This window comes from Drosophila novamexicana, unplaced genomic scaffold, assembly GCF_003285875.2.
Source record: "Drosophila novamexicana strain 15010-1031.04,08,12 unplaced genomic scaffold, DnovRS2.1 tig00000858-arrow-arrow-pilon, whole genome shotgun sequence".
NCBI classification, from domain to species: Eukaryota; Metazoa; Arthropoda; class Insecta; order Diptera; family Drosophilidae; genus Drosophila; species Drosophila novamexicana.
This window is the reverse complement of record NW_020824829.1, coordinates 119,121-259,307: the sequence shown is the minus strand read 5'-3', so window position 1 is coordinate 259,307 and position 140,187 is coordinate 119,121. Positions and strand designations below refer to the sequence as shown.

Sequence of the window (140,187 nt, the reverse complement as noted above, 5' to 3'; positions counted from 1 at the left end):
GGGTATAAGAAGTAGACATCATGAGGGTGTTTGTCTGCATACGACGATATTTAATTCGACTCTCGCCTTTGTCATTGTCAAATGGAATGGGGTTTGAGTGAGTGGAGCGAATATCAATACAAAGCGGATGTCGGGAGCCATCCAACTGGCCGGCAACAATGTGTGTGTAGCCCCACAAAACGACAATTTGGGTGTGTCCTGCAGCAAAAACAAAAAATGTTGATTGCGATTAAGCAAACGCGATAATATTTATATTTGAATACGACTACGACTACGAGCTCGAGTACTTGCAGCACAAACTCTGTTTAAACAATGCATTTGGCCCGAGGACATGCCGCACACGGCAGAGTGGTGGTCGCAAGTGCGCTAAGCAGGCGCAGCCAATGAGCATCCACTTAGTTTGGGGCCAGTCGTTATAGCGCCTGCTGCATGCGGCCTGCTGCAGACACGCACCCACCCAAAACGCCAAATGCGACGAGCAGGAGCGCGCTGTAATGGCTAGAAAATGCATGCCCATTATGGCACCTGGTCAGAGGCCGAGGCGCAATCATGGTCAGAACCAGAATCGGTCCCGTACAGACGATGCGCAGTGCTCATTCACTTACTGGCTTACTTACAGACAGGACAGCTTTCCACTCTAACAAGCACACACTCACACACACAGAGCTACACACAGGCTAAAGCCAATCGAGCGACTAGACATCAATGGCGACGGCGTATGATCATGACTAGAACGTCTGTCTACCCAGTTTAAGCCAGGCTCTGGCTGCAGCGCATACACTCAGAGAAAAACCGATTTAAATTTAGGAATAGCTGGATGGAGTTCGTGCTGTTTGTGCTTTAATAAAGTTATATTTTGAAATATTCTATAACAAAAATCAAGCCTTTGTGCGATGAAAAACAGGACTCGTATTAAGCATAAAAAATCAAATGAATCTTGTTTTTATGAACTTGGAGAGTTAACAAATTTTTCACGTCTGCGCTTGATTGGAAATAGAAAATTCTTGTTGATTTTTCTGTAAGTGTACGCAAAACGCTTGGAGCTGCCAATAAAAATCCTTTACCATATAATTTGAGTGGCCATGCGTGCGCTCGCCGCAGCGACTGACGTTGATGGGAAGCTGACTAGTCAGCATGGACACCGACGCGTCCGACGCTCCGCTGGATTCCTGCTGCCGCACCGGGTCGGCCAGATGCCGATGCCGATGCCGATGTCGATGCCGATGCCGATTGCTGCGCGTTGATTGCGCCACGAACGTGATTTGTTTGTAAACACGCATTATTAAGGTGTAATAAACATAAAATTTGTAGCGCTTCAGAGCGTCCTCGCTAGACTCGCCATATATATATATATATAAACGAAGGAGTGTGTCTATGTATATTTCTATATACATTTATGTTTAGGTATATACATACATCATTCAATTAAACAAAGCTGGCGAATGCAATTTGAATCACATTTTGCGTATTGTGTAGCTAATTTTATACAAATTATTTAAAATTGTACAATTATACGTATGACTGCGGCCTTTGCACTGCCCGTAAAATGTCTTGGAAATGGGGCTCTTAAAGCGCAAACAAACAGACGCCCGACAGCTAAAGAAGAAGAAGAAGAAGAACAATAATGATTCTGAACTTGAACTTTGACACTGCGAATGAGGCAGAAAACGCAATCAGCAAACATAATGATGGCAACTGCCCAACCCAGCCTAGGCTCTATACACACGCCCACCCCCCGCAGTGCCTGCCCCAGCTACCACGGAACGATCGTGTCAAGTGAAACCAAAAGTGCGGCAACATCAGCGAAGTGGCGGACAGAGGCAGAAGCACGGGCAGAGGCAGGGGCAGGGGCTGCGGCAAACAAACAACGCGTTCGCCCACTTTGCGTGTGTTCTCAGCGCCAGCGCTGACCTCTGGGGGGTTCAGGTTCAGGTTCAACACCAGCAGGGAAATACGTACAGCGATTGAGTCTGTCTAAGCCATGTCGAAGCACAGCTCGGCCTTTGCCTGAAATGAAAATGAAGGTGTAGTCCAATTTGTAAGTATGGCCAAGCCCCGGGCGCACAGCAGCAACAGCAGCCGACGTCAAAGTTATGCAAAGCTTGGAGCAGAGAGTTGCAGTCTGAGCTAGAGCCAGAGCCAGAGCCAGAGCCAGAGCCAGAACCTCAGAGCCTGTGCTCCCGCTGGAGTTGAGCTAAAGCAACGTTTGGGCTGCATTTTTCCATGCGTGCCGCCTTTTGCTTTTGCTTTGTTGGTGGCGCTCGCAGCGGCGACGACGACGGCGGCTCTGCTGCTGCGTCGTCCATTTGCCGACTTGGCAAATACTTAATTGCATTTCGATATCTATGCTCAGGCATCTGTGAGTAGATGCCGCGCTAGGCTCAATACCTCAGACAGGGACAGCGGCATTTGGACACGCAGACAGCCGACGAGCGAGCTGGTCGTCTCGGCAAAGATGCGAGGCGGCTGCTCCGTTTGCTCTTGCTTGTTGCCTGTTGCTTGTTGCCTGTGTTGCATGTTGCCTCTTTGCTGACCAACTGCAGAGCTAGTCCACATTTTCGATTTTTACAACTAAATTCCGTTGATTCAGGCGCTTTACAAAAGAAATTAGTAATTGCTACGCCCATTTAGAGCCATATTGCATATCTACGCGCGCATCTGAGACGACAATGACGATGACAAGAGATTTCTACGCTGGCGCACTATTCTAATGCTGTGCACATACACCATACCCAGCGCCCACACACACACACACACACACATACACACACACACGCACGCACATACATACCAATGCCAGCTCAACTAAGTTCGTCTCGTATCCGCTCGCATATTGTTTGTCATCGTTTTGTTTGCTGCCGCTGATGGCCGGCCGTCAATCTTGCCGTCAGTCGCAGTCGCCCCAACGTTCCCCCCACTACACCGACCACCCCCCCCCCCCCCACCCCCTCCCTTGATCGCATTGTGCCTGAGCACGCTGTCATTTTCACGCTTTGTTAGCTCACCAAACTGTATCTTCAAGTCCGGCGTCTACTAGGAAGCGCCGAGTTTTTTTTTGTATTTATGACTACATATTTAGTTTATGTTTATTATGTATGTTAGAAGGTTAATCTCTGCGGCATTACATTGCAACTTTTTGCGGCTTTGTGGCAATTTCTTTGCCTTGTATAATATGTACACTTGATAACAGTAGAATACGGCAGCAGGAGAAAAGATTTGCAGGCAATGTGAAAGAAATGTGAAACTTTATCTATGCAAGTGACCTGAAGTGTACGTTCGCAACATCAAGTTTTCTGTTAGATGCGGTAATTGTAGCCGGTATTTTGATGAGAAATGTAAATCAATTTCTTGTTTAATGGCAACTGCTATGATTAATGTGGCCCTTAACTATGAGCTGCTCCCAGCGGGCAGTTTAGACTACACAAATTTCACTTTTCGTATTCATAATACAATAATTAACCCACAGAGCATCTATGCTCATCTGCATGAGCAAAAAAAAAACAACACAGAAACAACAGTTATATTTGGAATGTCGAAGCTTAGATACACTTGCAGACATGGGCTTAAAAAACGTCATTTCCGACCGAGAAGACCGATTTCTAATGGGCTTACTGATATTTTGAGCACGCAATCGCCAAGAAAAACCTAAAAGTTTTTCATATATAAATTTAATTACTTCACTTACAGATATATGATTTACTGGTCTGCTACGTAATTGCACAGTTTGATCAACATATCTTGAGGAACAAACCTTTTTTCCAATAACAACGACCATCATATAGTGCTATGATCCAGCCGACTCCGAGTATTTATATATACTGTCTACAAATTAGAGACGGGCTTATGCAAAGCTGCATTAAGATAGCTTTTTAAACTAAGAGACTATAATTTAAATATGCTTTGCAAGAGTATTAAAAAAAAACTACTGCTTTCGACTGGTGTGCCATTTTTCCATGTCACAGTTGCCGGCTGTGCGACTTTTAACCTGTGCAGAAATCAATTAGGCACCATATCGAAAAGATACACACACACACGCATGCAAAGACAAGCGATTTAGGTTTGCCAAAAAGCGATCGATCATCAGCGCCAAACAATCGCTGTGAAGCTGAAACTTGAAATATGAACGTCATAAAGCGATTGCTGAGTTGGCCCTTGATTGTTGGTTCAGTGAGTTTCAAAATGTATTTTATTTATCAATTAAATGAATCGAAAATTGTGCGCAATTACTGAGCAAATAGTTGCGAGCCAAGTTTGTTGCCTAAGTCTTTCTAGTTATGAGCCAAGTTTGTTGCCTAAGTCTTTCTAGTTATGAGCCACGTTCGCTGCCTTTATTTTCTTTCGCCGCGGCAATTCTCACTGAGTGGCCGCACGAAATCGGCGACTCTCTGCCTGCCCCTTGGCTGGTGTCAGTTTCATTTTCGGTTGCATCTCCCAGTCAGTCCACATTTCCGGCAGCTTCGATGCAGCGCCACGTTGACGGTGTCAAAGGTCACAACAGCGAAAACGAATCGGCACTTGGCACTTGGGCCCATGCAATCAGGCTGCATGCAGCATGCTGCATGCAACGTTCAGTGGGAAAAAGGGCGACTGGCATGCGATGCCTTCTTTGGGTCTGTGGTACAAGTCATAATCAATGTTGCATGCGACTCTGGGCCATCTTCCGTCTTGCATAAGCCACAAGAGTTTCACTTTTTTCATGTCGTTTTTTTTTCTTTCATGCCAAATCTGTCGCTGCCGGGTAATTAAAGGCAATGGGCTAGCGGTAGCTGATAGTTGAGCTTTAATTTATGCAAATTTGTGCTGAAATCTCAGTCTAATTATTAGCTGCCAGGCAATGCGATATTTGTATTCACATTGATTGATAGAGAGGCAAAGTCTGCTCGGAAATATTTATTTACATATAGGTATGCACGTGAGTATCTCGTATAATAATATTATTGGGAGCAGCGTCTTCAGCTGATCGAGGGGTTCATTGATATGCGGTTCAAAGCATATCGTCAAATGTTGTTGACCGCAAAGTTGCGCGGCATACAAAGCAGGTTGCGCCAGGGGGGGAGCGGATGGATGTATCGTTTGGGTGACTCAATTTCAACATTATTTTTATTGCTTGATACTTTTTTTTGGGGGCGCATTGAGTAATGCGCATAATGGCAGCCCGTCCCAAATGGTGGCCCAATTGCATTATGAAAGCGTTACCAATTTTCTTTATGAGTCCTCTTTAACAATTGGCAAGCCAGGCAATTCCGCTTGATAAGACGCCCATTATAGTTAATGGCAAATGAACTGGGAACAAGGTAACAATACATGGCCGTAATCGGCCCAGTTTCCATTTGTCTCATTTGTATGCATGAATCTCTTTTTGAGTGCAGTCAATGTCACCATCGGCCATCAAATTAAACAAACCTGACGACTCCGGTTGCCCAATGACATCACATAGGATCGGCCCACGCTGACCACGACAATTAATAACCTCTAGCAGACGCTAGGCAAGAGAAATTTGCTGGAATCCAGAAAGTCGCAGCCAGACGCAGTTCTTGGAAATTCGTAATTGGCTCGAGATGAAAGCTAAGCAGGCCCAGCGGCCAATATAGCAGTCAATACATCAATTTAATGACTTCATTGAAAGCATTTTCGGCTAACCTCATGCACGCCCCAAATATTAATATCGGTTCGATCCATTCGGCTGTCCAGCGACACAGATTGGCTCTGGGCTTAAGTAAATAAAAACGTAAGAATCAATTTAGAATGTTTGAACTGAAAGATACCCAGTAACAAGTTTGTTTTAGCCGACTAACTGGCTAAACATTAAAAACCTGAAATCTTTATTTTGCACACTAGTTACCTTATATGGCATAAGTGAGAGGGATTCACAGCATCGAGTTCATTTTCAAGTCTCAATTTTAAGGAAAAATTTGCTGTGTTCACCTCAACTTTATAGGGTAGATCACTGCAAAGCTTTGGTCAAATAAATCTGCAAGCATCGTTCCCAGGGCGTCGTATTGCAGCTGAAGTCTGCAGCTGCCAATGCCAACGGCGACACTTGACACCTCGAAAGCTCGAACGGGCCAACACAAGCTCAGCTGTGAAGTGATCGATATACAATTTGTCGGCCTAATTGGTGCTTTTATCAAGCATATTTACTTCCGCACAAGCTTTGTGCAGTGTCAAATGCTGTTTACCGTTCAAGTGACCGCTCAACTTCCGCTCGCAATGCGCGATCTCAGTGCCAGCCTGCTGTGGCTGACAAATCGAACGCGATCAGGTTAACCAATTTGTTAAATAGCAGCCGTACCCTGCCCACCGCGACCCCATTAAATCAACAGCTAGTCAGCGCTTGCTTTCAGGCCGCCTCAACAATCAAGCACACACGCACACACACACACACGCACACATTGCGATTACGCCATTTGGAAGACATTGTGTGCTTAAGTCGTGTCTCAGACATTTCGAATTTGGTTTTGATTTTTGTACCCTGTACACATTGAAAGTGGGCTTAGGCGGTGTATCGATTGGTATGAAGGTTCTCGTAAAGTATACACAGATCAAGTATATGGTTTTTTTTGATTCCTCCCAAACAAAGCGTTTCAAGACCTTGCATACAATTGTTGAATTGGCTGCAGGGTATCTTTTGGACTGGCAGCCTCGGTTAGACCACACTTGTTTTGATTTTGATTTGTGTGGCCCGTGGGCAATTAAAGGTGCACGATGCGAAAGTGAATGTTGCTGCCGCTTTGTTGACCCGATGCGCAGCCCCTTCGTTTTGATTAGGTAAGGTCACTCGGGACGAGGCGCATTCATTAGCAGCATTATTCAGTTTGGCAAACAGTCGGCAAACAGCAATACAAAAGCCAAAAGCCACTAAAAGCCAGTCAGCAATGCCAATTTGTTTATTTTTGTCTTTTAGATAGGTTTACACAGACCGAAAAGGTGTATCCACAATTGCAAGTGAAGACTACATATTTATTTCGAACAGCGTTAATCACCCTGCGGCACACTTGTGATGTTTGTGTTTGACCAAAAAGTATTTTGTAGGTGCTAAACGGCATACAGCGAATCGGACAATGAGTCAGGAAAGGGAAGCGGGAAGCGTCCAGAGTTGGGGGCTAAGCAAAATGAAATTCCAACATATTGCTGACTCCAATGGCTTTGCATTAAAACAAATCATCCTTGACGCATGCACACCAAAAACGGCAGCCTGATAAATGAATAACAACAACAACGGCAACAAAAATTAAATGAGAAAAAAACAGCTCCCAAAAAACGAAACAAGCCGTAGGACTGCTGCGTACAAGGCAAGGCTGTACACCATTTTTGGCCACATCAACGAACAAAAAAAATGAAGCTGCCGCTTTTTGAGAATTTTCAATTTGTAGTGTGTGCTTGCGTGTGTGTGTGCGTGTGTGCTTGTGTGGCTGTGTGTGTGCATGCACAACTCCCCTTAGTCCGCTGCTGCACAGGTTCCTTTGACGTTTATTGCCAGACACAAAAGACGACGGCCCCAAAAAGTCGCAACTTTCGAAAGTTTTAATGAGCGCAAAATGTGTGCGTCGATTTAATTTGGCGAAGCGTTTGAAAACAGGAACAGACCCAGACTTGGATACGTGCTTCTGCTGCCGCTGCTGCTGCTGCGGAGCAAAGCGAGGTGTTTAGCCGTTCGAAAGACACCTACACACACATACACACTCTACTTACATGCAGTCCACACGCAGACACAGACACACACACACACAAACACCAACATGACGTCATTCTGGCATTGGCATTGAACTGAAGGTGAAGATCGTTAAACAAGTTCGAAATGCTCCCACGTAGAGAACGTATATAAAAATATATATAAAAGTGCATAAGATTTTGTCTCCCTATGTGTTATGTCGATCATATTTCACATAGTTGTCATCCTTCCACAGATCCTTAGTATTTCCATATTAGAAATGGTCGCGCTATATACATTGAGTGCGAGGGATAGAGACTCGAAAGTGCAAGCAAATCGCCCAGCACAACCACAGAGACCTGGGCATATTGCACAGCTGGCAAACTGAAGAACCACACCAGAGAATCGCGCAGCCCACGAATTCTGTTTGACCTCGGAGCAGCTTCGGTGACCTCAACAAGCTCCATGTCCTCTTTAAAATTAGATATATATATTTTGTGCTTCGGAGAGGATTTTCTATTTATGTTTTTTTTACTTGAACTTTCTCGAACAACACACAAATGAAGTATGGAGAAATTCAAGAATTTTACGTTTTGAGACTCGAAAGAGTTCTAGATCGAAGTTAAACTCATAGGGTTTTTGATTCTAGCAAATAAGTATATCTTATGTATTTGGGCACAAATACATAAATAACAAATTCCTAATCGATTTAAACACAAAAATTTATGTGCATTTTTAGGCTAAATTGTACGAATTTTTAATTTCGTTCAATCAAATTAGCAATGCTAATTTCGTCTCTTAGAACTGAAATCGATACGATAACTCGAAGCCAGGCTGATTTTTTTTTTACGATGTCGTTGCATTAAGGTGAAAATGTATCAAAATAACGCCCATTCCCTACAAATTTCCAAAACTTTCACTAAAAAAGCTTTAAGCCAATAGTTTACATTGTAAGTAAGACCTTCTGAATTCTATTTCCGTTTCGAGGCACAAACAGAAAAAATTAAGAGGGGCATCCATAACGTGTTGTCGAGCTCTCAGCTCTCCACGATGTTCATGATTATCGTCATAATGACAGTGGAGCTTTTATTAACATTATAATTGGTTATTAATTTGCATCCCAATTCAAAGCACTCGCCGATCGCTAAACACGCTAAAACTTGTAGCTTCGACAAGGCTGTGAACGTAGCTGGAGCTTATAGAGGTAGCATATTTATCAGATTTATTTTGCAAATGGTTTAAAGCAGAAAGAAAGTCTTCAATCTATTCGCGCACTCTTTGAACCCCGAATTACTTCAATTGACTGGGTTTCAAATCAATTTATTGACTCTATTTAGAGCAAATGCGCAAAAGTCAAGAACCACCAAATGTCATATGACTCACAAGACGTGTGTCTACTTTCAATAGCCTCTCAAAACTCAGAGAGATTGTAATATAATTCAGGTCGATTTTAGGAATTCTGGTACATTTTGAGTTTTGCATTAAGGAAACTTAAAATTAAGAAACCAGTTCTTGAAATATGAATTTCCTTCTCAGACCAAACATTTGTTCGTTAGCTTGAGTGCAAAATGCTTTGTTTTTTCTCTGAGTGTAAGTACGCCCACACGCACACGTATGCGTGTCTGTGTAACTGGAACAGCTTTAATAATATTCTAGCTCCATAAAAGCAGCATTCACCCCGAGATCAAAAAGATTAGAATTTGGCTGACACATTTGCCTCCGCAGGTTTGAATTATTCAAAGCGCGAAGAAAAATCCATAATCCCTCGTGTTTATTAAGTTTTTTAATTTTTAGTACAGCTACGATTTAGTTTTTGTTTTAATAAATTTATATGGGTTACAGAGGGAAAAGCGTTATAGAGCCAGAAAAATGGTCAAGTTTTGCTGCATTAGAAGTCTGGTTTAGCGTAGCTCTACTGTAGCTCATACGGATGCCTCTAAGCCCACGTTAAATATTTGTGACAATTGTATTTACAATTCTGTTCAGCTCACATCTGCTCGGCGACTCACCTCATAAACTGGCAGTTCAAAGCAATTTGCGCAGTTCTAATTACAATACTTGTGCCCCTTCTTGTTGTTGTTGTTGTTGTTGTTGTTGTTGTTGTTGTAGCAGTTAATGTTGTTGCTGCAGTTGTTGTTGTTGAATAAACAACTTGTTATGCACTTAAAGAATGTTACACTTGCCAAGCTGAGTGTAGTTCGATCTTTTTGAAATCGTTCGACGTTTCGCGAATGCACAACAAATTTTAATAAGTTACACACACATACACCTGCACTCACTCACACACACCAGCAGTCGTTGTTAAATGTTTTTTGTTAGAAAACAAAAAAAGAAGCAGCTCGGAAATCACCAAAATCGTTTGCACAATTTAAGCGAAAATTTATCACGATTTGTGCCGTATTTTTATTTAGCTTTTTGCACTGCGCACAAAGTCGTTTGTTTTTTTTTTTCTATTTTTTTCTATTTTTTTTTTCTGTGTGGGTTGAGTGCAGTTGAATGGACGTGCCGATGGTCGTTGGCGATTGATCGCAAATACTCGTTAGTACAGGAAAGCACAGAGAAACACAGAGACGCAATGCGCTTCTATTGGTTTCCTAATTGCAATTCAGAGTTTGGTTAGAGGGGTGGGGGGGTGGTGGTTTAGCAACAGGGCTCGGCGCTGACCAGTTCGAATTGTATATATATATATATATATATATACGTGTGTGTATATAATATATAAATATTTTAATCGTTGTAAATTGTGAATATTAAAGCAAACATCTCACGCGAACACACACACACACACGAGTACGCACGGCGCGTCTTCAGTTCAGCCAGGTGAACACCGTCACGTCTGAAAGTCGACTGAAGCCAAATGTCCACACGATCTGCGGCTCGAGCTCTGTTCGTGAGCGTTAAAGCTCGGCGCCGCCGCCGCAGAAGAGCGTAAGCCAATCAGAGCCAGAAGGGAGAGCGAAGCAACAGGTAGCCGGCATTTCTTTCGCCCTCTTAACGGGCTCTCACTCTCTCTCTCTCTCGCTCTCTCGCTCTCTTTGGCTTGAATTAAAAATTAGACGTCATATTGCTGCTCTGTTAATGCCGTCGGTGCGGCTGATGATGGCGATGTAAACAAGTGAAACCAGCTCGCCCAAGCATTCTTCAGATAGTTGTCCAGTTGCATCTTCGTTAAGATTGCATTTTGAGGATGGGGCTGGAAAAATATGGAAATTCTGCCAGCCAGAGCTGACAGACACGCTCAACACAACCAGCTGCTGTTGTTGGCTGCGTAAGACAAACAAACAGTAACCCAACCTCCCAGACAGCCCAGCACCACACCCTAGTTCATCAATCACGATATCGGCTAGCTATAATCACTGCACTGAGAGAAATATATGGCCTTTAATTCTAGTACGAAAGCTAGAAACCTTAAAACATCAGGAGAGCATGGGTCCATTTTGAATATTCTAATATTAGGTACAAAAAGCCTTGAATTAAGCACATTATGACTTATCGCTAATTATAGAAATTTTAATTTTGGATATTTGTTCTCATAATAGGGAATTTTGATTTCTTCAATTTTTCCCTGAGTGTGTTTAAATTCTAGTATAAAAGGTAGAAACTTTAAAACATCAGGAGCATGGGTCTTTTGAATTTTGGACTTTTCTGTAAATATGGAAATTTAGATTTTTGAGAGAAGAAATTTTCATTTATGAGATTTTTCTCTGAATGAGTGTTAAATTCTAGTATGAAAGGTAAAAACCTTAAAACAACATTCTTGAATATTTTAAAATTAGGTAAAAACAGCCTTAAATTAAGCACGTTAGGACTTATCGGTAATTACAGAAATGTCGACATTGACATCTCATTTTAAGAAATTTCGATTTCTACGTTTTTTTCTGAGTGTACCTGCGCTCTATCACAAGTCATTAATGTGCTGGGCGCTTCACTAATTAATTCGTCTTGTAGATACGTTAGTTATGAAAGAGCGCTAATCCTCAAGGGAACTGAAACTATTCTGGCAAGTGTCATAAACAAAGCAATTCATATAGGCAGTTTCAGCAGGTAGCTGCTGAAGTCCAACTGGGCCCAAAACGAAACAGTCGAAACAGTGAAATAATTCACGCAAATATTTCCACACACACTTGAATATTTGAATATCACAGTAATTAATCAAAAACTGAGAAATACGCAGAATATACAAATAAATCATCGATCGTCATCGTCGTCGTCCGCGTCAACCGGTCAAGAAACTATAAAGCACCAAGCTGTTGTCGTCCCACGTCCACTCCAACTGGGCACCCCCCGCTCTCCCTCCCGCCACTCCGCAAGGAGCCCATTTAACTTTTAATAAAGTTGTCAACGCACGAGAAACTGTCGTGTGAAGCATTCGTATCTTTTTCAAGGCGCCAACGTTTTTCGACGGCCGCAATGACAGAACCAAGTGGACGTCTCACGTTTGCATTCCTGTTGGTGTTCAATCTAACGGTAACTTCGATCAGGTGAAAGCCCTTAACCCATCATGCATCAACAAGTTTTCATAGGTATTCTACGACAACTTGCGATTGGGATTTGTAAGCTTTGGTAAATCCCTTGAGCTTTTAATATTATTTCAAGCATAATGAAAGCTCTCATTGGTGAAGCCTGTCAAGTGAAAAGCTCAGCTTTTGTAGGCAAATATTTTCTGTACAAACTTTTCTCGTTCAGTACTTTTGCTGAGGCTAACAGCAAAGTTTGCGCCGTGTCTTCTTCAAGGACGTGTAAAAGTGAACGCATCCTAATTAACTTAATTGCAAGATTTTGTCAAAAATGTGAATTAAATTACGCTAAAAGAAACAGTGATACTAATGTAAAATGATTAACAAGATAACATTATGTTAATTTTGTTAATGTTAATGTCAAATGTTGCTTTCCCACTTGCTGCCTTATGTAAATGCCAGAGTGTCATCTTCTTCCCAAACCAAGCCACAGATAAATCATATAACGGCGCACGTGCATAACCTCTGTATACATCTACATGCATATAAATATACGTACCTTAAATAGCAATAAAGCTTAGAGCACTGAAAACGGGTGCCTTCTGCCCGTTACGTGTCAACAGCTGATTTTGGCTAAAAAGGTACCACACTCACACGTACATCATCTTTATGGATTAAAACACACACACACACAATTGTCTTCGTCGGCTTTGAGCGGGATTCTTGACGATTTCAAATGGCTTTAATACGCTGCTGCTTTGAACCACCTGAACTGCCTGAGTTCTTCGATAGCTTTGTACAGAAATGCACCGATCCTGGTTGTAAGTATATCAATAATATTGCACAAATAAAATAAAAACAAGAAACAAATCGAGCTATATCGAGCCACGCACTTAAACCAAAGTAACAGTTAATAGTGAGGAGCAACGCTGTTAAGTGCGCAGCGTAACAGCGCAGCCAACTTCATGTTTGAAAAGCGCTGCCAGACCGCCGCATATGACTGTGTGGCAGCTCCATGGAAATAAGGAAAGAGAAAAACAATATTCGAGCACACAAATTTACAACAGCAGCATAGTTTTATCGCAGCGTTTATTACCCAACGCCGCGATAAAAACAAAAGTAACGACTGTTGAACAAACATGTCTGGTGAGTAATTGGACCCAACAAACAATTTAATGGCATAGCAGAGCGGCGCGATGTGACGTGACATGACCCCGAAATTAATGACACCAGCAATCGATGACGAACACAGGGATTTTGCGAAGATGTGAAGCAAAAGAGAATGAATAAAAATAGTATTCGCTCATATCACGCGATGCAGGTCAATTCGCATATAGCATGGCAACGATTATGGCGATAAGATAAACGACAAAATGGCCGACGCACCCAGTCCAACGGTGCGACCCCTACGGTGCCTAGAGCCACAGTTGGGGTTGGTTCTAATTAGTCACATTTTACCGATTGCCTAACGCACAACCGCAGCGGCGATTGTCTCCACGACGTAACAGACGCAGCGTCGTCGTCGTCGTCGACGTCATGTTTACCTATCGCTGCATACACGTTTGCCTACCTAATCCCTCTAACAGCTGTGCCTTCCCATGCGCTGTTCTAGGTTGCTGCGGCTGCTGCTCCGCTTTGCGTCCGCGCTACAAGCGGCTTGTGGACAACATATTCCCCGTCAATCCCGAAGATGGTCTGGTCAAGTCCAATATGGAGAAGCTGACGTTCTATTCGCTAAGCTCGCCGGATAAGCTGGATCGCATTGGCGAATATCTCTACCAGAAGGCAACCAAGGACATCAATCGCAAACGTTACAAGTGAGTACCAACTGCTGCCTGTGAGCTGATATCATTAACTGAATGCATTTACAGGTTGGCCGAGATTGCCATGGAGGCTATGGACCTGCTGCTGCAGGCTTGCCACGCCCAGACAACCCTCAATCTGTTTGTGGAATCGTTTTTGCGCATGGTGCAAAAACTGCTCGAGGACTCGAATCCGAATTTAAAAATAATGGCTACAAATTCGGTAAGAGGCTCCTAATCAAAGTCTTGTCATATATTTAACTGGTCTTCCCCCCCTTAGTTTGTTAAGTTTGCGAATATAAACGAGGACACGCCCTCCTATCATCGGCGCTACGACTTCTTCATCTCAAAGTTCTCGTCCATGTGCCACAGTGACAGTCAGGATTTGCGTGACAGCCTGCGACTGGCCGGCATTAAGGGGCTGCAGGGCGTCATACGCAAAACAGTGTCCGACGACCTGGTCGAAAATATTTGGGAGGCCCAACACATGGAGAAGATTGTGCCCTCGCTTCTGTTCAACATGCAGGTGGGTCCAGGTCCAGGTCAGTCGATTGGCTGCCAATAGGGTCAATTAACTTAACGTATTCCTAGCAAATTGGCAACTTCAACAATCTTAAACTAATTTTGTTGTTTTCGTATATTCTGTTAATGCAAACGAAACGAAACCTAACACAAACACACAATTACGAACCCATACATAACCGACACAAACAAAGTTCTGTGTAAACGTTATGTTTCTGAAGAAAAATTTTCTGGCGGTAATTTCTGAATATTTAAATTGCATTTGTAACGAATTCCATAATTTAATTGTCTAGCTAAGCTTTATACACTGAGCGCTGTTTAGAACGGACCAATTGAAGAAAATACAAAGCTCGTTAGAGACAAGCAGTAAAAGAGCGTCCGCCGAATTCAAGATTGGGATTGGCAGTTTTGCCACGCTAGATGTTCGTTGGCAGCGTTTTCACTGTATATATGTTTAAGAAATACCCTACTAGTTATTACATTTCCCCGACTCGGCAGGTAAAAAATTGTAGCACTGACAACTTTTTTTTATTCACCAGTCCGGCGACCTCACGCCCATTGAAGATGCCGTCAATGTGACACCGCCTGTGCTGGCCGAGGAGGTGCTGCGCGAACTGGTGGGACGTGCCTCATTTGGACACATACGCAGCGTGCTAAAGCCGCTTTTGACGTGAGTTTAATCAGCCAAGTCATGCTGTATCTCCGATTAATCCTTGCCTTTGAATCTTCTACAGGCATTTGGATCGTCACGAGCTGTGGGTGCCCAACAACTTCGCCATACACACATTCCGCATTGTGATGATATCAATACAGCCGCAGTACTCGTACACCGTGGTGGAGACGCTCATGCAGCATTTGGACTGCAACTTCAAGTCGTCGCCGAAGACACGCACCTCGCTGGCGGTGGTGCTGTCGAAGATAATTGCGATTGCGGCGGGCGAGAGCGTAGGTCCATCAGCTTTGGATATTATCAACAATCTGCTGACCCATCTGCGCACAAGCGTCAGCACAACGACCGAGATAACGCCTGAAGAGTCGCAGTACCAAGAGGCGCTTATCAATGCGCTCGGCGAGTTCGCCAACCATCATCCGGACTATCAGAAGATAGAAATCATGTTGTTTATCATGAACACGGTGCCCGATCTGTCCAAGAAGAGCAAGAGCGATCAGATGCTGCAGAACATATTGCTCAAGTCACTGCTCAAAGTGGGAAACCAGTACAGCACAGTATCCTTCGAGAAAGCCTTTCCCGCCTCGTTTTTGCAACCGCTGTTACGAATGGCGCGCGCTCCACACGATCCCACGCGCATGATTGTCATGCAGATCTTCCAGGCGCTGCTTGATCGCCACCAAAACGAGAAGGTGCTCAGCACCGTAAGCGTAAAGCCGTATCCGGCTCTGTCCCAGGAGCCGCCATCGCGCTCTGATATAATTTTCACGCACAAATATGGCGCAAACATCATGCAGGCGCTCATCGATAGCATGGCGCTGTCGGATCGCGTCGATGCCTTGACAGCTAGTTACAATACAGCTGCTCTGCTCATTGTGGAGATGTCGTGCAGCGAAACAGTGCAGGAGTTCTTGCTGTTCATATTGGGGTAAGAGGTTACATGACCAAATCCAGTGCACTCCAAACTAAACCCGGCTTCTATTAATCCCTGCAGCATACAGCAAGTGGCCAGCACTGTCGAGACCTTGGGCGCTGTGCACAGATGCAATCTACACGCCATATCCATTGGGCTGCTGGTGCTCATTTCACGCGTCAGCGGCATCAATAATTTGCTGGAATACGCGCAAAAGATTGTTGAGGCGCGCCGCGAAGAAGCAGCCTACTATTTGCCGCCTTTGATGGAACCCAAAAAGGTGTCCACGAAGAATCTAAACCTGTCTTTACCACATCTGGCTATCGATAAGTTGGCGCTGGGCGAATGCATGCAGAATGCGGGCATGGATGCGCAACGACTCAATACCGGTGCACCTTATTCGCTCAACCAGGCCGACAATCCGGGCCATCGTCACTCCTGGGTGGAGTCGGCTAGCACGCACATGACGCAGCGCAATAGCTCCGCCGATCTGACCCTATATAATGGTGATGTGGACAGCGTTAACAGCTCACCGGGCGTATGCAAAAAAATCTTAGCACCAGAGTTTAACTTTGATGCAATGAAACGCGCCCTGGCCGAACCGACGGAGGCGGCAAAACGGGAGCAGCGCGAACGACAAATGCAAATTGTGCGCACCTTCCGCGAGGGCGAGTTCGACGATTTGGTGCGCCGCACCGAACCGAAGGTATATCCATTCCTCATTGTCTTTCAAGGCTCCTAACTAATTGAGTTATCTATTTCCAGCATGATCTCATTCAAAACCGTCTGAATGAACTCTTCAACTCGCTGGCCGTGGAACGTCAGATTACGCTGAGCGACAATAAGACAGCCCCACTGCAGGCCAACAATGAGAAACCCGTCTACGAGACGAAATTCCCAGAGCTGTTCTACTACTAAAACATATATTATTTGCAGTAACCTGGTCACGGAAACCGTACGTAGTATCTATAGTATATAATAGCGAAATTGTTTGTATATTACGGGCAGGGTATAGATATTTTGACCTGGTCAATTTAAACTTAAATTTTTGTTATTACAATCTAATACTTGTTTAAGATAAATATAAACGGTATGCTTATATTTGAATATATATGCTTATATCTACTCGGACTCTTATTTAATGGCAGCAGACCATATTAGGGCCTTGCTTTGGGGGCAGCACAAGCTCAATTAAATAGAAAAATCCCGTTGAGTATATTTCACACATTTAATAATTTAGTGAGGTTGATTAAAATGCAATGAGTTTTAAGTGAGAGAGTTAATAGATTTAATGTTGTAAGCAGTTGTGATTCGAATACGTATTCTTCGACTTCGATTGTTGCTTAACTTTAGCGCTTAGAATCTGAGCTTTACATAGATAAATAAAAAATATATATATATATATTTAACAGCAATGTGCCGAGCGCACAAAAAGTGTGCAAAAAAACATAACCGGATCTGTTAGAAAATAATTTTACAATAGTTTCTAGGATAATGTAAACGATTATACAAAAATATAGAAGGGCGCATAAAGCACACTAAGGGATAATATACAATTATATGGCGTACCGTTAGTAGACTGATTAACTATATGTATATATAGTTTATATATATACATATACATATATATGTGTATGTATAGCACGCTAGTCGTAGCCAACGGGAAACGAATGTACAACTATATAAAACGAGGCTCGTGTGGCGAGTCCTTGAACAGAACGAGGTGGTTGTGCCTAATGGGGGGAGGACTTGGGGAGGGGACGGTGTGCAACGCGCTCAACACGCCACGTCACGACATAAGGACTCGCCGTCGCTAGTCCTGGCCGCATTACCGCGCGGCCAACTGAAGCGTCCAGCTGGTCGAAGTCCCATGGACGGCGAGGAGGGTGTCGATGCCTCCGAATCGCCGCTAACACAAACAGCTGAATCATCGGCGCTGGCTGGCGTCAAGGAGCGCTCGCAGCTGGCCCCAATCTCTGAGATAGGTATGGCGGTTGCCGACAGCGACGAGTCCTCGCTCTGCGGCACAATCTCCTTGAAGCTCTGGTTGGGCGGCGTCACGACCAGCATGTTAATGGATATGAGCAGCGGATGCACCAGCTTTGGGTCAAGCACCATCAGCGACACCTCCTCGTTCTTTTCCAGGCTGAGCGTTGTGATCTCCGACGTCTGGGTAAACACCGGCTGGCGCTGCGCATTAATCGATGTGACCGTGGTGCGTATCATAAACTTTCGTTTCGTCTGCAAGCTGAGCACCCGCTCGTGCTCGTGCCGATGGTGGCGTCGTATGTTCAGTCGCCGAGAGTCCATAATGAGTATGAGATCCATTCCATAGTTGAAGCCCGTCCAGCGCCACTTCTGATACCCAGGCTCGAGCAGCAAACGACCGCAGCGCATGCAGTTCTCGAAGAACTGCTCCTTGTCCAGCTGCTGCGGACTCCTGTTTTATTGTGAACACATAATTGGACTTAAATTTCGCAATAAAAATTGTCAACTGTCACTTACCCATCCTCCTGGCCGTGATCGATGCGCAGCAGGGCATCCCAGTGGCTGTGTATGTGCCTGTAGAGCCACTCCTTGGGAATGATGTTGTCGTTGAATATAATCTTCAGATCCATATAGTGATTGGTCAGGTACTGAGTGCGCAGTTTCTGGAATACGGGCACATATGCCTGTCCCTCGGGCGTGGCCAGAAAGGAGCGCTCCTCCATGCGGCTAGCAAAGTACGTCCATTGAACAACATCCACGCTGGGCGTGTGCGTCTCCACGCCGGCATTGACCAGTCGTTCCTGGGTCTTTTGCGCCTCAGCGCGTTGCACAGGATCCTCTGGATCATACTGAGGATGCAGCTGTAGAAACATCCAGGTGCGCAGGAGTGTGTACAGCGAGAACTCTGTTTGCATCACGTACAGATCGTGGCTGGCAGTTAGCAAAGTCATTAGATCAATGGATATGTGCCGCAGCAGATTAGGATTCTTATTGTAAATGCTAAGTAGATTGATCTGGAACCACTGGAAGGTGGACTTCTTCACGCTCAACACACCGTACTGGCAGGCAGCCTCATAGTACTGAATGGCAGTCTCTGCATTGATGCTGTCCACCATCACTTCGGCGCACTTGTCGATGATGCCATCCAGATGGAAGAGTGTGGCTGTAGCCAGAACGGGTATCACATCTTTGACTTCAATCTCTATTTCATCCGAGTACATGGAGCCAAACACTGCGTCCAGGCTATCCGCATTGATTCGATCGTCGAGTATTTTAATGTGAACAAAATTTTGTTGCGCCTCCTTCCACGAACCATTGAACATGCTGTAAAAGTAGGGACTCTGGCTAAGATAGACCTTGTGCAGATGCCACACCTTGTCCAATGCCATCACAGCCACATCCGAGTTCTTCTGCTCCTTGAACAGAGCATTGTATATATACTGTGTGGTCGTCAGCAGCTTCTTTCTGCACACGAAACGCCGTGGATTAGTGGATTATGTCTGGAATCATTTGGAGCAACTTACTTTTTCGGCGATTTGGCGTCCAGTTGCGCCCGCTCGCGCTCCTCCTGGGACGCAGTCGTGTCTGTGCTACGTCTGCGCTTCCGTCGGCCGCCGAACACCTCCGCCACATTGCTTTGCATGGATCCAACAATTTGGCCCATGGTTGTGCGTCTCTCTCCAAACAGGAGCACGTCCCAAAATTCTACAAACAGACACAAATATCATGGATATACAAAGAGATCAATTCTTTCGTGACACGAACAATCACGACCCGAACTTAAAAACAAAAGTACAAATTTTAAATTTATGTAGATTTAACGAAATTCTTCACTGAATTGAAAACAAAAATGTTCGAAATGCGGTTCGCCCAACACTAATTTCTTTAATTTAAAGGGTGGACATTTAATGGTTCGGTCGCGTGGCTACATATTTTGTTTATGTACACAAAGTTGACCCACTTTTTGCCTCTCCCCGCAACGCCCACAACGGATCACGACCTTTTATGGTGGGCGTGCGTCGAGTGGATTTTTGGGGGAAAGTCAACCGCAGTGGAGTTCAGTGCATTTAGCGCTCAGATCTAACCCCTCCTACAGCTGCTCCGCTTGACAGATGATGTCACCTGTGGGCAACCTTCAAAGTGGAGGCCCGTTTAAAAATAGAACGAATTTGAATTTCGAAAGCGACCAAAAGTCCATCGAGTAGCAGATGTTGCGCCGCGAACCCGTTTATATGCTAAATACAACATGCATTTGCATTTGTTTATGTTTTTCTTGCTGCTTCTGCTGTTACTGGATGTTGTAACCGTGTCAAGGCCGTTGCCATAATAATAACAATACTTAAGCTTTGATTTTGCTTTGTTTACAACATGTTTCTACGGGCTTGTTACTCCATATCGGAAATTACGCACTCAGTCTCGGTTGCGAATGCTCAGGAGCAAATACACAAATACATTTGCACACACATACTTAGATACACATACACACATACCTAGATACCTAGTTTGTTTTGGTGCGGCGCAGTTGAAGCTCTCAAAACCAGTTTGGGCACACTTTTCTTATAAGACCAAAACAAGAAATTCGAATGCAGTGCCTGCAAATTACGTCACTACAAACAAACAACGAGAGCGGGGAGATATCAAGAGAGAGAGAGCAAGAGAGGCAGAGAGCAAGCGCTTTTGTCGTTACTTTCAAACGCTGATGATATCAGATAGCTTACAGCCTCTCCCACTCTGCTGCACACGCTCCATTCATTGGACTGCATACAATTGAAAAAACTAATAATAATAATGACAAAAAAAAGAATAAATAGGTTGACTATTATTTAAACTTTATATAAAAGATTTCCCTTTACAATGTTAACTATAAAAAAAGTTACTGTAGCCCGAGTAGTTACGGCCAAGTAACGTGAGTTGTCGTCAAAGAAGCCAACAAGCTCGGGCGGAGCGAGATTCGAACTCGCACTAAACGCACGTAGCGCTAAAGAGAGTCAAAACGTTTAAACGGCTGCGCCATCCTCAACTCTTAAACGCCGTCTGCTAAACATCAACAAATGTAGATGCTTATGTGTATTGGAGTAAATAAAAAAATGTGCACGCATATATGTATGCGTTAAACATACTATGAAATATGTTCATATGTGTTTGTTTAAAGCGTTTGGCTTTGATATAGTTCGATTTGATATGAACATACATACAAATATACATAGAGGTTCAGCGAACTTGTGAGACAACACGACGAGGCACGATATTCCCAGCTGTTCGGCTGTGGATCGGAAAGACGGACCAGATTGGTAAATGCGCTGCTGCTGCTGTCGCTTTAAGTCTCCCAAATTTACTGTTGTGCGGCACTGATAGCGGGGCTTTATATAGGTACAGGCCATATGCATGTACACACTCTAAGACTTTTTAAAATAGAGTCGAAAATAAAATGTGCCAACGCTTGTCAACATGTGTGCCACCCTCACCCTCAGTCAATTCGCGCACTCTCTCTCTCTCTCTCTCTCTCTCTCTTTGTTGCTTACACACCGATTTCCTGATGATACTGGCTGCAGTGATGCTGTTATTGCCATTGTAACAGTAAATCGTTAATATAAATAGCAAACGAAAGTAAATTTGGGAATAGGAGTGGGAGAAGCAACAGCAACGACGCAGTAATATACTAAGGTAGAGAGGCACACAATTGTCTGTATTGGTGAGTGCGTGGTGCAGAGAGAGAACTGTGCTTACTCTAGCGCACCAAACAATACGAGAGCGAAAGACGCAAAATGCAACGACGGACCAAGGTACACATACACATACAAAACTAGCTAGCGAACTGATAAAACAAACGAAATACAATGCAATAATGCAAAACTTACTGTAAATGTGAAGTTACAGTTTTGCTTTTATTTTTTTATGTAACTGAAGTATCACTAGACTTTACGTCAATTTACTAACAATTGTAGCACTTCTGTTCAATCACAACAGACTGTTTAAAATAATTTATTAAAAATTCATTCCTATAAGTTGTATTTCAATTTATGTATTCTTTTTCATGCACAATGGCTTTGCGCACTCCACAAGCAACAACCGTTCCGTCCCGTGAATCTTAAGCAACTCTCAATCAATCGTGCTTTTCTTGGAGAGCAGAAAACAACAAAATTAAAAACAAAAAAAAAACACTGTGTTGAAAATGTTAAAATTTACAGTGCTGTTATTGCTAACAGCACAACACTGGACAGCTTCCGTTACTCTGTGTCAGCTATTAATGTATTTATGCATTTAATATAGAAATATACAAAATAATTGCACTACAGAAATTTAGATAGCCGCTTACATGCTTGATAGAAGATTAACCCGAATACGGTCTTAAGCATGAATAACAGCAGCCTAACAGCCCACAACTGTTAAATTCAGAACCGATTAAAATTTCGATAAGTGGACTTTTCCATGTGACCATCACTAACGCTTTTGACATTCACTGCGTTTACATTTGAAAATTCGAAAGAATCATAAAAAATAATTAAGGAAGCATCAGCATGAAAGTGACGCCAAAGAAATTACGCGGCACTGCTGGGGAGTCATCACTGCGGCCGCGGGAATCCCGTAAAGAAGCGTCAAAGGATGAATCAGAAGCTCCACTACCGATGCTGCAAATCGACGACGACATTGAATCCGAGTTGCCCATACGGGGACGTCCCTCAAAGAAGCTACTCTTGCAAAAGCAGCAACAGCGCGCCCAGCTGAATGCTAAACAGCAACCAGAATTAAAAACCACGTCGACATCGGCAACGGCAACGGCAACTGCTGCGCTACCAACTGGTTCAGGGCGTTCCAAAGCAAAGCGCTCGCTCTACAAAAAAAACGGCAATAATGCAGCACAGAAATCCCACAGCGAATCGTACGTGATGCGTTTGTTTGAGCGCAGCTTAGACCTGTCCAAGTATAAGGACAAGACGCCGCTGTACCCGATATGCCGCGCCTGGATGGCCAACCAGCCGCGCAATCCAGCCGTGGCCATTTATAACACAGATGGCACAAATCCAACAGTCAAACGGGAGGACGACGCGGAGGAGATTCTGGCGAAACTGCTGAGCGGCGAACTGAAGGTCCTAAAGGAGATGCCACAGGCACGCAAAACAGATTTGCCGATAATTCCGCCCCGCCTGCAGCAAACCCAGGACGCGAAGCTGCAAGGCGCCAGCAAGGACGAGCTGCTGGCGGACAATGTGAGCCACTGGAAGCGGGTGCGCAGCCACTGGCTGAAGCATGCGCAGAAGTACGAGCATGAGCGCTATGAAATAATTGACCAGATAATGGATGCTGTTTGCAAGCGAGAATAAAACTGAATTTCACTTGAATAAATCTTTATTTGTATGCGTTTGCCATTTTCATTTATCTGTGTTGGTAATTAAGTCTAATTTCATGGACCACAGCGGCCACCTTTATATTTTGAATAGAATTAAAATGCTGTTGGATTGTTCTTGTTTGGTTCTGTTGCCACTGCCGGAGCGCGCCAGGTTGTAGGTGTGTATATGCGTGCGTGCGCCTGTGTCGGTGTGTGTGTGTAGCAGGTGTTCACACACACACACACACGGTCTTCGGCTGTTTGCTGCACCCGACCACTTATTCGACCTTGAGCAATTCGACATCGAAAGTCAAGGTAGCGTTAGGGGGAATGACACCTGGATGGCCTCGGCTGCCGTAGGCGTAGTCAGGTGAGCAGATCAGCTTGGCCCGTTGGCCAACGCTCAGCTGAGCAACGCCCTCATCCCAGCCGCGAATAACTTCGCCCTTGCCAATGGTAAACTTGAACGGCTTGTTGCGGTCCCGAGACGAATCAAACTAAGATTTTGAAAGAGAATATAATTTACCAATTTATTGCTTGAGCTATTCAATTACGCACCTTGGTTCCATCGTCCAAAGTGCCAGTGTAATGCACCGAAACTTTTTGGCCATTCTTGGGGAAGGTACTGCCTGCAATACGAAGGCGTGTGAGAGTGAGATGCATATATGTATGTATGTACATGTATATAGAGAGCGGAAAAATACTTCGTTTTTTTATCAGAGCCGCAAAAATAGGGTTAGGAAAGCATAAATCAAATAGAATAAATATTTATTTGCTTACCATCGCCGGCTGAAATTGGAACAACTTGTACACCCATTTTTACGTTTTTTCGTTTGTTTTATTTTATAAATCGGGCTGCTGAAAAACTAGCACGTTTTCTCGTCGCGTCGAACAGAAAAACCAGAGATGTCACCAAGTATTAAAAATCCCGATAACATGTGGCCTATTCTGATAGCTATCGAAATCGTCTTCCAGTGCGTCGCTGCATACACGAAAATTATCGGTATTGCTCCCAGCACTAACGCCGAAATGAAAAGACGCGCAATTTTTAAAAATGCTTTTATTAATCCACAACCTGAATACCGCTCTCGTTGATGACAATTCTTTTGTTGTTCAGCGCTCGTTTGCCCTTAAAGCAGTTTAATTGCAATTTGTGATCTATGTTTATCGCTCTGGAAGGCACGTGTGAAGTTTTTATATAGCTGCTGTCCACTGTGTACATACAGCAAACATAAAATCTCTTTGAGATCCTGTGTATTCGCTCCAGATAATTCATATAGTATGTATATTTGCGCATGGGCACATTTGGCGGCAAGTCAAACCAATAGAATTCGCAAAGTCCGTCTATGGCAACTAGGCTAACCCTCTCGTTATCAAGCAGAATATGATGATCTAGAGCTTTTATGGCCATGCGAACATCCAGGGATGAAAAGCAATTAATAACTTCCAATGAGTCCATACACTTCTCACAGATCTCTTGCAATTCGACGGATGTTGCTTGTGGGTTGGCATTTTTGACCGCGTCCTGCAAAAGTTTACCAAGTAACTGAAGATCGATTTTATGGTTAATATTAATTAGTATGACATCACAGCGTGTTAAACAGTTTGCCATCAGCTGCATTAGCAGAAGAGTTTTGCCGCTCCTACGCTTGCCAGAAATTTCAACAAGTGATCTGGGCTCTGGTCCGCCTGTTGTGAAAATGCTGGGCTTCAGATCCGAGATGCTTGGCCGCTGCTCGCCTATCTGACGTAGGTAAAGATTAGCTGCAGACATAATATCCATTTTTCAAGAATTTCAAATTAAATGAATTGAAATTGTTTACACTTTGCATAGATATGCGAAACAGGGCTGTTATGCGTCTATCGAACATGTTCAGTGTTAGAAAGTGCGAAAAAGCACATAATATTACCAATTCACTTAATACTGACAAAAAATTGGAGAACAAAAGTGTTTAACTAAAGAAGAACCAATGAAATTATAATAATAGTAATAAACATAGCAAATAAACAAGTTTGTTGGCTGTTTGGCAATCCTGCTGCTATAGCATGACTTTGTAAAACGGCGCACATGTAGTTTATGTCTAAGGAAATCAGTTTTACGACTTCAAAGTGCGTCGAATGCCAGTTGCAACATGCAGGCTGCTCAGGAGCCCGAGTCAAGCAGCAACAGCAACGGCAAGCTGGCAAACGCAACGCAACTGGATGCCTTGGAGGGCAACGCCAAAGTGTGCACCATTTGCGGCAGTAGCAAGTCCTCGTCATCCGCCCTGCTGGACCTGACGGCCAACAGTGTGATGCAGCGACGTCTAAGCCGCGATTGGAAGCTGTCGGTAAGTGGCATCAGCCAGAGATACCTAGCGTCCATTTCGCTTCATAGGTGCACAATTGCAGGCAGACATAGTCAAGACAACACTGCGAGCCATATGCGTCGAGTGCGTCTGCAAGCTGAACATGCACTCGGAGGTAACACGCACGCTGATGCAGCGGCTGCAGCGCCTGACCGTCACGGCGAAATCACAGGCTGAAACGCCGGTGGAGCGTAGGCAATGTGACAGTCCGCCCATTGCCGATGCTGAGGTATCTACGACAGGGGTGCCCTTGGCACAGGAGGAGGATGGCACCGGGACAGTTAGATCCGTTTCGCCCACGTCCACTGCATCGTCGTGCTCAGTGCTGCAGGCGTACTCAGCCCAACCACCAGAATCTCCCTCCGCCACAGAGTCCGGTGGCCTGCGCAACAACAGCGGCAACGCTTTGGACGGCTGGAAGTGGCGCACACGGCGGGTGTGCCAGTATTGTGAGCGCGTCTACTCTCGCAAGGATCACTATACGCTGCACGTGCGCCGTTGTTGGCGCCGCCAGACGCAGCGTCGTCCCAAGTGTCGAGTGCTCAATGAAGCCGGCAACGATGAGGAGGATGACGAGAACGATAATGGGGATCAGGCTCTGTCGCAAACGCCACGACACTCGCATACTTTTCAATGCCAGAGCTGTGAGAAGGAGTTCGCTGGCAGCGTGGCCCTGCGGCAACACCAGCGTATCAGCCACCAGCATCGCTGCAGCCTGTGCGAGGCGGAATTCGGCACGAAATACGAGTGGGAGCTGCACCATACCATATGCAGTGCCAAGCAAGAGGCAAGTACTCTAAAACAGGATGTTCTAGATGGTATAATCAATCAATCAAAACGCTCTATCGTAGGCTTTGCAAATGCAAGAATCCCCCACACAGCCTCGATCTACACGATCGCGGTCGCGTGCCTGCTCGGTGGCCTGGTATAATGGTGAACTGGGCGATGAGGAGACGGATGAGGATCAGCAGGACGACGAAGATGCCACCTCCATAGCGGACACGATGTACACAAGGCGCATGAACTTCACCGGCGATTGGATAGTTAACCACAGTCGCAGCAACAGCAACAGCGCCCTAAATCTGACCATGCTGTACGATGATTATGTGCTGGAGGAGTCGCATATAACCACAGATAAGGAGTATGATCTCTACTTGCTGGATCTGCTTAAAATGCAGGTGCAGCTGAAGGCCTTCTCGTGCTTTGTGCCCACCTGCTGCTATCAAACGGACACGCTAGTTAATCTAATGAAGCACGACTACATGCAGCACTGGAAGATGAGCTGGTTTTATTGCCACAAATGCGGCGACGTTTTCACCAGCAAGTGAGTGGACTGAAACGTGTATTTTACTATTATCATTGAGACATTAACTTTCTGAGACACCTGGCAGGGTCTTCCTCGACTATCATCTGCATCGGCAAAACCGCGGCGTTTACATATGCCACAAGTGTCACGATGAGTTTGAGTTCCAGCATCAATTGGATCGCCATCAGGTGCTGCACAGCAAGGGCATCAATTATTACTGCAACTATTGCCGCTTGGAGTTTCTTAGCGAGGCCAAGCTGTTGGCCCACTGCGAGCACGAGCGGCACAGCCCCAACGATGAACCACCCCTCATACGCATCGAGCACGAGCTGTCCATTATCAATCCCGTACACAAAGAACCAGACCGGGCACAGCAGTACACGGTGCGCGTGCTGAACATACCGCACATGCCGTGGATATCCAATCGGCCCAGGCATTTGCCAAATCATAAACCCTTCCGTTTTGCCATTGGCATTTGCGAGTTCGACAATCGCAATCCGCCCAATTGTGTGGGCTGCCTGTAGAGTGCTGGTTCTAGGGTATCTGCTCGTTGAGCAAAGTCATCTTATAGTCTCATGTGTATAAAACTAGTATGATTCAATTTATTTCTGTGCTAAGCAACCACTGCTAGCTAAAGTCTGATGCATATCTCCTGGATGTAAGACATATAAATGTGTATATATATTTTTATATTCGAATTGTAAATGTTGTAATAAATATGAGCTCACCATTGTTAAACCCTTAACGTGCGGAATTCAGATCTCATTTGTATAGAAACAAAGCATATGTGTTCTTTTATTCATATATGTGTAGATATATCTTCAGTCATTTTTATTTTGCATTCATACCGAAAATGTTGCCTTAATTATGATTTGCACATTGCAATTGTAGTTACAAATATTTAAGAAATTTTCAATTAACACTAACTTTTATATAACGGCAAAATACTTGGTTTGCATCCAATTATTTATGCATATTATGTACACAGGGATTGTTGTTTCTCATATCGATACGCTTACTCTAGAATTGTATAACAAATGAATTAACGCTATAGCTATATATATGTATATATGTATATATATATATCTTTATCGTATGTGTAAGAATAAGTTTTTGCATATACTTATGTGTACTTATATAGAGCCTATTGCATTGCCCCCAGCGCATGTTTGTTTGATTTTTGCATTATTTTTGCACTATAAACTAAAATTCTAATTACAATTCAATTAAGCTTACAATTAATTAATTCGCTTAGTCAATTTTGTACGCATTCGATTGGGTTTAAATGTTGTGCCTGCTTGCATGTGTGTGTGTGCGCGTATGTGTGTGTATGTGTGAGTCGGTGTCAGTCTTATAAAATTCAACCCAGGACAATTTTTTGATTAGATTTAAATGTAACAAAAAAAAGCAATATATATGTATATATAGGAGTTAACTAGTAAAATATACCAATCGATTTTTGAGCCTTTTGAGGTAGTTCGGTTCTAGGTAAATGGAGCTCGAAATACATTCTGTATTCAGTATGGTATTTAAACAAAACATAAACTAAAGAGCTGTTTGCTTTTATCTAGCGTTAAAGAAGTTTTAAAACAAATCACTGGCATTTTAAGATAGTTGTACAAAGTATTGCTAACTTGTTGTTGATCTAACCAAGATCCATTCTCAAATGCTATGCCTAACGAAACGATTCTATATATATATATACTCTATATACTGAGCCTCTTTTGCTCTGCCACGCCCACTTTTGATCAGTCTTATGCGACATAAGCCTTACCATGGCCTAACACTGCCTAGCCTATGCGTGTGTGTGTGTGTATCTGTGTGTGTGTCTGTGTGGGTGCTCGTAAGTCTAGCCTAAGCCTAAACTAGCCGATAAACATATATATCTAAATCTATTTATTTTAATGTGAATAATTCTATTTCTTTTAGGCACAAAGTGATGCTGACAACAAGTTTTTCTTTTATATTTATGTTTGATTTTTTTTTTTTTTGTCTCTTGCCCTGCTTGCGGGTCGGTGCCGGGGTGGGTATTCCGGGATAGAATGGGTCATTAAAGCTTCACTACCGCTAAATCGTTGCCGAGGCATGTCGATGATGAGAACACAACAAATAAGTTTGCACGTTGTACGCCGAACCAGAGAAACGAATGGATGGGGATATACACAGAGTGTGGTAAGTAAAATGGGTGGGTTGGTGGGTTGGTGGGTTGGTTTGGTTGCGTCAAGGATTGGCCTAGAATATGGAATCGTGGCTATCGGCCGCATACTGCCAGGCCATCGTTAGCATCAATCAGTCGGTGCGCGCCTGTGCCTCGTCGCTGCCGAGGAGCTCGCGCTTCAGGCCCACGCCCATGCTCAGGGGCTGCGATGCTGGCGATGCCGCCTCGCTGTAGTCCTCCAGCTCGTGGTCCTGCTCCTGCTCTGGCTCCAGCTCGTGCGCCTCTTTGCCATTCGTTGAGACCGACGCCGAGTTGGAGTGCATGATTACGCTGGCGCTCTCCATGGGCGAGGCAGCGCGCGGCGGGGGCGGCGAGTAGGGTGACTCGGGACGCTCTTTGCGTGCCAGCGACAGATCCTCCACCTGGTCGTGATCATCCTCGTCGTCGGCGTCACGCTCTTCCTCAATGGCCTCGCGCTTGATATGACGATGCTCGTGCTTGTCCAGCGCCTCCTGCTCGGCATAGTGGCTGGGCGAACGGGCCGCATGGCCATTGGAGCCCGGCGGACTGCTGGACATGCGATTGGCTGCCGCGTGTGCGGCTGCCGCCAGGGCCATGGCGTGCAGCGCCTCCCGACCTGCAATATCGCCGCCACGATTCTCTAGCGCCTGCTGCAGGAAGGCGTGATCCAGCAGCGCAGCAGCCGAATGCGGAATGGTGGGCGGCATACCATGATGCCCGGCATGGGCATGGGCGTGCCCAGCGCTCTGGCCATGTCCGTGCTCCTTCGGCTCGCGCTCCAGCTCCGTCTGGCCGTAGTTGTGAGCAGCCGCCGCAGCTGCGGCCGCAGCCGAATAGGGGAATGCGGCCGACGACTCGACGCCTCCGACGCCAGGTGGGCTGCGCTTGGGCGTGCGATGGGTGCCACGGCCGGTGGTGATGTTCAGCTTGCGCACCTTATCGTACAACGTGCGGCTGGGCAGACCAAACTTGCGGCTGGCCTGAAGGGCGCTCATGCCCTCGCGCACACACTGGATGGCGCACATCATGTCCGCCCGGGTGTATTGCTTGTAGCGCTTCCATTCCGGCTTCTTGCCGCCCTGACCGCCTGTCTCCTCGTCGAAGGAGCGATCCGTGTGCGGCGACAACGGCTCCTTGTCGCCGCCATAGTCGGACCCATTGAAGCTGTGGCTGCCAGCGCCCGCAGCGCTGCCGCTGCCCAGCTGATGCGAATGCTGATGCTGATGCTGATGTGTAGGTGTCTTCTCGGCGGCTGGCTTGACGCCGGGCAGCAGCAGCTGCTGGGGATTGGGCTGCGAGGAGTCCGGCGGATTAGCCTGGGCGAGCACATTGCGCAGAATGGGCGTGTCCCGTGTGGTGTTCAACAGCATGCTCGAAATGGCCGACAGCTTCTTGCGCTTGAGCGGATTCATGTCCGCCGCCGACTCATACACGGAATTGAGCATTGCCGCCGCCGCGGCCGAGGGCGACAGCGGCCATTGGCCAGCCTCGCCGGCAGCTGGATGGGGCGTTGAGTGTGTGGGCGTCAGCGGTGCCTCGCCGGCGGATATGTGAGCGTTGATGTTGATGGGCACCCCGCTGGAGGCCGGAAAGCTCGTGTAGGGCGTTTGATACGAGCCAAACGGCGGGGGTGGCGGCGAGCAGCTGCTCGAGATGGCCGCACTGGGTGATATATGCGTGGACGTTGAGATCACGGAGGAGGAATTGTGATGGCCATGATGGTGCGTGCCATAGGAGCCATCAGTGCCGGCGCCATTGAGCGGCTTGCTGCTGGAACAGCTGGAGGTAGGGGCAGAATGCGGATGCGAATGCGAATGCGGATGCGGATGTGCACCGGATGTGCTGCCCTGGAACTGATGATTGTGTGGGCGCTCCTCGACCGGACTGCCGGATGCCTTGTGATTGTGATTGAACTTCATGAGATTGTCGTAGAGGCCCTTCACCTGCAGCTCCTTGGCGGTGCGCAATATCTCTGGCTCCTGACTCTTGGTCACAGTCGTCTCGCCCGTGTACATGTACTGCAGCAGGGCGGCAATTTCGAAGCCCTTCACACCCGGCAGTATGATGCTGCACTGATCCTGCGGCACCTCCTGCAGTATGGCCTGAAAGTAGGGCGAATTGGCCGCGAGCACAACGCGATGCGCCTTGAACTGTTCATCGTCGACGACCAGGGTGCAGTCCACATAGCTGCCCACCTCGTGCAGGGCGTGCAGTATCTGCACCAGGTTCGTCTGATGATTGTTCCAGCGCAGGCAATATGTCTGACCCTCGTTGCCGGCCACTGGCGTCGGCCCGCCCATGTCGCCGCTGTGTCGATCCCTCTGGCTGTGGCTGTGGCTGTTCTGACGCTGTCGCTGGCGTTGGCGGTGCGCTGGGCTGAGGCTGGGCTCCGGCTCCTCGTCCGGTGCGGTGTCACTGCTGCTGTGATAGGCGCTGTTCAGGCTGGTGAACGCGGCGCTCAGCAGTGTGGGCGAGTATGAGGCGAGGTGCTTTCTGACCTTGAGCGCCAGCTTAAGGCTTACGGTTCACCAGTTGCCTGTTGTTGTTCGGAGAAAGAAAGAGAGTGGGAGAGAAAGAGAAGGAGAATGTGAAGCGTTTTCGTTACAATTAAAATGCTGCTGCTGCTGCTGCTGCCAAGTCAGGAACTGATTTGCCTAATGCCCCTAAGGATTTGCACAGATATTTGGGAAATGCCAAAAAAAACCTGAAGCGAATTTCGCATGGGTTACTATAATCAAAATGAAAATTGGCAATGGAACTGGATATGGAAATGGGAATGGAATATGCTGCTCAAGACCTCTCTGCCTAATCTTCTCACCTAACTCACCCCCCCCCCCCCTCACAACCCACCCCCACCCCCTCCTCATCCCACTGACAAAACAGGCAGGTGTGCGAAAATGTTGTGTGTATTTGGGCATGGTTACGCATCCTCCAAGCTCAGCATCCTCCCAGTCGGCCCTAAATTTCCTGAGCCATTTTCATTGCAAAAGTTTTTTTCGTTGGTTTTTGGCGGAAAATCTACGTTATTTTTTTCTCTTTATTTTTTAAATTTATGCCCAAAATGCCACCCTGCCAAGTTTTATGCGCCATAAAAAGTGAAAGCGCCTTTTGCCAATGGAGAACGGGACGAAATATTAAGAGAGCGGGGGAAGTGGAAACCGGGGCGGTGCGGTAGGTGGGTGGGTGACAGAAATACGCGGATAAAAAATGGGGGAAAATATGCAAACATCCCTCGGAAAACGTGTGCGCGTATTTTTCCGGCTGCTTTTCGCGCGTTTTACTTTACATATTTTTTTTTATATGCGAACTGGAAAATGGAAAGCGTCACACACACACACACACACACACACAGACACACGGACACGTTCACGCATATAAAAACAAAAAAAAACGAAACTGAAAAACTTGCAATAATTTGCTTTGCTGAGTTTTCATTCATTTTTGTTGTTGTATTTATTCTTGGCTCGTTTTTCCTGTTTTTCCTTGGTAAGGGCGAGGGTGTGCGTGCGTGTGTGTGTGTGTGTGCGTTTGCCTGTCCTAAGCGCGTTGCAGCCGCGAAGTGGTTGTAGCTCTAACTGGAACCGCGTCCCAATGCTCGTATTTCAGCTCGAAACTCGTTAAAAAAAATTTGGTTTTTGGCATGGGCCACCGCTCGAGTGGTCACCATATGTTGGCCCTATGACCATGTGCAGCATATGTTGGACATGCGACCGCCGACGCCATGTGTCGCGTGCGCTGCACTGCGGCCAATAAGCCAAGACGACCTTCTGATGGAGTTCGTGGAACGAATGCTCCTCAGGTAGCCAACAGGTAAATGTGCGCATATTTGCCCCAATTTTGCCCGATCGCAGTGCGTCGCAGAAAAATTGCCAGGATAATGGCAAACGAACAACAGGGGAAATGTCAAACAGACAATAGGCGGAAAAATAAACGACCTGCATTGTCTGCAGCTTGAAGTGCGGAAAATGCGCAAGACGCTCGCCTTTGTGCTCGCTCCATTGTCCGTCCAAAGCGGATAATGGGCAAGAACGCGCAACCTGCCGAGTCTCAAACGATCCCTAAACAACAACAACAGCAACAACAACAACAACAGCAATTGATATGGTGTGCAGGTAGCTGGCATAATGGGATCAGAATGGGATCGCATGAACGCCTCGCTTGGGATATTGCGGCCGCAAGCTCTTATACTGTGGCTGTGGCGTTGCGCATACGACGCGATCGCCAAATGGCTGCAAAGCTTTTGCGAGCTTTTGGTTAACAGCGCTTTAACAGCGGTCGCCATTTTGTTTGCTTACAATTTCAAATATGATAAGCCGAACGTCATTGAAACGAATGCACTTGGAAACCGGTTTCGGATTTTCCAGTTTATTTTTTGTGCCCTTTTGCTGTTTATATACCAGACATATATTTATTGCTGCTGTTTGTTAATTTTTTACACGTAGCCCAGGTTTTAGTTGCGGCATTTAAGGCCTAAACTTTTTGTTATAAAAACAATATAACAGAAATACAAAATAATATTTGCAGCAATAAAATCGAAGTGCATAAATTAAAATTCTTTTCAACTATATATCTTACCACAAAATTGTACAAATAATTCGCAGCTGCAGCTCAATTGCAAATGGCACTAAATTGTTTTAAGATTTCCACAATTTTATAAACTTAAAAGTTGCTTGCGTTTTTTCAAAAATTAAACTTTTCGTTGAACTCCGTTGGTTATTTTCATTCGGTTTTAAGCTCTTAGAAACTGTCACCAGTCAATAAGAAAATTTGCAGTATTTTTGTTGCTAATAAGTTTCTAATTAACAATATTGCGATAATTACACGCACAAAGACACGAAAACCATCCGAAGTGCAGTTTATCCAAGTAGTGTGTGTGTTATGTTTTTAATTTTTTTTTTTTGACTAATTTTTGCTGTGTTTTTTTTGGAGTGCCCAAAATAACTGCGACACGTACGAAATTGCGTTTTGAATTTTTGCGTGGCACGTTGTTGCAGATTCGAGCGCTCAAACTTGAATAAAACTGCCACGGCGCTCGTATGCAGCAAGTCATTGAAAACAAAATTTCCCGAGCGAGACAGCGCGCACATTTTCACGCACACACAGGCAGCAACAAAACAACAACAACAACAAAACAAAAAAAAAACAGAAGACCTCTCACACGCACAACGGCTGGCGCACGCAGGGGAAGTGCTCGGCACATATAACGCTAAGGAAAAGCCGCAAAACTGTGCTACGGCTCTGGCAACCCTCTTGCTGTCTCGCTCTATGCGCTCTGACGCCGCAGTCGACGTCGCCGTCGCTGTCATTATTGCAGTCTGCAACTGTGTGCGTTTTTGCGCTGCGCTGTGTGTCAGTGTGTGTCTGTCTCTGTGTGGGTGAGTCTTGCATATGGCGGCTGCTGCTGCTGCTGCCATTGGCACCCAAGAGAGTAACCTGTCCATGTGTGTGAGTGTATGTGTGCGTGTGTGCATGTGTGCATTTGAGTTTGTGCTCTTTTTGGCGTATGTTGGAGAAATAAAAAAAGTGTGGCGGCTGCATTTTTTCAACTGCCTAAAGTTGCCCAACTGGCTGCAGGTTGTCAGCGTGTGTGTGAGTGTTGTTTTTTTTGTGTGCGTACAGCGCTGGACAGCAAAAAAAAGAACTGGTTAGTCCGTAAACGAATGAGAAACCCTTTTGCCTTTGGCTCAGCTTCAGTTATTTTTTGGAAATTTAAAATTTATTCAGATCCCAATGTTAATTATAGAAGCCATAAATACCAATCTGCTAAGAGCATAAAACGTTTAGTAGGTAAAAAAAAAAAAAGACGCGGAGCGATGCAATTGGAAATTGTACAATTTATTTGGCATTTCGCTCAAGTTATGCAAATGCGATTGTGCCTTAAGACGAGCAGCGTAACCTTCAGCAATCAATATGCATTGAATGCACTTTTCCTCTTTTAAGGGTCGCTTGCAATTTGCATACGGGTTGGCCCTATTTCTATGCCCAATTTTTTTCCTATTATATATATGCAAATTGCTTGGCCTTGGCAGTGTTGTAACGGTTAAAAAGTGTTTTTTTTTGGCGCCTTATGTTGATGACGTCACAAATGGTCACTTAAAGTGAGCTTAAATAAAGCTGCCTTTAATTAATGAATGCACATGTGTGCATGTGTGTGATTACGCATGGAATTGCAGCAGTTATAACGCGCTGCGATTCGCTGACACACACACAAGCACGCACACACACATACAGCATCCGCAACAGTCGCCGAGCTGCGGCGCATGTGCAACTGTTGTGCTCTCGCTTGCACCCACATGGCCTGAATGGCATCAGTTGCTTTTTGCGGCATTTGCAGCACATTTAGTTCAACAACATTTAATTACATAATTATGCTTATTTTAACAATATGTGGTTAGAATTGGCTGTACCTGCAACTGTTGCCGCTGTTGATTTCAATTGTGCATCATTAACTTCTCCGGCCGTTGTGGCACAGTGGACGCCTCCTCCACTCTGGCGCTGCTTTTTTGTTTCTCGATTCATTAATCATGGCAAGAAGGGAAATTAAGGTCAACCACATACACGAGACTATTCGAACTGCACTTTTGGCATTCCCTTGGCGTCTAACGATTTGTATTTTATGCATATTAGCAGCTATTTCTTATATATTTTTTATAAGTAGCTATTTTTTGTGAACTCTTCCACTAAAAGTGAGTTGCAGCCAAATTTCGTGTCTAACAAAACTAGTTCGCAAGTGCATTCAACTTGCCCTGCCCTGCGGCCTGCTGATAAAACAACAATTAAATAAAACGAAAGACAAGCAAGCACAACGAAATACCGAACTTGAAATACCCTTTACTAGCTAGCTTGATTAAATAGAGTATAGCTTGAAGCGACTCAGATAGTAAAGAGAGATTTACATGCTTTAACATAAATGTAGACTGAAGACTTCATGACAATTTTGTAGGGTATGCTGCCAAGTCGAACTGTGCTGACTTGCACCATATGATCTATGGCATAATGCCTTTGAGCTAGTTGAGCTCGTGTGCCGGGTCTCTCTCTCTCTCTCTCTCTCTCTCTAATCTTATCAGCGTTTTTCTTGGCTGTCAGCCGCAGTCGCAGAGAAAGTTTCGGCTTTTCTTGCAGTTGCATTTTGCGTTTTCATGTTTTATTTAGTTTTTTTTTTTTCCATTTCGAGATAAGAACTGGCGATTCGGCTATGTCCGGAAACTGTACAGATTTGCGGCCACATGGTTCGTGCGACTTGTAGAAATCCCTAAAGGGATTATCCTCTTTGGCCGTCAGTGTTGACTCTGCTGACTTTTTGACTCTGTTTTCGCTAGTGAATGAAGCTATCCTATGACCGCTCATTATGTGAGATTAGCCCATGGGAATCCACACATAATCCAACCGCAGCAGCATCCAATAAAGCTGTGTGCCGCCCTAATGAGCGGCAGGTACAGGCCACACTCGAGTGCAGTGAAAGCAATTGAATTGCATTCCGTATGGACAATTGATGCTTGACGTGGTCCGGCCTGGCCTTGGCGGTGTCTTTGACCTTGCCACAGACAAAGGAACGTGTCTCCAACTCAAAATCGCACTGTTGCCTCGGCAATTTGCGATTATCGCTGGGCAAAACGCACAAACAGTTGCTTATCTCGTTGATTTTGTAAATGTTAAATGGAAATGGAGAAAACAAATGGAAATGAGTGCATTTCTTATTTCGCGATAAGTTTTTACCAGCTTTCGGGTTTCTTTGTGGCGAAAAATGTTCATGGAACCAGAAATGGGACTGCGTTTTATGGTCCTAAAGGGTTTTCGGTTTATGTCTTTATTGGGCCCAGACTTTTGCGAAATAGTGCGAAAATTGTTCACCAGAAACTGTGTGCGATTTATGGCCATGTGTAACCCTTTTGCCAGGCAAAACTGTGTATCCTAACCATTGAGCAAACTGTTTGGTTATATGACGAAAGGATTCAATATTCCTGGAACTTCGCTAAAAACTTGGCCTGCATCGTCTTCATTATCATCAACATCATCATAAGGGCCTGACGTGAGCTCAATCAATGTCTGCAGACACAAAATAAATAATTCCCATTTGTCACAAGCATATGCAAAAAGAAGAAAACTCCGTCGCCTCATTGCCCGACCGATAACCCTTTCGCCGGGACGCTTTACCTGGGCCGACTGGCCGACTGGCCGACTCAAGTGTCCCCTTTGTGGCCGAAAGTAGCCGCCGATCTTTGAAGTTGCGAGCGGCATGTTGAAGATTTCCCTAAATATATCCAACGCAATTGTCAATTAGCGCTCAGTTCCGACAAATGGACCAGGACCCGGCCAGGACTGTTTACTCAGCAGCAGCAGACGATAGCCGAGGCTGCGGCTCGGGCCAAAAAACAGAAGCTGCCGCTCGACAATCGACCCACGACCATCGACAATGGGCGACCTGCAGCGCACAGGTTAGCGCTCAGTCTCCGTTCCGGCTTGAACCCGAACTCGAACCCAACCCCGAGCACGGGCTGGCCATAAAACGCATTTGCAACACGTTGCTAATGGATGCGAAAATTAGAAACCACGCGGACAGGACGTCGGACTAACAGATTTTCAAAAACTTATATAATATCTTCATAATATATACATATATTCATATAATTTTTTTTGTAATTTATCTTGAATGAACGCCAAATCGCAAACTGTCTCAAATTGCAAGCAAGCTGCAAATTTATTTTGAAATTCAATTTTTGAATATTTTCTTTTATTTTGAAATTTAATTTTTGAATATTTTCTATTATTCTGAAATTGAATTTTTGAATATTTTCTAATATTCTGAAATTGAATTTTTGAAAATTTTTTGTTACAAATTGGTTTATTCGCGCTGCAAACAGTTTTTGCAGAGAACAAAGTTTTTAAATATTTCTCGAAAAAAGACAAAAATTGGAACCTAAAAAATGATGAAAATGTGTGTCCGTTGATATAGCTTTCACTGTACTTACAGTGAATGCAGTTTATATAGTATAAACTGCAAATAATCAAATGATTTATTGTTTAGAAAAACGTGAAGTTAGCTTAGGCTATAAAAATGTAGCAAATAGATTTTATATTCATTTGATTAGGTGCAGCGAACGATGCAGACATCGAGATATTATACTAGATTCCCCCCCCCCTGCCTCTCCCTCCACTTGGTTGACTGACAAATGTTTATTCCAAATTCGACTGGCGGAAGGGCAAAAATACGAAATATCTACCAAATATTTATTTTTATGTGTATGTATATAAACATGTTTATGTATGTGTGCCTGTAATTGTGTGCATGTGTGTGCATGTGTGTGCATGTGTGTGTGTGTGTGTGTGTGGGTAAAGCAACAGTCAGAAAACAAACAAAACTGCAGCAATGAACAAAATTAATAAAAATGCAACAAAACTAGAAAAACGAAAAATGTGTGTCTTTCTCTGTGTGTGTGTGTGTGTGTGTGTGTGTTTGTGTGTGTGTGTGTGTGTGTGTGTAACAACATCACGAAAAGTAGAGGTATTGAAAACTCTGGAAATTTATCGCGCGCGTCATTTTGCTGCAACTTCAAGCGCGCGCGTGTGTGTGTGTATGTGTGTGTGCACGTTGCGTGTGTGTTTATGCGTGTGTGCCTATGCGTGTGTGTGTGTGTGTGAGTATGGAAAGCAGCACGTAGGCATAGAACCGGAGCTGCGTCGACGGCAGCGACGTCGTGTTGGCGTCGAGGGCAGGGCCGGTGGAATAGCTGGAAGGGCGGTTGGGGGCGCTCATTCGCGCTACGCATGGGTCATTGCACTTTTGCAATGCGGCAACGGCAGCGCGGACGAAGACACAAATACACACACACATGCATACTGGCAGATAGTACACACAGATGCAGATACATGCGGAGATAGCAAAAGGCAACATTTGACGGGGAATTGAATAAAAAACGTACGAAAAATTAGGCGAAAGCAAGCAGAGACAATGATAGAAAGAGAGAGAGAGGGATACGGAGGGGGGGGGGGGGGGAAGAGCGAGAAGCGGGCATAAATATTTGAAGCGCAGGCATACAAACTGAAGCATACACAGTTACGTATACAAATACACTGGAAGAAAAAAATGAACAAGAATTGTGTACTCAAATCAAGTGTTAATCAAAATCAAACATTTCTTAAGCTAAGAAGGTAATTCTTAGTTAAAAAACATTTCTTAAATAGTCGAACGATGAAATATATTACTTCTTTTAAAATCGTTTTACGCTTATTTCAAGAGTGCATATTCTTTTATAACTCTGTTACATTTGATTGAAAACATTTTTAGTTGAAATTTTCCATATACGTGTTTTTCACTTTATTCAAGTCGTTTTTCTGCTGAGCTACACTTGAACTTCACTTTTGTGAATTGCTAAGAACAAATTTCACTAAAGAGCCCCATTTTTTCGCTGAGTGTGTGCATGTGGCCGTTGTTCGTGAGCGCTGGCACTGGCATTGTTGCATTGCGGCTGCGCCGGCAACTTTGACTTTGCATTGGCGGCCATTTTGTTTGGGTCGCGTTAATTTCGCCTGCATTCACACACATGCACTTTCTAAAAATAGGGCCCACGCAGGCGACGGGCTGCTTGTACATATGCACATACACACATATATCAGCTAGTCTGCCCCGGCCCCTGGCCCTGCCCCTGCCCCTGGCCCTAGTCGCTGGCAATGCCATTTGTGCCGCCAACGCCACTCGAGTGTTGCAGTTTGCTGCACATGTGGAAAACGAAAAAAAAAACACACACACACAAAATTGAAGTACAGCAAACAGAGCGGCGCATGGGGTGCGTTTTCCATGTTTTTACCAAAAAGAAAAAAAAATTACACACACGCACATTTCCCAGCGACTATTTTTAGCAATTTGAATGTGAACGAAATTTTCAAGTCCAGCACAATGAGAATTTTTAAGGCTTGAGCACAGAGAGGAGGGGGGAGGGGGAGGGGTGGCATGCGACGTATACGTTGTTAAATTGAATTGCCGCGAGTTCTTTTGTAGCAGAATCATAACATACCTTCTTCCGTTGCAGGGTATTTGCAGCTGATAGAATTGGTTCAGATCGGAAAGAGTTAACAGTAGATAGTATACATCTGTATGTACATATATCGCGCGAGGTTATAGTTGATCTCTGGACAAGTTTTCACTTGCACATTTTTGCAAACTTTTTTGCCACGTGTCACACTTTCTCACTGTCATTTCGCACATTTCGCCAATACTCGATACTCGATTCTTAAACTGGTTCTTCTCACCAACTCGCGACGTTTCGGCCACTCTGCGAAATGGCCAGAAAATCAGAAATTCAGTCCGAGTTGCGGTTACAAGTTGCGCGAGTTGCTTACAAGCTAGCTTTTCTTCTTTTCAGTTTATTTGTGGATCCACGCAAGTTGATGCTAAACCATGTAAGACCAGGCGGCGGCGTTTCGGTTAGATTGGACGTGGTTGTGGACGACTTGAGCTGACCTTGAGCCAAGTTACGACAAAATTGGCCAAGGGTCTGGGTATGGGGTCGGACTGTTTGTCTGCCTGCCGGCCGACTAATTTTGTTTCTGTCTCTGGATTGCGTTTCTGAAACTAATTCTGAGTAAAGCGCCAGAGAGGCGGTAAAAGCTCCCAAATACATAAGTCCATGTATGTATGTGTGTGTGTGTGTGTGTGTGTGTATATATGCACACATATGCCATGCTATATACCAAACTGTTATATACAAGCCACACATACACATACACATACATACACGCGGACACAAACTGACTCATGGAATTGAGCAAAAAAACAAAACGAATAAAGTTTACATTACAACAACTAGTTACGTATACAGAGGAGGAGAGGGCGTGGGGACAGGAGGGCTGCAAAAGCTCTCGAGCAGCATAAAATTATCAAGCAAAGGGCCGGAGAACGTTTAGATTGACGCTCTCCGATTCTACGAAACCAAAAAAAGCATTTTGCAAATGGGGAAAAAACAAATTTGAACAAAACAAAAAAATATTAAAATGGAAAAACAAGAACCGCCATTTGGGCTCTCGGGTATCTGTAGAACTTTTCAGGGTCAGTTAATTATTACACAATTTTTGTTTACAGCGAAAAATATAACAGCGAAGAAGAAGAAGCACTGTTAGATTTTCTCTTGTTGCTGGCAAAAAAAAAACAAAATGTAAGCATGTGTGTGTGTCTGTGTGCGTGTGTTTTGTGACAACGATTCTGTTGTTTACAACGAAAACAAATTTAATTAATTTTGTTGTTTTCGTCGTTGTAGCTGTGCCAGGGCCATCAAAACGATTGCAAGTTTTCGTGTGTGTGTGTATGTGTGTGTGTTGGATATATTTATGCGTATGTAAATACGGAAGATCTTTTTCAATGCTGGAAATGACGAGCTCATGTAAATGTGTAACTGATTGGTTGGCCATTTATTGAGCTATGTACATATGCATGTAGTTCAAGGCGTTGTTTTGTTTTTAATCGCAATATTCTGCGCAATTTCTCCCGCCCACAACAACAACAACAGACGCAACAAGTTACGTCAACAGCAAAACCCGGGCGTGTTATGTACTATAATAGACGGAAAGCACGTTAAAAAGCTAAAAAAAACACTCAACAACAAGAACAACAACATAAGCGGAAAGCAGACGCACGCCTCGCGGCGCCGTCCCTAAACTTGAACTTGAAATACTGCGAAAACAAAATTCAAGAGCAAAATGCCGGCAAAAAACGCAAAAAACACACGCCAATAACAATAACAAACGTGCTAAATTTCAGAGTCAATGACTTTTCCATACCCTGTAACAACTAAACACCGGCATCTTAAAGCTTTATAAGAACTGCACACATCAAATTTTACATACCTTTGGATTCTTGCACCAAAAATTTTCACAAATTAACAATTAAATTATAATACGCGAGCTGCCTGTCACTGGCGATTGCATCATTTGGTGTGTATTGCTTAACCCTTTAGCGTTTTTGGTAGCACAGGGTATAGCATATAAGAGCTCTCTATCTTTCACTCGGTTTTGCGTTTCGGCAGAGCCGAAAGCTCCCGACGCTACCCGAAGTTTGCAAATGCGAAATTGCGATTCGGCTCTCCACTCGCGAATTTGACGGCCGACCAATCAGCTCGGCTGGGAGCCGAAAGCTGCCGCTATGTTCGCACACTATGTGCAAATGTATTTCGCTCGCTTTGCTTATTTTTGGCACAGATAAGTCGCCATTTTCGCGCAAAAGTCTACTCAAAGCTGGCACCAAACAACAACTGCTCTGGAGAGAATTCGTTGTCTCCGGCGTCGTTCTATTTATTTACTATTTATTGTTTGGCTTGTGTGTTGATTAGGTAAATTGAAGAACCAGAAGAAGACACGTGGTTAGCTGGCGGGCATATACTTTGTTTGAGCAAAGCTTTCTGGAGAGCGTTTGGCGCTTATCTACAAATAAGTCCAGCTCACTTTGCTCATATGAAGGTACTTGAGGTGCTACTAGGCGAGGCTCGATGCTAATATTCTAAAAATAATATATACATATATTATATATACAAACTGATTATGATTAATTCATTTCAGCTCATATAATGTATGCTTTATATACAGTTTTATGTACAGCAGATATGTTAATCTGGACAAGCAAATATTTTGGCGAATCGCTTGGCAGATTTTTCTGCCGATTAAGCTTTTTGCGTGCTTTCGTTTACAGTGGGGTTCTTGTCTTAGCTTAGGACACTTATACGCCTAAGCTTACAGATCGTGTTTAGCATATAAGAAGATTGAATGTTGGCTTTTGTGCATGTCGCATTGTGAGAAACCGCAATAATTGATCGTATACTGATTATTCGAATATGCCCAATTCTGTGCACCTTTCATCTACACATTATCCTCTTTCCCAAGCCAGGGGCTATTGATGCAACCTGCCGCATTTCAGCTGCTGCTGCTGCTGCTCGCCCCCTCCTCTCCGATTCTCGACTGACTTGCAACATGTTTCCATCCGCAACAGTCTGTCCTTCTGGAACGCAATCGTGTGACTTTTCATGTGATTCTTTTGCTTCAAATCAAAAAGTTAACTTTTCCCAGGGTTTCTGCCGAGCTGCGTCCCGCATGTGTGTGTGTGTCTGCCTGTGTATCCTGTTGCTCGCGTCCTGCACGCACAGGGAAAACAACCATAAGACTCCTCCGCCGTCGCCGCCGTCGCCCCTGCAACAGAAGCAGCAATCAATTTGTGCATTCGTTTTGGTTTTTGCCTGCTCAGCGATCTCCGTGTGTGCCTCGTTTATCCTTTTTGTGTGTGCCATAATTTTCCGTCATTCTCTTGGTTTCCTATTGTTGCTACTTCTATTGATGGGTTATTGAACTATTGATTCCACTGAATTTATTGTTCGACCCGGCACAGGTGATCATTTTTCAGTTCGAGATTTTTGTAGCGACAAGTGTTGGAAAGTGCATTGCGCAGATATAATCGCATTAATACACACCTTTGGCAAGCTTCCAGCTTTGGTAGCCAGATCTGTGTTATTGGTTTTACCTGTTTTGGGCTCCCTCAACTGTTTGCTGCACTGCACACAATCGGTTTGTTTAAAGCATTTTCACACATTTTTCATTCTCAACTGCCAACAACTAAGTCAACAATTGCACGGCAGGTAGTGCCAGCAGCAGCTCACTGTTTGGCCAAGAGACGTGAATATTCTCTTGGCCAAGTCTACTCGACGGGCGCAAATTATTTTGACAAGTGGCCGAAAAATTGTCTTGCATTGTTTAAGACGTGTTGTATGCACAGCAGAAAGAAAATTACATATATATAAAATGACAACAACAATCCTTGGTTTGGCAGGGCATCCGAGCCGGGATGACGTTCTTTTGAGTGGCAGCGGCTATTAAGCCAGGCCCAATCTTGAGTGGTCTGAGCACAGAGTATCTTTGCTATTGAATAAATATTACGACCCATTAATTACAATCCAAGTGCCACACACACACACACACACATCGCACATTAGAGAAGATATTTTACCACTGACATTTAATCAATGTCATCTGTGAGTCGAATAAAACTGCATTGACAGCAAAGGCAATTGCAATAACAGCGCAAATGCAATTTATTTGCACTCTCTCGTGTTCTCTCTCACTCTGTTATTTAGGGAAAATGTTATTGCAAAGCAGCGCAAAAGTCACTTACTCGCTGCTATAACAATGTAAAGCCAATTTCCTTGCATTTCTTCAACTTTGCGCTCTCTCACCGAAAATGAACAGCAAAAATGTAGCGAACGCAATGTATTCGTAAATTTATCTTTGCATTTGCAAAAACAAAGCATTTCCCCTCCCTCACTAATGCAAAACAAGATAACGAAGCAATTAAATATTGCCAACACAAAAGAAACGCATTCAATTGTATTCGCTCTTTTACGATTTTCGCTCTCTTTAATTGCAAAGCGTAGTCGCCGCCCAAAAAGCAAAGGATCTTAGTTTGCACTTTTCTTCGCTTGCTCTTTCGCTTGTTCTTTTCGCCACAGTCCGCTTATTAAACGAGCTGCGTTTGCGCGTCACGTGTGCTTAAATTATTGAAAATTGCTTAAACTTGATGAGAAAAGTAAAATGTTGAATTATTTAGTATAGTTATACATTTGTAAGAGGAATACCAACGAGAATGTAAATTGCCTGTGGCTGGAGTTGTTTTTGTCGTGCATATTGGTAAGAAATGTGTTTATTTTGCATTTATGATCGTAACTTATAAATACGCTTAAGGAATCTGTGTGTATGCATGTATGTATGTAGGTGTATTATTGTGGTACAGTCCCTCTCTAAGTGCTATCTGTTGCGCTGTTGCAGCCGGAAATCGCCAGCAATTGCACGTTTCGGTCTCTTGTGCGTGTCTTCCCAATTGTATTTGTCTGTTTATTTTTATTTACTTTTTCTTGTTTTTTTTTTTTTTGGGAATACGGCAACAGAAACAGCGCTGCGACTGTAGAATAACAAATAATTAGCATTAACCACGCAATTGACTACAGCAGCGGCAGCGTATGCTGACGGCGAAAACGGCGATTCGAGTGCAATGTGCACTGGCCTGCATACATACACAATTTTACACAGGCACACACACGCATACGCATACGCATACGCACACGCACACTGGTGCAAGCGACGACGAAGACGAAGAAACCAGACAGGGCCGCCAATCAAGCAAACAACAAAAACAACAGCAACGGCAGCAGCAAAAGCAAAAGCAACAAAGATAGTACATTTTTGGGTATGTCAACAAAACGAAGAACGAAAACAAATTGTGTAAAAGCAAAAGAAAATGCCAATGTTGAGAGCGAGCGCTACTGAGAGCGAGCAGAGAGAGAGAGAGAGAGAGAGAGAGAGAGAGAGCAGCTATTGCGCCAGCTTGGGACGTGGGCGCAGCGCTGCCCGTTTGACTTGATCAGCGACGCCATTTTTGAGTTGGAGCTGCGCATGCCAAAGGGCAATTGGAAAAAAGGCAAGCAAAATAGAGTCGGGAATTCAAGTTCAATTCGTTCCTTTTTAGTCGTGAACTAGTTCAGCTATTGATGATGCATTCTATTCAGTTGTTTTTAGCTGCTTATTATTTTTGATGTTAATTACCGTAACAAAATATGACTTATTTCTTGAACTAAACAAAGTGGAGTTAGGAAATATGGTTCAATTGGTTATTTTTTGGTCGTGAACTAGTTCAGCATGATGCATGATTCAGTTGGTTTTTAGCTGTTAATTATTTTTATGTTTTTATCTAACAGCATATGACTTATTTCTTCATCTAAATAAACAAAGTAGAGTTTGGAAATATGATTCAATTCGTTCTTTTTCGGCCGTCAACTAGTTCAGCTGTTTATGATGCATTCTATTTGGTTGTCTTTTAGCTACTAAATATTTGTTATGTTAATAATTGTATTAAGTTTATATGTTGAACGTAATCTGCGCAACTCAACAAAATATCATATATTCATGTGTGTGTGTGTGTGTGTGTGTGTGATTATGTGTTGTATGCGTTGCGGCTGCTTTTGCTCCATGCCTCTGCCTCATGTGACGCGATGGCGGCCCTACGTCAACATAAACTGAAGTTTGTGCTGCTGCTAATGCTTGTGTGGCACGTCGCCAAGATGTGTGAGGGGCATTCAAATGAAATAACGATTGCATAATTGCCAGTACTCATAATGCCTTATTGGCTGCGCCTAATATACCCACAAAGGTCAACAAGTCACAACAATGCCCACGGAGCTGCAGGGAACTGCAGACTGCCACACGTCCAGCATAAAGCAATCCTGCAAATAAAGGATGTCCAAACGAAAGTGAAACGCGCTCGTCAATCGTCTGAAGACGCAAGGACATAAAAGCCGAGTCACAAAACAATAGAGAAGAGCGCAAACGTCTGACACACGTACACGCTCCACGCCAAGACAAAGGATCTATGCGGCTGAGGGAGAGTGAGAATGAGACTCGGAATGGGAATGGGGATGGAAATGGGAAAGAATAGCACACAGAAATGCGACAATTCAAACATATTTCAAGTCAAAACTGCCAGCTATCTATTGTAATTGGATACTTTTCGAGATCCTTGCGCGTGTGAAGCATGACGAGTGCGCGTTTTCCTTCTTTTTCTTTTTTGTCGCTTAAAAAACCCAAACCGTAACCTATCCCTCGTCGTCGCCCCCGTCAGCTCTCCGTCGCCCTTATTTGAGATGGCTGGTGCATACGGGTGTACGGGTCGCCAACTATGGCGTTTAATTTATGCCAAATATGACACTCGTTTTCTTTTTTAACATCGAATGTTTGTCCTTTAGGTTTTCACGCGAGTTCTTGTCCAATATTTTGTGTACCCTTGCACAAGACTTGTAAGGTATCTATATAGATCAGTCATACTCGAATTTCTATGCCAACCAGTTTCTCAGGCTTAAAGCTTTCGTGATGAAACTTGACGTCTATTATAAGTTTTCAAGCATACCTAATATTCGGCACCCTGAAGATACTTATTTTAATACGCTTGCAGAGGGTATTATAATTTTGTCTTGCAATGCGTAACGCATGAAAGGAGACAGCTTCGACCCTATAAAATATATATATTTTTGATCAGTCGATAGAGCCCTGTCCGTCTATCCATATGTCTGTTTCCTGCGAACGAGTCTCTCAGGTTTAAAGCTATTGTCATGAAACTTTGCATACGTCCCTCTTTCTGTGGCACACAGTACATATGTACATATGTTGGCGCAGGCTGGATCGGACCACTATATCATATAGATCGATCGAAAATGAGTTTCTTGTGTGAAAAGCGTCTTGTTTTTCTCTGTGCTTCTTAGGTTCGGTCTGCAGAGTATTACATCTTCGACATGCCGGAGATAGCCCTTCTCTGTCGCTTTTTATAAAAATACTTGTGTATGACTATATTTTCCTGAAGTTGTGGCAGTGATAAGGAGCATGATAACCAAAATAAACCCTAAGAACTTTCGATTCTTAAGCAAAAACAGCGCAAAAAAAAAAAACAACAAGAGCAATCGCAGTCTATGCCACAAAAAAAGGCGCGGAATGCAGACCCGGGGGTGGTGGCAGTTGCTACGACTTCTACTTCTAAGGCCTCTGTTGCAGCTAAGCTTTGGCTTCAACCCCTGGACAGGGCGGGCAGAGGGCAGGGGTAGAATGAAAAAAATTTGCATGTTGTCGCTGCAAAATAAGCAGATACAGAGAAACGTCTGCGGGTGTGTCTGTGTGTGCGTGTGTGTGTGCATGCCACACGCAACGCACTCCACATTTATGCGTAATAATGTGTGTTGGCAGAGTGCGTAGAGCTAGGCAGGAGAGAGAGTGTGCTTGGGGTGTTTCGATAAGTACTTTACGAGACACAACCCTCGTTTTGCGGATTTTTTTATGGTTTTGCCCAAACAGAGGCAACATCAAAGTTCATACTTTCAATTCGCCCGGGTGGTAGCTGGGCTGGGTTCTAGTTCAACGGTGGTTGCTCACCTCAGCCAAGTGCCAAGTCTGTTCCTATTCCTGTTCCTGTTCCTGTTTGTGTTAGTGTTTCTGTTTGCGACGCGCATTGGCTGGCATTTGCAATTTTATTGCAATGATGACGGTTCGATCGCATTTTGGCAAACGGCATTGGCGATTTTGCAACTTTCCGACTGGGTCTTGCTTGGGGTTGCAACAGACACCCCAGAAACCTGGTGGTGGTGGCAAGCAATGATGGGAGGAGCCGTGCAAAGCCGTGCAAAGCGAATGTGAATTGCTTTTTGCAATTTTTAAACGGCAAATGGCGAAAAATTGCACGAGACCAGCTCAAAAAGAGCATCAATTGGGGCTTTTCTTGATCAAAATGAAAAGTAGATCGAATCAAATAGTAGATTCATTTTCTTATGTCAAACAAACATCTACGTTACTTTCGCAGACATCAAAAACACACAGCCGAATGCCCAGATAATTTGCATACTTTTCGCCTTTGCTTAGCTCAAAGAAGGTACAAAATATGCAAATTGAGCAAATCAATCGAGAGCTAAATGAATATCGATCAAAATTGATTTGTTGCCCGGTGCGCCTTAACCCAAACAGAAGAGTGAACGCTGCAACCCGCAAAATTTGGAAAACACAAAGTGAGCAAGACCCAGCCAAGGCTAAGGAGTTGAGCGTGAGAAAGTTTTCTCAATGTTTTTGCACGCATAATTTACATAATTTTGCCTGGCCAAATAACAAGGAAATAGATTGCAGGCACAGTCAGTCCTGTTTCTATTTCTATTTCTATTTCCAATTCCTTTACGATGTTATGCAAATTAGCGCTGTTGTTGTCCCTGTTCAACCCCCTGCCAGGAGCTGGGTGTGCGAGCGTGCCGGCATGCTGTGAGATCCGGTCTGGCGCCGTCCACTGTGCGCATAATTAACCCCTGTTGGGCGATTGTCTAGTGTCTAAGCCTTGAGCGTTGAGCCTGTCTCTGACCTGGCCTGGCCTGGCTCGTTTCCTTTTCACATTTTCCTATTTTCACTTTCGTTTTGCGTTTAGCGCACTATTTGCCCATTTCGCAAGCCCAGGCACCTTATGCAAATTAGGATCTTCGCTTGCCAACCCTTTTCGCCAAGTGAAAAACTGTGCTGTTTACCAAAAATTATGCAAATTTTCAATGGAAAACCAACGACAGAGATCGAAATGATCTTTGTCGCTCCAATTTCCTAGGCAAGTCTACGGTGTCAGGTAGAGTCTCGGCATCGTTTTGCCGATCGTGAGAAACTCTCAGGCATTTGCATAATTTTTCGTGAAAATTCGCCCGACTACGTGATCGCTGTATAGACAGCAGAGATGCGCAGATTTCAGATTCCAGATTCGAGATTCTCAGGCAGTTTATTTTAATTCGAATGCAAATGTGTACATTTTTCTTATGATGAGCCTCTTTTTTTGGCCTCCTCGCCGCTGTCGCTGGAGGAGTCGCTGCTGTCGCTGGAGTCGCTATTGCTGCTGGAATCGCTGTTGCTGCTAGAATCGCTTTCGCTACTGCTATCCTGCGATTGCAATTGCCTGCCCAGTCCAGATTTGGAGGAGCCAACACCTGACTGCAGCTGTCGCTGCTGCTGCTGCTGCTGTAAGCTGGAGGCGCCGCTGGAATTCTTCTTCGACGTGCTCGGGGCCGAGAAGCGCGGCCTCTTCTTGGCCGGCATGGCGGTGCGAATACGCATTCTATGCGTGTACTTGCGACGGTTGCCGTTGAGCGCTTGGTTTATATTCTGCAGTCGCATTTCGAGGCTGCGCTGCAGGTCCTCCTTCTCGTCGGGCTTCATGTTGCGCAAATTGAGCTTGGTGTGCGGATGCATGGCCTTTTTCATGAGATTTAAAGTCTCGGCGCCAAAGTTTTTGATGTCGAACCACTGCAGGTCACAGTTGTCCGTGGATATGTCCTCGGTTTGCGCAATAATGTGCATTATCTCGATTTTTGAGTTCAGCGGCAACATTACGAACTGTTGCTGAATGGCCCGACGTTCCACCTCGCTGACGCAGTCCATCGGCTCGTTTGTGTCCTTGGCGTTAGGTAAATTGGCTCCACATCCGTTCATATACGAGCTAAGCTTATGGCCCTGACTGTTGCTGGTGCGTTCCTCTTCCCCTTCTGCAGTTATCAGTTGTTCCTCCTTCATATATTCTTGCTCCTCATCCTCATCCGCCTCCTCCTCCTCATCGTCCAGGCGACACGAGTCCAGCTTACTGCCAAGTCTATCGACAGTAGCATCTAGCTCGTCCATTAGATTATCCTCCCACCTAGACTGCTTGCCTTGCTGTTGGCCTCTCCTCAAACCGTTTTGGTCCTTCTGTAGGGCATAGAACAGCTGGCTCAGCTCCTTGTTCTGCATGTGATGGGATATGCTATCGAGAGTCTCGTGATATGCATTCTCGAAAATTTTCTTTGCCTGATTTCGCGATTGCAGAAAGGTTACGTCCAAATGCGAGTGGAAGTCTTCGAGTGTCTTAAAATGATGTTTGCTCAGCTTCTTTGAAACCGCACTCAGCTTCTCCTTATAGAAGTCGCGAGCATCCGCATCGGCCTGCTCTGCGTTGGAACCTTGCAGCTTCTTCAGCTGCTCGCGGCACTTGCGCTCCGTGAATGCGGAGGCTTTTTCGCTGCTGCGCGGACTGCACACTGCTCGGGGATCCCTGTTGCAGGCCACCTCAAGGCCCTCTGGCAGTTTCTTCAGCACCTTAAGGAAAAATTTCTCCAGCTTCTGGCCATTGCGATAGACCATATCCTCGGGCCGATTAAATGTATAACAATTGCTTATCACCAGCCTAAAGTCGGCTATCAGCTCATCCACGCTGTGATAGTATCGATTCTGCACGCGCTTGATGATGGTGCCCACGTCCATGGGACGCTGGATGATTGTGTAGTATGTGGGTACCTGTAGAGCCTCCGAGTCCACCGGCTGCATAAAATCGAGAGCGAACATTTTCGTGCTCAGCTCATCGAGCAGATGCTTCTTCATGTAGTGCATCTTGTTTGAGTAAATGCCAATTGAGTCGGGCGGCGGTATCACATCCGGCTGCACCCGATTCGGAATCTTCAGTTTGATTAAAAGTGCCTTAGAGAAAGACTGCGATTATGATGGGAAAATGGCATAGAATACGTACCTTATTTACAACTTACCATATCGAATGGTATGATAATCCTGGAAAGTTTGTGGACAAGATAAGAACGAAGGGCCTACAGGTCGCAATAATCCTTCCAGATTCTATGACATCCGATTGGCTTATGCCCATTTGATAATTTGCTCGAATATCTCATACAGCTTCTCGTTATAATTTGACAGCAACGGCCATACTTGCTGTGTAGTGTTGCGCAACTTTAGCCGCTTTGCTGGTAGTGTTGTGTAGCATGCACGCGTTAAATATTCGCTGCTCTTCACTGACAGCATCAATTTGGCACAGGGCAGAAACATCGATGCGTTATAAATAGAACCAAAACTACGCCCAACATTGCCGACACTTCAAAGCGGCAACGACCCACAATCCACCCACTCAACATTCAGCCAAAGCCTCAGCCTTCGCATCAGCCTCATCCAATCTGGCGAGGAGCATTCAGCTCCAACCGCCCTTGTCTAATATATTGCACCACTTCACACGCAGCCGCCTGCCCGTCTCGTTCTTCTCCTCCCCTCCAAAATGCGGCAATGGGACATAAAAACTGTTTTTTGCAATTTACATGAACATTTTTATCACCCTCAGCCTTGGCATGGGACACGGCGCTTCCATCCTGTTAGCCGACCATGGCGCACAACAACATGCTTTTCCTATTTACATACACACAGACGCACACACCCGCGCGCACACACTTAGACCCCATCGGACTCTGATTACCTTCACATGTTAGCGCCCAGTACATTTCCTATCTGCGTCTTTTTGCGACACTTAATTACACACGCATACGCTTCACTCCACTTTAATCCCGCCCCGCCCCTGTCAAGAGCCCTTCCCCTCCGGGACATTGGATACCTTTCGCTTAAAATAGGCCAAAAATATGAACGAAAGACACCAAGGATTTAGGCATCTTTTCGATGACAAGTGCATCGCTGAGTAATGTACAGTCCTGCCTAGAAGACTGCCAATTTGTTGCTATTTAGCTGGCATACACACACTCGCACACACACACATACACACACAGGCACAATACAGATCACGTCTGAGGAGCGTCTGGCCCTGTACAATTAGATAGTCGCTGGCACTGTCCGCAATGCCAACAGCGTATCGGCAGGTAGAATCGTGCCCATTTGAGTTCCAGCTGAAGGTGTCAATGTTGCCTTATCATGCCGACCCCTGGCTAGAAGTGTCCCGTCCCTCGTCCTGTCCCTGACCCTGACCCTGGCCATGTCTATTCTTTCGTTAATTTTATCTTTGACGGCGATTAATGCGAATAAATTTTATAGTCGAAAATGAAAATGTGCACTAGTGTGTGTATGAGTTTGCGTGTGTGTGTGTATACGTTGTTTTCTTTAAGTCCCTTTCTTCTTTGACTTTGTGCCTCTTATTGTTGCTAGCGTTGAGCTAGAATGTGACTTCTTATACCCTGCAAACATGGAGAATGATTAAAAAGGAGGGATGTTACAGACATATGAACATGTCTGTCTTGTAGAATAATATGAATAATATTTACTTATGCTTGAAATATTTGATTTAATTTTGTATGTCATCCTTCAATTTTCCGATTTCGATATTTATCGATTTTGCCTGTGTAGCACATTAGTGAAACTTTGACAACTGGAGATACGACATTGTGTAACATGTCAAGAATATTCCCATTTGTTGTATGTTCTATCTGCTCGGATCTGGGTACAGGGTATCGCCCTGTCGGTGACTGTTTGTGCTTGTGATCGGCACCTGCACACGTCCATTTCCATTGCGCGATCTTGCAGCGCACTTTGATGAAAATTGAGAGAATTGCCACTCGGTCGCTGACTCAGCATCTCGAGGAGGCAGCGTGTATCAGACATCAGCAGTGTTTACCCCTACCTCCAAATTAGGCAGGGCACGAAGCAGCAGCAGCAGCATTGCAACAGGCGGCCGTCAGGTCGACAGGTACAGGCTGCCCAGCGGCATTCGTATTCGAAACTGGTTTGCAACTACCCTCGTTGCGTCCGCGACACTTGCCCCTCTGCTGCCTCCTGCCCCATAGCACTATACGCTATATATGGCTAGTCCATTTGCGCGGCCATTGTTTGCGATGTGTTAACCTTAAGCGATTCCTAGCTGGTTCTTGTTGTTGGCCATGGCCAAGCTGGCAATCGGTTGCGGGCCATTGTTGTTCGCATGTGACTTTTGGGTTTGGCTTGCCACATTCAGCGTCGATCTTTGATTTTGATATAAAAAATAGATGTGTGCGTAGACAATGGAGTCCTGTGTGTTGCCTGCAACTGTGGGAACGCCGCGAATCCCGTGTAGTACAATGAGAATTTGTGTGGATTTTGATAGCGATCAACGGGCACAGCTTGACAGCGAAATGCAGCGTAAAGATGCAGGTTCCACAGGCTGTCCTCGGATCCTGCTAACTGCCAGACTGAGCTACGCCAGAGCCTGAATCTTGGTAAACTCCTAGCGCACCCACACACAGCTTCTGGCTGTGCTTCCGGCAATGCAAATCAGTAATTATTCGCGGTTGTAGAGAATATACGACCCCGATGTTGCATTTCTAACATACATATTTGTAAGCGCGAAGAGTGTTCTCAAACAGAGTCAATGACCCGCTTGGATGGCGATAAAGCTGCCATCATGAGCAGCTCGAAAAATGTTGCAATTGCAATTCAAATACGACGAGTAGATACATAACATAGAAATGTAGCCGAAAAAAGCAATGAGATGGGCGCCCGCATCTTGGTCAATAAAGGAAAATTTATTGAGAAATTGTGAAAATGTATTTGAAAAGGGCCGCGCACTGGAGGGCGCGGGGCACGCGGCCTCAGAGCGCAACTGGGCACTGGAAGTGGTGAAAAGCGCCACAATTAAATAGCAAACAAATTTCTGCCAATTATTTGACATTAATTATCAAGCAACGGCGATGAGGGCCGAACTGGACCGTAGCCGAGATAATCGCACCTCTGTTCCCACTCGAGAGGGTTCACTTCAAAGGCGTTCCGTCAACAAGATATTGAAGAAGAAAAGATGCTGGTGATATCGGATTGCTCTCGAGTACCAAATCAAGTTTCAGTTTTGCATTTCGTTTCCAAACTAATTAACAATGCTCTAGACCTGGTGCATATGCATTTATGTAAAAGTCTGTCAACCGTTCTTAAGCCAGGCGCTAAAACCCCAAACAACATGCCTCACAAGTCATTGACTCCGAAAGGTATCTGCATCTCGACGCTGCCCATGCGGTGCAATGGCCGGTGACGTTGGCGACCGGACCCAGAAAATGGCCGGCCCAAAACGCCAATCGACCAAGACGTTGTTCTGCTCCCACCCCCTCGCACGGCACTCCTCCCCGCACTACTCCCGCAGCTCGGAGCAAGTTTTGCGCCGCGGCCTAGACAATTAAGCCATGACAGCGACTGAAGCTAGATTTGGGGCTGTGTCCGAGATTGAGGCGCGGCTGGCACACAGCACTGCAATCAGAGAAGGTTCGAGGAAAGCAAAAACCTCAAAATGAAACATTTTTCAAAAAGAAAAACGCATTTAAACGAACCGAAAATTCGGGTTTAATGCGCAAAGCGCTTCAAAATGTGCGGCTACCTGTCCCAGCAAGATCCCCAAGCCAAGAGGCTGCAGCAGCCGCAAAAAAACAAAAAGAAGAAACAAAAACAAAAATAATAAAAAACTATCATCAGAGGTTCGGCCGAGTCGTGAAAATGTTTTTCTAAAGTCAAACTCTGACGACGACGACGTCTCGCTCAGATTTCATATCTGGGATTACACATTTAATGCATTTGCTTTGACCTGACCTCGACGTCAAACCCTTCGATTAGTGCTGCGCCAAAAGCCGATTTGATACAAATATATACTTATATATATATATATATATATATGTGTGTGTGTGTGTGTTTCTGATTGTCAACTAGTAGGCGGGCTAAATAGAAGAGTTCTTTGCTCGCCTCGCTTCTAGACGCGATCTGCAGCGCGAGATAAGTTTGTGGCCCGAACCTGTTTTATGGCCAAAATGCGAACGAACGAACAAAACAATGAAATTGAAATGCATAAACGTAAATCTCACAGCAGGTAGTCCACGAAAAATTACCTGAATATTGCTTAGATATAATATCTAGAAGATGGCGACACGCAACCTTATGACTTTGCCTTTGGCCAAAAAGCGTCGACTGCGATCAACAATTTCTCAATTCGGTTCTCAAATTACGTTGATCTGCTGTTGTTGATTCCGGCTGCTGCGCCATTCCATATTCGATTTTCCATTGCAATTGAAGTTCTGATTATGCACATGATAATGAGGAGAAGGGTTCCTCCATACGCTTGGCTGCCAGCGTGGGCGATCCGCTTTCAATTTCCCGAAAACCTTTGTGTAAAGGGTTCAACAGATCGCTTCGCTGACTGATGGATCGATTATCTTGGGGTTTGCACTTGCGTGGAAATGCAAACATTTGCATGATCCGTGTGCCCCTTTAAGGTGTGCCATGGACTGCTCAGAGTGTGTGAAAATTGTTTTCCTTCTTTTATTTATATTTTGTTTTCGTTTTTCGCAGCATTGCACGGCAAACCAGCAGAATGCGTGTCTGGCAATTTTCCCAATTGAATTTTCCGCTTTTTTTAGCTGACTCTAAATTGACCCAGCTGCGGGTCAAAGGTCTCAGTTTAGATAGGAATTAACGATTGGCAAGCCGCGGGCTATCTTCCTGTCATACCCTCTCACATTTTTGCATTGTTGCGGATCTGTTTATTTATCGTCGATTAATTGGCCGATAAGCGCAAAAAATCTATACGAATAGAAAGCTGGCCATGAGTTTTCGTTTTTCATGCATTCCGCAATCCAAAACCCAAACCCAAACCCAAACCCAAACTGCACTCAACCTAACTCGTTGCTGAAACGGAACAGCATTTGTGAAGCTTCGAAATTTGTAATTTACTTCATTTGTTATTTATTTTTTATTCATTTTTTGTTTTTGTGTCCGTCATTGCAGCATGCTCAATACACCAATACCAATGCCGACCTGGGCACTTATCGCAAAACAACAACAATAAAAACATCTGAAACGCATAGACAACACCGAAAAAGTTCATTGACTTTCGCATACGAATAAAGAAAACACAACACAACTTTAGTGCGTTTGCTTTTGCTCTGCTGCCGCTGCCGCTGCGGGGACCAGCAACAAAAAATAAAAAAACACAAAAAAAAATATAAATATGGCTGCCCAGCAGCGCAGCGTGCACAAAAGAGCAAACTCCAAAGAAAGCAACAGCAACAAAAACTCATATTAAAGTGAAAATGAGCGATAACAACGCAAACACACATACATACACACACACACTGAAGTCAGCCTCCCCCCTGCTCCGGCTCCAACCGATCCACCAGCTGAGAAAAAAATGCAAGCAAACGCGGCCATAATGCGCTTTTGACTTTGCCTTCGCCATTGTTGCGATCGGCCACATGAGTGCGAAGAGAGCGGCCAGATGGAGCTCACACGCATACACACACATGCAGACAAGCTTGTGGCGCTTTTTCGTTTGTATTGCAATGGGTCAGTATATTGCATGCCATCGAATAAGCTCCCAAGTGGAGGCTTATGTGTTGATTAATGTTTTAGTATTACAATAGTTTTAAATAATATTTTATAATTACAATAATTTGTTGTAATTATTTTATATTTTTTAATTGTATCATGCAGTTTTGTATGACTCCCATTTCGCAACCACTCTCCCTCTCTTACTCGCTCTCTCTCTCTCTCTCTCTCTGGCTGCTGCATTGAGGGAATTTATTTTAAAATTTCCCCTGCAGCTTAACAGCTGTTGCATACTTTAAAGCGCATTCATATTAAAAATGCCTAGCATACTTTTAGGGTGTTATTAATAATAATTGCCTTATGTAGGCAGTCTGCAGAAGATCAATTATGCTAGTTGAATATTCTAATAAAATCCAAATCAAATTTCTTACGCTCCCTTCCACTCTGTGTTATGCCTACGTCCTTTTTTACCCAAGCACTTAGCTGGAGTCGTTGTTGCCATGGCAAACGAATAAACATAACAAACAATTTTTTGGTAACATTTAGGTTTTAATGAACAATTGTGGGCCTATTTATTTATGGTTTAAAAGTATGAAATTTGGTTGGCTTTACAGAATAATTGTCTAGTTGAACTCTTTTGGCTCAAAGCTCCGCTTTGGCTTTCTCCGGACGCGTCTTGGTCAGCTTGTGCACACGAAATGCTTCGAGAATGTTAAGCTTGTGCTGCAGCTCCACCTTTTTAGTGGCCGTCACTTTGCCGGCCTTGAGGCGCAGTAGGCGCTTGGTCTCCTCCTCGACAAACCCATAGCCATGCTCATTGATTTTTTGCATATACAGCAGATACACCTTGGCATGCTGCTGGTCATCGGGCTTGCTCAGCTGCTGTAGCTGGGGCTGCATCTCTTGAATCAATGCCAGCTGTTCGGCATCTTCCTTGTTGGCATAGTTCTTGAGCGCATCGTTGAACTGCTTCAGGCAGCCGTCGCGACCAATGTAGAGCGCCGTGTTGCTGCTCACAAACGACTTTAGGTTGTCTAGCGTTACATCGAGATGGGCAGGAAATTGGATATAGTCGTCCAGGTTGCCTTTAAAGAGAAATATGCCGGGAAACTGTTTTTCGTCCACTTTGTAGCGTTCGCCCAGCGCCTTGTTTTCCAGCTCGCCATAGTCTTTGATGCCAACGGTGGCCACCAGCAACTCGTCCGTTACCTTATGCGCCGCCTTGGAGAACTCCGCAAAAGCCTCGTGCTTCTCGCCATACGGAAAAGCAATATCGAGTTTCACCAGTGCATAGGGAAAGCGCACGATGGTCTTGTCAAAGTTCATTTCATCCAAATCCACGCAGCCGCCGCACGATATGGCCCGTGTGTGCCGCGCCAGCAAAGCTGCCAGCAGCATTGTTAGCAACAACTTAATCATTGTTGCTTTTTACACAATTCTTTTTTGCACAACGATGACAACAAAACCTTGACCCTTCTCTGTCGTTGCTCGCTATCGACTGGCACCAAAGAAAAGAGCAAGAGCAAACTCGCGACTTTTCGCTGAAGTCAACAGAAGTGTTTGGTTGCTATAGCCACGCGGCCTGCTCCGACTCTAACTCTGATGACTCTCGAGTGCTCACCTGGGCTCGTGGCGCTCTGCAGCCACTGCTTGAGAGTGCTCTCTCTTTCTCTCTCTCGCTCTCTCTCGATCGAGTTGAACGACTTGTGAACACGTCAGTTGAAGCCGCCGGCAAGTTGTTCTCTTTCTCCCCTTTTTCTTTTTGGCCTGCCTATAACCTGCTTCTGTTTGGTTCTTGCAGCTGGTATTATGTAATGCCAGGCTATAAGAACGTTTCGATTCCGAATACCACGTCAATTGAAATGTTAAAAAAATACAACAGCTTACTAAGTATATTTATTTGCTAGCGATGGAAAAATCATTTGGCAAATTCGTTTTAGTTCTGGTTCAGTTGCAATATCAGCTAATGCCCTCTCTGATTAGCCATCAGAGTTTGGCCAATGGAGCGTTCCACAAATTGTGGTGCGTAATTTGCTGTCATTGCCGAATGTCATTAGAGCTACATATGTGTGTCTACTCTGCGTGCGTGTGTGTGTGTGTGTGTTGGCCAGTGGCTGGGGCAGGGGCAGGGGCAGGACAGAGTGCTGTCGAGCGGAAGTTGTAATTTGCAATTGGCCGAAACAGAAACACCTGCATAGAGGAAAAACTTTTGGGCTCGGGGAAAAACCAACTAACCCCATTCTGACGATTGTCTCACAAAAAAAAAGGGGAAAGGGGAGGAGAGGTTGGCCCGGAAAACAAGCATTTGCCACAATTTTCATTAGACTGAAATTGAAATTTTCCTACCACAGCAGTGTGACCTCGTTCCCTTTCCCCGTCCCCGTCCCCATTCCCATCCCCATCCCCATCGCGGTTGCCCGCCTCCTTCGGCCGCCTTCTTCCACCTGATAATGGACATTTTCGGCAATTGTCAATTAATAATTCATGTGCGTAGTACACACATGCCATGGACACGCCCCCGCCTCCTGCCCACCTGCCGCCCAGTTCAAATAGTTAGTTTGGTTTTTCATTTGCGGTTTCGTTTGTTCATTTGCGGCAACTCGGAAAATTGACCATCGGACATGGCACGCAATTCGGAAAAGCATTTCGAGCTTCACACGATCGATATGTGCGGCTATTAAATTATCTTTTGGTGGGTGGGCGTGCCCAAAAGTGGGCGGCGAGCATTGGTCAACTGCAAAGGCATATATATAGAGGTGATATCACGAACGTGTACCGTGTGTGGGCTGATGCAGATCCGGATCAAAATCTGAATCTGCCCATGCGTGCAAATGCCGTCAATTGTCTGTCACCCGACAAAGGCCTGAAAGAGCCACTGTTCTTGGCATTAGCTGGCATTAGGCCCTGGTCGAGGAGCAGGCCCTGGTACTATTTGATTTGGACTAGCAAAAAGTGGCGACCGAAAACAAGGACTCGGCAGTTCGTGTGTACACAGTCTCCCTTACCAGCCGGTCTCTCCCATCAGCCTGGCGCCTGTTTGCGCTTCATTCATTATGCAACACTGGCCAGGCAATTTGTTAAGTACACCCCAAGAAAGGACTGCGCCAAAACGCATAATTTGTGGGAGCCTCGTAGCTAACTAGATGTCCATTCCATACCCCCAATAGAGACTGCCTTTTATTTTTACCACCCGAACATCGAGCCCCAATACGTCATCGCTATCCTTCAGGCTAATTGCCAACGCAACTGAAAATCCAGTTGACATTTGACGAGCTGAAGGTCTCAAAAATAACCATTTTATATTTAGATACGGCTTTTCATATATAATCAGAGTTTAATGCTGAGAATTTCCAGGGACCAGACTCAATCGACAGCTGCGTGTCTCAGAGATACCTTATCTCTACGCGAATGCCAAATGCCCTTCAATGCGTTACGAATTACTGAACTAGAAGAAGTTCTCGAAATAAGATTTTCTTTTTTCATATTAAGACATTTCAAACATGGTTTGAGAACAAAGTCTTGATTTCTGGACTAGAAGAAGTTCTCGAAAAAAAAATTTTGTTTTCAGGTTAAGAAATTATCAAGCATGATTCGAGCACAATGTCTTGAGTTTTTTTTGTTTTTAAGTTAAAGCGCTTCCATTTTTTTCACTGGGTATTTCAGGGATGTGTGTGTCCTCGATGTGTGCGCACATGTGGAGCATTAATAATATAAATTGTGTGGCCATTACGTGGTGGAGCGGACGGGGCACTAATAACACAATGACCTTTATTATGCGAAATGGAAATGAACGGCATGTGACCAGTTTGTTCCACATCGTATCTTATGCCCGGGACCGCCCAATCGACATTACGTTGATAAGCGCGCAAATTTCGAGCGCATTGTTCAGAAATTTGAATGACCGCAATCTTGCCGATAAATCTAACGCTTACAACATTGTATGTTTTTGTTCCTTTTTATAGCTAAACGTATTGACCAATACGAAGCTAATCGTTTTGACTGCGTCACGGGCGTTAGAAGGGGGCTTAGATGGCCTCCATGTGCTCCATTTTTTGGCAGCGTCAAACTAATTATGTGCGGGTGGTGGGGGGAGAGAGACAATGCGAGGCCTCGACACTGTCTGGCCATGAATTTTTCATCGTACACGTATGTCAAAGTCATGCAACAAAAGTTTATCGAGCACAAGTACATAGCATATAGCATATAATATATTCATATATATATAAATAGATCGGGTGAATATAGACACGTGTGGAATAAATCGTAAAGTCTTACATTGCCCATTTCTGCTTTTAGTGTGAGAAGTAAAAACCCGGTTAGATTTGTAAAGTTGAAGCTCATCAAAATTGTGCGCCATAATTCCAGAAAATGGGCCATGAAAGTCCACTCCACCTGACTCTTGACCATATGGCCATGCCTCCATTTGGCCTCCGCTTTCCGTCCAATAATTCGCATGCCCAAATTCAAATTGTATCAACATAATTGGTATTTATTGAAAATGTGTTTTTGGTTAACCCATTGTCGACTATAACTGCCTCGATTTCAACCCCGTTTCATATCTGGCTCCGCTCGCCGATGCGTTGAAAATTGACTTTTTAACGGTGAGGCAAGACAGGGCGGCCACAGAGAGGCCACAGAGAGGGCAGAGTTCAGGGGCCACGGCGAAGGGCAGAGTGGACGGGTGCGTCCGATGTGCTGTGCGTGTGTGGATTTTGTCTGTGTTTATCGCTTTTCATTTGCATTTATTGCCATTTTTATATGACCGAATATCATCTTTGGCAATTGGAAGTGTTTAGCGCAAATTTGTTTTCAATATTTGTGCACCCAATAAACCCGAAATGGAGCTCCGTGGATTTGGTGCGGTCAGTTTAGGCCTTTACGGGCTGGGCTGGGCTCCCAATTTGATTGCAAATAATTTGAAGGGTTTTTGTTCATTTCTTTTATGCGAAATGCGTGCAGCGAATACACGAGTTGTCCTCAGCATGACTTTCAACTGGCAATGGAAATCGAAACAAATGCTAGATACAGTTGGCCTCCTAATGAACCTCAGGCCTAATTATGTGCCAGCGAGGCCGTTAATTACGCCTGTTCAATATTTGTTGAGGAGACGCTTGCGGCCACTTCAAATCAAATCAAATATTCCACATATGGCTCCTTAGACCGCTTTCACTGTCAATCAAAAGCACGTCCCGTGGCCCCTAATGATAATTCCTTAAGCGGTTGACCAATACAAAACACCATTAAAATATGGTCTAGTAATTAGCCAAAATGGTCTGGCGCTGGCAGGAGTGGACTCCTGAATAGACCTTTCGATCCGATCATGATGTGGGCCAATTTACCTGTGCAACTCACAACTGGGGAAATGGCCTGGCCGTATAACAGTTTGAGTCTAGCTGCAAGGGCGCATGCGTTGGGCTTTGCGGCGGGAGCGCAAATTTCCAATGCGACTGCCAATTTGGGGGCTATTCGGGAGCGTTTGTTTACAAACAAATGCAAAGAGCGCGGGGGCCACTCACTCACTCACTCACTCACTCACTCAGTCAATCGTCGCTCGGCGCTGCTGCACTATTGTGGCATGCAAATGCTTGCCAATACTTGCCTCCACTTGTTGCTGCTGCGAGCAGCATGGTGCATGTGGCAATTACTCAGTCTCGTGGATGGGTTGGAGGTTATAAAAAAAATAGAAAAAAAAGAACGATTGCTCAGACAGACATGCAAATTGCCGTTTCACGAAACAGAAATAAGCGTACCGTCCTGCTACGCCCACACAGTGTCCGTCGTTTTGGCCTGCTTTGCGTTTTAGCCATGACATGTTGCACTGCAGCCGCTTAACATTCTTTTTCGCTTTGCCAATGAAGGTACCTTTCCCCTGCCAGTCAGGTCTCCATCATTGGGCTTTTGTTTTATAACATTTTAGCGCAAATTGCCATCAAATTTAATTGGCAATGTCGCGACAATGTCCGAGTCGAAAATTGCAGGGCTGCGTTTTGATTTTTTGCACTGATTCCATTTGCCCCAGGGAATGGGACTCGACTCTTTTTATAATGGTTTCTTGTATATTATATCTTTGCAGTTGCTCTAATAAATGCTCTAAGGGATTCAAGCATTGATACGCTGAGTAAGTACAAAACTAATTTTATTATTATTATAAGTAAAGTAAATATTATTATTATCATAAGCAAAGGAAAGCATTTTTAATAGACTAAGACTCGAATCCCAGACTCTACTGAGGGCTGCCTTTTATTATTTTATTATTCAATTGGACCTATGGGTAGGTGAGTTCTATGGAACTTTATCCATGGGAATTGTCTATTGGACAATGGGGTTGAGCTAATAACACAGGCGAAATACTTGAAAACTTGATGCAATAGTCGGCCACAACTTTGGTGGCTTTTAGAAAATTTATCCTGACCTCACCAACATGCAATATGCAGGAGTTTGGAAAACAATAACAAAAACGAAATATTCGCAAGAGGATATTTCCACGCGCATTTAAAAATTCATGAGCGGAAAGCACTCAGCGCGGTCGCTTATCGTGTCCGTGGTCTTGTCCGTGGGGTGGACATGTGCCCGGAGGCGGGGGTTGGTCTGGTGTGGTCAGTGGCATTGCAATTCTTAGCAGGCTTGACCGACACACACACACACACACACACACACAGTCACAGAGTGACTGACTGACTGACAGGGGGCCCCACTAGCTGATGGATTGACCGCAGGCAAGGGTGCAGAATTTCAACGCCTCGCATTTGAAGTTTTATCGGGCATGGAGCGCTTTATATCTAAGCTATGAATCAATGCATTAGTCAGTCACCTTGTACGCTCCACTTTAATTACGGTTTTTTATGCTAACCCCCCCTCCCACGACTCGCTGCTGTGTGCTCTTTTTAATCGTTTGCTGACATTTTTTTGCATGTTGCGGCCAACAATTTAAAAATTGCATAGAACAGAGCAAAAGCAAAAGGAAAAGCAAAAACAAAAGGTAGCAAGCCAAGTGAAATTCCTGCCATGGAACGTAATATTATTAGCAGGGGCCCCAACCACCTGCCCGTTTCGGTGAGCTGTATAAATATTGCATTACAATAATTTGCCTCGTTGCTGGTCGCGAGTTGTCGCTGGAGAAATTGCGAATTGGATTTCATGTTAATGCAATGTCCTTATCGCGGAACATGTCCTGCATTTGGGGGAATGGGTTCCCAATGGGTTCATTTGTTTTCTGTTTGCCTTGTTTTTATTGTTGTTGTTAATTGCGATGATGTGGCGCAGTTCATGTCAGAGTTCAGTTGGAGGGGGTTTTTTTTTTACTTTTTGCCAACAATTTGGCGTCTGTTTTGCCCAATGAATTACTGATTTATATCGCCTGCGGCGCGTGCATTCATTGAATATTCAAACACTTTGGCTTACTTTTGATATGAATATCAACTTGGAAAGTGTGTACATTAAAGTTTCCTTTTTATTTGAATGCAATTGTGGTTTACAAATATGTAATGAATACATTTATATAATTTTTTTCTCTTTATCTCTTTTAACTTTGCGTTTGCACATTCAATATACTTTAATAATGCTTTCTAATGCATTCTGTTAGACATACATAATAATAATAAAAGGTAGTTATAAACAACAGTTTTGTATTTAAAAAATAAAAAAAATATTGTAAACATATGGGCATATGTATTTCTTCAAAAACGTTATGGATAGCTCTGTAGAAAATATTGTATTCTTCATATTTAGTCATGTGGCCTTCTTCAGCATGTCCGTCTCTATAAACTTAAGTAGGTAGGTAGTATAAAAGGTGTACTGGATGTGCTGTGTACTTTGATTTGTTGTTGATTGTATGTTGGTGGTGCGTGGTCTGTGTGTGTGTGTGTGTTGGTGAACTGTGAACTGTGGTCTGAAGCTGTGTGGCTTTTACTTCGTAATTGTTTAAATATAATTATAAAATCTACTGCGTTTGCTGTTGAATTTCAATCTTCTCGACTGTCATGTCTGGATTCATAGCCGTCGCTTCCTGCAAAAATAAAATTGAAAACATTTTGAATACCCCGTACTTTTGTTTAGACTGTCGTTTCAACTCACTTGTATTGCCTCAGCCAAGGCTTTGTCATGATCAATTGGGTCGCCATCGGATTGAATTGTTATTTTCTGCTCCACACGGGTTTCAACAATTCCATCGCGTTCGGTTTTGTACTGTTGGCAAATAAGAATATAGATAAGTAATGTTTTCCAACCTCAGTTAACAACGGTCTCTGATGTAACTCTCCCGAGTCCCTAATAAAAGGCCATATTAATTGACTTTTAGGTGGAATTACTGTGCCAAAAGTCGACTAGTTTGCCTCTAGATTATTTCTAGGCTCAAGATGTTTGAATGATTTATATATATCTGTTGTTGTTCGATTTTATACAATGCATAGCATATTACCAATGTGGACAAGAGACCAATGTATAAAATGTACAGTGGGGCGCATACGAATACAGGAAATTTAAGTTTGGTAAAGTCAAACAAAATCCTACCTCCGAATACTTACTAACGCTTGTTCAATGTCGCATTGCTTGGGGTAACTTACGGTAATCGTTTCCACGGTGCGGGTTTTACTGCTCACGGTTTGCGTAGAGATGATCTCGCCATGTCCTGAGTAGCCAGGCGTATCCTCGCCGAGCACCACTCTGGTGCTTTCAACGTGTGGGCCAGCGGATGTGGTTGCAGAGCTTGCATACAGCGGAGATTTCTGTGGGTTGAGAGCCAAAATGTTAAAACAATGGTGACATAATGCACGCTTTTCTATATAAACAAACATAAGCTCCAAAGGATTGTTAAACATTCAATTGTGTCTACTACAAACCTGGGTGTCAGTGCGTGCCACGCTGGAACCATCATATGGCCCATCGATGGGTGTGCCAGAGTCGCCTGAGCTGGTCGACGACACACTGTCGCGTCTCTGATACTTAATAGGAGCAACATTTACAATAACAACGGCAATGCAACAAATGAAATACAATCAAAAGTGAAATTAAAAGTCTGAACAAATCAGTTCATGCAAGTTAAAAAGTACAGCCATGCGATGCGAGCCCTTCGCGAAATCGATTTCTTACCTGATCGCCACTCGTTACCGTTGCGGTCGTCTTCACCTCCTGGGTGACAACGCGCTGCTGCTGATTGTTCGGGTCTAAGGTGCGGGTGGTGGCAACGGTCTTCTCCTCAAGCTGTTCCGTCTTGGCGTTCTTGCCCAGATCTTCGTGCGTGGTGGCTGTGCGGGTGGTGACCGCGGTGGCCGTGACATAGGCGCCACTTAGATCGGTAGGTGTTGGATCAGCCTAGGTGGGTGGTTACGTGATTGTGGTGAGGTTAGTGCGTAATCAACAACATTTAACGTCAGCAACGAGAACAGCAAAGGCGATTAGCAATAAAGGCATAGAAAGGATAAACACAAATTAAACGAGGCAAAATGAAGGCATTCTGATTAAGAAAGAAGCGCGAGAGCTTGTGCCCAAAACGTATTAAATTTCACAACTGGTGCTAACCTTGTGCTCCTGTGTCGAGTAGGTCACCTCGCCGGTGCCCAGATTGCGCACCTCCTCCTCTACGTTGTGTGTGACACCGCCATCGTTCTTGGTAAGCACCTGTTTCGTTGTCGTCTTCACCACAGTGGGCGTGCTCACTGGCTTGCCCAGCTTGCTGCCGGCGCCAGCTTGGTTCGACGTGCTTAGCACAATATCCTGGACATTATCACTGCCGTACTGTTGGGTCATGTCGTCGTCCGAGCTGCCCTCAGAGTCGCGACGAAGCGCACCCTTGCCAATGTGCTTGACGCCGTCGAAGAACTGTTGTCGTGTGATCGGCACCGTCTCTGTGGTCGTTTGCACCTGGGCCTGTTTGCCAAAGTGCGAGGGATCGATCTGTGCGTAGTTGAGAATCAGCTTGCCCGTAACTGGATCAGTGACAGCTGTCGCCGGATCTATGTCACCCGTGTTCGGATCGATATCGCCATACTCGCTCTTAATGCGGCCTGTCACGGGATCAATTTCGCCAGTCAGGGTCATCGTGTGGGTTACTGTGGTGCGCGCGCCAGCGAACCGTGGATCATTGGGATCGACCTGTACAATTTCACCAGTTACCGGATCAATCATATTATAAACATACACGGTTTTGTTGAAGAACTTAAGAACACGACCAGACACGGGATCAATTTCGCAGGTCTCTGGATCGATTTCCTCTGGGCGACCACGTTCGTCTGTTTTCGATATGAGCAAAATGCGTACGATAATGATCTTGCCCGTCTTTGGATCAACGCGCGCCAGCTTGGTATAAACCTCGCCAGACTCGGGATCCACCTGAGTGGCGGCATAAAGCGGTTCACCGGTGGCCTTGTCCACTTCGCCGGTAGCGGTGTAGATCTTGCCAGACGAGGGCTCGATCTTGATGGTGTTCGGGTCGAGCTTGGTCTGTTTCTTGATCTCATGGGTCTTGGGATCGAGGTAGCCGTAGATGGTAATGACGTAGCCCGTTTTGGGATCCACGCTGCTGGAAATGTACTGCTGTTCCTTGGTGCTGGGATCACTGGCACCGGTCGGCACCCAGATCTGGTTCGATTTGGGATCAACAATAATGTCCTTGTCCTTGGCGGCGCTGACCTGTGAGATTGGTGCCTTTGTCGCTGGATCCACGCGCTGTTGGACGATTCGTAGTGAAATGATGCGTGCGTAATCCTTGTCTGGCTTGTTGTTTTTCGGATTGATTTGGTTCTTCAACACAATTTGACCGGTGGCTGGCTCGATTTTGATGTCACGTGTTACTGTCTTGCCCGACTTGGGGTCCGTAAAGGTGATTGTGTGCTTGACCAAATCGATTTGGCCATACTTTGTGTCGATCTTGCCCGCCTTTGGGTCAAACTGGCCGCCAGATGTTTCCACCTGAGCTGTTTTGGGATCGATAATGTTCTTCTTCGAATCGAATTTGCCAGCTAGGGATGTAACTTCGACAATTGGATCAATTTGCTGACCGACCTCAATAATGCGGCCCTGGTTAGGATCTATCTTATTCGTTTTCGGATCGATTACGCCCAGTATGGTGATTTGGCCAGTGCCAGGATCAACCTTGACATTCTTGGTAACCACAATCTTGCCAGATTTCGGATCAATAGCCTTAAGCTCGCCGGTGCGTGTGTTTATCTCACCATATTTTGTATCCAACAAGCCTGAGTCCAGGTTCAAGACACCAAGCGAGCGCTCGACTTCGCCGTTAACAGTATCTATCTTGCCCGTCGCGGGATCAATGCGGCTTGTAATGACGGTCAGCTCTACAACTGGATTATCCTGTGGCGTTATGCATACAATCTGGCCCAAAGTCTCATCGATACGCCCTGTTTTGGGATCTGAGACGCCTGTGACCAAATGAAGATTGCCCGTCTTTGGATCCAAATCGCCCTGGAACAATTCTTTTTTGCCTGTCTTAGTATTCAGCGCCTCCAAAGTGCCAGTCTTGGGATCAATTACGCCGTACTTGGTATCAATGCGACCCGTCGCTGGGTCGAGGATGCCCGTCGAGTGCTCGATAGTGCCATTTTCGGCATCAATGCGTTTGGTCGCCGGATCGAATTTCGAGGTGATGACCATAATCTTAACGCGCTTTTTCTTGAGCTTAGCGGCAGCCGCGGCTGCTGCGGCAGCGCCAGCTGCACCAGCAGCAGCGCCAGCAGCTGCACCAGGACCCGCACTCGCACGAGATCCAGCTCCAGCTGCAGCTTTTGTTGGCGAACCAGGCTTTGCACCTGCAGCACCAGCTGCAACGCCCACATAACCAGGTTCCTTATTGTATCGTTGGGATTCGAGGAACTCGGCCGTGGGATCAATAATTGGCTTGTAGCTGCCGCGTGCACCAGAGGCATAGCCCTGCTGGCCTTGCTGACCCTTCGTGGGCGAGTACGAGCGCTTCTGGCCATCGCTAAGCGGCACTGCCGCGGCGTCCACAGCGCTACCCTGCAGCTTGGCACGCGTCGTTGGCGACAGGTTGCCATCCTGCAGCAGTTTGGCTCTCGACTTGGGCGACAGCTGACCGCGGTTAAGCTTGTCCTGGGTGCGGGGCGACAATTGGCCGGACTTGATTTTCTCGGCGGTCTCCTTCAGAGCATTTTCATTGCCTGGCGCATAGTTAAAGGCCAGCCCGATTTTCTTTTGCTGCGATGTTGGCGAGAGCTGCTCTTGACCATCGGCACCTAGTTGCTTGCCACTATTTGGATCCTGGTCGTAGCGGAAACCGCCGGGCGTGTACGATTTGCGTGTAGGGCTACTGGCTTTGCCATCAGCATCTACGGCATACTCATAAGGACGGGTAACGCCGGGCGTTGTCGAGCCGCGCTTTTTGTCACCATCTCTATTGGCATCGCCTTGCTCTTGCTCGCCCAGACCAGAGGTAACCACCAAACCAAGACGGCCCATTTCCTTGTCCTTGTCCTTGCCGGACTTGTCCTTGCCATCCTTTGACGGTGAACCGCTCTTGCTCTTGCGACCCGACGAAAATATACCAACACCCTGTTCCCCGATTCAGGCAGCGCAATATCACGGAACGCCAATAAATCAAAAGTGGAAACATAAAACGAAACAATTGGAGGGGGAATACAAAATTAAAATCAAAAATAGATGGAACTTATAAGAAAATTGGATTAACTACTAAAATACAAACTATCATTACTTAGGAGCTGAACTTAGGTGTGGTTGGGCTTGGGATGGGACTAATTTGGTTGTATATACACGAGCGCGGGCGCAAACAGTGCGAAAAGGTCTTACGCTGGGCAATATCATAAGAGTTTAATGCTAAATACTTATCAAATCTTATATTACAAAAGTCGTTATATCTAAAATAATTTTATAATTAAATTTTGATTACACTTACACGTCTGCCAGATGTATCCGATTTTTTAGAATCGTTAAGTTCGTCATTTCCTGTGGAGCAAATCGTTTGGATAAATATATCTCTATGTATGTATTTAAGCTCTCTAATTACCATTGACTCCACCTGCGGCGGCGGCTGCAGCGGCAGCAGCTGCTTTAGCCGCCTTCTCGGCCCTTTCTCTCTCTTTTTGCTCTCGCTTTTCCTGCTCCTTGCGCTCCTTTTCTTCCTTTTCCTTAAGCTTCTTTTCGCGCAACTTTGCCTCCTTCTCGTCATCCTGTGAGATAAAATAAACGATGTTTAAAATCGGACTTTTAGCAGTTTTATAAAATAGAATAAAGACAACGCTTACGAAAACATGCAACAAAAACAACTGATTTAAAGGTAAGATAAAGCGTCAAAAATGTTAATGTATTATCTGTATTATTATACAATTAATGCAGTGATAATATCATACAATGTTAATGTAGTTTTTGCCAAACCCTTATTAATAATGGAGCGCAAATGAGGTAGACATTGAGAACTCAAATAGAACTAAACAGATCAAATTTAGATTGGATATATGTATTTAAATCAGGATAGTATAGTTTTATGCAAATGTAAATCAGACGAAACGGCTTTTATTAATAGAAGAGAAGATATGAGGGCTGAATAATAGTTTTCTTGCTTTATACAAAATTTACCATAAGTAGGAAGTCCGCGTTCAAAGGCTTCCAGAGTTAAGGAAAAGGCAATTATGTAATCAAAATAAAATTAGCATTAAAAAGGTTAGTAGGTAAATTATAAAATAATATAAATATATAAAATAGTATAACTTAAATTGCTTTCATATTATACTATGCGCAGGTCGGAATTGAATATACACAATTTTTTTATCTATAGATAAGCTCACAACGATCAAAAAGAAAGAAAGCAGAAGTCAAGCCAAAGAAATAAAATCTGGAGTAAAGTGGTTAGGAATAAAGGAATCGCATTCTTGATACGATTTTTTAAGAACAGTTTTTAAACAGTAACCTGAGCGAGAGACGAAAAATCGGCAACAGCGGACGCTGCCTCGGCAGCGATGTGGGTCTCATAGTCTCCCTCGAGTGAGCTCTGCGAGGAGGCTGAGGCTGTACCGGTGCTCGATTCACGGATTAACTGGTTAATTGGTTATTTTATTATACAGGGTTAATGTCAGGACAAGTATGTTTGATAGGAACGGCAAGATTGGATTCGATTCGAGCAACGAGCAGCAGGACAACGGGCACATTTTGTCATTGACAATGGGGCACACGATAGTTGTGTGTGTGCGCGTGTGCATGTGATTTGGTTTGTGAGTGAGAGTTAGTAACAAACCGAGAAAAAAGTAAAGTAAAAAGAATATCTGGTTAACACTCCCATAAATTGTTAAACATTTGGTATTCAAATCAAGTCATTAACAACGCTGACAGGCTGGCAGGCTCAACAGCTAAGCCGGCTAGTTACCTTGTCCTTTTTGTTCTTAATGGGGCTACGGGCATGTGGATCTGTGTCCATGCTTCGATCTCCACGATGGTCCAAGGTGTTGCTCTTGCGGGCCACCTTCTCCTTTTCAGCTATAGCCAGTGCTGTGCGTACAGATTCTTTGTTAGTTTCTGAGATATGAGTTTGGCTGCTAGAGTTTAGGGACTTGCCATCCATGCTGCGAGATGAGAGACGCGCTCCGGATAGCGCCCTGTCGAATTTGGGCGCCGTGCGGTCAACGGGTGTCGCCTTGCTCTCGTAGTGGGTGCGACCCGAAAAACGGTACTTGGAGCCAAAGCGTGGGAACAACGTGGACCTGGTGTTCGGCTCTGGTGTCATCAGACGGAAGAAGGTGTGATGCTCCACGCAGGACTTCCACAGCTTCTTGGCGGCACGATGATTAGCAAGCTTAAAACCGATGGTGGATTCGTATTGCTCGAATTCGCCCGGTCGTATCTTGATGTAGAAATGGTGACGCTTGTACGAGATCTTCAAGATCTTGGGCCAAGCGAAACGGTTAATGCGCAATCTTCAAGAAATGATGGTTGATTGATTATTTATATCGATGGAAATTTTGGAGCTACGCACTTATCGCGATAAACCAACAAACCGGACGCACACACACCCAGCATGATGTCCACGCCCTCAGAGTCCTTAGCTGGATGCAAGTCCACACCGTACATGGCCAGTTTCTTGGCGTTCTCGAGATAGTGTAGCTCTGCCTCCGCGGGCGATTGACCTCTGTGCGAAAAGTAGATGATAGAACAATCGTTTAGGCATTTCGACATCAATGGGTGATATTGCTCAGCTTACTTGTGAGTCTTATGCAGATCCATGACTTTGTCCTCAAGCTCTGATGTCTGATTGGGTGCAATTTTAAAGTCCTTCAGATAGGCGCGTGTCGGCATTTCCTTGGGATCATAGTCGCCCATTTCCGACTGCACAAGGTACGAGCCGAGGAGAGCGTGAGTGACAAAAGTGCAGGGTAGACGACCTTCTAGGATGTCATTGCGCACTTGCAGGCATAAATGGTAGCGCGTGATGTCCTCCTGGAGCTGTGACGGCTCCGGTGGATAGAACTTGACTGCGAACGCAAGAGGCCAAGGATCTGTGCGAAAGAACTTCGCCACGGGCTTCTCTAAATCTAGCCAAACACGCGGATCGGTAGGCGTATCATAGGTCAAGCCAAAGTAGTCCTTCTCAATGATATTCAGACCAGCGCAGATCGAGTTCACCAGGTCACGACCCTTGGCTTTGCGCTGTGTTAGAGATAACGTATGGAAATGAGATAAGATTACGGCCTGGATTAGACAAGGACTACTCACATCAATGGTCACGTCCAGAATGGAGCCATCGAGCAGTGTGACGCGTGCCAATGCGGCCTTCGAGAAGGTCGATGAGCTGCTCTTCGGCTTGCTCTTGGTTGGTGTTTCCGGTTCCGCTGGCGCGGATGGTTTAATTTCCGCCGGCATCGTTCTAGACGCTCAGCTACGCAGACAGTTTGCTGAATGCAATCGAGGAGGAGAGAAACGGCGCTGCAAAATGATACAATCAATAATTGAGTCAACAATTTGTAGATGTGCCAGGAGGAAGCCTGTACAGCCGGATGTGCCCACTGCAATCGAGCGAATGCGTGGTCTGCAGAACTGTGTCTGGACTCGCCTGCTGGCGCCAGCAAACTGTCAGAAGCCCCTTTGAGCCACCCCAAAGGCCCATGATGTCATGCGATGACATTATTCGTACGAGTACTCGCATTCAGATTCGCATTCACATACACACTCATACTTACTTGAAACGAGCTCAATAGTTTCTGCAGCGGATTCTACTTGCTGTGAGCGTAGTTGTTGACGAGCTGTGAATATAAAAGTGTACTATTAAATGCTTAAGCCACTCGAGTTCAGACTGAAATTAAAGTTTAACTAGCGAAAGCCGCAACCTCAACATAAGCCCAGTCAAAACAATAAAACCAGATGCTGACCAACGGCCATAAAAGAAGCAACAGTATTTTGAGGCCAGATGTGTGCGAGCTGGAAATTATTTGAAGTCAGGCCGGTTTTAATTAAATAAAAACTTCACGCCCCCACAACTCCCTTTGCCAACCTCTGTAGCTTAGAGAAAGTGTGCAGAACTCTCCCTGTATTTGGTATTGTCTTCTTAATCCACTCGTATATGCTTAAGTGTTAAGGGTTGTTAACTAAATCGACCGTGACATAAGATCCACAAACTCTATATACATATACATAAATATCGGGATTGTGTAAGATTGTGTTAAGCCGGCGATGCGAATCAGCGTCATATGGTCGCATTTACTCTTGCCTGAAACCGCAAGTAAAGAACTTCTATATTTTATTGCACAAAGAATATTATTTTAAACATTTTAGCATGTGGTTTCTTGTGGTTTAACGCTAATAAATGATGCTCTATCGCCTTAAATCGACGCACCACACCCAGCCAACATTCGAAAATTAAAGAGAGAGAGAGAGAGAGCGAGAGAGAGGGGGAGAGCATCGGGGCAAGTGATCAATTGAATGTTTAATTGATTTTAAATTTGTTGCACTCTTTATTTTCTCGATCTCGCGTCATGATCGCGCAAGTTACATGTGAGGCAGAATCTTCCCGACCGATCGCTAGACAGGCTGAACCAGTTTTGATCAAGGCAACCGCACGAGGCACGCGGCAGTCGGTTTATAGCAAAAAGCAAATAAAGCTGGAAAAAAAAAAACTAGATTCGAAATCCTCTCAAAGACACCAAAATAAAATAAAACAGCGCGTCACAATTTCGCAGTTGGTGGCGTCATCGTGCCTTCTAAAATGTTCCAAATGTTGAGTTGCCAGAAAACAGCCAACAGACAGCCATATAATTATTTTTATTATAATATCAAGCGGCTTGTGCTTGTGTTGTGCTTATTTTCATCCACTAAATGCGAGCGGCAACAGTAGCATTCATGTTTTGGGCAATCTGTTCCCACAGTTGACATCATCCATATTAAGTCACCGGGATAATTATTAAGTACGCGCCACCGTACTCCAAATCGGCAGCACATGAATAGCATTCCGGGCGATTGACAGTGAAATGTTTCGTCTCTGGGGCCACAATTCACCGATTGATAGATGCGAGCTTGGAGCATGAATCACAGAGCGCGAGAGACGGAGAGAGAGAGGGAGGGGATTGCAATTTTTATATTTTTTTAAGATTGCAATTGCGAATGTTATTAACACATTAAATATAGTATGCTGGGTGCTCTCGAACGCGCTATGATTTATTTTCGTATCGCATTAATGATGACATCATCATCGAGAGGAATTTCCACAAGTTATTGAAATTGTTCTATTGCTGCAACAATATTTTGCGCAATATTTTGCAAGACGCCGTCGACACCCAAAAACAGAAGAATGAACGCTTCAATTGAAGGAGGTCGAGGTGAAATTCATCAAGTAGCTAAAATGCACACACACGCAGTGTATACACACACGATCTGCCACGAGCTGGGGCTGGTACGCCGTCTGACGTCTGGGTGTGCTTCTAATCATGGCGATGTTGCCTCACTGTATACCACTGTTTCGGGGCGTGAGCAAAAATGTATCTACATACTTAAACTTATAAAAAGACCGACTGTGGCAGGCAGAATTGAAAAGCATGTGATCAGTAAAAAAACATAGAATTGTATACTCAAAACTCCGAATGAGTTTCAAGTTGTTTCAGCAACTTTTGAATACACATAAATATTTGTTTGTTGTATGCAAATTGCTTGTGTAACATATTGATAACAAGTTTTGTTGAATAATATTCAAGTACGCAGTGTACTTGAAAATTGTCTTAATACTTTTTCCAGTCATACTTAAATTAACATCTTTTCTCTGGCATACTGTGAAGTTGAAGTGCGTGGAATGGGAACGGAATGCCAAAGGCTGGCAAAGATTCGCTCGGACTGCGGCACTGGCGGTCAATTCAATTAAGTTGGGTCTGGGCAGCGAGAGGCCGTAATTAAGTTTAATTTAATACAACTTAAATCAAATTCAATTTACTCGGACAATGAACAGTTACTCGATGAATATGAACCTGAGCCCCAACCCCAACCTCAACCCGATGAGGTGGCTGCCCTCCCGCGTGCCATATTCCGTCATGGCATTAGGTCATCTGAAGTTGGAGCTGTTGCTGCTGCTGCAGTGACGTCAGTTTTAGAAGGTGTGTGTGAGTATTTGCAACCGCTATTCACAACTGCCAGTTCACAATAGAGGGGTTCATATTAACGCGTGAAATGCACAAAAGTTGTAGCTGTTCACCTGTTTGAAGATCATCGAAGCGTTAAGCAATAAATTGTATTCAAAATATACAAAAATGTATAGAAAATGAGTAGAAGAGTTGCGGGCGGTGCTCACATCCGCAAATAACCAGGTGTAGCACTCCAATCAAAAACGGTGCGGGCAACTTCCGCATGAAATGCTTTCGCACAACAAAATGTGCATGATGATGATATATAAATTTATGATCTATACACAAGTCCGACACTCAGATGTTTATACGAGTGTATTTTTGGGTGTGCGTGCGAAAGAAGTTGTTTGCTTCCATCAGACACAAATATTTAAATAAATGGGTCAATCGATATTTTTGCCTTGGGTGGGATTCACACACTCATTTTTGCTGCACTGAATCGGAAGTTGGCGCCATGTTTGCGGTTATCGCCAAAGCGAAGCTGACAGGAAAAACGGCGACATTTGCTACGATAAGCCAGATCCGCTCCAGTTGCATTCCCAGTTCTAATCGACGGCCGAGTTGTAAATAGTTTGCACTTGTTGACCAGTGCTAAAAGTGGATCGGGCACTTGGCCACTTGGTGGCTTCTCTACTCATGCACTCGATGCGGGTATGCGTCAGCGGCTTTGCTCGATGGCGCTTGACGAATCGCCGCCCGACTTCTAAACATAGCCCCCAACCAAGATTGCTCTTGCTGATCGTATGTACTCGATTTAGAGATACCCTGTGCAGCTCTAAGGTGCCGAGTACGAGTACATGCCAAAAGTTGAAGTCTACATCCCTATTTCTAAATATACTTTAGGGAAGCCTCCTTCTGCCTGTTGCAAGCATTTGGACTTAAGTAATAAGCCCTTTACAACTTTTCAATGGGTGCAGGGTATAATGAAGCAAATCAATGCAACTCACGCCCTAGCATTTTGCTATTTAAAGTATTCAACGCCTCTAGTTTATGTAGCCAACGAACTCGGGTCGGCTGCCATGCAGCCGGAGAGTTATCGAACCCAGACCCACCCACAAATAGACGCCAGCTGGGGCTGGCAAGGCGAGGCGGTGGGGGGAGTGGGTAGTCCCACTAAACCAGTAAACAAACCAAAATACACAGCAGGCTCTTTAGTGACATAAATCATAGCGCCCCCCTCGACAACAATAAAAATCGATGCGACAACAAATAAAAATAGAAAATTCAATGCGAAAATGTGAGCGTGCCTGTATCTGTGTGTATGCGTGAGTGTGTGTGTGTGAGGGGGAAAGCGTTTAGCTTGGAGCAAAAAGCTGTTTTCGATCTGTTGGAAAACATGGATACATTGGGAAGAGTAGATTGAGGGCGGTAACAACTCGAAAATAGCCCAATCTTTGAAATCATGAGGGAGCATCTGCACTGATGTATCAATAAACTTGGCTGATGTGGAAACTCGGCGCAATGTGGCAGCGCGCGTTGCAGTGACCCAATATTTTCAAGTTAACAGCTACAGTAAAGCCTGACTTTGGCTAAGAGAGCCATTCGCTCTCTTTGGCTCTCTTCTAACGCGGCGACACACCTTGTTCTCCCACTACAACCGCCGCTCTTGGCGTGTTTTAGTAGGCGCGAGGGGAAGGGGGCTAAACTTGCCTCGACTGTGGCTTTTGTTGAATTCAGGTTTTTCACGGTGTTTTTCACGTTTGGGCCCGTGTGCTTGCGTGTGGTTAAGTCTGTTGGATCTGGCTCTGGTTGGCCACAGTTTATTATAATTTTTTTTTTTTTTTTTCGACTCGCACAGTTTACTCTTTTGTACAGTTATTAGCATTTGCTTTGCTCGTTTCCTTTATTTGTTTGTCTGCTGTGTAGCCAAATTCTTGGCCAAGCAATAACCGGTTTCTAATGCAAGTTCTTTCATTCTCCCTCCCTACCTCTCTCTCTCTGTCTTTTTGAGAGTCTTTAACTTGCATTGGCGAGTAGGCTTTTATTGTTATGTGTGCGTACATGTATGTGGCTAGTTGTACTATTTGGGTCAAATATTGTGTCCCAAATCCAAGCCACGTCCGCGTCTTCTTTATAAGGCTTTCCATTTATTGTGAAAATTCGCTTTGATGAGTGACGCATAGGTTATCTATGCAGAGTTACCTGCACCATTCATAACTGATAGTTAGCCTCGATTATTTGTACAAATTCGCACTGTTTGTTTAGGAATCTTATCGGGCCATGTACGTGTGAGTAATGCTAGCCTTATCACACATAGTGCAATGGCCAAAAAGCTTTCAGACTTCCTTCGTTCGTTTGGCATTGATATCAAACAAAATGCCAATAGAGAAAAAGCACGGAGACGCACAAAGTTTACGCTTGATAAGGAATTAACCTGCCTAACGATCAATTTCCAAGGCAGCTGTTGGTTTATTTTTGTGCCAGTGACGTCGACGCTGCCGACGCCGGCGCCCCTATTCGCTAGTCAGCGGCGGGCCTAAACAATCTTAACAGCAATTTCCACTAGCGTTGCGGTTTTCCATCTTTTAACCAGACCGAAAATGTTTTACTGTGTCGCATTTCATACATTCGATCGTATTGAATTAAATGGGGAGGTTTCTACGTTGCACGGATAAGGCGCAATAATTACTTAGGCACGCACACAACTGTATACAGTGAAAACTCAACTAACGCACAGATTCCTTCATTTTACAAGAACAATTTTTAGTCCAACTTATTTAAACAAATCCACATCTGAAGGAGACAACAATTTCCAAAGAAAACAAAATATTTTTGATTAAATGACAGCAAAATCTTGAAAAATTTACAATTTTAGTTTTTTTTTTTAAATTGCTGAGATTTGCCTTTTCTTTCTATCACCTTTTGCGATGCAGCAACAACAAAATGGGAGTCGCATGTGTCGGGTCTAAAGAGGTTTCACTGTAATTGTATCTCATGCGGCATGTGTTGAATGTTTTGATGTGTCTCCTTGACTACGCGCCATTCCCTTGCCAATAAGAATTTGTCGACTTTCCGCCCCTGCTTGTAGCAGTGACCGAAAGCCAAATGCGAAACAACTGAGAAAAACACAAAATGCGACAACGAGTGAGATAGCAACAACAACAAGAGCAACAGCAAAAAGAACTCGTAAAGTAGCAAAAGAAACAGAAAAGAAAACGTACAAAAAGATACACCTAAAGCTTAACGAAGCTATGGCCAAAAAGCGACAGCGTCAACGTTCTCGCTCTCTTCCACTCGCCACTCTACTGAGAGCGTGGTGAGAGAGTGTTTAGCTTTTATGTGTGTGCCCGTGTGCGTGTGCGTGTGTATGTGTGTGTGTGATATGAAGTCATACTGTTCTTGCTGTGTGTGTATGTCAAAAGCATAAAATTATTCGGAGACGGAGCAGGCAATCGAAAACTCTGACCACAGCCCAAAAAAAAAATAGCTTGTGTGCGAGCTAAACAACAGTTAATGGCGCGTTTGCTGTTGTTGCAATGGAATGAGACCACATACAGCTAAATGGAAAATTAAAGCTCAAGTTGAAGTTGCCGTTACTTACGAGTAAGCTGTGCTCTAATTTTCAGTTATTAATCCACAGGAAGCGTTGAATACTTTGCGGCGCTTTTCCACAATTACGTTTTCGTTTGTTTTCACTTTTCACAAACGCCTGGCAGATTTTAGTTGACTTTGCACATACGCAAATACACACACACACAGCTGCACACCAAATACATATAAGCAAATTCTTGGCCACTTTTTCTATTGAATACAAAAAAAGACAATTTGTTGTTTTTGTCGTCGTCGTCGTTGAATACCTGTTGAAAATTGACGTTGAGTGAGTAATAGAGAATAGTAAAATAGAGAGTGAGCGCAGTAATTGGGTGGAAACTAGGCGTGGGTGTGTGAAATACTGCACTAAGGCGGTACCAAAATTGATGTTGTACTATTTTTATTTATAAACACAAAATTGCGCGCGAATTTCTGCAACTGGCACTCAGATGCATTGATTATTTTTCTGGCAATTCTCTTGCCTGTTTTTATATTTTCCCTATTGGCCTGCGGCGGCTAACGTACCGTGATAAAAATATTCGAAATGCTACGCACGAAGAGCAAACTGGTACTGAGATATATTTTTACATTGAAGCGGCAGAGTCACAGTCGCAAAGCAACCACTGCCTCACGGATTGAGTTAGTATGAAAAGAGAGAGAGAGAGAGAGAGAGAGAGAAAAAGAGCGCGCATGACGTCATGGCTACAAAACGTAAGCGTAAGTGCCCACCTTCTGGTCTAGATGGCAACGCTCAACTCTCAACTGTTGAGCATCGCTCACAGCCTGAGTTTTACATGTTGTTTACTTCATTTAAATTGTACCGTTATTAATGAAACAACGTTAATTTAACTTATATGAATATGAACAATACTATTTATTCTACTGTTAAATCTAACATAACAATTTACAATGATTGTGTGATCTGAGAGATCTATTGGATTCGCATTCGAACTCCTCCCATTCTACGTGTCTTAAAAAGGCGCCTAGCTAGACGATTTGGATGATTTCCAAGGGTTATGACGTCCATGACTTTGGGTATGCCTAGGTCTCTTTCCAAATCGGAAGTTCGCATGTACCAGGGGGTGCCAGTCAGCTATGTGTTAAGGAAATAAAATATTTTAAAAGTAAATAACTCCTGTTTTTTATTTTAAAGCGCTTGTGAATGTTGCAAAGGCTTGTTTATCAAATAGAAACACAAGGTTTTCCGCTTATAAGTATGCTGTGATATCTTTCTGTGCATGCACTGCTTGAAGTCATCGCACCGGTTAAACAGCAGCAAGCAGTGCAACCTCTTCGATTCGCATATGGAAGTATGCAACGATTATTTTACTTTCGCAATATCTTTTAATTTTGCATATGAAAGTATGCAATGATGTTTTTTAGATTTGCAATTGAATATTTTCCAAAAACTCGAGTTCTTGAAGTCCGATCGCGGCAAGATTCAATCAATAGAGGAGATCAGTACGACCTCATAAAGGTATATCTTTTCAAAATCTAACTATTTTTAGCCGGAACGTCGTTAAAAAACCAGAAACTAAAATAATAACGGAATCGTATTTTCCCTTTTAAAACGCGCCATCTTTTGCATGAATTATGAAGCTTCTTTCGAATAGTAAGCGCCATCTATTGCAACTTGCTTCAAGTCCACTGCATTTTGGGAAATGTTTCAGAAACAGGATTTTTGAATGCTCTTGAGGCAAAAGATATTGGGCGAGAAATAGCGGAGATTTTCAAGTTCTAAGATATTTGAAAACTTCAAATGGCCATAACTCAAGTATTTGAACTCCGATCGCGGCAAGATTGTGCGTTTTGTAATCTTGAAGGCGTTGAGTAATGTTCAATTCCAGGTCGAAAACCATTTTCGAAAAAAACGTGAAAACACACAAAAATATTAATTTTTTAACAACATTTATTTATTCAGTGCATTATTGCTACCGCTTGCGGTACAGGCACGGCTTGAGCGAGAAGGGCTTCAGTTTGACTAGCTTGTCAACATGTTGCATTTTTCGAAATTGGAAGAAGTAGAAATAGTTCACAGCCACATCCTTCTTGACCAGATCAAATCCGCAAGATTTCATGAAGCGCACAAACTCGCGAACATCCTCGAAGCGGGACTGAATCTCTGCAATGTAGACATTGCCGTGCAGTTTGAGCACACGGTTTGCCTCCAGCAGATAATCGTTGAGGTTGGTGCCCATCAGCGAGAGGCAGTAGACAGCCACGTCCAGCGATTGCGGCTCCAGCGGCGTCTTGGTGATGTTGCAGGCAATGATGTCGGCCCGGGTCGAGACCAAGTCCATGGAGTACACCTTATTGGGTACCGATTTAGCCAGCATGCCCTCGCCGCAGCCAAAGTCACCAATGATGGCCGTTTTGGACAGCCTTTTGATGGTCTTAATGATGCGCGCCAACGGATTCGCTGGCCACTTGTCCACCTGCTGACGATAGCCGGCGTGATAGGCTTCGAAGGCATCGCCATCCGACCGGAAAAGTTGCTCCGCCTTTTGGCTGTTCATCGTGTACAGCTGCTCGTTGATGTAGCGAAATCGACCGCCCAGCAGCTCTGACTGCAGCTTATTGGCCAACGTGGCCGGTGGGCCGGCTGCTGCGGTTGTGGGCGTCGCCTCCATGGCCTGGACTGCGTCCTGTATTAAGGCTGGCTTCAGTAGTGTCAGCTGCTTCTTTTTATCCTTGGCTGTTTTGGCTGTTGGCCGCTGCTTTTCAATGCGTCCGCTTCTGATCTTGTGCATGGCCCGCAGCTCATCGTCCGCCTCATCATCCGAGGAATCCGGCGGCGGCGCTAGCGGCCCTCTGCCCAGTCTGTAGCCCGCGGCTGTTGCCCGTGTAGAATCCGTCTGATCCGCCTGCTTCTTTGCCTTTGGTTTTTTCTTCTTGAGTTTTTTGGCTTTTGTCTTGGCAGCGGCTCCACTGCCCGCTTCCTGCACGGGCTTGAACTGGATGACTTCAGCACCCTTGTCCCATGGTGGCACCTCAAACACCATATTTTGTGAAGATTTATTTAAATTGTTTGATTTATAAATAAAATAATTTGGGCAACACGTGAAATTGAATTGTTATTGTCAGTGTGACCGTAGCAGGTCATAACAAAAATACCAAAAAATGCGCAAAATAATACCATAAAACGTCTTCTTTTTAAAAGTGCTGACAACTCGATGCAAGAAGCGCGCTTTTCAAAAACAAAAAAGGCAAATCTCTTTTTAAATAAATTTTATTTTTGCACTAAACTAAAGTTCAACAAGTTTTTGTATTAATTTATAATTTTCGGTTTCTCGCTATTCACGTACAACTAATTAACTTAAAGCATATATTTTTTTAACTGATGAAAAAAGTGTGTGCTCGGAAAATTGATTTCTTCTTAGGCTAAAATCGTAATTATGACAATCAGTTTTCAACGTACAACTAATACAGGCGCCATTTGAAGGTTTTAACAATTTATTGTAAACTGTTGTTCAAATGTCTGATTTTTTTTATTAAGAAAATGCCTTAATCTATTTTGTTTCCCAACAAACCTTATGCGCTCCATCCATTCAATTTTCACATTTATTAGAATTTTCTTGTCGGTTTTTAGACAACTTTTGAATGCAGTTCCGCCTTACATTACCAACTACAAAACACTTGCGATTTACAATGGCTAAAACCTATGAAATTTCTGTTAATTTCTAGTAATATTACGACAATAATTACGCGATTTCCCTCTTGCTTGCCAACTTTGACTCTTTAGCTGCTTCAATCTTCTTTTCCGGATCTCTCGAAACTATAAACTAAATTTTTTTCCTTTGTGATCTTTACACAAATTTTGTTCACTCTCTCTCTAAAATGAATTGTTGCGCATATTACCAAAAAAGTTAGGCATACAATTTAAAGCATTTATGTTTTTAGCTCTTTGTAATACAAAAATATAATTACAACGGAATAGGGTAGACTGACTGTGCGGCTTAACTCGTTTAATACATTTAATTACATTCCTAGAGATTTTGGCAAAGAATGGAACAAATGGGGGTGGGGGAGACTGAGAATCTCTTTTTAGAATTAAATGCGCTCTAAGTAGCCCGCAAAATTGTAGTTTCCTATGCTTGATTTGTATTTAATTTAGCTTACGGTCTACGAGTAATTCAATTACAGTTAGTAGTTGACGCCGCCCGACGACAGCTGCTCGCTTGCATCTCAAATTTATTGTGTGTGTGTGTATCTTGTATTATATGTGTATTTATATTTATTATAATATAACAAGTAGCGCCGCCTAGTAACTGGCCTCGTGACCGGCTAAGATGTACAGATCGTGGCCCTCCTCGCTTCCCAGCGAGCCGGTGCGCAGCAGTTGACTCTCCAAGGCGACGACCCTGGCAAAGAAAACGAGATTGATTTATATATTCAACACCAGTAGCTATTATCGGGCCCAGTCCTGCTCAAGAAATATTACACCGCTTTTCACCCGTGTCAAAATTACTTAAAGCACTAACTTGAACTCCTCCCAAGTCATTAACATCTTATGAAGAGATTTGCAAAGGAGGCTTTAAATCAATCGGTCGAAAACCCAAATAAACAAAGGGAACTCCAATGTTTGACCAAGAAAGGAGAATATTCCTAAAACTGATCGGATGGCAAACTAAAAAGTTGCACACAACTGATTTCTATCCAATATCAAGTCTAAAGTCACCAATGCATCACTTACTCAGATCAAAAGGGTTTCTATATGTAGGTATAAGTCAGGTCGTTCCGATAGTCTTGGATATACTTACTTATCGCTGCCCAGCAGCCGATAGGTTCGACTCATGTCCTTGATCTCTTGCGTCACTTCGCCATTGCGCAGAGACTTGCCCTGCATGCCGTGCTTGTGGAATGCTAATACACTGTCCGGTAGACAAACTACAAAAAAAGAATCAGCGATATTGGATTAAGGAAAGCGGGAAAGAGATCGAGAGTGAGAGCGAGATGTCATACCAATACTGTCCACGTTAAAGTCGAAATTGAGTTGGGCGACCATCTTTTTGTGCTGCTTGGGATTGCCCTGCAGGGTGACCACCTGCATTACATTGCCATAGCAGACAAGAATGGCATCCTTCTCTACCTGATGAACGCGCACCACCTTCAAGAGATCACGACGAGGCACCATTGTGGCCATGGCATCATACTCCAAGTCCTCCGAGTGGAACCAGCTGGCACCTGAAACATGGAACACAGCATTAGTTAACTGTTGACTCAGTGCATCTAATGCGGACTTCCACTGTTCATGTTGATCAGCTCCAACTTGAGGCAGCCGTTGAGGGCTTTTCGGACGCCCGTGCAGACAATCGGATACTCCAGCTCGGGCGTAATGATCATTTCAAATACGGGCGTATGTCCGTTTTGGACGCAGCCATGGCCGCCCCCTAGGATGCTGATAGCCGGCCACTCGCACTGCTTCAGCAGCATAAACTTGTTGAGCGGATCATACCACTGCATTAGGAAGATTCCGCTGGGCGTCGCACCGCACAGATACTTGTATCCGTTGTACGGATTCCGGGTGACGCAGCACTGGGTGCAGCCCTTCGTGTCGGGCACTTTGGTGGTGAGCGCGAATTTGCGCGGCACAAGCCTCTCCGGTATCTTGTTCATATGCAGCGAGAAGCGCACCGTCTGCTTGGAGTGCAGTGCGACTAGATCGTGTCGATACAACTGGCAGGATTTGCCGGAAAGGCTCATCAGCACGTCTTTGATCACATATAGCCAGGTGGTGCGGCGCGGGAAGAGCTGATCAATGGCCGCGTCGTGCAGCTCGTTCATGTTCAGATTGTAGATGCCCTCCTCGGCCCCAATCAGCAGATGCTGATCCCGTGTCTCAGGATGTATCCACGAGGCGGTGCAGTGCACGCGCAACGGGCAGCCGTTAAAGATTTTGGAAAAGCAAGCGCCCATGTGCACCTTGGGCGTCGGTGGCAGCCCATTCGAGATGGGCCTCGGCGGCGTATGTCGTCGGCGATGTGAACGCTTTGGCGGCACAGGTGGCGTATTATTCAGCAGATCCGGCTGCGCCTCTTTCTCGACTGCAACGGGAAATGGGGATTATTTTAGCTGGACTAATCTGACCACCAATTCCCACTCACCCTCATCGTCGTCCTGGGCACCGCCGTCGCTGAGGCTGCGCGTGCGCGACGTCTTGCCCATGTCATTGAGCAGACCGATAAGCTGATCCATGGAGCTGTGGCGTCGCGGCGAGTCCTCTACTCCATTCTATTTATACCGTACACAACATAGAAATCATTCCATCTACTCTTCAATCAGCTTTAGATACTCACCTGGTTGCTCTCGCTTCGGTAATCACAGTTGCTGTTCTCGCTGCCGGTCGCGTCCGTCTGGGATGACTCTAGGACTTCACTGGCGCTACGCAGCAGATTTTGGTAAACATGCGTTGAGCTGCTGGCTGTGACGCCGGCGCCAGATAACGATGCAGATGCAGCAGCTGCCGCCGCCGCCGCTGCAGAGCTGGTTGAAGCGCTGTTGGAATGCAAGAAGCCATCGCCTGCTGACTGTGTGCTAGCCGGGGGCGTGGCAATCGCCTCGTGCCTGTCCAGGCCATTGCTGCCTTTGCCGCCGCCGCCGCCACCACTGCCGCCGACTGCATCGCCGCTGGAATTATCGAGTAGTAGGAGGCGATTATAAAAGGATGCGGATGACGCTGCTGCTGATGTGCTGCCGGATGCGAGCGATGAAAGCAACCCAAGCCCATGGCCGTCGCCACCATGAGACGCGGCTGAAGATACCGCAGCCGCCGCCGAGCGATAGTTGCTGCTATTGCGCAGATAGTGCGCAGCGGAGGCGGAGCAACCAGCGCCTGAAGTTGATGCCGACCCAGAGGCACAGCCGCCGGCGGCGCCAGCAGCAGCAGCAGACGAGCCAGACGACGCAATCGGACCGCCGCTGGGAGTCGCATTATTCATGGCAATGTCGACGTCCAGATTGATGTCGTTGTCGCCATCGCCATCGCCAATGCTGGTGGTGCGTAAATTGGAGAGGCCCAGATAGGCGCTTAGGCTCGGCATGGAGACCAACGAGGCGGAGATGCTCATGGGATTCAGATTCGAATTCAAATTGGAGGCCAAGGCGCTGCTGGTGCTGGATGTGGTCAGTGCGGTGGTTGATTGCTGCTGGTTAAGGTGGTGATGGTGGTGCTGGTGGTTCTGGTTGTGGTTGTGGTGGTTGTGCTGAGTGGCTATGACGACGTTGGCTATGCTGGTGCCGGTGCCGCTGCCCGTGACCGAGGAGTGATGATGATGATGATGCTGCTGCTGATGATGATGTTGATGGTGGTGGTAATGATGGCCTCCACTGTTTCCACTGCCGCCACCGCCGCTGATGATGCCGCCGGCGCTGCTGTTGCTGCTGCCTGCGCCAGCCCCGCTGTAGCCCCCATTTGTCGATGCACCGCCCCCGCTGACGATGCCGCCTCCAGCGACGCAATTGTTGGAGCAGCTGCACTCGGCACTAAGTGCCGAATCTTTGGTGTCATTCAATGGCAAAGTTGCTCTAAGAGCGACACAGCGAGAGAAAGATAGGGATAGAGAGCGAGAGAGATCCGCGTGGGAAGAGAAAGAAAAAGAAAGCCAAAGTGTTTGAGCTTCTTGATAAACGCACAACTATCACTTTGTAGGCCTCTCTAGGGGCGAGGATTTGTGTTCGTGGAGTGAGCCGAAGGTGTTGTTTTGTTGTTGCGTGCAGCTTCAGACTGGACGTGTAGTGGGAGGGTGGACAGAATTGCATTCCAGATGGGTTAAAGACTGCGTATGTGTGTGGGTGTGCCTGGGTGAATCTCCCGTGGATATATGTGTTGGCTTATGTTGTTGTTATTTTAGTTGTAGTGGTTTTTGTTGTTGTTGTTGTTGTTGTTGTTAGTGTGGAACACATGCATTCGAATAGGTTGGACAACACCGCGAAATAGAGACAGGACTAGGAATGGTTTCTATAATAAAATACGCACTGGTCTTATGTGACGCAATATAAATAAATAAGGTAATGCGAATGCCATAAATTATGCATGAGATGCAAAACTGTGCACAAAACAAATACGCATTCCACACACACACACACACACACAAATACGCACACACAGATACACAGGCAAATGCACAGAAACGCACACGCACACAGCTACACGAATAGAAAATAGCCTCGCACATGAATGCACAGAAAATGGAAACCGAAACATACAAAACAGAGCACAGCACACGGAGAAAATTAATTCTTAAAAAAATGAAAAATTTCAGCAATATTCGAAATGAAATGAATTGAAGCAAGCAGCAGCAAAAAAGAAAACAAAAAGAGCTGCAATTCTCTATGAAATATCTCACCAGCTGCTCAAGGGCGGGTGTGTGTGCTAGGGTAGGAGGGGAGACGAGGCAAGTGGCTGTCTGTTCATTTGCAAATCAGTTTTGAGTACTGTCCTTTCCTTTTTGCCAGCATAATTGCAATTTGTTGCTCCTGAACATGCCACAGCTCACAATTCATCAATTCATCAATTAGCAATCGAGTGCAGAACTTGGGTGAGCTGCGGGTATTTATGTAATATTACTTTTGGAATTTTAATGTCTTTTGGCAAACGGAAAAGTGACGCTTGTGCGCATATTTTAACAAGCTTTCAGCTCTGTTTAATAAACGCCCGCGGAAGAACTGGCTGTGTCTATGCCGGAGCATAATTACCCTAATAGGTCTCCCCGTTATTCTTATTTATTTATGCCATATGCCATTTGGTAAAATATAATAAGACAATACAAATGTGGTGCCCTTTTATGGGGTGGCAAGCAATCGAATAAATAAAGGTCTTCCCTGGGATTATTGGCACCAGTTAGCAGCGGCCATAAGAGTAATAATAACTATAAAAGCAATGTGTGGACAACTCTTTGCGCACGCATCAAATAAACAATAGACGGAAAGTTGTAAAAAGGGTTCGGACTACGGACGGATGCGTATGTCTTTACGTACGGACTCGTTAAATTCCGTATGATCGCATGTTTGTAGAAATTAGTTGAGAATTGTTTTCGTCTGTCGGTTGAATCTTTATTTTTATGGTCTACGCATAATTCAGTTATCGAGCGAGCACGCTGTGCGTATACGTATTATGCTCCTCAGACAAATGCATATTACGTATACGCACAGAATCTTTCAACAGAGCCCAGACAAACAATAACCAAACAAAAAAGAGGCAAGGACTGCAGAGACTTGTAAATAAAGACAGTAAATAAATAGATGAAAAGGGGAGTTAAAAAAAATAGACACAAAGTAAGTGGGGTTAAGTTAAAAACAAACTAACAATGGCCAGCCACAGATGATAATTAGAGACAGTGAGAGAGAGAGAGAGAGAAAAAAAGAGGGAGGGAGGGAGTAGGAGACAAGAGGGAAACTCAAATTTGACTCTAAGGAGTCGTTGTCTCGGTGTATCTGTGTGTGTGGATAGGTGTCTATGCATGTGTGTAGGAAACTTCACCAGTTAGTTGAGCTTTGCAAACATGTTTCTATGTGCGTATTGTCTATATGATATTGTATGTGTGGGGGGCTTGAGAGGTAGTAAGTGTCGTGTTGCTTAGTTAATTTGCCCAGCTAAATCTAAGTTTTGGTTTTTTTGTTTGTTTCACAAAAGAAATGATTTGGTGTAGTTACCTTAACTTTAGTTCCTCATCAATATATTGTAAGAGGCTCCTACAAAAATCAAACACAAAAAATATACGAAAAGAAAACGAAAATAAAAGAATAAAAAATCGTTGTTAAGATTCCAGTAGAAACAAAAAGAAAATTAGTTTAAAAAGTGTAAAAACATTTTCAATAATAAAACCAAAACAAAAAGTCAAGCAACTGTCATAACTTGTAAATAAATTTGGTTTGAAAATTGTGTTTTGCATATGCTGAAAATCGTTAACTGTTATTTGCAGCTGTAACTGTAAAACGGGCGGGAAAATGTCATAGCGCCGTTAAATGGAAATCAACGAAAAAAAGGATGCTGTTAGGGCTAATTAAACACAAATTAACTTATTTTCAAAAGGCCATAATTTGTTTAGCATCATATTTTCCAGCACTTAACTGAAGGATAACCCCAAATAGGCTTATTAAAAAGCAGAAAAGTCACAAAAAATAAAAGACTAAAATAATTGGCTAATATTTTCAGTGCTCTTTCGGCTCTAATGATGTTTATTGTTCTTTGCGCATTTATTGTTGCTGTCGGGTCGCCCTCGGCGGCAGCCTAAAAGTCCACAAAAGAATAACATTAGGAAATGTGTCGCCCGCACAAACTTTTTGGGCGCCATTCGATCCGCGTGGGCGAGGACGAGAGCGAGGGCGTGGCACTCTGCCAATACACTTGGCACTCTTCGGTGGGGTAAGCGTTTTATACAAGTACATAAAAGTTGACGCTGTCGATTTTTATGGCATCAATAAAAAAGTAAGCAGGACAAATTTGACAGGGTCGCCCAGCAAAGGGAGGCAGCAGTTGTGCAAGTGGCAAACGCATATGTGTATCTGCATAGATGGCAATCCTTAAAGGTAAGGCACCTATCACCTATCACAGCAGCTACCCGACAATGTCATCGTTGTGAATGACAAATAGCGCGCATTAATTCGGTATAACGTGGCGTATACGTGCGCGTGTTAATTGTTAAAATATTGATTTCCCCTTTTACGAGGGGTAAAATCAAACGAAATGTAAGAGCAAAAGAAACTATATTATTGGTTAGTACCCACAGACGAGTCCGATTTGTTCCCTTCTGCACGATATTTTTAGGGAAGTTATTTTTTATTATTATTAAGTTTAGCTTTATTTTAATTTTTCTGTTATTATCTGGAACAACTTAAATTAAATTTGTATGAATATTTACAATCTACTTATTCTACTGGTATATGTGGATAGAGTATTTAATCTGCGATAATCCGTTTCCTGCTGCGCGTGGGTGCATGCTGTATGCGTGTGTAATTTGCAATTCTATTGCTGCTTATTATTATTGTATAGCATACTTTTGTGCGTCCGCCCTTGCAGGCAGCTGCTAATTGCAGCGTTGCGCTGGGAAATACGCATCCATCAAACTAGGTTGCCTAGGTAACAATTATTTCGCACAGAGTAGTTCCCAGCACGTAGAGCTAACTAAGCGCGAGCGCGAAATTCCAACTATGAAACGTTTGCGTGTGTGCAGCAAAAGTAAGCACAGCTCCAGCATACGTGCAGCACGCCTGACAATTGCCAGCACACCAAATTGTGCGTGTGTGTGTGCAGGATATGTGTGTAGACCGAACAAATTACCAAAGGCGCGTGCTCGACCAGAAATCGTGCTGTGTGCCACACAGTGTGTCAAATAGACTGCTAAATGAAGCAAACGGCTGTGGCAAGCTGCGGCTACAAGGAAGCGCAGCCAGACAAGGCCAGGCAGCGTCTGGCGCCAGCTAAATGACATTAAGCGCACACACCGCGGGCGTCGCCGCGATCCCACAAAAAGTGGCAGGCATAAATTTGATTACAATGCAAATGCAGCAGCAGCAGCAGCAGCAGCAGCAGATGAAGCAGCTGCATATCAAGCACTCCAGGCACGCTAAAGAAGCTAATCTAACCTTAAGGACATGTTCATAATCAAAGTGCCGCTGGCTCTGGGTCGCACTGGCTGTTGACTATAAGTAAATAGAGAGGGAAACAGTGTGTGTGAGCAAGAGGCAGATACATGATGGGACCAAGAATAAGACAACATTAAATATATAATAGTATCTGTAAGAGTGTGTATAGATATGTGTGTGTGTGTGTATGTGAGAGAGAGTTTAACTGAATTATAAATGGAACAAAAACTGAAGAAGCTATAAAAAAGGTAGCAAAAGCGAATCTTAATTAACTCAGAAAGAAAAAAACAATAGCAAAGTTTCAGGCAACCCGACTTTTAAAAAAATATATATATACATATTTATATATATATAACTGTCTGTATATGGATTGGGCCAACTTACATGTCGCTGGGCAACGTCTCGGGACTAGAAGATCGCTCGTACCACGTCGAATTTGTCGCCATGCCTGTGGAACGGGGGTTTTTAAGACAAAATGTAATTAACTGGGAGTTTTTCTTTTCATAGGTCTTGCAACTTGCCTGTCTTGAGCGTGTGGTTCTGCGCCGGAACCCCATTGGCACGCGACGTCATCTTGCTGGCAATGCGCTGCGGTACGCCGGCTACCGTCTGTGTGGGAGAAAGAAGCAAGGAGCATAGAGAAGACGGTTCGGTAAGCGAAAGTTAGTTTAAGAGCTGGAGGCGAAGCCATCGCCGTTTGGCAGTGACAAAGTTTTCAGTTTGCGATAAAATCTCATAAATCAAAATCATATTTGGCTCTTTTAAAACTGAGCCTCTAGAGCTGAAGAGCCATGCGTTACGCTTGGCTCAAACGCAAACTTGGCGCTAAGTAAAATTTGAATATACGCATAATGCAAGTTGACTGCAAACAGCCAAGTAAGCGGCAATCTCTAACCCCCCACACCCCACCACCCACCCCCCTCCTCTTAGCATGCCAAACACGGTGACTGGCAGCGAAAAGTTTTTGAAAACATCCAAACAAATTGAAGATTTATGAGTTGACATGCCGCACAACCAAACACACAAAATGACTTTTTAAATTGGTCCTTCATTAAATTTGCATTTGTTAGACACGAGTTTGTCCAGGACCCCCTGGACTTTGCGTCTAGACGGCGCCATTAATGGACTGCCCCTCGTCAACAATGTGAAATATTTAGAATCAGTAGGAAAAGGACAAGCGAAATCCCTTCTTCAACCGGTTGAAGATTCTGCAGCAAGTTGTTAATTGCTGGATTTGTGAATGAATGAATATTTGTTCAAATGTTAAGAGACGCAAGGTCCAACTCTATCGAATGGATATGGGGATAATATAGGAAGCAAGTGTTTGTAATCTTTTGGACGCGTGCAGCCAAGGGACGCGCCAATAAAACAAATTCCTTATTATTAATCGTCTAGCTTTATAAGAATCTTAAAAACTCGCTCTGTTGCACTCTGCGCCATTTTGATTCTGTGGTCTAGCAAATCATTTAGGCGGTCGCCTTCGGGAGCCTGCCTTAAATTAGGCTTCAAGGTGTCTAATGGGGCACTAAATCTTCAGGACTTGCCCCACAATGGCAGCGCGCACACAAGGCAAACTAAGTAAATATAACTGGGGCAGCAGCAAGCGAAGCAGCGCTAAAAGAGCAAATAAATTACGTAGAAGGTGCCAAGTGGCTTTGGGCCGTCGGTCTGCTGGTGCTGCTGCTGTGGGCATGCTCACCTCCTCGTCGCCATCAAGATAGTAGTATTGCTGATTCGGGCTCTGATACTTCTGGAGTAGCTCCTTGGCGACACGCAGCGGCATTTCGCTCTGAACAAAGGGATGCTGCAGCAGCCGCTCGGCGGTTGGGCGCTTCTTTGGATTCTTTGTCAGTGCGGTCTTGATGAAGTTGTGAAACGTTGGGCTCCACTTGTCTTTGTTACTCAGTGTCGGCGGCTTGAAACCGCTCTTTGACATCAGGAACAGGGCGCGCATTGGATGCAAATCGAACATGGGCGGCTGCAGCTCAGCCAGTTCTGTAAAGGAAGCAAATGTAATCAATGAATGCAATACTCTTTGATCACAACGACTGCTTACCAATTGCCGTAATGCCGCAGGCCCAAATATCACAGAGTTGATTGTAGCCACCCTTGCGCTCCACGGCGGCCACCTCGGGCGCCATCCAGTAGGGGGTGCCTGTGAAAAGCAATGAAAATAGATAAGTTACTGTTTAGTCAAACGCCAAGGTCAGCAATTGTATGTGTTTAACTGAATTAAGCCACGTGCATAAGGATTTAAATTATATTTAATGTCAATTGACATTGGCCATGCCATATTCCACATTCAGCAGTTAATGCTCTGGCTAGATGTGACAGTTGGTGCACAATTTAATTAAAAAGTGAGATATGCGGACATAAAGTGACAGCCAGTTTGTTAATTGCGCGATTCTAGCCGGGACTGCGCGACTAACAGACACCCTGATATTCTCTTATTTCTGATATTCACAGTCGGCAAGCAACGAAGAGACAGAGAGAGAGAGAGCATCTAACCAGGCGCAAGCTGTAAAAACTGCCGAGCTGCCAAGTCTCAGGCCCATCCTGCAAGAAGGTGATAACGAGGATGACAACGATGATGGCGCTGAGTCGTTGCGTCGTTTCGTCGTTGAGTCGTTTGTTGCAGCTGACTTTTAAATGATACTAAACACAAGCATCAGCACACTTATGTTTTTTATTAAATAATAAAACGACATCTGGCAACTGTGGTTCGTCCGCGTTGTCCTGCAGCTATCCCTTGTTATTGACAATGTGTGAATGTGTGTGTGCGTGCGTCCGTCTGTGTTTTATTTGTTCTGCTTGCGGTTTCATATGCAGACACAACGGTAGACAGCCAGACACACAGAAGTATGTATGTGTGCTTATCACCACATTTGTCACAGCAACAATGTCATATTGAAGCAGCACTCGAGATGATAGCAGTAAGCGCCGTCACATTGTTTGCCGCCAACTGCAGACACAACCCCAAACAGCCAGTCACAGCCAGAGACAATCGTCTGCGCCTCAGATTCGTTGTCAAATGTCGCTTACATATCCCCGATACAAGAACCGCCCACCCGGCCCGCTGTTGTCTGCCATTTGCAGCATACCAAGAGTCCTGGCAGCACTCGTTAGGGCGTTGTCGCTGCCACAGCAATTGACATGTGAGATTTTTCGCTAATGCTCGACTTGAGAAAGTGCAGCAAGGATATGGAGCGCAATGAGCTATTAGCTTCCTTTGAGTAGTCTTCAAATTATTAACGACTGGCGCTGGCAATTCCTATAAATTTATAGGAAGCATAAATATAATTGCGCTCATATTTAGCGACAAATTGTCTGGTTGGGTTAAATCTCAAAATTTCTGCGCAAGCGTTAAGGTTTTTACGACAGCCACCAGCACATTAAAACTTAACCCATCTTTGCTCCGGTCCAAGCTCAGCATAAATCCTTGCCGACATAAAAGCAACTCGTCGCAGCTTCGCCTTTTTATTGCAATCACAGCTCAAATGTCGCCCATTTCACTGACATCTTCAGAGGAGTTAAATAACCCCACAAATGAAACTGGTTAAGGGCCACCAGAAAAAGTGAGGCAACAAGCAGCTGTTATCTCTATACATAAAACTGACTTCCAACTGATTGACTGAATGACTGATTGACTGCTTAACGCATAGCCTAAACCGTAAGAGCTACGAAGTCGAAAATGTTACTAGCTGGATTTTGGGGAATACCACCCGCAAATGTAGAAAAACTGCGAAAATCATTTGCAATAAACTTTTGTGTTTACCATCCGATCGGCTTCAAACTAAATTTCAAAGATCGCAAAAGTTATCTCAAAGGTGAAATAGTTTTCATCCCTGATATTCGATACTACCGATTTGGAACTAAACCTGATCTGCATATGGTATGCAATAAGATATATTTCAATCCAGGAATACAGACAGTCAGGCGGACTGGACCGGCTGTTGATGCTCAGATCAGATGTATATATCCTAGTATACATACATCCTAGTATACATATATCTGAAATCTGTCCATAGTTCGTTATTGCAATGGGATGGACGAGGGACAATGGCTATAGTCACTGATAAATTGTTATTGACATATAAATTACGTATACGACGCATTCTTGTAACCCTGTGTGACCCTAGAACTTAAAGTAGTTGGAAAAAGCATTTGAAAGCCAAGTCCTGTCTTTGATTTGAAATGGTTGTGCTGAAAGCAGCTTTACGCATCGCAGCAGAAATCTATTAGTGTTGAAATATAAGCAGATAACAGAAGGAAAAGGCACTCAATGTTGCAAGTCCGACAAAAGAAGTCGCACAAATAAGGCGGCCAGCGCACAGGGACATTTTTAAGAAATTATTTTCTGTCGGTCAGGAGTTTGGCAACAAAATGAAAACTCAATGGGAGCTGAAGCCGCACAGCGGGCGCCTAACAATGCCTCAATCCGCAACGGCCCACCTTTACCTTTACCTGACTCAAGCCCGTTTTTTTCCAACAGAACATTGCTACCTCATATTGCATGGCGCAGCTCCCTATTTTCCCATTTGGGCTTGCTTCATGTCTGCATTTGATATTTTCTTTTTAAATTGAATTGTTCCAAATGCCCTTAACTCACCCTCGCTTTCTCTCTCTCGCCCTCTTCCTTCCTCCTTACTCTAATTCTCTCTCCATTTGTCTCGCTCTATCGCTTATGTCGTGCTTTTGGCACATTTTAGTGGAGATTTTTATTTATATAAAACACATTATTATTCTTATTACTTCTATTTGTACTTGTGCCTGCAGTTATTTAATTCTCCCTTGCTTTTTTCAGACTGTTGCCTTCTATCATACCCTGTTCCCATTTCAAAATGTTATAATGTTTTTTCGTATATGTTTGTATGAGAGCGGGAATCTCATATTCGGACACTTTCTTCTAAAGCAATATTTTTTTCTGTATTGTGGTCTTTATGCTTATTTGTTTGCGCGTTATTTCTGACAGCTGTTGTGTAAGTGTTTAAGAGCGTGAAAGCAATTGGGGTTACTGCCAGAGAGAGAGAGATAGAGAGAGCGAGAGAGAGAGAGAGAGAGAGAGAGAGAGAGCGAGAGAGAGAGAGAGAGAGAGAGAGAGAGAGAGAGAGAGACAGAAAAAGAGTCCTTTTCTTAGCAACTATGTGTGTGAACATAACAGAAACATAATGATAAGCACTTTATCCGAATGGATGCGGACTGTCTGTCAATCTATCGAGTACGGCCCGCCCGAGTGGAATTTTCTTTTGCTGTTTGCCTTCCCTGTCCAGCTACTAATGTTTGTTGAGAGATCTGCAAAAATATGCTTACGTTCACCACATATCTCACATCTCAGTCAGAAAAAAAATCGTTCTATTCCATTTGCATAAATCGAGCAGCAAACACAAAAGCGAACGTTGCTGTGGCAACAATTTACACACACGTTGACAGCAAATATTTGCAAGATATGCTAGATACTCCAGCTAGACAACAATAGAACAGTCATCGTCCCGTCCCTTCAATCTATCTGTTGAAATCTATAAATGAATAAGACGAAGCTGCAATTGAAAGGAAAATCAATTGCATTACGCATACGCATCGCAGGCGACTCACAATACGAATCAACATGGGATATGGCTATTATAGGCTCAATGTGCAAAGTATTATTTTGCCTGGTTTTATAATCTTCGCAATCTCACCTATGAAACTCTTGCGCTTGTTGATGGTGGCCGTTATCTGCGCCGAGACTCCAAAGTCAGCCAGCTTTACGTCGCCGTATTCGGTTAACAAAATGTTGGCGCCTTTGATGTCGCGATGCATTTTGCCCATGGAGTGCAGATACTCGAGGCCCTTTAGCGTCTCGCGGCACATGTAGGCGATCTGGACCTCGGTTAGGGGACCGGTCACCTGGTAGATGTCCTGGAGGCTGCCGCCGCCGCAAAACTCCATGCAGATCCACAGCTTGTCGCGTCGCAGATAGGAGCCGTAGTAGGCTATTATGTTGGGGTGCCTGCAGTCGCGCATCATAAAGATCTCCTGCTGGATGATCTGTATGTCATCGGAGGGCTCCAGTTTGATGACTTTGATTGCGGCCAGCTCATTGCTCTGTATCCGTTTCGCCTGCAAGGCAAGAGAATTGAAAAGCGGCATTAATCAAAATGTGCATTCGCAAATGCACAAGAAAAACAAGCAATCTGTGTGCATCGGCTCGTAAAGTAAAGTTACTCGCCCCACCCACCCCTCATTTCCCAATGCCGCACCCTTAGCTGTGCACCTGCATATTTGCACACCTGCGGATATGCGGGAGATGCGGCGTCTGCGGCCTTTTTTCCCCATTGTACAACTTCATTCATGCAAATATTTTGCGTTTTCAATAAATTTTATTTGGTGCGCTCGCATATTAAAATGAGGCTACCCCCCACCCCGCCACGACGAAGCGCATTCAACAATATGTGTACTTTGAAAGGCAAAATATACTATAGTTAACTTGCAAGTATATTAAAATACTCTTCTCACCGGCAACAGCCCTAATTGCTATTTAATTCCGTCTTTGAGTTTGGTGATTAAGTGGTCTGAAATATCGGTGCACTCTTTTTTTAGTTTACATATATATTCTAAAGTATGCTAGGAATAAATCCCATCTTTAGATTGAGTCCTAATTTGTCGGTTATAGTATCAGATACTTATCCCATCCAATGCTCGCTATCTTAATTGGGCTCAATTGTTTCTTAAGTGGATTTAACCTTTGCACTTCAGCATTGACTTGCAAACGGCACACGAAGTGAACTAGCATATGTTTACATTGATGTTCTTTCGACCAACTGGTCGTATACATTTGTATCATTTTTAGGGGATTTGCCGTGTTATGTTAGCTGACCAGCCGGACGGACCAGCTAGCTAACCTCAATTGTACTTCACTTAAAAACCACACCTGCCTGCCCGTTCGTCAGATTTCTTAGTGTGCGATGCACTTTTAAAAAGGCTGTGCCCCCATCTGAACCTTACTGCCACATGTTTGTTTGCCCGCCCACATGCATGTATCCACTTGGTGGCTCAACTGTTTATCCTTGAGGTGGTGCAGCAGTTCCTGCACGTGTACACATGAGTCTACCCTTTATCCCAGCATCGTGTGCTTGATTGTGCTGCCTCTCGCTGGCGCACAGCAACTGGCTCGAGCGGTTGAGCGTTTGCACTGTTTCAATGTTTTCTGTGCCGGGCTTTTATTTTATTTTTGTTGAATGTATTATTCAATGCGGCAGAGACTGTGCTCGACGTTGTTTAGCTTGTAGCTTGTAGTGTGGGTGGGTGTGTGCCTGTGTGTGTGTGTGTCTGTGTGTGTTGGCAATGATATCTTGCTTGCTTTAATGAAGATAAAGCGATTTTTATTGCTGCGCTCGCTCTTCGCGTTTAGCTCGTTTGGGTCTGGGTCTGCCACCCTACGTTGTTGTTTTTCAATTTTTCACAACGCTTGCATTTTGTATTTCGTATTTCAATGTTTCAGATTGTGTTGCACCAAAAGCAGCGCCAGCAGCAGCATCATCATAATTTGAACAACAATTCCGAAAGCAATGCAGCAGCCAGCCAATCTCTGCGTATACGTAATATTGCGCAGCACATGTGCAAAGTGTAACGATGACAGGCAGCAACTTTTCGCAACATAAACGAGTTCGTCTGTCGCTCCGTAAGTTCCGTCCGGGTGGGTGTCCAAGGACATCCGAGCTGTGGCCACCCTACAAAGACTTTGCTTGTTCTTCATCTTGTTTATGGTAAATAAATTATGCGTGATTTTTAGACAAGTTCCCCGGGCTCGTAAGCCCGCAACACAGCTAAAACCTACGAGAATGAAATGCCAAAGAAATGACTCCTGCTCCCGCTGTTTCTACTGCTGCTGCATAATAACCAACTGATATGGCCAAGGCGTTATAACAGCAGGACCTGGCGAAGAGCGAAGAGCAGCAGCAGATGGCAGGAAACGAGCGCAGCACATCCTGCCAGGCAGAAGCCAAAGCCCCAGATATGCAGCATCAACAAATTTATAATGAGCTGCGCCAGCCTCGGCGGCTTCCTCAACGGGCGGAGCTACCTCCAGATGCAAATAAGAGCATCGTCTCTCCCTCTCTCGCAATGTCTATCTATCTTTCTCTCTTGCTATCACTCACTCGCTGACTTACACCAGTTCTGATGGAACTTGCCGGCGAAGTTTTCTATTCGCAACTGCAAAAGTCACGGCAAACTTTTAATGACTTAGTTTCGGTTCAATTTCAAGCGCTAGTTGAGTCCTCTCCATCAGCTGATTTATGTCTGCCAGAGCCCAGATGTCTACTCTTCATATTTGCTTTAATTAAAAATCCTTTACAACAATCAACGCATTGCGTCTATGCAACATACAAGTACAAGTACGTACATGTACTGAAGAGTGCAAATCCCATTAAATAGCGTGATGGGCAGAGCAGCATTAAACGCCAATAATGATCATAGGATCAAAGAAAATTCCTCTACTCCACAGGGTCCAAGGGTTATGCCGTTTCCTGTGTGTGTCCGGCGTATAATCGTTACAATTTCCGACATATGCATATGCATGAATAAGCAAGAACACGACCCGTGTACGCAGCAACTGTTATGTGCGAATACACAAACACTTCAGTATACTTTATATCCAGGCAATATTCCGTGGTTGACCTCAAAACAAAAAGGGTTGCCGTTGGCCGTCGCAACCCCTTGACTGATGCCTGGTTGGTTGCCAGCTTTCAATATTTTGCATAATGGATATGGGACATTAATCACATTGTTTAATTGTCGTTGGCTGCCAGTGTTGGCTAATTACATTCAAGGCACATTTGTATTAACTTATATGTGCAAAAGAACGACCTGATAATTCTGTACGCTTTTATATATGTATATATGTACAAGCTGCCGACACGGAATTCGCTTTAATATTGCTGCCCTCAAATTGTTAATTGAGCCAAAATTAGGCTAAACACCGACATGAACATTACTCAACAGGCAGAAGAAGAATAGAAAGTTACAGTACCAATGACATTGGCTGAATATTCAAATTAGGTAAAAATAATCATGAAATAAATAGACAATTTTTCATGTTTGATTAACAAATTTTGCATCTATTTATGTGTGTATGCATGTATGTATGTTTGTATGTACGTATGTATGTATTTACTTGTGTATGTATGTGTTACTGAATTAGATCTGCTGACATTGAAGTATGCATGCATGTGAATGTATTTGTGTGTGTATATGCATAACATGTATATGTATTACAGGTGTGTGTACTTATATATGTATGTATGTATGTATGTATGTATGTATGTATGTATGTATGTACGTGTGTTTATGTATTATGGTATGTATGAGAATATGAGTTTAATGTGGAGGCATGAAACTATGCATGCATGTGAATGTGTTTGTGTGTTCAAATCGGATAAGATTTGACCGAGTTATGGGGGTGGAAAAGTTTGACCTGCGTCTATATAGTCCACATATATATTTGAGGCTACCATTTTTACATGAATTTTGCCCAAGAATGTTGCCAGATTCATATGCCAAATTACAAAAAATATAAACGCAAGCTTGATATCATTTCATGATATTTATACTTTTATAAAAAACTCAAAGACTTTGAATCTGCGAAGCACAAATAACAAATTATATTATCTATGGGATGAGCATATCTCCAAACAATAACAACTTAAATCTGCATTGACAGCCGCACACGGAGAACCTAATTCAATTTGCCTTGACATTCAAATGAAATGTCCACGAAATGAAATTCAATTACGACACAAAATAAAAAAGTGAGTAGAGAGCAAAGGCAAATTAAAGTTAAGGTCACGCTTTTTAGCCACGCCCACACTCGAATGACACTTTGCATTACACAGAGAAAATGTACGAGTACTTCCAGCTATTCGTATTACACACTCTGTCGAGTGGGCAATGTTCAAGTAGCTGCGCATAAACAAAATCAGAAAACTTAGCGATATATCGAACACAGCAATTTTTATTAATTTTATCGAGACTATCAGAAAGGGTGCGTGATGGGGGAGGGGTGGGAGCCATCTTGTTCAAGTGTCAGCCAAGCAATTGGGGGGTCTGGGTCATTGTCAAGATGAGCACAAAGACATAAAACGTTGCCAACTTGGCTGCTGCTGTTTTTATTGAGCCTTTTTTATACCCGACATGAGTTGGCCATGTGAAAATTTATCAAATTTGTCACGGCAAAGGAAAACAAAAACCAAAAAGAGAAAAAATATGGATAATCAATCAAAGTGGACAGTAGCCGCAGCATCAGCAGCAGCAGCAGCAACAGCAGAAGCATCAGCCCAAAATCGATAAGTTCAATTTGTACAAACAAAAAACGGTGCACATCGCCATGGAATGCCATATATGTACCTCATTTTCTATACTGTGTGCTTTCATTATGTACTGATGGAAAATTATTTGCCCTGGGTGGGCGTGGTGGCTGCGACCTACCACAAGAAATGTCACATATATTTGCAGCGTGCGTGAAATTAATATTTTAAGCAATTGCCAAGAATTCTGATTGTCATTTTTAAAGCGAGAGCGGCGAATTTATGGCATTTTTCGCAGTCATTTGTTTTGTGGATGTTGTTCATGTTGTTGTTGTTGTGTTTTTGTTTCAACGCGTGCTTTCCACCACAAATGTTTGCCATTTCTCGCTGTCGGTTTTGTCTTTTAATGCAGGCATTATGTCAGCTTTTTAAATTGTTTATTCGTGTACGAGAGTGCTGTAAATGGAATGAGTTAAAATGCGAGAGCGAGAGAGAAGGCGAGCGAAAGATAGATGAAGAGAGACTGAGAGAATGACATTCATATGAACTTATGGTGCCGCCAATGACCCCTTGAACTCTTCTCAAATCTTGCATTTCATTCGAATGAGCCTCGACAGTGCGCCCGCATAAAAATGCAAATGCAAATAATATGTGAAATGCGGATGAACTATTTTATCTGCATCAATTTTGAATAAATTTCAGTTTTAACTAGCGTATAAATTTGAGCTAAAAGCGTGATAACAACATTTTGCCCCAGAGAACAATAATTATATCTATTTTACCGATAATTACACACGGACAATTAGTGATTATAGTATGAAGTGTGTGTGTGTGTGTGTGTGTGTGTGTGTGTGTGTGTATCCATTTAATCGACGCTGCCCGGCGATTAAAAAGGAATTTTTATCGCTCGACACTCAATAACCCGATATAAAGAGTAAAGCGGAGAACAAAAAAGAGTCAAGAATAAAAAACGCAGCAAGAAACATCCATACACATTCTGCCTGCCACAGGCCCCTACCCCCTACCCCTTCTCCATCATCTGACAGAATTCATAATGAGCGCGCAGTTGGACGCGGCGCCAGATAAAACGAGTTAAATATGGCGCAGCGGAAGGAAGTCAACTAAAAGCTCTGCAAGAAACAGCAGCAGAGCTGGCAGAGGAGCTGGACCTGGCGTGCAGACAACAAAGAATATTCGACACAAGCAAAGCGACGCTTTCCAGTGGAGGCACACGCAAAACGTTGTGCGCTGCATCCATCTGAAATGCCCGAATGTGTACACAAAGCTGTTCCAGGAGCCAATACCCGTGACTGGCTGCGACCTGCGCCCTGCTCCTTTAGCTTGACGGGTGACGAGTGCTTTGAACCCGCCATGCACAGGGTCATTATTATCATGCGAGTGCTCGCCTTTGCAAAATCCACTAAACTCCTTTTGGAGCCTTTGTTGTTTATGATGTGCACCACGCAGCTTTTATGCATTTTACTGACTGACTTTGACTTTGTCCTCTTACTTGGTGACTTTTTAACCATTATTTGGGTAAAGTCAACTTGTACGAATCGGGTAAAATAGTTGATGTGGTAAATATATTTTACAGCAGCAAGCGTACAATGCATTTTCCCCATATGAATATTTTGAATATTTGTCAATTGTTATTCAACACTTCACATTAAACAGAGTATTGTGTAGTCGTTTGCACTCGGCTGCATTTGTGGCTGGATTTCTCAGCATAGATACAGATGAAGCGGCGCTAACTCCAATACTTTACATGTAGTTGAACCGAAAAGGACCTTCATCTCGTGTAGCCTGCGATTTGGGGACGAATCGTCTGTGGACGAATAGTGCAGCACATGAATTCGTGGCAGTTGCAACAGTCAGGTAGGCGCACACCGTTTGGCCAAATGAGTATCGCGTTTTAGTGCGTTGCAATTTGTCGATGATTTCATGAAATGTGCTCAAAGCTGTTAACGGGCCAACTAATTGTCGACGGTACTTTAATCACGCCAGTCGTTAATCTCCCCCACATCTCAGCTGGCATGTTTGTTTGATATTTGTGAAGGCGTATTCTATTTGAAAGTAGCACGTGGCACGTTCCGTTCAGTTCGCAAAGGCCCTCAATAGCTGGCTTTGTTCCAAATCAAACAAACCTCTTTTCAGCTACTCAGGTGCTTTCAGCACGCCCCTCTGACCAACTGGCAATGCTTTAGCTAGTGCAAATGAAGCTGCTGACCACCGCCAGCGTTTTTCGGCTTTTCTTCATCTGAATCTGTGGCTCAGAGATTCTGCTTTATTTGTATGATTCCCCAACGACTTCAACTCTTTAACAACTTTCTTTCTATTAGACAATGTTGTCGTTACCGAGTCCCCGTCACTTCTCAGCAGCGGTCATTAGGTTTGAAATTTGCGCTTTAATTTTAATTCGCGCGCTTTGCTCATCAATTTCAATAAAGCTGCGTTTGGAAATTCAAAGCGAAAGAGAGAGAGGCAGAGCACTGGTAAAATGGGGTTCAGTCGCCCCAATTGAGGCTCAGTGTGGGCGAGGCGAAAGGTCAAGCCTGCCCGAGACTGTTTAACATTCTAAAGTATCTGTGTGTTTGTGTATCTATGCGTGAGTTCTAACAGACAAAATGCTAATTGAAAAAGTAAAATCATTTACATTTAAATAAGTCTGCCGAACAAGGCCTCACTCAACTTGTCTAGGGGAACACCTTTTAAAGCCATTGGCATTAGGGTAAATAAAAAAAAACGTTATGCCAAAATGAAGAGGGCGACGGACGGTGGGCAATGGGCAGGCCGAGGCATATCTAGCTCATCTGGTAGATGTGGCTGGATCATAACACAAGCAAATCACGTACGTATATGAGGATATGGATATGGATATGCTCTGCTAGGGAAGAGTTTACCTTTTCACGGGCACTTGCACCTGCCGTTAGTTATCCGAGTAAAACTTTATCTGACGAGCTCCTATTGCCAACGGGACGTGCGTAACTAGCAGTCTCTCTGCCGGGTAGCAGCTAAATTTTTAACGAACTGGTTTATGCATGAGCTACTTTACAACATTATGCATTGACAACGACTGCCTCATGGCCATGAGGCTTTAGCCACAACCTAGTAGCTTCAACCTTCACCCGTTTACCACCGGAAACCTTGGACAACTTGACCTAGGATGAAAGACGGCGACGTGCAAATAGTTTTCACAAAGTCCAGAAAGTGCGTAAAGCGCACCGAAAACCCAAAGGATGAACCAAATGACCAGCATACCAATAAAAACGTTAGGGGCCCCCTCTCGAATGAAACTTAATTTAGGAAAAATACGTAAGCTGAATGAGAGGGGGAGGGGGACTGCCAAGGCAGGGGAGGGGTATGTCAGAGTGTCTTTTTAACAAAGTGTGTCAACCGCTCGAGTGTAACAGCAGGTGTACAGTCACCTTTCAACTCGCTGCATAAATGCATGACTTGTGTATGGGGCAGAGAGGGGCACGAGGGGCACAAAGGGCACCCTTGTCGTCTCCTGCGGGAAGGGTCACCCTCATTAAGTCAGTTACATCAAGTTTTCGCACATTTTGCATGCTGCTAAACTAATTTTGCACCGCCGCGTGCGTCTGCGACGTGGCAAAGTTGTAACAAACGTTTAGCAAGTGCAACAACAACAACAACAACAATTGCAACGAGAAGGTGTCGCTTGCAGCGAGCGACAAGTGCGACAGTTGAAAAAGAATTCAAGTGCCTTAGTTTTTAGCTGACGACGCAGCGAATTAATGTGCATGAATTAAAGTTTGTCAACCCTCACTAAAAATCGCCTTGCCCCCGCGCAGGAGCTGCCAGGACGCTCGACAATCTTCCGGCAATTCGCTGGGGCGATTTCACGGCGCGATTGCGAATTAGCTGCGACCAGTGGAGCCGTGGGATTGCAGTGCTTAAAAGTGTTTTTATTGTTGCGGAAAACAGTAACCTACCGCATTTCCGCAATATTTTCTAGTCGTTGCATGGTTTTACGAGCAGCTGTTTCGGAGGAGTACTGATTCATTTCTGAATGTGCCGCGATTCGACGAAAGTAACTGAATAGAGTTTCTGTCAAAAAAATTTGTTCTTAACATTTATTTATTTATTTTATGGCAACTATGCGGTAATAACATCCGATGGCGATGAAAACGCAGATATTATTTAATAAATTAGGTAAGAGCGTACATGGAACCTGTGCTGATAATTCATGAAAAACAATGCAAAACTAAGCAAATCTTTTTAAGCAAATCAATAGGAATGCTAAAATACCAAAGAACAAAACAACAATAGATATATAAGTGTGTAAACCAGAGCGAAAGCGACACTCGACATCCCGAAGATGAAGTACTCTTTCTGACATATCTAGATAAATTAAACAATCACGAATCTTATGTGAATGTGTTTGCATCTATCCCAACAGGTAAACAATCCAATTGGCTACTTAAGCAATCTGAATTGGACGGGATTGGCGAACAGGACATGTGCCTGAAGGCAGACCAGACACAGCAGCAAGTGTCTGCTGTCAAGGAACGAAGCCGAGCTTGTCGTAATAATGTAAATCAAATCATGCCCTTTCCATGCATATTAAACTACGAGTCGCAAGCCACAAATTTGTATTAGACCCAACAACAACAAATGTGGGGCGACAACGTCTTTGCAGGTGAATGTCAAAACCGTGGAGGGCAAAGATGAGGCGACACTAATGAAAATACTTGTCATGTGCTTGGGTTCTTGTTTACCCAGGAGACACAAGGTAAATATGTGAGGTTTATTTTATTTATTTCTTCTTGCTTTTCCTAGCTGTTCTTTTACTTGAGCTTTTGTTTTGATGATGAAATTAAAATGATTTCATTGGCATTTTCGTTTATCTTCACGTGGATTTCTACTTCATCTTGGAGTTCGTTTTATTAGCCCATTCAAATCCTATGAAAATCGCGCTAATAAAGCAACCTATAGGAGCAGCACAATTAGCGGAGCTCCTATGGCTATGCTGATATGCCAAGGAACTTGCAGCATAGCCCAGAGGCTAACGAAAATAGCCGCGGAATGCCAGCAGCAACAGCCGTCTAAATATGTAGCCTGGTCTGTTGGTCAGCGGAGCTGGTCCGAAAATAGCCGCACACACTATCCTGGGCCAGTCGGAAATTGGGTCAGCAGTTGATGCACTGCAGCAAGTGAGTTAAAAAAAAAAAACCAAAACAAAGCAAAAAATTCGCAATGTTTCGCCTTGTTTAGCAGCTGGCGGCAGTAGGGCACAGACTGTGGCGATATTTATCACCAAGCCAGCGGTTCCAGGCCCTTCCAGCCCCTTTATATCACTTGCATAAATTGATAAGCAATTTGCAGCAGCTGCATCGGAGGCGTCATACAGTGGGTGTGGCAACCGCTTGAACGCATTGGCCGCGCCGGAAACACAAAATACGCCATAAATTTTGTGCTAATAAAGCAAAGTGCAGCGAAACCGTCCAAAGGTGGAGAAATGAGCCGGCACCGTGGCTTTATGAAATATTCATAGTTCCCGGTTGCCATCCTCTGCCAGCTCAGCAGCCTTCAACCTTTAGCGAACCATTCAGCACCTGCTCCAAGCATCGATATGCGTCTCTGTTTACGGCATGACGGAAATTTAATTTATTTACAGCTGAAGCGGCAATCTAGCCAACGGACAGTGAAGCGAGAGGCGGCCAGTCCACAGCTAGTTACATATGATCAGACCCAAGCCCAGGCCCAGTCAGACAGCAACGACAAAATACATCCTCATCTACTTATTGCCCATCAACGTCTGCCGTCTGGCTGCCTCATTTCTATTATTGACTGGAGGCTGGGGCTTCAATAAATTGGCTTTGGTCAATTTGTACGTGTCGTATAATCACCAATCGCTACGCGCAACGCGCTGCTCAACTGACTGGCATTGTCATAATCATATAATCATATAATAGCTTATCAATATGAGCGCATATTGCATTACACATACGCAGCGTATTACGCAGCGCAGTTGAAGCACACAAGTGAAGCAACATGGCGGGAGGAGAAAACGTTACAAATCTCAGTATGATATCGACGGCACCCTCTCAAAATACACACGAGATGCAAAAATCTCAGTAAAAGTGGCAGGAAGGACGTGATGCACATATAGACTATTTGGGTTAAATCTCTTTTTGTGTGTTTGCTTCGGGCGTAATCAGTTTCAAATTTTTCCTAGTTTACTTTTTACATTTCAAGCTGAAAATTGAACAACGCAGGACTCAAAGCAACGAAAACTAACTAGCGATAATCGTTGGCTGTGGGAATCGTATATGGCAGAGCAGAAAATGGTTGGGGGAGAGAGGGAGTGAAAAAATTGGAGTCATCACTGTCATCCTTTGGGATATTTGGTATTTGCCTTGCACTTGCAAATCGAATTTATTGGGCCAAGATGAAATTGACGTGCTTGAAGCGCCTGGGTGGCAGCTGCTGATATTCCAACCCATCCGACAACGGAAGACTTGACTTGGGGCGTTTTTGGGTTGTCCTCAGACCTCAGACCTCGACATGCGCATCGATGTTTTTGGCGTGCGTTTAAACTTTCGCTAAATTGAATTTTTTATTACGTAAATATTGAAGTAGCTACGAGCCATTCCACCAAGGACCCTTTCTGTCTATACGTCTATCTGGCTCTCTTTATCTTTCCGTCCCGTCCCTTGCCTCTTACTTCTTGCTCATCTTTTTACGAGTCTTCTCGCACGAACGCCCAATATTTAAAGCGAAAGATTTCTGTCTCCATCTGCATAGCACCAAGGCGAGCAGAGGCCACTGTTTGTGCGAAATTTATGTGCGTTTTTCCGAAAGCTTTTCACACCAGTCAAAGGCAAAGGTCACGCTATTTTGTGGATGGGTTAGAGGGTCTATGCAAAATTCAATTAGCCGCAAAAACTCGATGGACCAAATATAATATAAAATAAATAAGGGAAATAGCGCAAACTTATTTAAATTGTGAATTGTTTACTTAGAACGCGCTTATCTTCTGATCAGGCCATAAGAAAAACCATTTCTGATTTATGGCAGCAATTTTTTTTGCTTTGTTTACGCTGAACTTTGAAGCATGTCGGCCTCAGGGATGCTGCAGAGCGAAAACGTAAAGCACAAACCAGATCCAACAGAGCCAATTTACATCACTTCAGTTAATCATCATCATCAGCTACTGGGCCCATTGCCGTTACCATCGTTACCATTGAGCCAATATTCTAATTATTTATGCAGCTTCCTCTTCATATCGCAGATATATGCTAGAAATGAAGTGATGAGCCGCGTGCCTGGCACACAGATGAGCAGAGTATCCGAAGAGCAACGCCGGATTGAAGTGAATCAAGTGTTCAAAGCGGACTAGAGAAATTAGTCGTCAACAAGAGTTTTGAGATTGAGTGCAGGCTGGCCGAAGACTTGGCCTAGTTAGAAGGGGTCGCTTCCCCCACGATGACTGGCATTAAACAATGCTCGAGCTTTTTATTTGCATCAGCAAAAAGATTTTTGCAAAATATTTCTTTCGCTGCATTTTTTATGCCGCTTCACTGTTGCTGCCGTTGCGTTTAGAGCCGGGAAAATAATGAATTTTCACGCCGCTCTTGTTGCAGTTCTGGTTGCTACGTTTGCTTTTGCTTTCGGGCATTTTCGGGTTTTCGCCTCTTTCCATGATTTTTGCCGGGGCCCCGTTGTCGCTGCTTTTGCTGCAATCCCCAGTGGCCTGAACTTGCCCCTCGTCTGTCTGGGCAGCCGACCATCGTCTCCCTAGTCTAGTTTTTCTGTCAACGTTGCCGAAAACTCCGCCGGCAACGACGCCGCCGTCATTGTCATTGCCCGTTTCTGTTGCTGTTTCCTGCTGACTGCCACCAATACAGCCAGGGAAATGGCAATTGCAATTTAATTACGCTGCTCGACCAACCTGGCTGGCCCCGCCCACGACCACCGGCCAGAGGTTTGTGACAATCGATTTTAAATTGTTTAGAGCTCAGTTTCTTTTAATCCCACCTATCAGGTTGCCATTTAATTTCAAAAGGTCTTAGGAGCGCATAATTAATAAAACGAAAGAGCAATATATAGAGAAAAAAGAGAGAGATAAAGGGGATGTAAGGAGAGAAAGAAGTTGTCTGCCTTACATTTTATTCGTTATAGATATTTCGTTTTTCATTAGATGCATACTTAGTTCACCATCAAACCTCTAATTTAACATAGCACTATACAAGAGCAGACCTTCGGAATGTTTCTGGCTCGCCTTGCAACGACCCGGCATAAACATATTCAATTTAGCGCTTCAAGAGGCCGCGGGGGCAATGGCAACGGCAATGGGAACGGCAACCAACTGTTTGTTTACGTTGCGCGCGTTTTATTTTTGGCACGCTTCGATTTGGGGCCTACTGGAACCGAATCGGGGCAGCAGCCGGGGGAAAGGCAAATCTCGACGCCTTGGAATTCTTTGTGTTTGCTGTTTCAATGAATTTCTGGCATTTTTCACCATATGTTGGCTCCAATCGATTGACATGCTGCATGAAATCCATCAGTTGATTTGAGGCGCTTCCCAGTGGAAACGTGGCACACACTGTTCTAATCTAATCGAGACTAACCCTTCTGGTTAGGGGGCGAAAACTTTTCGGGTGGCAACCTGCCACCGCACATTATTCTAATCGAGAGTAACGAGACCCTCGCGGCTGCTAGCCAACACATTTTTGGGGTTGGGTTAATCGCCACTTAAACCACTTAAAAACTTTAAATTGTCTTATCGGTTCGACGACAGCCGCAACAGTAGTAACAACAATAACGCCAACTAGCCACAATTTCAGTATAACAGAGCAAGAGCAACCCGCAAAAAAAATGACGAAAATTTCCCTTTTACGAGTGTGCAGCACAATGGGACAGGCTGGCTGTGTTGCCTGCCTGCCTGCGTGTGGTGAGGTCCCCATGATAATTTCTTTTTATCTGTGAACACTCCGCCTATCTGTTTGTGTGTGTGATGTGCACAGTTTTTAAACAATGCGCAACTAAATGCAGCTAGCGCGCAAATGACAAATCAGTCAAATAGAAAAAAACAAACAACGCACATAGAATACGGTCGCTCGGCGGGAAAACTACGAAAGGATACCATTTAAAAGTGACAAAAACCAAGCAAAATACAGACGGGAAGACTGCTGGTGCTGAGTGAAAGGGAGCGAAGCGCTTCTTTTGTAAATAGAGCCCAAAGTTTGGCAACTAGCAAACGTGAGACAAAGGGAAGGGAAGACGCGAGAATATCAGCCGGAGTGAGGCATAAAGGGAGACAAGCACATGCTCTTTTTAAGCATTTAAGTAACTAACCAAAAATCTTAGCCGTAGCTAATGCGGCATTGAGGAGCCCAGCAATCAGTTTTGTAAGTTCCCAGCTAAGCCGAGTATCGTTTACCAACTGACCTATCATTCGAAGGGACGCCAATCGCAAGTTTCGAGCACCTAAATCCCTACTCCTCTGATTAATCTGAGTAGCTGAAACATATTTCGCTATTGTTATTGGCATTTACTGCTGGGCTTGCGTGCAAAATTACTTTCCTGCCCAACATCGAGCAGTTTCCTGTTCTATTTTCTTGTCTTAGCAGCAGTTCCCATTATTAATTTCATTCCGGCAACCACAATACGGCTCGTAGGGTTCGACCATGCGGGGTAAACGGCATCCAGAACAGCGGCCACAACTGTTCTGGTTTTATTGATTTTAGATTTGCCGTCGGCTTCTTTTCTGACTATTACGCCTGACTCTCTCTCTCACACTCCCTCTCTTATTATTGCTCGGCTCGCATGTGCGGGTGCATTCACCTTTACTGCCCTCCCGGCCGAACATAAATTATTCAGTGCCATGATAGGGCGCCACAAATCTGTTTATGCTGTTTGTTTTGTCGACCATCTCTCTGATTTACGGCGCCTTCAACTGCAGCCTTAAATACTGGACAGCGGCCAGGAGGTGCCAGCCACATGCCAATTAGAATATACGCCTCCTTGCCATTGCTGGGCTGAAATCTTGGGGCGAACCAATCAAATTAACTGCCGGCGAAAGTTTTTGGCTGATTTCCAATTAGGGTCAAAGGTCGGTCCATTTAATGGAGCCCATCCACAGCCTAATTTAATTAAACTTAATTAAAAATTCATGGTGAGTTCGAAAGCTTGCTCGATACTGGACAAACTTTCTTTGTGCGCCAACAAGCAGATCAACTTTTTCATCAAATTTGGAAATGCAATTAACTGCGCTCTAATGTATGCTACATTTTTCCACACAACTTCGTTATATAACATCAAGGCTACACTTCTGGAAAACAAGCTTATTAAATGTGTGAAGCATTTAGAAACAAGTTAACAACTTTATGGAACATGAGTTCTAGTAAATCATATAGTTCTCAAACTGGGTTACTCTCAGGCAAACTGCATGTAGATGCATCTGTAGAGATGCAAAACGAGAAATAAGAAAGGAAGAGCGGCAAGCTGCGTCTTGTGTGCAATTGTGAAATATAAACGAAATGAGAATAGGCAAACTGACAAACGGATATGAAATAGAAAATGATTTAATTTAGAAGCGAAGAAATTACAAAAAACACTCGCGGACAAAAAGTGCAGCGAGCCATGCGAAAGCACAAACTTTGGATGCCACAAAATGAGGCAAATTACAAGCCGGGTAACTGGCTTCTCTACAACAAGTGCACCTGCCACCTACAATTTGTTCAAAATTTAAGCAATTTGTCAACTCAGCTGACCGACATTGCAAAGAAATTTCCGGTATGCTAGCTGAAAGAGAAAAGGGGGGGGGGGGGGGGGGGGGGGGGCGGTCTAATGCCACGTGAAAAATAGCGAGCTTCAACCTTGGGTCTTAAGCATTTCGATCACCGTGAGAGCTTTTAAACTAATTGAATTCATGTTTTATTAATTACAACTCAAAGAACAGCCGGCCAGAACGAAACAAGCTTCCGGTTCGCACACACGGCTCGTAAATAAGCGATTATGTTGAAGGATACACACACACACACACACACACGACGGCCGAAGTATTTTCGGGCTGCTTGTTGTCTAGATTTATACAAAATGTAAAGCCAAATGCCAGCCCAACTAGCTCACAAAGGGCGTATAGCCTAGGCGACTTAAGCCATGACTGTAATCCGGACGATTGCTTCAATTTATTTTCTGTGTGGGGAACAATTTAATGTAGCTCGTGCCTGGCTGAGACACCTTGGGCCTTTCTGTCTGATTCTCTGTCCAGCTTTCTAACTCTCTTTCTACGTTTTTTTTTGGTCCCTGCACGACGCACAATTCAATTAGCAAAAACTAATCCCTTGGCATCCTCTCCAATTTTTTTCGCTTCACATTCTCATATTTCAGTCAGGAGTTGCACGGAAGCGGCACACGAACTAGAAACTGGAAACTATCAACTTTCTCGCACACTTAACCAAATTGCACTCATTGGCTGGAGTCAGAACAGGATTGGGATTGTGCGTGGACTGTGTCTGGCACAAACAGAAAGTTTTGAGGGTTGTAGAAAGTTTCTACTCCCAGTGGCTCTTATTGCTCCTCGCCTCTGGACGTATTAAAGTGTCCTTTTGCCCCGTGCTTTTATACGCACACACCATCGTACTTTTTTTGAATGCATTTCGATTTTGTTTTTATTCCCTTCTTGAAAATACTGCTCAAAACATTTACGACAAACAGAATATCAGCTGCGTTTCCTGCCTGAGATTTTCTCCCGAATTCAAAAGGCGCCTGTGACCAAATATTTATTCAAGAAGTGCATTGTCTAGTCAGTCTAGCCATGATGGAGCCTGTGTCCAGGTTATACGGTCAAGCGGCAGCAAGACATGTTATTAAGGAGACAGTATCAAAGATTTGTACTCAATGCTAAGATGTAGATTGTTTTTGAGTTCACAGCATTAAATTTTGTTGACGCTTAGCAATATTACAGTAGACAACACATTTAAGTACCCATAGAAAAATATTTCTATTTAATAACCCACTTTTCGTATATGCACTAACACACTCACAAGCATGTGAGCAGAGCTGGGCTTATCTTCGCATATGGCTGTCAAGTGGCCCGTGTGCAAAAGGTGAAAGGTGCTCGAGAGCTTCGCAAACGGCTTAGACTACCTCTTTCAGGAAAATGCACAAGCCCAAATTTGTCACGCTGAACAAGCATGAAACATCCCCCACTGTGGAGGATGGGACTCGCATATAATAGAGACTGCAGTGCATTGCATTTAATTTCAGTTGGTTTATATTAAGGCAAATATTTCTATTTATTTTTCTTGTTGTTTAGTTTACTTTATTTTATTTTTCTTTGCTTACCCTGGTCCCGCTAGTGAGGTCACTTACAGGTGGGCAGTGAATGTTTTTAATTTGCGTGTCCTTTGTTTTGGTCGACCCCGATCCGACAACCATCAACAAGGACTACAACATTGCCGTTGATTGACAACAATTCGAACAAGGAACGCTTGACAATTTCCAGTTAAATGACAGGCTACTGCAGCTAAGTGGGCGCTGGGCCTTGGTGGGCGCTGGCCACATGACAAAGTCGCATTGAATGGGCTCGAGAGTCGAATCTAGCTTCGTGCATGTTAAGCTGCTGGCCGGCCTGGGCTTGAAAGAATGCCAGAGATCAAATGTAGCTATTGGATGGAACTAGCCTGTTTGAGGGCAAACATTTCGGGTCAATTAGCAAGGAAACCAAGTTCCAATGCCTCAATGATAATGACAATGACAATGCCATGCAAACAGAAATTGCAACTGCAACAGCAGCCACAGCAGACGAGGCTTTTTAAGCAATAAAATGTTTTCCCTTCCACAACAAGAATAACTTATATCGACAACAATAACAAAGCAGCTCATTAAGACGTCTACTTGAACCTAAAATGCATTAAATATTGCCATCTTGTGTTGTTTGCGCGAGTGTTTGAATTGGCTCGAGTATATGTGCCTGGGGCAAATCCACCTCTCCCAAACAAACTCATGTCTATCGAGAGTGTGCATAGATGGCGAACGTAGTTCTGTCGCCATCGTCGCCTCCCTTCCTCGTCTTTGTCATAGCCGTATGCTAATTTCCGTGAGCTGGTGAGGGCACGAATCAATGAATGAACAGACTGAATTATCACGCGTTCACTGGTTGCCCTCCCTCTCTCCTCTCTCTTGTGCTAGGCATCGAGGTACTCTTTAGATTTTCTAGCAATAACAAACTTAGTGTTATTTTGGTTTATCAAGTCAAACCAATGGCGGCATATCTATAGCTTTTTAAACGTAGATAACACAACATTGACGCAAATAAATAGCTCGATGGCATTCAGCAAATGCTTATCACAATTGGATAGCCTTTCAGACGAGTTGTCAACCTGCTTTTGGACTCTGTGTCCATTATATTTATATCAATATATATCTTTGCCGAAACATATACCAAAACAAAACAAAACAAAAAATGACACCCTAAATGCATTTTTAATTTTTATTTTTTTCAATGTGTATGCTTTAGAGTCTGTCTCCCTCCTACTGCGCTGTGACAATAAAATAATCGTTTGTGGTTAAGTGAGTTTTTGGTTGAGTACGTATTATAAAAAATAAATAAATTTATTGTTATTTACATATTAGTTAGAATAAATGTTAAGCCATTTCAGACCTGTATACGGGGTATACTTAAGTCGATCTTTCACAGCATTTGTCCATAATTTAAACTGTTTTCCTCATTCGCATTGTAAATTTTCGAATGAGTACATATTCATATATATAAATATATTATTATTAATGTATATGTAAGAATTTATGTTAAGTCAAGTTCAGACTTGAATACGGGGTATATCTTAGTCGTATACTCACAGCATTTGTCCATTATTCAAATAGTTTTACTCATTCCTTTTGTACATTTTTGAATGAGTACATATTTTCAGTAATGAATATATTATTATTAATGTATAAGTAAAAATTTATGGATACGGGGTATATCTTAGTCGAACCTTTCACAGCGTTTGTCCATTATTTAAACTGTTTTAGTCATTTCTATTGGCTTCCTCTCTCGCCATTTTTGTCTTTCATAGCTCGTTTTGCTTTGAATGCGACAACAAAGGCACCTTCACTGTTCCAGCTGGAACGCCTGCATTTATTTCCCTGGTGGTGACTTTCCAAATTGAAACGTGACCATTTAGACGACGTGCCAACAAATATTCTGCCACAAATGCACTTGATTACCTCGTGCACTACACCCCAACTGCGCACAAGTCCAATTGTGAATCATTGCCATACAAAGACAAAAGGCGTAAAGCTATTCAGCTATTGGTAAAACATATATATGTACAGAGTGTATATTGAATATCTACACATCTACAGAACTACTTAGCACAATTTGCACAGCATTTACATTTTCTGTTTCCGATTTTCCATCTCAAGTACACAAAAATAGCACTTGGTACAGGAGACAAGGAAATATTCTTACGCATTTTCTGGCACTTGAAATGAATAACATGGAAATACTCATAACCAGTCATCAATTGGGCGCCCCGGCGTGGCCATCAGCGACACTCCCCACTTGCCTGGCCCCACCCACCTACTTTTTTGAGTACGCCCGAAGGGGCGGTAAATCAAATGCGACAACAACTAGGAAAATGCTGCCAATGGGTACTTAATATAAATTTGCATATATAGATCCATTATCATGTTTAAATTGATACTTTTTCGGCTTCATTCTGGTGGTACTTGAAGCAAAGGCAATTATTTCATGTTTTTGTTTTTCAGTTCGTGCTACTTATATTCCGAGCACCCCTTATTCAATTGATAAAAAAAAAACGATAAGAAATACTGACTCGCTAGACCTGTGACTTAAGTGTCTTCAAAGCAGGAGCCGCCTTATTCTTTCTGCTAATCATTTATTTACGAGATGAGTGTTTGGAATTATGCAACAACAACAAAAATAAGAGTGAAGCCATTGACTGCGCTCAGATTGAAAGTACACGACTGCACAAGGAGCAGCTACACCAAAGGCCGCCGTCGCAGTCTGAGTCTGATAACAAAAACCTAATCAAAAATGTGGCTGGTGGAGGGTCTGATGGGCTTTTGTACAAAATGGATCGAGCCTGGCAGGTAGACAGACACGCCCACTGCGCCCAGCTCAACTTCAGTTTCAATTTTCTGCAAAAATAGAAAATTGCAAAATTGAAGAATCTGCGCCTGGGGAAAAACTACAACCAAGGGTTAGGTGGGGCTAGAGAGGATTACACAGCCGGCAGCAGTTTTATGAAAATTCAATGCTGGTCTAGCTGGAGCCTAGCGGCTGTGGCTGTGGCTGCTCCTGCTCCTGCTGCATCCGCTTTTTGGCATTGTTTGTGAAATATTGGTCAGCGGTTTGGGCAACAGCAAATGCCAGGGAGGCGGCCAGGACCATGGTAGTGCACAGTTGTGGGAGTTGCATGTAAAATATTGACATTGTTGCACAGTGTGCCGCCATTTACGCAAGTAATGCCTCGAAGCTGCCAGAAAAACTCGAGAATTCTGTGCAGAAACTTGCGCGTTTGGCTATAGGCAAACTTTATTAACCTTCTTTTTTGCAGCAATCGTGATGGAGCGACATAAATCAGAAACTGTGCTCAACTTTACTCTACTTTATCATCATTAACATCAACGGCATCATCATGATCTGGGTCTCATCTCGTCTCGTTCCGTGGTTTGCACTTAACACATTCGTCTTGGCGGCTCAAGGTCATCACCCCTACAGGCCCCTCCCTCCCCTTGATGAGCAAAAATGCGAAGAAACGAAAAAGCAACGCTAACAAAAACTAAAGAGTTCGAGCAAGAGTAGTTGACCTACCCCTACCTTACCCTATACCAACTGCTCATCTATAATGACGCGCGTTTCCCTACAAACATTGAACTTGGACTCTAACTATGCTTTATATACTTATAGACACACATATGTATATATCTTTACATAGGTACATATGTGCATAAACGGTGCGGGACAGAGAGACAAAGGCACATTAATATTAGCAGGAACCAAGCGCAAAGAACGTCGCTAAAGACTTTTTATTTGACTGGCGTTTCTTTTGCCTATTTCATTTCTGCCTTCGTTTTTATCACATTTTCTCTTCGCTTTGAAACTTTTCCTTTGCTATTTACTTTTCCTTCTGGTATCACTTAGTTTATGCCATTGACTTTCTGTTCAGAGTTATATGCACTCAACAATCCTCTTCTTTTCCTTCCACTCTTTTAAATCAAAGGATTACATTAAAGCATTTCGTCACAGCATCTTCTACAGCCGCAACCTGTCACGAATGAGGGACCTTTCCTTTCCCCTTTTATAATAGCCCAAAATTCTTTTAATTTAGGCGACAATCGTTTGAATAGTTAATCATTAATTTCACAGGTATTTCAGCTTATGGTTAATAGCTGAGATGGGTTGATAGGTTAATGTTTTAGCTGCTCTTCAGATTTGTGGTCGAGAGCCCTACGCAATTTGGCACAGCTGCTGCAAATTAAAATCGATTAAACATCTCGAGCCGCGCTTAATGAATTTACGAGCCAAAGTTTTGCGCTCTTTACAGGCTGAGCTATGCTTTTACACACAGAACAACAGCACCTAATTCTCATTTCCCATTTCAGAGCTCCCTTTGCAGCCGGGCGAATTGGAATTACATATTTTAATGCAAATTTGTTTGCAGCTGGAAAAGTTTTTGGCTCAGCAGGCCAACGACTAATGAAATTATGGAAAGCAACAAACAAGCGAAAACTTTTTGCTCCCGATTATGAAAGCCCTCGCCTCTCGACCCTCCTCTGGCAACTGGCAAGGAGACAGGCGGCAGCAGCCTTTGTAAATAGCTCATTTTACTTGCATATTTTACAAGTTTTTAATCAACTTGCCCGCGGCACAAACTCGCGGTCAATTTGACTTTTATGCAGCGGGGCTAGTCCCTGTCTGGCCAACAAGCGACAAACGCCAAAAGTTTAATGCAAGCCCATGATGAACCCCCAAACTTCTTTAGTGGGCCTTTCAGTGCTCCATTACCCTATGAACCAGACATCACAACGACAACGTATCTCACTTGCCTCGGAGCCTCGGACACATATTTGTGAGTTCGCTGAACTTAGATGCTCCCGACAAGAGACAAAATATGGATAGACGAAGGCGTTAGCTCGCCCGTCACCATCATGTGTGTGTGCCTTTCAGGCAACTTTATATGATGGTTTTAATAAGGCGAATTCTTGACCTAAGTCGAAGTCGTCGTAATCCGCGGAAAACTTTGACAGCTTTGGATATGCAAAGAGCAAAGTTTTGGCAACCTCATGTAGAGAAGATTCCAGAACGCGGCAAATGACGGCAATATTGGCCAAATAACAAACTTACGAGCTGAACAACTAAACAGCCTAGCAACTGTAAACACTTCCTTTCCGGCTACAAGGACAGCCAAGAGAGGGTTGGTCCTGAGTTAGAGGAGCGCTGCTGCGGCTCTGGCGCACATCCAATTTATATGCCAACTGTATAACCTTCGCCTTGCCAAGCGGAAATGGAAACATAAGCAGACGGTCAACAAGAAATGGACAAGAGAATCAAAAGGCAAGGCAGCACGAGTGGACAGGAGCTGCCATGGAAAGCGGTCGTTTAGCCGCCCAAAGAGGAAAATAATGATGAATTCGACGGGTCAAAGGCAAATTTGCAAAACCCCATAGATTTGCAGCGAGGGTAGCGAGAGAAAAATCCCTTAGAAGATGCAAGGATACAGAGATAGAGAAAGCTACAACAGGAGCCTCACTGATATATAAATTTAAATATTTGCGCTGACCACGCCTCCGCTCACGGACAGTTGGCGACAGGCGAATAGCATTAAAAGGATGTATTTGCCGCCCGCCTTTCCCGCAAGTTGCGTTCTAAACACAACCCGAATCACGTCAAGCAAAAATAAAATGAAAAATGCCTGAATTACCTTTTTTTTTTGGCTTTGTTGATGTCGGTGAAGGGACCAAAGGGCTTGGCACAAACTGTTTAATATTCCTGATATCCTTTAAAGTCAGGTAGATAAGGGACATGCCCAGCTCTCATATAGAACAGCAGCGCTGCCAAAATATTTGCACAACTGGGATTTCGGATTTGCGGACAGATATAAAGCAAGGACAAAAAGAATAGGTAGTAAAAAGAAAGTTTGTTAATTTAAGTTGATTTGGCGAGTAAATTAGAGAGGGTCAACTAGAGTTAATATGGCACCCTAAACGATTGCAGACAGTGCGCAAAGTTCACCTGAGAAGTCTTGCTCCACTTTGAGGAAAGCAACAGAAGCCAGTTGCATTTTGGTTGTGGGGCCTGTCGTTTGCTGCTTTAATTGTTCTCCGGCTGACAGCAGACCGCAGTAGCAGGAAACCCAACCCTAACCTAACACAGCCCTAACAAACGCTGGGCCCCGTCAACCCTTCAACCCGTCAACCCTTCAACAAAGAAAACGTGCAAATTATTGCGACGCAGAATTAGGTCAACGGGCTGCCTCCTCTCTATTGTTACGCCTGTTTGTTATTGTTGTTGCTGTTGTTGTTAATAAAGCAAGGGTTACTTTTGTGCGCTTTGGCTGGGCTTATCGTTTTTTTCTAGGATTTTTCATTAAATATTTAAACCTAGCGCCGGATTCGATTGGGGCTGGGCTCTCATTAGCATATAGCATATATCGAAGAGATTTTTGCGATGGTTCCACACGAAGCGTTTGGCATTTGTTTGTTTTCATAACCACCGAGAAAATGGGATTCTGTTTTTTCCCGATTTCAGCCCCAAATGAGGGGACTCAAAGTGTATGTAGCTTGATAAAGTTGTATTTGCAATATTAATTCTTAGTTTTAGGACACGAAAAGGAACTGTTAAAGGGGTTGGATATCGTCTTGTACTGGAAAGACAATGTGGTTGCATCAAAACAAGTGCATTTGTATGTGTCTGTGGGTCACAAACACAAACACAACCACACCACACATACACCACACACACACACACACACAAACGGTAATGTTACGTGACTCGCCTTCTAATCTAGTAGTCCTTCCTTCACTCCGTGCAGACGACGTCTCTGCTCGGCTTCAATTCATAACACTTCGTTCTTTTCTCTAGTAATTTTCGCATTTTCCGCGTACCCCCAGCCCCCCTTAACCAAGCCTCCTCTCACTTACTCTCTCGTTGAGTGGTTTGCGCCAATTTTTTCATGTTTTCATGCGTGTTGCATACGGCATAAAACCAACAATAATACTTTAGTTGCCCGTGACTGACTGGCGGATACCTTATATATGCTTAATTTGCTTAGGCGCACAGAAATGGGAGATGGTTAAATGAATTCGGCTGTTAGAACAGATGAAGAATTGAGAATTATAGGCTCGGATTGGGTTTCTTTGTTTTGTGTTGCCATAACACACATTTACACAGTCTCACTCTTTTCAACAGAGACACAGGGTATTTCAGCAAACCCCATACAACAACAACAAACTCAACAATGACGACGCTGATTGTAAAAATGTGTAGCAGAAAAACAAAAGCAACAACAATGGCAACAATGTGCGAAATCAAGTGCCTGGCTAAGGCAATCAACTTGTGTGTGTGTGTGTGTGTGTGTGTGTGTGTGTGTGTGTGTGTGTGTGTGTGTGTGTGTGTGTGTGTGTGTGTGTGTGTGTGTGTGTGTGTGTGTGTGTGTTTGTGTGTGTTTGTGGTGCCATATTTCATTACATTACTGTAGCAGCCACTTGCTACCACTTCTTCTTATTGTTTTTCCTGTTCCAACTTCAGTTTCCTTTCGCTATCAGCAGTCTTCACGCCTTAAAGTATACTTTGTTTGCGCCTTCCCCATTTTGCTTCGATAATGAAATGTCCCCTCGCCTCCCCCTTTGCTTGCTTACTCTGTTTTGGGGTGGGCAGGGTTTTTCTGGTTGCCATAGCATTAACTTCGCCCATTGTCCGACTAATGGCAATTTATATGAATGAAAATGGAAAATTGAAACATGTGTACTCTCATTTCAGTTGTTTCTGTCGATGCCTGAAAATTGAGACTGTGAGCAGGCAATATAGATTGCAATAAGCACAAACAAATAAAGAAAGAAACAAACAAACAAACAAAAGCAGTCTTTGATAATGACGACGATTTTTCATTAGTTCATTAATCGAATGGCGGTCATTTTAAAATGCCGCAAAAGCGTAAAACTCAAATATTTTGATAAAAAATAAAATAAAATATATTTTGAATTGAACGTATTTGTGTTCAGGTCGACTGCGAATTAAATTTAACATGGCAGAGTATATGTATGTAACTGACTGTCATGTTTACACACAAACGTACATATCAATTGCCAAGAACATCTTTGTGTAAGTTGTTTTAAAACTTGCTATAAACAATAAAAACTCAAAACAGAAAACAGAAAACATACGTTTTTCCAAATGATACAACGCTTGCCGAACATCTGCCTATAAACACAGAAAGGAATACAGAGAGACCAGAGCAAAGACTGAGTTAAATACCATAGACAGGCAGGCAGACAGACAGACAGAGAGAGAGAGAGAGGGGGGCATCATAAATTCCAGTATGAGCACAGCAAATTCCGCATGTGGAAATAAATAAATGTGTCAAGACTGGAAAACGCTGGCGACCATTGGAGCCATGCGCGTTTGGCTTTGGCACATGACGCATGCAAAACACAGCAGGCAAATGCAACCCGCACACACACCCACATTAATACTCAGACACAAATAAATACTTACACATTTGAGTACACAATGCAAGGCAGATGGGTAAACATATATATACACACATACGTACGTATGTATGTATATATCCACATTGAAATTAATCCGCATAATCAATGCGAGCGCGTGGCTCCAACGGTCAAAGGAAAAGTGGGGAGCGAAACTATTCAAGAAAATTCTAATTTCAATTAGAATACGATGCGCTTGGCGCGGATTACGCGCGGCCTACGCCACAAATGCAATATGGCCACACCCCTTATACGTGTGTGTGTGTGTCCCCTGTACTCTTTCAATTTAAAGTGCAAGAGCAGCTCGCCTTGGGAGCAGCATTTGTCATATTTTGTGCAGCGTCGATGTCGACGAACACCAAAAATAAGCAACAATAAAAAGAACCAGAAAAAAATGCGCATATTTTGACTTAAACTTACATATTTGCAAGTGGTGCCAGAAGGAACGGGAGTGGAGCAGTGGAGCACTGGAGCTATGCGAAGCAAGCAGATGTACAAATAAGCATGGATAGGGGGACGCGAGAGATACCATAGCGCCTGCTGCTGCACGTGCATTCATGCAGACGCAGCAGCAGCGCAGGCAGCAGTGAATGCAGCAGGAATGCAAAGCAAAACAAAAGTAGTGGAGTTTACACACACATGCACATTCATATACACATACATAAATACATGCATTTTAAATCGCAAGCATGCTTTCATTTGTTTGCTGTCTGTGTGTGTGTGTGTGAGAGAGAGAGAGAGAGGAATTCATTCTTTTGAACAAAGTGGCGCTTATTCAGTGTACGTGTGTGCCCTTAAGCATGTGCGCGTTTGACTGTGTGGGTGTGGTTCAGCGTTAGAACAGTCAAATTGGCAGCACTAAGCGAAGCTTGGAAAGAATGAGAAAAACTTACCTTGTAAACGTCGCCATAGGTGCCAGAGCCAATTTTCTGTATGAGCTCGTATTCGTCCTGCGGATTGCGCCGGGATATGTCCGAGCTGAGCAAATTGGCGTTGTGGTGACTGTGTGAAGCGGCCATGACGAGAGCGAATTTACTAAGCGGCTCTGCCTGCCTGTTGTTTGTTGCTGGGCTCTGCTCTATCTATTGTTTTGTTCTTCTTTTCGCGGCTGCTACCGCTGCTGCTGCTGCTGCGCGCTGCTGTTAAATATTCTGGCCGCTGTTTTGTGTTAGTTTCAAATATCGTAAATTTGATTAAGTTGTTGCATTGTTGTTGGGGGCCGTTGGCACCGCTCAAATATTGGAAAACTTCTTGGAAGTTAAATGTTAAGCAATTTATTTGCAAAGTTGCGTAACGTTAACTATTTGCGTATTTATAGAACTGAAATTTGAATTAATATCGAAAATTAGCTCTTGCACAAATACACACAAACGACAACAACAACAACAACGACAAAGTGGACATCACATTCGCGTATCTCTTTGAACGCAGAAATAATCACGAAATACTCGTAACAAACGAAATTGAAGAGAATCGAAGCGAAATTAAAGCGAACACGCCAACAATAACAACAACAGCCAAAAATAATGATAAACGCGACGGCGTTAGCGTTGGCGTTGGCGTTGCAATGTGAGAGAAAGCGAGAGCGGCGGCAGAGGCGTCGACATCGGCGTCGCGGTCGCAAAAGTGGAAAAACAAGTGGTAGCAGCGACGGCGGCATCAACGACAAAAAAGTTCGCTTAGTTTTTAATTTGATTTGATTATTTTTAATATTTTTTGGCCGCTTTTGAGTATTGTTTTATGTGTAGTTTTATTATTTTATACACTAAATGTATATCAGTATAAACAGATGCCAATTGGAAATATATCGCACTCACATACGCGACAGACACGGCGGCGTTGGCAAACATACACATAAACAGGCAGACACACACATATACGCACACTCATACGACACGACAACAACACGAAACAAGGCAAAAGCAAAGGCGACGGCGACGGCGACGACGACAGCAAAGCTACTGCGGCTGCTTCTCTTCAGCTTTGTGCTGTTTTTCGTCCGTATGATTTTGATTCCATGTCGCGTCGCGAGGCGTGTCTGTTGTTCTGTTGGGCACTTGCAAGACGCACGCGATATTTGTTGTTGCTGGCGTTAGCTGCTAAGTGCTTTGCGACAAATTCACTTCATTCCACACGTGCTTACTTGATTATTTTTTTTTTATATCTATTTAATTAATAATTTTTACGCACTATAAAAACACGCACACACACACATATATATATATATAACACACGCGACCAACCGACCGACGAGTGCAGCGCAAGAACAAATACAAATACAATGCGCGCACCTACATTTTTTAACCAGGTTTTTTGTACTCAAATGGCGCTGTTAAACAACATTTACGATAAATGTTGCCCAAGTTGTGAGTAGTGTTGGGGCACATGTTGCTGCGTGAGTAGTGTTGCTTGTGAAGTATTTTCAATTTACAAAACTTTGGTGTCTGTTTCACATTCACATATTACTTGTAGCATTTACATATAAAATATTTAGCAATAAATACTACCTAAACTGTTAATAATGAGCTTTTAGAAATGTTGCTCGGCTGATGCATATTTCTGAATCTGCTAACAGAGCTACTGTTGTAGCCAAACATAATGTTAATGGCAATCGATATATATTTATGCGATATTTACAGACCTGCTTGCTAAATAATCGATTTTGGCCAAGCAGCTGTTCAGTCAGGGCTGCCAACTAACTCACATGCTGAGTGTGGCCACTCAAGCGGCACATTCAAAAACAGATGCAATCTACTTTTTACCATTGATTTTTATTTAAAAATGTTTTCAATTTTGTACAATTATTATTCGTGATGGTAAATATAAACATGTTCATTGGCTCTCTTTTTGTTAATGCTAAGAAATTCAGTAAAAAAAAAAATAGTTTAAATGAAACCAAAGTATTGCACTCGTGTAAAAAATATATAACATAATTATAGTAAAAGAGATAAGGATCAAATACATACAGAAAGAAGTATGTATGCAAGTGTATTTTTTTTAGAGTTCAAGATTTAAATAATCTAGATGACTTCTTTTCGTTTAGTGTATAAATTGCAAACTATTTAAAATTACTATTTCGATTCATATCGGTGCATTGTAGATTTTCACAATTTCCTAATGCTACGATCCGCAGCAGCTGAGTTCAGTTTCGTTCTGTGAAAGGAAGAATGGGAACCATTAGCGAAAACTGAACAAAATATGGGTAATTTAGAACAACAAAATTAATGATATAAATACATAAACAACAACAAAACGGATTTCAGGCGGCAGCTAAAGGATACGAATTAGAGAAAAGATAATTAAATTTTTCTTAGCTATCATGCTTTTCAGTAGAACAACTTTCAATTCGATTTCCGAGCGAGTAACGTGTTAATTTTTGTTTAACAATTAGGTGAACAAGGAAGTTTAATGGAACTTTAAGGTGCTGAGAAGCTTACCCATTGTCCTACGTTAGAAAACGGAAGTTCAGAAAAAGCTGAAATGTTGCGTTGAGCGGAACCGGACGTGATCCTAAAACTCTCTGCTTTCTCCCTCTCTCTCTCTCTCTCTTTCTCTCTCTCTGAATATTTTTGTCTAGCATATTTTGCTCTTGGCGTCAAAATTACGAAAACTTGCATATAAACTCTTGTTGTTACCTTAAACTCTTTGAAAAATATCAAATTTATATTGTGCTCTTATATTTACTGATCACAAGGCATCCTGTGTCCAAGGTTTTAGTTGTTGTGAGTTGTATATGTGTGTGTGTGTGTGTGTATTGTTTTGTGAAATAGAAAAACATCAAATTATGTTAGAAATCTGTATGAAATAATCATGGAGTAGATGATAGATAGACAGATAGATAGATAGATAGATAGATAGATAGATAGATAGATAGATGGTGAAAGCATTTAAATATACGACACATTTTAAAGGATACCCCATATATATTTGTTAAGACGTGCAAACACTCGAGGTTTTACATTATTTTACAGCAAGAACAGCAAAGGATAGAAATAAATAAATAATGCCAAATAATTTCGAATCCTGACGCCAATCGCAACTTTGAGAAGCTCAAACAGAAAAATGTTTTGCGTATAATAAATATTGAACAGTATTTAGCAGACATTACAATAGAATATTAAAACAAATATTGTATTGGATATTTAAGTGTGAGTATTTTGGTTCAGTTAACTATATTCAAATCTCGCTCTGTGAGTACCGGATATGAGGCCCTAGGTTGTGGCATAGAGCAGGGGGGAGCGGGTGTGTGTGTGTGTGTGTAGATGTGTTTTTAAAAAAAGAGAAAAATAAAAACAGAAACAATAAATTAGTCCTTCAATTATTAGGGCCGACCACCGTATAAAATATAAAGTGAATCGAAGGGAAGCGAGTTATACAGAACTAAGCATAGCTGGACTCCCGCTAGTTGATCGACTTACAGTTCCATGGAGAGCACAGTGGGATTGGGGCACGCCTGTGGGGCCCGTATGTGGCATTGCTTGTGACAGATCAGCTGGCAGTCGCGGCACTCGTAGCCCTGCTTGCCCGGCCGCCGGGGTATGGACTTCATGCAGATCGAGCACTGCAGGCCGCTGCTGCAAATCGAAATATATTTATATATGTATATATGCATAGTCTGTCAGAGGAGAGGGCGACTCTCACATACCCGCTCAAATGCTTGGCAATGAACGTGTGGTCATTGTAGATGTGCAGCTTGGTGCCCTTGCGACGCCAGCGGGGCCTTTGTGCAATGGCCAGCGGCACAATAAAGTGTCTGCAGCAGGAAAAATTAATAATAGTAAAAGATTAAAAAGTGACTGAGTGAACAAATGAAATCAGTTACTAACCGCTTAATGCCATTCTCCACGGTTTCTAGGACCAATGTGGATGCCTCATGGACATAGGTTTTGTTGCTGGCCGAGGAGAAGCCCGAGATGGCTGAGGATTCTGAAATTGAAGAGCGTCGTGAGTGGTCGGTGATGGATGAGCCAATTCCCATGCGGGGTCCTTCATTTGCATGATTTTTGTTGTGAAGTGTAGTTATATTGTTGAATTGGATATAAATATAAGTGTTGCATAGATGCATAGATTACATCCACAGCCATAGCGACATACACACCAAAAACCCGAATCAATCAAATTGTGGCGCAAAAGTGGTTTAACATATGAAAATAAATATAAATAAAAGGAAACCAAATATAAGCGCAGTGTATTAAATTATACAGAACAATTTTAATTTAAATATTTCATAAATTTCGTGTCCATGAGGGTGTGTGTAGGTGTGTGTGAGTGTGGAGTGTTTAATATACAAATATTAGATAGATAGAGAATATTTCAAGAAAAGTTACATACAGATTCATATACGTGCAGGAAACAGTTGGGTTAGCGTTGAAATGGAGAAAGAGTAGAATCAAGAATACCAAAGTTAAGGACATAACACAAATGTCATATATGTACATATAAAGGACTCGAAATGGAACTAGATTTAAATGTGCCTAACATTGCATATAATGCGCATAGTTACATATATATGACAGTTATATATATATATATAATTAGTATTATATATTAATTATGACGCGAAATGATTATGATATGATGCGATGCATTGCCTTAAGAATCAGTTCAACTTGCCAGAAATTATAGCTTACTTTTATAACTTAACCTGAACTGAACTGATTTTCAGGCTTGAGCGCATTTAAATTGAATTTTGCAATAAAAAAAAATAAATATTAAAAAAAATATCATTTTATATTTTGTATTTTAACAGTTTCTGAAATGGTTCAATTTCTTTGACTCAATCAATCCGAAATTTGTTGTAGATTTTCGTTTTAATTAATTTGCTTGAGTTTATGTCATAATTAGAATTTTTATATAAAAAGTTTTCGTTTTTTCCCATTAATATCAGGAAATCTATTTTCCATTTTGGAAAAGAAAATATATATAATATATAAATATATTTGGATTTCAATAGGTTTTTGACTCAATCAATCCGAAATTTGTTGTAGATTTTCGTTTTAATTATGTGTTTGAGGTACATGCTTTTGTGCAAATTTTAAAAGTGTTTTTTGAATATGTAAATTATAGAAATGGTGTGCGGTTGTGTGTTTAGTGGAGGTGCAAATGAATTTTGGGTAATTACCAAGTGAGTTGCTTTTAGACAGAGTGGCACGATCGACAGATAATGAACGGGAAGATTCACCATTAAGGGTTCCTGTGGCTGTTCTTGTGAGTCCTGTGGCTGTTGTTGTATTGGCGGAATTGGTGGCTGATTGTGAATTATGGTTGTTATTGGGCTGATCAGCCGAGAGGGTGCGTGTTTTGGAGCGGCTGAGCCGCTTCTTGAGGGTGCCAAAGAAATTACGTTTTTTGCTGCGCCCACGGCCGTCCAGCTCCTGGCCCGACGGCTGTTGCAGGCCCGCATACGCCGAACTGCCGCCATTTCTGGGCAGGCTGTTCGAGTTGCCGCTACCATTGGCTCCGGCCGGAGCGGCGAGATTGCTGGTTCCATTTAGGCTGTAGTTATTGTGCTGTGTGTAGCCGCTGCCGTTCGGCGAGGAGGCGGCATTTGGCTGGCCAAACTGCAAGCAACGGAAACCGAGCTTAGAACTGAGCTCCACAAGTATTCAAAAGAAAAACTGCATGCCATGCTTGCATACGAAACTAATCTGAACGCCGTGCAACCTAGTTAGTACTCACCTCGGCTGTGCTTTCCTCGTTGGAGTTATTGTTACCTGTCGTGTTTGCGGATTCGCTGGCCGGGCTATCTACCAGGTCGGCCGAGGCGGCGCTGGCCATGTTGGCCGCCTCGGTGGCGGCACGCTCGAAGGCCTGGGCAACAACCTGGTCGAGCTCAGTGGGAGATTCGACGACCTCGATCTGGCCATCTTTGTTCAGCTCGACCTGGCGAGCGCGTGTGTTTTGTGTTGTTGCATGGTTAGAAAAGCGCGGGGTTAGGCAAACGGTCAAAAAACAGAACGAGAAACAAGTTCAGATTAGTTAAAAATGGATCCGAAGGATGATTGGCTCATTAATAAAATTGAAATTCAAATAAACGAATCTTGAGACGGGCGGCTGGAGACTGGAAACAAAAGTTACCTTAAATGCATTTGGATTGCTCGAGTTCTGGGCAGGATCACAAAATGAAATGAAAAAAACGGCCAAAGAGATGAAAATTATAAAACCAAAGAAAGAAAAGGAGGACTGGCCAGGAAATGGAACAGGAGCGAACAGGTGCCTCCATGCCCCGCAGAACTTACCCGCTGCACACTGTGGATGATCAGGGTGCTCTTGCTGGGCTGGCCGCCGCTGGTGCCCGAGAGTGTGCCGTCCTGCAGGGCTCGGACCGCGGCATCGGCCAGGTCGGCACCGTTGCGTATATGCTCGTTGATGGCGGGCGTGCTGAGGCGCAGGGCCTCCTTCAGGCGATTGGGACGCGCGCTGGCCGGAATCTCGGCGCCCTCGATGAACACAAAGTCCACGGTTATGGCGCCCGACACCGGCTGCGTTTCGTAGGGTCGCGGCTGCAATTGCAGCAGTTGCGTGGAGGCGGGCCCCACGGCCAGCTCGTCGATGCCAACCAGGCCGAGGCCAAGGAACTTGGGCGGATCCGATGCAATCACCGGATGATCGTAGACCTCAAAGAGTATTTCAGCAGATTGTGGGGAGAGTTCGCTGAAAGGGATGAATGGAAAAAACATCAGCAAATTGGTTTGGACACCTGAGAAATGATGAGCTGACTTACAAGAGGAAGTGCTCATCCCAGTAAGGCTTGCTGCCGCGCTGAGTGCCCGTTTGGTTTTTCTGCGCTGGCTCGTCCATCTCAATGACAACATACGGCTCGTGAGCGTCCCGTAGTCCCTCACCCTTGACGATCTTCACCAGCAAACGCCGGCCGGACACCATGTGCTGCGAGTCGCGCAGAATACCTGCGCCCAGGTGTTCCATGTTGTGCTGTGTGTGGGCCAAGCATGCAATGAGCGAGCGACAGTGAATGAATTAACAGAATTGAATACTCAGAGAGAACTTAGGGTAGCTGAAGCTTATGAAATTCGCCTTAAGTCGCGATTGAAGGAAACTAGGGGGAAAAGGTGTTGAAATATTTTTAGAAATTGTAATAATATTGAAAGTATTGATTGCCCTGAAAAGAGAGAGCGCAAAAGAGAGAAGTTTTACTTAGACGCAAACGGATTTATGGAAACACGTGACCTCTATGACATGTTAAACGGAATATAGACGAAAGGCGAATTTCATAAACAGAACAATGAAACATCTAACTTATTGAAGATACAAGGTAAATAGAGAGATGTTCAAATGTGAGACAGAGAGCTGATGGTGGGGCGTAAGAATAATGAGAAGTGTTGTTTCTTGTCTGTGCGGAGCTTAGGGAGACAAATCGGGCGATCGGCCATTACTGTACAGTCTCCGTGTTGAGTTCTGTGTAAAGCGCAAGAGGTTACGAATAGTATGTCCAAAATCAACTGAAAAGACAGTCAACAACAAAAACACGCAACACGCAACACACAACACGCTTCTCAGTGCTCTACACGCTCACCGCCAACGAGTCATAATGCACGGGATAGATTACAGGCAGCTCCAAGGGCTCCACCTCGGCGCGCGGGCAGGTCGAGTAGATGGAGAAGTCCACCGGATAGACGGTGTCACGCAGCGCCGTCGTCAGTATGTCGCCGATGACAGTCTGCAGTTGCTGCTCATCCTGATCCATGGCCTTGATGGCGCCCACGCTGTTCATGGCAATGCGTACCTGTGTGCGATATACAATGGAGGTTAGCAATATGCATATAGTATCTATATAGGGCACTTACGTCCGGATAGCCGTCGACACGCATCTCACCCTTAAGCGTATTATAGTTGATGGGTATGGACATGCGTGCACGGAATCGCGACACGGTGACCTTATAATGCGAGGTCTCCACCTTGCCTGACTTCTGCCGGAAGGTCTTCACCTGCAGCACGGGCATCGCATCGCAGTCGAAAGTGATGAGCTTCAGGGAGTCAAGCTTCAGTTAGTATCGGGCGCAACAGAGAATCATTCTTCAGGACTGCTTACCATTTCAGCGGGATTGTGCTCCTCGCAGTTGCAGAAGATATTGTTCAGGCCCGGGGCCGGGCTATCGGGCAGCACACGCACCACTTCAACGGCCACGCCATGCTGCAACAACGGAAGGAGCTGATTTTAGAGCCGCTTACAACAAAATCGAAACCTGTTGGCGGCTGTTGCCGGCCCCCAGTTTCAGGTTTTCTGTGACATTACGTAAGCGACAGCTATAAAAAAAAAGTGGTGCGCGATCCGAGAAACAGCAACAGCAACAGCAACGGCATGAGCAACAGCAAAAAAGTCATAAAACTGCGAAAATGACTAACATGATGAAACAACACTCGTAAATAAAATGCTGACCTTGGCCTACGTTCAGAGAGCGGGCTTTCGGCGCGTAAAAGCCGATAAAAAGCAACGCAAGCTCTGCTCAAACGCGTTTTCATGCCAGTTACGGCCGAACAACCAGCCAAGTTTCTCAAGTTGAAAGTCGAGGCCACGTAACCAGAACAGAGTTCAATGCACGCGGCAGCTCTGAGAGCCAATATCCTAATGACATCACAACTGGGCGAAGGTGACGTGTTGCCTGCTGATGATGTCGAAGCTGGGGTGGGGGGGCTGATGTCATGTACTCACCTCCTCGACGGACTTGCGCAGCGTATCGTTGATGGCAATCACCCAGGACATGAGCAGCTCGTTGACTATAACCAGATCGCTGTACAGCCAGCGAAACACTTGACTCGTCCACGTAACGGAGCTCTGGGCGAGAAAAAATCCATCAGTTGTAAAAATAGCCATACGATTTTGTAGGATTCACTCACTGTTTCTGGTCCCACCACATTCGAAGGCGGCGGCACGTAGCGTTTCTTGCGATTCTCTGGCCCTGTAGAACTCTGACGCACCACACGACGTCGCGGACCGGCTGCAGCGCCGCTGCCGCCCATGGGCGAGGCTGTGGAACGTCCACGCCCCGCTGAGCCACCAGCCGTAAGTGGTTTGGACAAATCCTCTACTTTGCTTTTGGTGGCCAGCATATCGCGTGGCTCAGATAGCCGCTTTTCCAGCTTAGCACCACCGGCCCCCAAGGCACCGCCGGGGGCCACGCTGCCCTGACGACTGTTGCTGGCGCTGGGGGAGGCGCCCTTGTTGAGATACTTATGGTAGAGCAGCTTGCACAGCCAAACGGAGAAGAGGGCCAGCACGGCCCACAAGAATATGAATATGGCTAGGGAGTCCATTGTTAAGTCACCAAGTCCCTCGAATGAGCAAATATAGTCATCGATTTGATCTGCCAGATCCATTGTTCAGCAGCGCATGGCGATGATCCACGGGGCGGTCAGCATCATTAAAATCCCAGTTAAGCCTGCAAATCGGAACAATCACGGAATGAGTTGCAACTTCGAATTCGATATCGAAACATATAGTCGGTATCTACAAGAACGAGCACCACTGGCTCTGGGATCTCTGAGATCTCTATGGGCAGCCATGAAAAGACCCGTGTCTATTTATAGATTCTTTTTACTTAAATTTTTCGTTAGAAATATGAAAAAGTTGTTCACTCACAAAGAAATGTACACAAGGAAAACCACAGAAAAATTCTTTTCAAAACTTATATTAAACAAAATAAATAACTAGGTATTTTTTGGGTTAAGTAATTAATAAAAAATAAATAAATACGCGTAAACGAAGAAAAACTCAAATGAAAATCGTTATGTTCTAAAACCGAACCGAAATGAAACTGAACACAATTCGCAGGCCCCTGCCGTGTGTATCTCAAATAAGAATCTGAGAATATGTTGACAAACCATTTATGCGCCGACGCAGAGAGCTTGTCGCACTCTCTCGTGGGTGAGGGAGGGAGGCATAAAGAGGGGGAACGCCTCTCACTGGAGTAGCAGGCGGGCAACTATTGACGTCATGACTTTCTGAGGTCGCGAACATGCCAAAAAAAAAAAAAACAAAAGAAAAAGGAACGAGAAAGAGGGGCTATCTTCGGCACGTCGAAGATTGAATACCCTTGCAGACCCAACCTTTTCATTATGCTCATATTGACATCTAAGAAGCACAGGGAAAATAGTTTTCCATGCAACAACTTTATTTTCGACCGATCGTTCCTATGGCAGCTGTTCTTAGGATGGTCCGATGTTGTTAGGATTACGCATATAGATGAGAAGCATATGAAAACTAATAAATGCCGAGTTTGGTCAAGATACCTTGATAAACAAAAAAGTTTTTCATACAAGAACCTACTTTTCGACCGATCGTTCCTATGGCAGCTATATGATATAGTGGTCCGATCCAGCTGGTTCCGGCATATTTACTGCGTGCAACAGAAAGAGGCACAGACAGACGGGCAGACGGACAGCGCTGATCAAGAATATATATACTTTATGGGTTCGGAGATGTCTCTGCACGGGTAACAAAAGAGAAAAACCCTAGGCAACTTCAAAGAGTCGCATATTTAAGACTCTAGCAAGCATATCTAAATATCACTTAGAATTATAAAATTCGTCGTACTGTTTGTTCGACAAACAGGAATATGTATATTTACATATACGGGTTGTTCAATGCGTTACAAATTGCACGGAAAAACTAAAATACCCTCGGCGAGTGAATAAAGAACAGAAAAGACTGCGCCTATTGTATGTAAATAAATAAATACATACATATATAAATGCTCATTCGACAGATAAACACAAAAAGAAATGACGTAAGATATTTGGGCACATTTGGAGCCAAGGAAAACCTATGAAACGCCTGCAAAGGCGGCCTATTTTTCAGTTAGGGAATGGATCAACAAATTAAATTGCTTCTATTTATTAGGGATTATTTCTAGTTAATCGGATTTAAAGGGCAGCCTGGCGCATTTCCCAATATTTGTACACCCTGAGTTGAAAGAACAACAACCACATTTTGATACTGAGGCGTGAACCACCCCCCCCCCCCCCCCCCCCTCCTGCATTCCCCTCTTATTGATGCATTCCACTTGACCGTTTGGCACTCGCCGCAGTTAATATTTAAACATTTGCTAGTGCTATTTGCTTGTTGTTAAATTTTGGCAGCGTTTCGCTTTGTCTTGGCAAGGCCATTGGCTATTGGTCATTATTTTATCCATTTGTTGCTCTCGCTGAAAGCAAAACAATCGGCAACAACAACAACAACAACAATAACAACTAGATATCTTTGTGTCTAGTTTTGTTTAGCTCCTGGAATCTGTTTCGTGTCAATTGCGAATAGCGCTCGATTGAAGATCGCACGCAGCAACTGTTTATATATACATATATATATATATATAGATAGATATATAAATATATATATATATATGTGTATATGCTGTGTATAAATCTGCTTGGTCTTATGCCATTCTTGCTGCGCCGTTGACTTTGACTTAGCGGCTCGGCTTGCTCATCTGGCGGAGCGCGTCTATTGACCCCGCTGGGCTAGTGGAGTGGGACAGGGGCACGGGGCGACGCTATTACAAGAGCAACAAGTATTCGTGGGTATTTTTAAGCATAAAACAAAAGGCAAAACAGCGAAAAAGCAACTGAGAAAAATACCGAACGCCTTCTCTTGGCGCCGCAGCCGTCGCCCCATGAACTGCTGCCAAGGGGCGGCTGGCAGACCCCAAGAGATTTACAAGTGCTAACAATGAACAAATGTTCCTCATTGTTGTTAAGCCAAATGCGCGCCGATCTTCCCAAATCATTAGACGTATATACAAAGTCATAAAGAAACCCCAACGAATTTGATCGTTTAAAAAGAGATAGGCAAAGGGACAAGACTTGAGTTTGAGGGCGAAGCGAATTGGTTTTTAATCAATTTGATTATTTTTAATTTGATGAAGTTGCATATTCATACTTGCGCAAACCTTGGTCTGACGACCTGCAGCATGTTGCCAAGAGCCGGTTCGACGGCTTTTATATTCCGTTTGAATTACAGGCCAAACCGTTAGCAGGGTCATAAACTCCGGGTTGGAAAATAGGGCGGTACTTAATTAATGAGAATGAGACCATGCTCTTGATTGCCACCTGCTCTTTAAGGTCTTTGAGCGTGGAATGCATTAAACTAATTGCAGCCCTTGCTACTTAAAAGCATAACTAATTAAACGCAAAGCCAGCCAAGCCAGCCAAGCCGGGCGGGCAGCTTTAAGGCCAGACGCGTAGTGCTTGGAATTTGAGTAATTTGTTTTAATTGATTTGCCAATAATACTCGAACGTGATACGAATGGTAAGTGCTTCGCAAGTCCATCCACCAGCTCATTCATTCACAAAAAAGAAATGGGACACTCTTTGGCTATCTTATCTGGGCGCTTATCAGTGAAGGTCGAGCAAAGCGCAGGAGCGATTCGACCTGTGCCTGAACTGCCCGAAGCTTCTGTCTGGCAATGGGTCAATAACATATATTTTGATTGAGAGACGTGCTGATGTCATTTCAACGAATATATATGAATTCTTTGCGCCAATTGATAAGACGTCATCGTAAACAAATGAGTGTTGCCTACATTATATGTAGAGAATTAGAATTCCGTGTATTTAAATACACTCACACCAAGTACGACTGATTCTAAGTTTGAGTTGTGATTCAATGCGAAAAAGGTTTCCAACTCTTATCGGCAAATTTCGCATTTCGCATTTCGCAGTTATTAACGTCGATTGGCGGTTGCTAAAGTTATAAAGCAAACATCAATTGCCGTTCAATTTAGCTCTTAAAATAGTCAGTTATTAGCGGCATGCAGGTTTTTATTTGTATATAAATCAAGTCGACCTTTAACTCTGCTGCCTTTCCTCACGAAGGCAACACATGCTTGGCGCTCGGAGCTCAAATTCCGATAGAATTAGCCACTTTTCTGTGTGCCATCATCGTCATCATCATTACGCAGCTTCCGCCGCGACAATAGAAAATTTCTGACGCCTACGTGGCGTATGCGCATTACGTGCAAACTAGAAATGACTGTGGCATTACGCATACGTACAGTTAGCGCAAAGTTGTAGCTATAGGCCACACTCGGCTAACATTGGGTATAGAAAAAGGGTCCCCTCACTTTCTGATATGCTTTCAAAATGATATACCAAATCAAGTATAACTCGGTGTCTGCTTATAGAGTTAACAATTATTGTGTAGGCAAAGTTCAAGTAAAGCGGCTTCTGCCGCTCGTTTGCGAACAAAGTTCACCTGCAAAGTTCACACAGCTTTCGTTGACAGACCTGACAACTTCGTACGCCTGTGTAAACTCGTTTGCTGTTGGGGCTCAGACTCGAAAGGCCCCTTTATCGATTGCCAAGCTCGGACAACACACAACCAGGACGGAGCTCAACGTAAATAAAGTATAGTCCGTCTAGAACCAGAACGCTTAGGCCTTTGGTACTGGGACACGCGGCCCAACAAACTATTGAAAATACGTTCCCAATTAAATATATACGAGCTGAATCATTCTTATATCATCAATATATATATTGCAAATCTGTATTTGGGCTTCATCGAAATGAACAGTTCTCATTCGTTTTTTATTTCGATTTCGAGCTCTTTGTTGATATTGATTTTCGTTGTCGACACAAGGTTAGCTCCAAAACTGAGACCTCTCGCCAAGCCCCGCCGACTTTAGCCTAACGTGCTTGGCGAACAGCTGGTGCGTCTCCGGGCGCATTTGAGGCGCCAATTTGTTTGGGGCTGGCTGCTGGGGAAGGCCACAGATTTTAAAATATTAGATCCAATTCGTATTTGAACTTTGGGCATATGTTATGACCGCAATAGGTTGTCAAGGCAACATATGATGATGACCCCAGTGCATGAAATTGATTTATTAACATTTCGATTCAATCAAAAAAGAAACACAAACAAAACATATTTGATGCTTGCGAGCGAGCAAAAAGCTAAGAGCAAAAGCTTTTGAGAGAGACAACAGCCCTGCCCCGGGGTTGGGCCAAGTAAATGCAACTCGGTTAGCAGGCTATCTGACTAGAAGGTGGTGCGTGGTGGGTGGTGGTTGGCGTTGTAAGGGGGGTGTAACAAAGGACAGTTACTGCAGAGCTCTGGCAACAAATGACGTGACCCACTGTTGCCACTGGGCGAGGTTGCGCCTCGAGAATGTGCGAACACTGTTAACTGATGTTGGGCACGGCAAGGGGTCTCCGGGGACAGAGGGGACAGCGGGGACATCGGGTCGTCTACGGGGATAACACACGCATTCCAAAGGATATCCCTTGAATTGCTCGACTCAAACTTATCCTGCTGCCCAAAAAGCGTATCCTTAGGTGAACTTATTTACGTATGCGTTTGCGCAACATATATACCCGGTGAACCAGTTTCAATGGACACGAGGTACAAATGCACACCCAAGTGCCGAGCCCAGTAAACCCAAAAATGGGGTAACTACAAAATTGTCTAGGGGGTTGCTTCGCTATGCTTCATTTACTCACATTTCCATCCAAAGCGGCGTAATTTGTTATTGTTTCCAGGATATGCGTTGTAATTCGTATAGATTTTACGCATTTTCCAATTTTTGTGTTTCATCATGGGTTTTGGGAGAAAAAACAACATATTATTAGAAACGCGTTTATTCGTTCAATTTTTTGCAACAAGCTTATAAATAGAATAATAGAATAATAAAAGATCTGTGGGTTAGTTGGTGGCAGTAAGGCATATATATATATATATATATGTGTGTGTGTGTGTGTGTGTGTGTGTGTGTTAATATATATGAAAATATGATAAAGGAATGCACACAAAATAAGCGTAAATTGAAGCTTCTCTCTACTCACGCTTTTGGCAAAAATGTTTTTGTAGTGCTTTTAAGTCGTGTTAACAGGATCAAACGCTAATTTTTACACTTGGTAAAAAAACAAATTTCTGTAGCAATTTTCAGCTGCGGTTAACTGTGCCAAAACGTTAACGCTTATTTTCGAAACATATGAAAATATCGTCGTTTAGTAATTACGTTTAACTTGTATCAAATAGTAACAAAACCGATTTTCATTTTTATAGTTTTTAATATTAATCTTATTATTCTTATTCGTATTATTATATTGTTCTTATTGGTATTATTATCAAGGTGAACGCACTTATTGGTATTATTATATTGTGACTGTTTTGGAGGTTGGCGTCTTGACGTGTGATGAACTTTACAAAAGTCGTAAAATTAACTGAAAGAGAAACACTTGTTTCAGCTGAAATTGGTTGAAATCGGTTGCTTTGGCTGGCATTTGGCCAACTAGAGACGGGCGCGTGTTGGCCTTTTCCAACACAAAAAGTCAACCAATTTAATTCGAAAAGCTTCCTTTTTTCTGTCCCACATTCCCTCCAATTACAGCTTAGCTTCTTAGCTTCTGCTTGAAATAAACAAATATAATACGGGCTTCCGAATCTTGCTGCAACATATTGTTGGTGTTGTCAATGTCGCGCTGATAAGTTCGGCGGACGAAATTCAAATTAGATTGCGTTACGATCGAAATGTTGACTATTTACACACACACACTCACACACACACACATACAGAAATATTTGTTTTGACCGTCACGTTTGTGGGCTACACTTTAGCCACACACACACACACACACACACACACTTGGCCAACTTGATATATAAATGAGCTTTAAACCGTTGTTAGAGCGGAACAAGCAAAGCAACCGCACAGCTTCATTGAGAACTGAATGCACTCACACACTCACACACTCACACACACACACACGTATGCATATACATACACATATGTATGTGTAGTACATGTAAACAGTTGTTTGGTGCTTCTCGTTTGTTTACCGCATTTCGGTATTTACAGACAAAATGTAGAAACTGTCTGCAAACTGTATTTTATTTTTGCAGTTTTCATTTCGCATAGCTTATATAGCTAGCAGATGCATATATATACACATATATTTCTTTTCTACATATTTTATCGTTAGCTGCCAAATTTCAACCGCAAGCAGCACACACTGATAAACACGGGTTCTTGTTGTTACTGCTTGTTCTTTCTCTTCACTTTCGCATCGTTTTGTAGGTACTTCCTTAGGGGCAAGCAACAAGATTTGCCGCTGTTTTACTTTGCACCAAACACAAGCACAAGCACACGCACACAAGCACAGTTATATTTGAGTTCCCATTAGGGAAAAGAGTGTAACGTATGCACCACATAATATATGCTGTATACATTTTTCATTTTCATTGTTATTTTTGATTAGTTCTGTAGATTTAAGTTTGGGCATTTAAATATTCAGAATAAAAATGTTCCGTTCGTACCACCCGTTCGCGCTCAGCTGTCCAATAAGACTAACTGCCTGTGAGTTGAAGTCCGATAACGATAACTAGTTCCCATCGGAACTAGATCTGTGCTTTCGCGTCACTAGTTCTGTGCACAAAATCTATCAACTTCTCAGGCGAGTTAATAATATTAACTATTCGAGTTAAATGGCAAAAAATTGTTCTTTCAGCTAAATGGTTTTATCTTCTCAAATTGATAAACAACAATTTAGCCGCAGTGTAACAAAACGCAGCATGCGCACCTCTAATAGTTTATTTGAAAAGCTTTCGACTGACGTTTCGAAGCTGGCTGCTACAAAACTTTAATGTAGTGCATGGGAACTTCATAGCTCGAAAAACCGTAATATTTTGTGAAAACCCATATAAAAAATGCCCATATAATGATGTCAAATTTGATACTTTGTTTTTTTTTTTACATACAAACGCTTGTTTATTTCATTTTACGTTCTTTAATTTTGCTTATTATGCATTCTATTTCGTTCGCTTCGATGCGATATCTGCTTATAACTTATGCCACTTAAATGTCTAAATGAATCCGTTGCTGATTTTTATTTTGATCTCAAGTCAAGATTTGAATGCTGTTGTTGCTGTCGACTTTCCGAGGCTTGTTTGTAATATGCTTGTATATTGAATATTTTTTGTATATGAGTGTATAATATATTTAATTTAATACATAAAATTATGCGGTTACCACTGCACAAGATCTGATCACCCTCATCATCTTGTTTTTAAAATAGTTTTTTTTTTGTGTGTGTGTTAATATTAAACTTGTTGCAGTTGCAGCCAATACAAAGATCATATATAAAAATACAAAAAATCATAACATTTTCATATACATTGCCCATATACACATAGAACTAGGATTAAATATCTCTAAATCGACCTTACACAATCAATATAAAAAATTATTATTATTTAAAATTAATGTCCATCCGCATTGTTGTATAAATAAATGTTTCACTTAATAAACAATTTCACTTCGTTATGGGTTCAGTCCTAAGAACTAAACTCATCTCCAACGATTTCAATATTCGTATGTTTGCTTACGTCTCATATTCAAGTTGTATAAATTTCACTATTTAGTCTTAATTGTATATGGAAGTTGAAATTGGTACTCAATGTGTTCAGGATCAACTAGGAAAACAATTTGGGTCTCTAATGGAGGAGAAGAGGTGTATCAATTTACTGGCTACTTGGTATTTAATCATGTTTTATGTTTATTTTAATGCAGCAGTCAATTTGTTGTATTTGCTCTTGATTTGGAATTTTATTTTCGCCTTCTCTGTAATTCGATAATAGTTGAGCGTTTATAGATTATCATTATCTGTTTGCTAATGGTAGATATTGTATGTATATAACGCTAATGCTTTCAAAAGTGCTGAACACTACACTCAATTCCACTTTGAAATGTTTTGAAGACTTTTTACTTGTGGTTTTTAAGGTATATTTCGGG

General features: G+C 43.8%; 14 protein-coding genes across 47 annotated transcripts in view; 3 read left to right on the top strand and 11 right to left on the bottom strand.

Annotated features, from left to right (window-relative positions):
• LOC115764473 (zinc finger CCCH domain-containing protein 13) overlaps positions 1 to 10,470 on the bottom strand; it is a 26,544-nt gene extending 16,074 nt beyond the window's left edge. Inside the window, exon 1 of the mRNA XM_030707539.1 lies at positions 9,661 to 10,470. The gene's annotated coding sequence lies outside the window, so the exon portion shown is untranslated. The remainder of the gene's footprint in view (positions 1 to 9,660) is intronic.
• LOC115764474 lies at positions 6,852 to 8,227 on the bottom strand. Its single transcript, XM_030707540.1, has 2 exons — positions 7,693 to 8,227; positions 6,852 to 7,625 (listed from the first exon to the last, which is right to left on the bottom strand). The coding sequence occupies exon 1, from the start codon at positions 8,116 to 8,118 to the stop codon at positions 7,912 to 7,914; it is 207 nt and encodes a 68-aa protein (XP_030563400.1). The 5' UTR covers positions 8,119 to 8,227; the 3' UTR covers positions 6,852 to 7,625; positions 7,693 to 7,911.
• A 2,653-nt stretch (positions 10,471 to 13,123) lies between the features above and the next one.
• LOC115764563 (protein EFR3 homolog cmp44E) lies at positions 13,124 to 17,136 on the top strand. Its single transcript, XM_030707687.1, has 8 exons — positions 13,124 to 13,254; positions 13,721 to 13,925; positions 13,980 to 14,133; positions 14,191 to 14,436; positions 14,972 to 15,102; positions 15,167 to 16,030; positions 16,097 to 16,721; positions 16,781 to 17,136. Exons 1-8 carry the CDS (start codon positions 13,248 to 13,250, stop codon positions 16,931 to 16,933), a joined length of 2,385 nt encoding a protein of 794 aa, XP_030563547.1. The 5' UTR covers positions 13,124 to 13,247; the 3' UTR covers positions 16,934 to 17,136.
• Positions 17,137 to 17,219: 83 nt separating this feature from the next.
• Positions 17,220 to 22,272, bottom strand: LOC115764564 (protein germ cell-less). The gene is made up of 4 exons (XM_030707688.1): positions 21,862 to 22,272; positions 19,528 to 19,708; positions 18,521 to 19,468; positions 17,220 to 18,455 (listed from the first exon to the last, which is right to left on the bottom strand). Exons 2-4 carry the CDS (start codon positions 19,665 to 19,667, stop codon positions 17,792 to 17,794), a joined length of 1,752 nt encoding a protein of 583 aa, XP_030563548.1. The 5' UTR covers positions 19,668 to 19,708; positions 21,862 to 22,272; the 3' UTR covers positions 17,220 to 17,791.
• Positions 22,273 to 22,312: 40 nt separating this feature from the next.
• Positions 22,313 to 23,348, top strand: LOC115764565 (protein lin-37 homolog). The gene has a single exon (XM_030707690.1). The coding sequence runs from the start codon at positions 22,522 to 22,524 to the stop codon at positions 23,323 to 23,325; it is 804 nt and encodes a 267-aa protein (XP_030563550.1). The 5' UTR covers positions 22,313 to 22,521; the 3' UTR covers positions 23,326 to 23,348.
• LOC115764566 (12 kDa FK506-binding protein) lies at positions 23,333 to 24,236 on the bottom strand. The gene is made up of 3 exons (XM_030707691.1): positions 24,111 to 24,236; positions 23,889 to 23,959; positions 23,333 to 23,827 (listed from the first exon to the last, which is right to left on the bottom strand). Exons 1-3 carry the CDS (start codon positions 24,145 to 24,147, stop codon positions 23,609 to 23,611), a joined length of 327 nt encoding a protein of 108 aa, XP_030563551.1. The 5' UTR covers positions 24,148 to 24,236; the 3' UTR covers positions 23,333 to 23,608.
• Positions 24,237 to 25,253: 1,017 nt separating this feature from the next.
• On the top strand, positions 25,254 to 27,740 carry LOC115764545 (zinc finger protein 33A). Its single transcript, XM_030707659.1, has 4 exons — positions 25,254 to 25,660; positions 25,722 to 26,465; positions 26,530 to 27,002; positions 27,070 to 27,740. Exons 1-4 carry the CDS (start codon positions 25,463 to 25,465, stop codon positions 27,506 to 27,508), a joined length of 1,854 nt encoding a protein of 617 aa, XP_030563519.1. The 5' UTR covers positions 25,254 to 25,462; the 3' UTR covers positions 27,509 to 27,740.
• A 1,238-nt stretch (positions 27,741 to 28,978) lies between these two features.
• Positions 28,979 to 31,844, bottom strand: LOC115764568 (longitudinals lacking protein, isoforms H/M/V). The gene is made up of 2 exons (XM_030707695.1): positions 31,769 to 31,844; positions 28,979 to 31,699 (listed from the first exon to the last, which is right to left on the bottom strand). Exon 2 carries the CDS (start codon positions 31,461 to 31,463, stop codon positions 29,274 to 29,276), a length of 2,190 nt encoding a protein of 729 aa, XP_030563555.1. The 5' UTR covers positions 31,464 to 31,699; positions 31,769 to 31,844; the 3' UTR covers positions 28,979 to 29,273.
• A 17,614-nt stretch (positions 31,845 to 49,458) lies between these two features.
• Positions 49,459 to 52,032, bottom strand: LOC115764567 (bromodomain-containing protein 2). Of its 3 annotated transcripts, none has more exons than XM_030707694.1 (2): positions 51,242 to 52,032; positions 49,459 to 51,171 (listed from the first exon to the last, which is right to left on the bottom strand). In XM_030707694.1, exon 2 carries the CDS (start codon positions 51,103 to 51,105, stop codon positions 49,504 to 49,506), a length of 1,602 nt encoding a protein of 533 aa, XP_030563554.1. In that variant the 5' UTR covers positions 51,106 to 51,171; positions 51,242 to 52,032; the 3' UTR covers positions 49,459 to 49,503. The 3 variants fall into 3 exon arrangements, with proteins under 3 accessions (XP_030563554.1, XP_030563552.1, XP_030563553.1); XM_030707692.1 differs by having other exon boundaries at positions 49,459 to 51,192; positions 51,258 to 52,032; XM_030707693.1 differs by having other exon boundaries at positions 49,459 to 51,192; positions 51,242 to 52,031.
• A 5,262-nt stretch (positions 52,033 to 57,294) lies between these two features.
• LOC115764554 (protein windbeutel) lies at positions 57,295 to 58,587 on the bottom strand. Its single transcript, XM_030707676.1, has one exon. It carries the CDS (start codon positions 58,183 to 58,185, stop codon positions 57,409 to 57,411), a length of 777 nt encoding a protein of 258 aa, XP_030563536.1. The 5' UTR covers positions 58,186 to 58,587; the 3' UTR covers positions 57,295 to 57,408.
• A 5,632-nt stretch (positions 58,588 to 64,219) lies between these two features.
• Positions 64,220 to 79,176, bottom strand: LOC115764451 (protein 4.1 homolog). 7 transcript variants are annotated; one of them, XM_030707461.1, is made up of 17 exons: positions 78,886 to 79,173; positions 72,921 to 72,983; positions 72,457 to 72,666; positions 71,945 to 72,390; positions 71,720 to 71,872; positions 71,302 to 71,660; positions 71,114 to 71,235; positions 70,661 to 70,786; positions 70,330 to 70,356; positions 69,761 to 69,923; positions 69,650 to 69,699; positions 66,283 to 69,288; positions 65,854 to 66,075; positions 65,604 to 65,705; positions 65,328 to 65,489; positions 64,840 to 64,950; positions 64,220 to 64,771 (listed from the first exon to the last, which is right to left on the bottom strand). In XM_030707461.1, exons 3-17 carry the CDS (start codon positions 72,601 to 72,603, stop codon positions 64,706 to 64,708), a joined length of 5,262 nt encoding a protein of 1,753 aa, XP_030563321.1. In that variant the 5' UTR covers positions 72,604 to 72,666; positions 72,921 to 72,983; positions 78,886 to 79,173; the 3' UTR covers positions 64,220 to 64,705. The 7 variants fall into 7 exon arrangements, with proteins under 7 accessions (XP_030563321.1, XP_030563326.1, XP_030563322.1 ...); XM_030707466.1 differs by having other exon boundaries at positions 66,283 to 66,855; positions 78,886 to 79,163; XM_030707462.1 differs by lacking the exon at positions 65,604 to 65,705 and having other exon boundaries at positions 78,886 to 79,175.
• Positions 79,177 to 80,791: 1,615 nt separating this feature from the next.
• LOC115764491 (ribosomal RNA-processing protein 8) lies at positions 80,792 to 81,932 on the bottom strand. Its single transcript, XM_030707578.1, has one exon. The coding sequence runs from the start codon at positions 81,875 to 81,877 to the stop codon at positions 80,807 to 80,809; it is 1,071 nt and encodes a 356-aa protein (XP_030563438.1). The 5' UTR covers positions 81,878 to 81,932; the 3' UTR covers positions 80,792 to 80,806.
• A 172-nt stretch (positions 81,933 to 82,104) lies between these two features.
• Positions 82,105 to 123,085, bottom strand: LOC115764470 (mitogen-activated protein kinase kinase kinase kinase 5). 5 transcript variants are annotated; one of them, XM_030707516.1, is made up of 14 exons: positions 122,341 to 123,079; positions 96,137 to 96,557; positions 92,515 to 92,613; positions 92,158 to 92,453; positions 90,980 to 91,067; positions 90,843 to 90,906; positions 90,459 to 90,515; positions 88,527 to 88,565; positions 85,172 to 85,502; positions 84,980 to 85,106; positions 84,122 to 84,919; positions 83,838 to 84,059; positions 83,636 to 83,762; positions 82,105 to 83,236 (listed from the first exon to the last, which is right to left on the bottom strand). In XM_030707516.1, exons 1-14 carry the CDS (start codon positions 122,464 to 122,466, stop codon positions 83,137 to 83,139), a joined length of 2,895 nt encoding a protein of 964 aa, XP_030563376.1. In that variant the 5' UTR covers positions 122,467 to 123,079; the 3' UTR covers positions 82,105 to 83,136. The 5 variants fall into 5 exon arrangements, with proteins under 5 accessions (XP_030563376.1, XP_030563372.1, XP_030563374.1 ...); XM_030707512.1 differs by lacking the exon at positions 90,459 to 90,515 and having other exon boundaries at positions 85,172 to 86,399; positions 122,341 to 123,085; XM_030707514.1 differs by lacking the exon at positions 90,459 to 90,515 and having other exon boundaries at positions 122,341 to 123,078.
• Positions 123,086 to 124,232: 1,147 nt separating this feature from the next.
• LOC115764472 lies at positions 124,233 to 137,620 on the bottom strand. 22 transcript variants are annotated; one of them, XR_004018023.1, is made up of 17 exons: positions 132,045 to 132,122; positions 131,303 to 131,844; positions 131,118 to 131,240; positions 130,497 to 130,598; positions 130,252 to 130,431; positions 129,981 to 130,190; positions 129,171 to 129,379; positions 128,686 to 129,100; positions 128,525 to 128,551; positions 128,126 to 128,329; positions 127,569 to 128,007; positions 126,274 to 126,433; positions 126,093 to 126,200; positions 125,866 to 126,021; positions 125,646 to 125,658; positions 124,885 to 125,146; positions 124,233 to 124,600 (listed from the first exon to the last, which is right to left on the bottom strand). XR_004018023.1 is itself a non-coding variant. In XM_030707519.1 (16 exons), exons 2-16 carry the CDS (start codon positions 131,780 to 131,782, stop codon positions 124,568 to 124,570), a joined length of 2,859 nt encoding a protein of 952 aa, XP_030563379.1. In that variant the 5' UTR covers positions 131,783 to 131,844; positions 132,045 to 132,122; the 3' UTR covers positions 124,234 to 124,567. The 22 variants fall into 22 exon arrangements, 20 of the variants coding, with proteins under 20 accessions (XP_030563379.1, XP_030563386.1, XP_030563385.1 ...); XR_004018024.1 differs by lacking the exon at positions 125,646 to 125,658; XM_030707519.1 differs by lacking the exon at positions 124,885 to 125,146 and having other exon boundaries at positions 124,234 to 124,600.
• Between the last annotated feature and the right edge of the window lie 2,567 nt (positions 137,621 to 140,187).

Coding starts and splice junctions, on each gene's coding strand:
- LOC115764474 (XM_030707540.1), bottom strand. CDS start 8,118: ATGGAGCTTGTTGAGGTCACCGAAGCTGCTCCGAGGTCAAACAGAATT.
- LOC115764563 (XM_030707687.1), top strand. Junction 14,437..14,971: donor CGCTTCTGTTCAACATGCAG/GTGGGTCCAGGT, acceptor TTTATTCACCAG/TCCGGCGACCTCACGCCCAT. Junction 16,722..16,780: donor TGCGCCGCACCGAACCGAAG/GTATATCCATTC, acceptor ATCTATTTCCAG/CATGATCTCATTCAAAACCG.
- LOC115764564 (XM_030707688.1), bottom strand. CDS start 19,667: ATGGGCCAAATTGTTGGATCCATGCAAAGCAATGTGGCGGAGGTGTTC. Junction 19,469..19,527: donor GACGCCAAATCGCCGAAAAA/GTAAGTTGCTCC, acceptor TTTCGTGTGCAG/AAAGAAGCTGCTGACGACCA. Junction 18,456..18,520: donor GATCACGGCCAGGAGGATGG/GTAAGTGACAGT, acceptor ACAATAAAACAG/GAGTCCGCAGCAGCTGGACA.
- LOC115764565 (XM_030707690.1), top strand. CDS start 22,522: ATGAAAGTGACGCCAAAGAAATTACGCGGCACTGCTGGGGAGTCATCA.
- LOC115764566 (XM_030707691.1), bottom strand. CDS start 24,147: ATGGGTGTACAAGTTGTTCCAATTTCAGCCGGCGATG. Junction 23,960..24,110: donor TCCAATTTCAGCCGGCGATG/GTAAGCAAATAA, acceptor TTCGTATTGCAG/GCAGTACCTTCCCCAAGAAT. Junction 23,828..23,888: donor CTTTGGACGATGGAACCAAG/GTGCGTAATTGA, acceptor TCAAAATCTTAG/TTTGATTCGTCTCGGGACCG.
- LOC115764545 (XM_030707659.1), top strand. CDS start 25,463: ATGCAGGCTGCTCAGGAGCCCGAGTCAAGCAGCAACAGCAACGGCAAG. Junction 25,661..25,721: donor GCCGCGATTGGAAGCTGTCG/GTAAGTGGCATC, acceptor GCACAATTGCAG/GCAGACATAGTCAAGACAAC. Junction 27,003..27,069: donor GGCGACGTTTTCACCAGCAA/GTGAGTGGACTG, acceptor GACACCTGGCAG/GGTCTTCCTCGACTATCATC.
- LOC115764568 (XM_030707695.1), bottom strand. CDS start 31,463: ATGGGCGGGCCGACGCCAGTGGCCGGCAACGAGGGTCAGACATATTGC.
- LOC115764554 (XM_030707676.1), bottom strand. CDS start 58,185: ATGATTAAGTTGTTGCTAACAATGCTGCTGGCAGCTTTGCTGGCGCGG.
- LOC115764451 (XM_030707461.1), bottom strand. CDS start 72,603: ATGCCGGCGGAAATTAAACCATCCGCGCCAGCGGAACCGGAAACACCA. Junction 71,236..71,301: donor CTCATCTCGCAGCATGGATG/GCAAGTCCCTAA, acceptor CTGTACGCACAG/CACTGGCTATAGCTGAAAAG. Junction 69,924..70,329: donor ACGCGGACTTCCTACTTATG/GTAAATTTTGTA, acceptor TTTATCTCACAG/GATGACGAGAAGGAGGCAAA.
- LOC115764491 (XM_030707578.1), bottom strand. CDS start 81,877: ATGGTGTTTGAGGTGCCACCATGGGACAAGGGTGCTGAAGTCATCCAG.
- LOC115764470 (XM_030707512.1), bottom strand. CDS start 122,466: ATGGCCGCTTCACACAGTCACCACAACGCCAATTTGCTCAGCTCGGAC. Junction 92,454..92,514: donor CTGCGGCATTACGGCAATTG/GTAAGCAGTCGT, acceptor CTTCCTTTACAG/AACTGGCTGAGCTGCAGCCG. Junction 91,068..92,157: donor ATCTTGATGGCGACGAGGAG/GTGAGCATGCCC, acceptor TCTCCCACACAG/ACGGTAGCCGGCGTACCGCA.
- LOC115764472 (XM_030707518.1), bottom strand. CDS start 131,782: ATGGATCTGGCAGATCAAATCGATGACTATATTTGCTCATTCGAGGGA. Junction 128,552..128,685: donor TCATCCACAGTGTGCAGCGG/GTAAGTTCTGCG, acceptor GATCCTGCCCAG/AACTCGAGCAATCCAAATGC. Junction 128,008..128,125: donor ACGAGGAAAGCACAGCCGAG/GTGAGTACTAAC, acceptor CGTTGCTTGCAG/TTTGGCCAGCCAAATGCCGC.